This window comes from Cupressus sempervirens, chromosome 3 (assembly GCF_028749045.1).
Source record: "Cupressus sempervirens isolate cs-2001-9-10 chromosome 3, ASM2874904v1, whole genome shotgun sequence".
In the NCBI taxonomy this organism is placed as follows: Eukaryota; Viridiplantae; Streptophyta; class Pinopsida; order Cupressales; family Cupressaceae; genus Cupressus; species Cupressus sempervirens.
In genome coordinates, this window is record NC_143120.1 from 662,487,460 (window position 1) to 662,631,638 (window position 144,179).

Genomic DNA, 144,179 nt, shown 5'->3' on the forward strand with positions numbered 1-144,179 from the left:
CGCAAGGCCATGGAAAGTGCGCTCATGCGAGACAAAAAGCTATGTAGATACAATCGGGTGATTTCTTCTCAAGCTCGTTATGTCAACAAAATTCATATATCTGTAGCAAACACCAGAACTAAAAGATCGCACAACCAGAAACAACACAATAAACCTTTGGCTCAATCACAATCTCATGAATAAAATTCACAAAACAATGACACATCCAGACAAGAATAACTACACTCTGAATGCTAGCACCAAAAGCATAATTTTATTGCATAATAACGGTGGCCCTTTTTACATTTTACAATGGGGTATTTATAAGAAATCATCTCCTCAATTTGTGTTGAGAGTGAGAGATATCTTGATGCAATAAAATGATTTTATAAAATTAACTACATATATACAAATTGGTAATCTAACTGGTGCTTAGAGGGACTCCATCCATATTTTATTCATTAATTGGATGCATGAGCCCTTTAAATGTTGAAAACAATGAAAGCATGAGAGAGAAAGTAGGAGGAAGCCATCAGTTGAAGTGGAAGTGCATGGAGACACCAAAAATAGAAGTTGGCCCTTCACTAGGCGTGTGTTAGTGTTAAACTTGCCATCAGAATGTGTTTCCAATGCATGGAAAGTGCTATTTTTGGAACTAGCAGTCAATTGTTGGCACAACTCTAAATTACAAAGCTACATGAAAATGCGGAGCTGCGGATTTGTAGACCTGTAGACCTGCGGACCTGCGGACTTGTGTACCTGCAGAGCTGTGGACCTGCGGAGCTTAATTCGCCAAAAAATCAAAGTTCTCAATTTTGAAAACAATTTTTGGGTTTTGCTCAAATGAGGTTTTAGATCACTTTTTGTATACGCTTCATTCCCCTTTTTGATGATTTACACCCTCTTTATAGCCAATTACTTTTATAAACTTGCACTCCCTCTACTTATTCAATCGAAAAATCTCAAGGCACCTGCATTGACTCTTGCCCCCAATAGCTGCATAAGATGAGGAACCTAATTTTCTTTATGTGTCCAACCTCTATATCTTTGACCTTTGTCTTCTCTCCACCTGTCCAATCCTTCTTGGTGAGAAACCAAGTGATCCAGATTATCCAAGATGATCAAATGTTTGCAACTTTTTCATATTTTTTAACAAATTTTCTAGGCATTTTTAAATGACCTTTTTGGAGGTCTTTTGTTCAAAATTTCAAGTTGAAACTTTCATCGGTCCCTAATTTTAGGGACTAAAATTAGATCTTCAGTTCTTCTTTCCAATGGTGTAAGCAGTTCTAAATTTTGAGGCCCGAGTTAAAAGTTATGATCTCAACAAGTTGAGGATGCAATTTTTACCTACAAAAGAAGCAACCATTAGTCTGTAGAGTTAACAATACATAGCAAAAACACACTAGCCATTCAAACAAAACTGGAGGTGAATCCTGAAATCTGGCTAAGTCTAAAATTTTGAAGCCCTGAATTTTGGCTAAGTCTGGATTTCTGAAGCCCTAAAATTTGGCTAAGTCTGGATTTCTGAAGCCCTGAAATTTTCTAAAATCTTTACCTTATCTTTGGGAGGTCTGAAACCTACCTCAAAAGATTTGTCGCATATATTAAAATTTATCTTAACTTATAATTAAATGATATATTTTAAACCCCCTTTCATGGCTGTTTAGACAAAATTGGAGGTGAAAGGGCAGCTCGGCAAGGGCACATGGCCTTGGGAGAGTGACGGTGCGAATGCGCATGAGGCACCTTCATCGTGCATGTGTGCACACTCACAAACTATAGCAAAGTGCACCTGTGACATGGCAGAGAGCACTTGCAGTGGCGTGCGCGTATGGCGCGATGGCATGCAGTGGATGCACTCATAGTGGCACGTGCACGCAAAGCACGCTTGCAGCGGCACACAATGGATTTGCTCATGGTGGCATGCATGCACGAAGTGCATTACAGCATGAACACGCAGTGGTGTGCATGGCGAAGCATGCTTGCGGCCTGCGCACATGGCACAATGGTGCACGAGCACGCAGCAGTGTGTGTGCGTGCGGCAGAGTGCGCTGTGGCGTGCGCTCGTAGTGGTGTGTGCGGCAGTGCGCATGGCAGAGCGCACAGTGGCATGCGTGCGCATGGCGTACAGTGGTGTGCATGTGGAGGAGGGCGTTGCGGCGCGCTTATGGCGAAGCGCGCTGCGACACACTCGAGGTGGAATGTGCGGCGCTTTTTCAAGATTTTATTATTATTATTATTATTTTTTAAAAAAATTAAAAAAAAAAATTTTTTGTGGTTTTTATTTTTATTTTTTTGAATTTTTTTTTGTTTGTTGTTTTTTTTTGTAATTTTTTCAAATTTTTGATTTTTTTGTGATTTTTGAACTCGACTCTAAAATCCTTCTCCTAACTCGAATTGTGAGTCCCGGAGTCAAAAAAAAATAGGGGGTCCCCATTCCTAGTGAGGAATGGGGCGTGTGTTGTGGACACCACAACAATCACCCCTGGCTAATTTGACCATTTTGAATCCATTTTCGGGATCAAATTCAAAATTTGACACACTTAACTACCATAAAAATGTATTTTAAATTTTCAAGACCGACGTAATCAAACGCTTGTGTAGTCTGAAATTTTTTGATATTTTGGGAGTCCTTGATTTCTTTCAACTCAAAATCCTTCATATTTTCAAAATCCATTTTGGAAAATAGTCAACTCAAGTCAACCATGGCTAGTTCTGGTCAACTTTTGGTCAAACTTGGCCTTTTGGACCTTCAAATCACTATAAATCAACTCTAAATTTTCTTCTGATCGTTCTGATCTCTTCTATATTTTGCTAAACCTTGGATTTCTTCTGTATCTTTCATCATTCTCCTTACATCATATTTCTAGTGTGTCATCTTTCAATTTTGCTCCCGAGGGGGCAGGATGATTACATCATTGAATCCTTATTGCTTGGGGCATCTCATTCCCATCCTCTGTCCTCATCATTCAGCATATCTCACCACTAGGGGCATCTTGTTTACCTCTTTCTGGCATCTTTGTCATCTATTTCATCTGGCCATCAGTTGATTATGGGTATCGAGAAAATCTAAACCTCAACTCTTGAGGATCAAGCCTTGTTCTGGGGATGACTCTAAGACTTATAATTTGATCTTGATTTCTTATCAAATTTTAGGTATCTAGGTGTTCTATCTAGATCCTTAAAGATTAAGCTCCATTTTGGAGATAATCTTTTAAATGCTTATCACTCTCAGGTATCTAGGTGTTCCATCTAGATCCTTAAAGATTAAGCTCCGTTCTAGAGATAGTCTTTTAAATGCTTATCACTCTCAGGTATCTAGACATTTTATTTGGATCCTTAAAGATTAAACTCCGTTATGGAGATGATCTTTTAAATGCTATCAATTTTGGGTATCTAGACATTCTATCTGGATCCTTAAAGGTTAAATTTCATTTTGAAAGAAACCTTTAAAATGCTATCAATTTCAAGTATCTAGACGTTCTATCTGGATCCTTAAAGGATAAACGTCATTCTGAAGGAAACCTTTAAAATGCTTATCAATTTTGGGTATCTAGGTATCTTGCTTGGATTCCTTGGAATTAAGCTTTGTTCTAGTGATAGTCCTTAAAAGCTTATCAATTGGTCTTCATATCATCAATTTAGGAACCAATCTCATTTCTTGATCCTTGCATCATGCTTTTTTATTTTCTTTGAATTGAACGTGCTACTCGCACATTCATTCAAAGAGGGCCAAAATGTAATATCCCAAAATTGGCTTGTTGCCATTATACCAATTCTAGTCCATTCTGATCAATCCCAAGACCTATTCTAATAGGCAATTCTTATTCTGCTACTTGCTATTTGACTTAATTGTCAGATGTAGAAAACCCTAATCTGCATTCATCATATTTCCTATTTATTCCCTATAGTACTCACTCACATTAGCCACATTAAACCTATTTGATTTAAATTAAATTTAATAAAAAACATTCATACTTTATTAAATTAAATTATCTCCTAAGGCTAATGTACTATGGGGTTAAATTTATTTAATTTAATAAATATGCTTATTTTAATTAATTAAAAAAATTTATTTAATTAAATAAGAAGTCATTCCTAATTAATTAAATGAGATTATTTAATTAAATAGAAAAGGTATTAATGAGAGCATATCTCATTTTATTAAATTAAATATTCATCCTAAATCTCCTCTTCAGTTATAAATAAAAACTCAGAAGTGAACTCTCTCTCAAATTGGGATCAATCCAGTTAACTTACTCTCTCACTCATGGCAAGTTCAGTTGACTATTGGTCACACTCAGATTAGAACAGTTCACTTCACCTGCATAAGGAAGTTTCCATCTTAACTAAATCTTTCTTTCAATCCTGACCGTCAATTCGAGTTGATCTCACCCGTTGATGGATTCCTGAAATTCTATTTCAGAGACTCCTAATTCCTCATTAAGGAGGTTGAATTGAATGGCTATCAAATCTCTGCTGAATTGTGCTCTCACTTTGAATTCATTATTTCATAAGATTTCATTCCTTATATTAAATATCGTTTAGATTTAATGTGCATGTATATAATCTAGTTTATTTTATATGTTCTTAGATTAATTGCATATATCATTTAGATTACTTGCATACTCGTATAGACTTAAGTGCATTTAAATCCTTCATTCTTAGAGGGTCTAGTTGCTTACACCTCAAATCTGAGGATATCTAATAAGAAAAATCCCTTTAGATAGAAGGCAACAGGTCACCTTGCCAGACTATTCTTGGGTGAACAATCCCATGTTCATTCCAGGATGAATCCGTAAATAAGGATCGTGTTGAAGTGTGTGTGTTAAACAGAGGCCGCACATTCACACATACACCTCCCTCTACATTCATCACCAAATTTATAGCCCATACTTCCCACAAGGTAATGGTTAGGCTAAGGAAACTAACCAAACCCTTCTCAAAATCCTCAAGAAAGTTGTCAATGATTTCAGCCATGATTGGCATCTACAAATCAACCTAGCCTTATGTGCTTACCACACCTCATTCTATACATCTACATGTACAAATCCATACTCTCTAGTCTATGGTGCTGAAGAAATCATGCCTATAGAAGCTGAACTCCCCTCCTTGCACATCTATTTGCAAGGATAAATATCAAATAAAGACTATAGAGTAGCCCGACTCACACAACTAGATCTTCTCTATGAAAAAAGACAATAGTCCTATGACCACCTAATAGTCTATCGAAATTTCCTCAAGTGCAACCTCAACAAGAGGGTTCATCCACACAAATTTCAAGTAGGTGACATGGTCCTCAAAGAAAACATGAAAGTACAAGAAGATTGAGAAAAGAAGGGCAAGTTTGATCCCACATGGCTTGGTCCATATGTTGTAACAATATCTTTTGGCTCAGAATTATACTAGCTACCAACACTTGAAGGTGACACATTGAATGATCCCACCAACATCATTCACCTTAAGAAGTTCTATGCCTAAACCTCCTCAATTTATCCTACTAATCCTATTTAAAAGACCAAAAAAATCAAAGTATCCAAATAGAAGAAAAATAAAATAGTAAAGAAAAATAAGCATCCAATGGTTAAAACTTTGCAATTCAAGCATTTTGGATAGGTACCTTGGTGAAAACCTAGGAAATAGGTGCCATGCATCCTTGGCCTTCCCATTATGTATCAATTATCTAAATCCCCCTACCATCTTTCCCCACATCTCATCATCTATCTCCCTATTTTTTGAAGGTGTTCCAAAGATCCTATTACCACACTATCACTATCACTATCCCCATCTTTGGGCTTGGAAATTGAATTATAGTACTGTATTGTATCACGATGCTTCCCACATATATCATATCCATGTATCCTATCTCATGTTTCATATCACCTATTTCATATCACTTATGTCCACTCTCCTATAGCATATTTGTATATCATACCCCTTGTATTTATGTGAACAATGTACCATACCTTGTTTCACACTATCTCCTCATCTTGAGCTTTCCCCATTGTAAATAAAATTATTATCTCAATAGTCCCATCACTCTAAGATTTTGTATAGTAATCCTAGACATTTCTTAGATAGTTTTTTGTACATCCTAGTTTTCATTCTTCCTAGTGTAGTCCCTTTATACATACCCCATGTTCTCTCTCAAGTCTATTTGTGTCTAGTCATAGACCACGTGTTCTCCTAAAAAGCCATTTTTTGAATCCTCTAGTGAGATTCCTTGTCATCCAAGAGTTTTCGTAAGAAAGTTATAGTTGTTAAATTTTTCATCATCCCATATACTATTAATAGATCCTTATGGGACACATCCTTCCTCATGTCTGATCTTGGTCTGTCAGTATCTAGTCCTACTGATCTCTTTGGAAAAAGGTTACTTTTTATGGATTTTTTCTCTTTTGATATTGGATTTCACTTTTCAATTCTTAAAAATTCTTTTCCAAAAAAATTGGTTGTTCTCTCCTCAAGGTTTCCATATTTTTTATATTATAGTGTACTACAAATGGGGCACTTAGAGCATGTGGTTTGATCAAGTTTTTTCTGCTTGTGCATTAGTCTGATATGACACTTGCATGTTCCAAACATATGATCATTTTTTATCATATGGTGCAATTAAGAATACTATTTTCTTGTGGATTACCTGATATCATTTCCACTCTGATTCCTCTGGGATTCATGTGTGATGCTAGGGAACTCCTTGTGTGCTTGTTTCAAGCCATTCCTATGTAATATTGGTGAACATGCCTTGATGTTCTTAGTAACCTTGGCATATCCCCAATATTCCTATATCAAACTAAGTGCTCAAACTACATGGTGGTCCTTCTTTATGAAGTACCCCACCCTCAAGCTTCAAGAAAAATTTCACCCACTGAATATCTTTGTTTTCATGAGCAAACATCTCTCCCATCTCCCTTTATCACATCAATACTACCAATCTTACATGTTCCTATCTTACTATACACATCGATCCTACCTATCCTATAGTTTCTATTTCCAAAGAATCCCTAGTTCTCCTATTTTTCTATCCCCGTTTCACCCCATCACATGTGTCCAATCTAACAATTTTCTCCTTTTCCTTTTTCTTCGATCCCCTAGTCCATCAAATCTCCCTCAATCTCCTACCTTACAATAACTATGTTCAAAGTTGTGTGCATTATTCCTCCCTCTTAAATCAAGAATATGGTCAATCATTGATATGCTATAGGAACACCCTACCCATCCCTCTACTCCCACATTTTCTTCCCTATCATTATACTCATATTCACATCACATTCATTCATCTCATACCTCATTATCATGGTCTTTTTAGGTTCAATTGTCTTTTGTATCATTATAGTCTTTTTCAGATTCATTTCCATTATCATTTGCATCATCATAGTGATAGATTTCTTTTACCAGTTGCATCATCATAGTGTTAGATTTATTTTACCATTTGCATCATCATAATTTTTAAGTTCATTTTAATTGACATTTGTATCATTATAATTTTTAGGTTCATTGTAGTTAACATTTGCATCATCACAATTTTTAGGCTCATTTTAGTTATTGTTTGCATCATCTTAATTCTTAGGTTCATTTTAGCCACCATTTGCATCATCATAATTTTTAGATTCATTTTAGTTGCCATTTGCATCATCATAATATTTGATTTCTTTTAGTTAGCATTTGCATAATCATAGTTTTTTAGTTCCTTTTAATCATTTTGCATCATCATAGTTTTTAGCTTCATTTTTATCATTTTACATCATCACAATCTTTTTTAGATTCATTTTTACATTATCATTCCTTAATTTTTTTTTTATCTCATACAAACACATCACATCTTGCATCAAAAAAATGTCAGTAACATCATGCATATCATATATCCCATAAAACAATATCACATCTTTCATCACAAAAATGTTAGTAGCATCCTGCATCTTATATCTTTCATAAACAACATCACATCCTACATCACAATACATCAATAGCATCATGCATATCATCCACAACATCCAATCCTACATAACACATGTCAGTCCACATCATACATATATCCACCTGCATCTCATACAAACATATAGTACAATAACATCACATAGGTACAATAATCATTACACACATATCCCACCCCAAAGAATGTTCTTCATATCTATATCTCATATCCTTAAAGAATAAATAAATACATCACTAAACCATGAAAGAATACAAAAATCTATCATAAGCCCAATATAGTGTCCATGTAGTCCATATATTAATACAAATGCATTCGAGTATGTGCCCAGAAAAATATATCTCTATCAAATATATCTTGAAAATAACAAAACTACAGCATATCACTACTCATCTACATCCTTGCCCGTTTCCTTCTCTCTGTGTGACTCAAAAGGGTCCCTCTCTACACCCTATGCCATGAGTGGTGGGGGCCTCATCCTCTCTCCTCCTCCTATTATCCCTAACCCCTCATCCTCATCCCTCCTCCCAGCTATCCCCATCTCTCATTTTAGGCTCTACCCAAATTCATGGCTTTGTCCTATCTTCTAAGACCCACTAGTCCTCTGAGATCCCTTAGTACCCCACCCACTCTCCCCACCACCCTACATGCCTATGTGCATGCCAACTATACCTAACCATATCAATCACCTATACTACTCAATTTGATGTACTAGCATGACTATATGGTATCTCTCCATATAGAAGCTTTCTCTCTCCTACAGATCCTCCACCTCCCCTCTTAGTCACCTTAGCTCCTCTTAACCTCCCCCCACTACCATCTATTCCCTACGAGTCACTACCTCCACCACCATCCTATCTCTCTCCTATTGCAAAGTATCAACTCTCCCCTAGAGTCTATCCATCTTCAAATCCATCACCTCCAACCTCCCCTCCAACCACCTTGACTCTAGCTATAGTTTGTCTGACTCAATCTTTGCTTTGTCAAGCTATCCCTAGGTAGGATCTCACTCACTTTGGAACTGATCAAGCACTCATCTATGATTTGGTCCCTCTCATATTGTGTGTCCCGTAGCAACTAGCTCATGGAATTGTGTGCCTACTACAAGGACACATATCTCCCTACTAATCCAACATTCCCTCCTCCTAATGATGACCCTCCTCCTCCTTCCCCAACTAACCCCTATGTACCCTATCCTCCCTCCTATAGTGGCCTCACCTCCTCCTACCTCCCCTCATCCTACCCCCTCCCCTCCTCCCCTCTCTCCCTCTGCCTCCTCCTTTGTGATGCCTCCCCCTACACCACTACCTTCACCTATTGTCTTAGGCCCCTCTCCTCATATCTCCCTCTCCTCACTACTCAGGTGATCTCTCTTGCCACCACTCCTACCTTGGTCACGTGTACTCTATGCACTAGCCTTATTCACTAGAACTAATCCCTATAGCCCTATGTGGACCCAACATCTATCAACCCACTAAACTAGTCCTAATCCTAGGGTGCCATATATATACTACAATGCCTAAAATAATCCCTCTCTATATAGGTGATCCAAATAGTGTAACTGACTTCCTAGTCACTCTCTGGTATGAGATTAGATTGCCTAGTATATCCTATGGCCATCTAAACTATTGCATCACCCAATATAGTGAATACTCCTTAGTGATTTAGTCCCATCACCCCAAAAAAATGGTGATATAGTGTATGGTTGTTGTTGCCTCTCCTCCACCCATGTCTTGAGACCTATATATGGCCTCCATGTCATTGCCTAGATCTCATCTATCTAGAATCACTAGTAGTACACCTCCTCTATATTGTGGTATGTTAGTGGATCTTCCTAGTTTTATACTACTAACTTCTTAGGCTACCTATCCCTATGCCCAATTGGTCTAAAAACTAAAATATGCTCCTAGACCCAAACCTATAATAGGGTCAAAAAACCCACATTCCTTCCCTACTAGTACCCTACACCCTAATATTATATATAGTGAAAATCCTTGTATAGCTCTATAATCATCAGTGAGCCCCATGCACTTGGTAATCCTTCATCTATGATCTAGACGATTGTAGGAATCAATGCCAGCATAGGAATCAATGATCTAGTGACCACTGCATCTAGAAAACAAAATCCATGCTAGTTCTACATTCCATTAACCCCTTCTACCTATGTTTTTATAAACCTCCTATACCTCTCAAAGCTACAAGCTTTCATCACATTCCTAAAAATGAGATTTCATTCGTGTGACCCATCCCTATCCATGTGTTCCTATGTAAGAATTTTCCTTAGGGAAAAATGACACCAAGATCAAGAAGCTCAAGAATAGAGAAAAATATGGACAAATGATATATGATCATAATAACAATATGATAATGAATAATTGATTGAATATACACTAGAAGTGCTTGTATATAAAGGCCTCTAGAATGACTAGGAGTCAGCAAAGAGATAAGCTCAACAACTAAGCACACATCCACTAGAAGTGGATTATCCTCCATTATGCATGAATATACATGTAGCAATGAGAGAATAAGCATGACAAGGTGTATCTCATATAGAGATGTTATAGACATGATGTGTTTAAATTAGTTGCTAACTCCTACGTTGTAGACACCATGTGCTCAAATGAGTTGCTAACTCGTGTGTTGTCAACAAGACAACTCATATGAGTACACATACTCTTAGGTATCTACATGACAAAAAACAAAATAATGCATTAACCTAAGTAAACTTAAGTAAAGTGTAAATAGTAATTAATTATTTACACTAACACCCCCCCTGAAGTGCAACTTAGGGGAATGAACTTAAGCTCACAAAAGCTATGATGGGTCCCAGCTACTAGGCCATGTTAAGTACCCATGTACAAATGCAATGAATGAAATCTCTTTGAATGTGCTGCAAATGTTAAATCGGCTTAAGGAGCCACCAGAGGTTGATATTGCCAGTTTGTAATGTTATGTCACGATTTATTATGTAGAGATGAAAATGGTCTCTAATGGCTATGAAATGATGCTCCCTCAACTCTGATACCATGTAAGAATTTTCCTTAGGGAAAAATGACACCAAGATCAAGAAGCTCAAGAACAAAACACAATATGGACCAAATGATGTATGATCATAATAATAATATGAGAAGGAATAATTGATTGAATATACAATAGAAGTGCCTATATATAAAGGCCTATAGAGTGACTAGGAGTTAGCAAAGAGATAAGCTTAACAACTAAGCATACGTCCACCAGAAGTAGATCATCCTCCATTGTGCATGAATGTACATGCAACAATGAGAGGATAACCATGACAAGGTGTATCTCATATAGAGATATTGTAGACACCATGTGCTTAAATTAATTGATAACTCCTATGCTATAGACACCATGTGCTCAAATGAGTTGCTAACTCCTGTGTTGTCAACAAGACAACTCATATGAGTACACATACTCCTAGGTGTCTACATGACAACTAATAAAATAATGCATTAACCTAAGTAAACTTAAGTAAAGTGTAAATAGTAATTAATTATTTATACTAACATCCTATAGCTATAGATCACAATGGGAACATATCTCCCATTTCTACCCCCACTCAAACCTTTCCTCATTTCTGTGTTGACTTTATTCTACCCCACCCTTACCTTGCAAGACTAAATTCCTGCTAATGAGAATGCTTTCTCATGTCCAAAATCACTATCCCACAAAATACATAAGCCGGATTCACTCTCCCATAGAAGTTGTAAACCAAATTTTCTTTCCCACAAAAATAAATTACAACCCTCCATTTTCATGTTTCCCCTTGACCCTTTTGTAGGATCACAATCTCGCTGATCCCTAGCACTATCCTAGTGGATCATGCCTACGAGAATGCATTTCAAATCTTAGGGAACACTATAAAATACAAATACAAAATAACAAGAGAAATTTTTTAGTGCCTACTGAATGATCTGGTATCTACCATTCCCACATTTTCCATACCATGTCTGCTCAATGCTTTGATCATCCTTGCACAACCATCACATTATCTAATGCAAAGCTCAAAAATGACAATATGTCATAGTAAATATGAGAGTAGTTACTCCTTTCTAACCCTTCTAGAACCTCTTATAGGCCCCTTGTGGTGCCCTACTTCCCTCTTTGACCCCTCTATCCCCCCTTTTCCTTTGACCTTGTTATTTTTTGTAATTTTAACACTTCTTTAGTCCCTTTGTGTCCAACTACTCACCCCAACTTATTGTACCTTTTCAAGAAGTCATCATGGCTTGTCTGCTCTCCCCATCACCTTCTCAAGGGGGCATCACATAGTATAGTCTCTCCTCTTCTACTTAAAATTGGGGAAACTCTTTTGCTTTAAATAAATCTTCTTTGTGTCATTTATGTTCATACTTCTTTTAAATAGTGTTCTCCCAACACTCTGTCAAAGAGGGGAAAATGTAGACACTTAAATCTGATTACATCACTAAGTAATCTTATTTAATCATCTTCTAGGAAATTATTGATTAAATATTTAATTAGTTAATCATCATCCCCTAGTTAATTAATTAATTAAATTAACTATATTCCAATTGCTAAAGTCAAATGACAACCCAAAGTCAAATTATTAATTAAATCCATATTCCTTTATTAAATTAAATAATTGCACTATACGTATTTAATTTAATCCAAAAAATCCCCTTTTATTTAATAAATCATTTAAAATCAAATCCCCAACCTCTAGCTATTCCTAAACCCTATTATTATCTAAATCCAACCCATTCACCCAAGCTAATCCTATTTAACCAACTAATTAAACTCATGTGCATCCCTCTAACATGTTGCTTGCATCCTAATACCCTACTAAGCTAAGCCTAATCCCCCTTCTAAACATGTGCACAACTTTAACTAAGGGTTAAGACTTCCTAACTGAAACCAAAATAAAACTCCCATCCCATCCTTCTTACATTACCATCCAAAGGACTTTAAGGCTCTTACTTCATTAATTTCTCTTTAAGGCCTCTTACATCTCTCTTCCATGCTCCTCCATTGTAACTCTCTTTGACCCTTCATTTTGACCCTCTTCTCCCATTCAATTCCCTTATGACACTTGTCACAAGGCTATGGATTTAAAGACGCACAATCCATGTGCTTCCCCTTTCTTGCATCCTAACCCTCCCTCATCCTTTTTCCATACATGGATCCTAGCCATCCATCTCACCACCCCTTAGCTTATAAATTGGATATTTTGCTCTTACAAAAAAGAAATATTTTATGCTATGTTATAATGCTATTTTGAGAGACAAAAAACTGCCAAAATATCATATATAATGGAAAAATCCCTTCATGCTCCCATTGTTAAAACCCTTCACCTACCCTCATGATCAATTATAACCCATCACCTAGAGCTTGAAGAATGCTTTAGCACACATCCCCATCATTGGATACATCAAAGTATCAAGGTCACACTTGGGGAGCTCACCATACTTGGTTTGCTTCCTCTATAACATCTCCTTCATCCTCACATATGTATTGTTATATTTCTTTAGTTGTGCATGTTATATTAACTCTAATGTTCTTTGCATACTAGGATTTCACAACATATAGAGAAAACCTAAAGAGGCCATGAGATTACTTAATAAAAAAATGAATGCAGCAAGAAGATCTCATAACACTTCTAGACTAAGTTATGTTGAGTTTCTATTAGGTATTGAGGAGGGATTATCATGAAAGAAAGGAGAACATAGGAATGTGAATGGAAACCCAACAAATAAGATGTCTACTTGTTATTATTATGGAAAATTGGGCCATACACCAAATATTTGCAGGAGCAAAATTGGTAAGTCAAACCCTAAACCCAAATTCAATTGAAATTATTTTAATTGCAATAAACAAGGCCATCATTCACACAAGTGTAGATCAAAGGTTAGTAAAGGATCAAGATTCAAAGGATATTTATATACATGTCAAAATTATGATTATAAAGCACAAGACTACACATCTAATAAGACACCTAAAAATCAAGGCAATGCACCTAGACAAGGAAATACAATAGGTTAGGATTACAACACTTGGGTTACTTGTCAATTATGTGGAAAGAGTGGGCATAATACAACAAATTGTGTAAAGATATATTTCAAAGTAAAGAATTGGAAAAGTTTTGGTCTAGTTTTATTTCATTATCAGAAGGTCATTCATCTAAGCAAACTATATAGAAATTGAGCACCAACATGTAATGAAGAAGTGAACAATGGAAAATAAAAGGTCAATTTTTTAGAAGTAAGGAATGAAATGAATCAAAGATGGAGGAAGAAGTTGGATGGAAGTAGTAGTTCCAAAGGTGAATTTGTGATCACATAAGCCAATAGATTAGGTGATTCCCTCACCTCAAACTAAAACAAAAGGTATGTATGGAACTATGTTTCAAATTTCTATATCATACACTAGTTCCTAATATTATATGCATATAAGTCCAAATCAAAATAATTATAGATACATAAGGACATAATATAATGTTTGAGCTGAGATGAAAATTGGTACCAAATTAGAAAATCTGGCATGACCAAGATGTACCATAGAGTGAACTATTATATGACCAAGTGGAGTATGCAGTAACAAGTGGAAATCTAGTATAAACTGACTCAAGGTAGTGACCAAACAAAATGAGAGGTGATATGACTACTAAATTTCATATAGTTGACCAAGATAGTAGTTGGGGACTTACCCTATGCACATAGTATTAATTGAAGACCTAATTTGATCATTTGAACCTATATCATATTTTATCGATCATTTCTATCACCCAATGATTAAGAATTTATAGAGAAAGAAACCAAGTGATTGAAGAGTGATTTGAAAAAAAATGTGAAAGAATTAACTACATGAAATTGACAATACAAGGTTAGTTGTGTGAAGTTTATTGTGAATTGAGATGTAAAGTTTGGGAATTCAAACCCTAGTTACATAATGACAACTACAAGTGAAAAGAAAGTTGTTTTGAAGGGAAGAAATACAGAATTGGTGAGGAATGAAGCTTGGCCTCCACCAAAATTCAAGGTATACCCTGACATCACATTGAAGGGAGATTCTTATGGAGTGTTATCATTGATTCCACCTTGAGTAATTATGAATCATGATGTGAGATCATGTTACAAGTACAAGATAAGAGAAATTGGCGACTTTGAGATAAGGAATGTGTATGAGAAGTTATGTGAAAATGAAATATTGAAATATGAATACAAGGTAGTAGCTAAGAAAGGGTTAAAATTTGTCCTAAATTTCTCAAGGAATTTTAAATTTGAATGGATCAAGACTGTGTTGAGTTGCATTTATGATATGAAGTTGTGGTTTGAGAATGGACTAGTAAAGATTACTAACATGATTGTGCAACATGTTATGGGATACCCTATTATAGATAGGGTTAAATCAATTTGATTCCATAGTAAAAATGTGATTGGAGTTAATACTTGTTGGAATTACTAGTGGAAAGAATAAACTTTTGGGTGGGGGGGGGGGGGGATTGAATTAGTAGTTTAAACTTGGACCCATAAAACTTTAACCATTCATACATGCATAAGTAAACTGAACTAACATGTAAAGCATATGCATCTAAATCATGTAAACATGTAATCAATCACACACATAAGACTAGATATGATTACCTAGAAACCCTCCAAGTGAGAAGGTAAAATTGGGATGGGGATGACACACACAAATCTTTACTCCTGTAGCAATAAAGTGCATCCAATTAAGGTTACAATGGTTTGATCATGAATCATGATTTTCCCTATGAAAGGCCTGCCCTGTTAAAGGCTTACAAAGACTATTAAGTCCCACCTTGTTAGAGGATTTCAATACCCTATTAGAAGTGTGTCTGGTTAGAGAACTTTAGGTCATTCACTTGGAATGCCACCCTGTTAAAGGATTTGGTACAACCTATTAGGACTACTCTGCCTAGGAGATTTAACTAAAACCACCTGTTAGAATGTATTAGCATAGATCTTGTGATTGGCACTTGCTTTCCTGATAATAGATCAAATCTACACAATTTCCTTCTTGATCCTTTACAATCAGATGTATCAATGTTGTATCCTTCTCTATCCTTTGTTCTTCTCTAACTGATTCTACAATACATTCTTATTGCTAAGTCACCTTGAATTCTTTGCAAACTCTCTTGTTTGCTTCTTCAATTTTTTTATTCACCCCTTGTACTCTCTCTCTACCTTTTTAAAATTTAGGGCTTCATCTTCCTTATAAAGACTTTGGTGGCTTAGGGTTAGGTATGAATCTACTGCTGAGATTCATCCATATTGCTGCTTAAACCTTCCTATTTTCTAATAGGCTGCATGTAATTACATAGGAAATCTAAATATAGATTCATCCTTATCTCCAAAAGATCATAATCTATCTTTAAGTCAGCTTAGAAATGGTTTACATAGTTGTTTGTGCAATTACAAACAAATATGACAAAACCATGTCAATTGGCATATAAAGTCATTGACGCTCAGTATGCATTGTATTTTTGCTTCTGACTTAGCACCTGAACTACTCGGCATCCATTGTTTACCTAGCACTTGTATCACTTAGCATGGTCTATCTGCTCAAAAATTGAGTGAGTCAACACATGAGTGACTCGACACTCATTGCTTGAATCACTCAACATGGTCTATTTGCTCAAAAATTGAGTGAGTCAACACATGAGCAACTTGACACTCATTGCAATTCAGCATAGTCTAATATTTACATATTGTGCTAGACATGTATTACTAGTTTGACATGAACTGAGTAAATGGCTTAAGTGTGTTGACACTTGATTGTTAAAACCAATCTGAGATCAACAATCTCTCCCTTTGACAAGAGTGTCAAAAACACTTAAATATACATAATCAGTCTTAGCTTCCTCAAGCATAACATATCCATGACTCAACTTATATACAAAACTTTAAATTTTTTAAAATTTTTGTAATAACCTATATACCTCAAAATTGATAACTCCCCCCAAGTTAATGTATCCATTTTGCATCCAAAACCTATTCTCTCTCTAACTTCAATGCACTATATTTGATACTCTTTCATCTGATATGGTCTATTATAGCAGATATCTGTATCTATTTTCTGGCTTCCTCAAAAATGTGTATCATTGGGGTCAAAATTGATAACTCTCCCTTTGTTCATGCTCCCCCTTTTATATTTCTCTATTTCTAGCTCCCCCTTTTTCTTTATTCTCTCCTTGTCTTTATCTCTCCCCAATTCATGCTTTGTTTATTCCCCACCTTTCTTTATTTCTCCTCCTATCTATTCTCATATTTGTTCTCATCTCTATGTTCTTTCTATTTTCTTTCTCTTTACTCTTTTCTTTCTCTCTCCCTTTTTGACACTTATGTCAAATGGGTTGTACACATATAGTGTGTTTTTCCAAAAGTGATTTATGGACTTCCATTATTATTTTAAGAGTTGAATCCCAATTTTCACATGCAACATCTAGTGACTTGATTTGGATAGCTAGCTTGGCTCTAGAGTAGAAAGATTGGGGTCTTTCTTTAGTAGAGTTTCTACATAACCTAGTTCCTTGTGGAGGACTTCTATGTGTAGGGTGGGGGATGCTTGAATATTTGTCAATTTAGCTCTTATGTTAGCCTCTTCTACTATTAACCCAACTAATTAAATCTATGATTGAAGCAATGTATGAAAATATTTCTCACTCTAAGTTGGATTCTGAGGTAGTTGTGCACCTGAAATATTTAGATTCCTCTCTAGGTTCAAAATATGATGTCTGGTGTCTTTGGTGAAGAGTGTGGGGTCACACAATTTGGTGTGTAATGAGAAGACATTCTCAAGTACATTCTTCACATCCTCAACCTTGGTTGCCAATGCAAATTGACTTAGTGCTATATCACCAGATATCTTTTCATTTACTCTACCTTGAAACTTTCTCTCAAACCATTCTAAAATTTTAGCATTTGTATCCAGGTCTTCATTATTAACCTTTTCCACAATATCCAATAGTTGTTCCAGTAGTAGCTTGGTTTCTTTAGGATGTGGAAAGTTGAATGCATCTAAGAAGATGTCTTTAATGTCTTGGAGAGGTTGCTTTTGCCTATGTTCCCTCCTAAGTATTTTTTGATGCTTCTTTTTCTCGAAGGCTTGTTGCAAAATACCTATTTTCTCTAATATCATTGTTGCATAGTCAAATTTAGGAATCACTATCTCTTCATCTAGAGTGATATCTCCATAGTGAATTACCTTCTCAATCTTAGAAGAGCTTGAGCCTATCACTAAGATTTGTAGTAGTATAGCTTCCATGCTTGGTTTCTAAAGAACTTTTGTAGGAGAAGTGCTAGATGTTGGTAGAGTTACCAGTGCTTGGATGGCCTCCTACTTCTTTACCTTGGGTGATTGCTCTTGTTCTTTAGGCTTATCTTGATCTATAACAATGACTTGATTTGCACCTTTTGTTTGTGCTTTAGGTATAGATGAATCTATCCATCCTACTTTCTCTATTGTTGTCCCTTTTCCTTCTTCTATAGTTTGTCCCTGCTCAACTATGTCAACTTTAATACTTGTGTCAACCTTAGTAGATGTCTCTACTATTGTTTGAATTAAAGGTTGCACACTAGTAACTGAAGGGATGATAGAAGGTGGTTCTTTTGTATTCACCTTATCCTATGTGATCTCAATTACTACCTTTTGAAGTTCTTCTAAATTGACCAAAATAGGATTTCCATATAATTGTGCTTGTAGTGTAGATTGGTCTAGAATCTTTTTCAAATCTTCTATAGTTAATGGATTGATGTTTTGAGCTGATGCATCGGAGACATCCTTGAAAATTATAGTTTTGTAGTTTCACTAGTGTCATGAGAAGGATTGGCACTTGGCATTTGTGTGTCTTGCATGCTCTATTCCTCTTGCTATTGTCTAGCTATTTTTGTGTCACCAGGTTTTTTTAGAGTTTCCTCCCCCATTGTATCATCTGTCTTATCATCATTTTTGTCATCATCTTCTTTGTCATATTCATCTTTATCATCATCTTTACCCTCAAAAGGGTCCTCTTCTCCTTTTTTCATAGTACTTAATCCATAGATCAATTTCCACATTTGAGTTGATTTCTTTACAACATCTGCAATGTTATTTTGAAGAATGTTGAAGGCTCTCTACTTTACTGTGAACCTTCATATTTCTTGTTTGCCTTAGCAATTTGCCCCTTTGTCAGTTCTAGCATTACTTGGGCTAAAGCAGTTTCCCTTATTTTCTTTTCCAAAATCAAACAGTAATGCCATTTTTGTTCAACTAAATCATATAATTTATTTGGTACTAAGTTAGCAAATTCTAATGGCATAGTCTTAACTTTAGACATCATTGCATATAGGGCTTCTTCTACTAACTTTTTCTCCTCTTTTCCAAAATCATCCAAATTTACATGTTTAAAGATAGATAGATCTACATTATTCTTGACATTTTCACATAAGTTTTCAATACCAGAAAGTGGTTTTTGACTTACCACTTTGAATTGGCTTATGTAATAAATCCAGTTGGGCAACATATTTTCTTCTTTGCTTCTTTTTTACTTGGCCTCCTTTCTCTATTTTCTCAATTTTCTCCTTGGTCTTTTGTGTGGTGGCATGTGTGCTGGCTCTAGTGGTAGGTGCACTTGGCTTGGCTCTAGGCTTGGCTTATAACCTTCTTTTCTTTAGCCATAGGCTATGCCTTAGCCTTTCTCTTCTTTGGCTCGACATATGTTGGTGCTTCCTCAACTTCTTCTCTCTTGACAACCTCTGTTTCCTCTTCTTCTTTATCCTCTACCATGCCTTGAGTTAATGCAAGAGGTTCTTGGGTTTTTTCTTGCTCTTCTTCTTCATCCTCTTCATCTTCTTCCTCTTCTTCCTCAGTTGCACCTTCACCAAATTTAGCCTTTACCTTTTTAACTAGTCTATCCTTCTTCTTAAGTGTGGAGTTAGTTTTCAACTCCATGGTAATTTTTTATTTTACCATTTCATAGTTGCTAAATATTTTTTCACTTTTTTCAATCTCTTTTTCTAGGAGTGCAATGATTGCTGCTGACACTTCATCAACATTGATCTCATATCCAAGTGGCATTAACCATCTAACCCTTGGTGTGGTAGCTTGCACATATGTATAGTAAACATCAACAAGAAAGTATATATCATTGTAATGTTATTCAACCAAAGAAACTAGTATCCTCATCCTTTCTTTCATGGATTTCTTAAAATCTTCAAAATCTCTTTTCATGATGGTTTCAAAATATCTCCCATTTGTTCAATGTACTCATTTATCTACGCAACTACTCACTTGTTTTTCTTCCATCCTATAGTGTCAAAATATGGGAATGTAGTCTATACATAAAAGAATATATAGACTAGAATTGATCCAAATTTGTAGTATGCACTCTTGGTCTTCCTAGTTGCTCTAAGGTTTTCCATTAGTTGTTGTAGTTGAAGCTCAACTAGATCATAAGTATGATCTTTCTTCACAATTTTGTATTCCACATCCACTGCAATATAGGGTACACTATTCAATTTTCTATATTGATAAAACTTGTGAGAAATAACCCTTATTGCAAAGTTTATCAGTGGACCAATTATAGTGTCTATTGTCATTTCTCTTTTATTCAATTTTGCTCCTATATTCTTCTCTATTACTTCTTTTGAGTCACCCTGTAGAGTCTTGGGCTGATCTAGGGTTGGGAAACTAGTAACCCTATGAATTATCCTCTTAGATATCTTAATCTATCCACCTTCTAGCCATAAGGATCCATCATGTATTTAGCTTAACACAATGCTAATCCATTCAGTCTTGAAAATGCTAGGAAAATCTACTGCATGGGTCAAGCCCTTCCTTTAGAACACCATTTTCACATAATCTATCATGAGATTCTCTAGTTTCTAATTCTCCAATTCTACCAATTTTACAATTGTAACATTCCTTACATCCCAAACCATAATAACTTTTGATAGGATCATTGAAAGTGCACTAGAGGGATCTTGTTTATATGCTATGTCAAGGATGGCCTTGAATATGGGTTTTTTAACCTCATTAATGAAAAGTTGAATATTTAAAACCTCTTTCCCTTCCATTTTTCTTGAGCTAGATGCCATTCTATAAAACTAGGGTTTGTGCGAATGAAAATTGTGTAGCTTGGCTTGTGATAAATACCTTAAAAATCTTGTAGAATGGTGTGAAATTGTTGCTGAGATCTTTGTGAATGCTTTGAAAAAGTTTTTGAATCACTTTTATGTCCACTTTATCTTTCTCAAATTTGAAATGATAAATAATGAGAAAAAATTGATCATAAATCCTTCAAAACTTTGCATTTAATGTATAGTTCTTACACAGCTGTAAGCTTTTAGATTTACTTGGCATACATAGGAAACATTTCATGCTTGGCAACAACATGAATGACTTAGGGATTTAATTTGGATTTTCACAACATCTTGCATCTTTATTCATGATAATGTATTCTTTTTAGTACTATCTCCTTTTGGAACTAATGTATGATATAACACTTAAATATCAATCCCACATACCTCTTGTTTACCTAGTTTGATGAGGTATGATCAACTAACCTATTAGGTGAAGTGATCCCTTCTCCATTTGATGTACTACCACCATCTCTCTTTTTCCATTTCTTGTTCATCTCATATTTGATGTGTTCAACATTTGATTTGCCTTTTCCTTTATCAAATTCACAACTTGGTGGCTTAAACCTAGTTGGACAATGCTTGCTAATGTGACCAGTCTTCAAACAACTAAAACATGTAGTTTGACTCAACCATCTTTTGTAATTACCTCTAAAGTGTTTCCTAATACAATTCTTAGGGATATGCCCATACTCTTGATGATAATGATAGCTATGTCATGTGTTATAATCCCAATTATAAGTGTTGCCATTGTTTCTTACCTTTGCTTACCTATTTGATGACCACATAGGTTTTTATCTACATTCAAAATATCTATGTCCAAACTTCTAAAAATTGTAGCAATATCCTTAAAATCTTGGTGTATGCATGGTTTTGGTTCTACATTCATGTGATCGATGACCTTGTTTGTTGCACTGATGACAATGAGTCATGTTCTTGGGCTTAGTATTCTAGTTTGTGAACTTGCTCCTGCATACATTAGTAGTATGTCCTTTCTTACCACAAAAATGACAAGTAGTTTTGGAGTTCTTAACTTTTATGTTCCTTTCTTTAGAAACTTTAGATGATTCTCCTTCTTTAGTGCTTGTGTAGCCTAATCCTGATGTATCATTATTGGATCTAAGGGATTTCAGTAATTGTTCAAAGTACTTGATGGATTCATTTATCTTGTTGAGACTTTCAACAATTTCTTTTTCTCTTTTTAGATCATTATGTAGTTGTTCATTCTACAACTTCAATGTGGTTATCTCAATGTCTTTGACATTCAACTCATGATGAGTATTCATCATTTGGCTTAAGGTATCTAATTATATGTTTGAGATCCTTGTTAGCTATGTTGACTTCTCTTCTAGCCTTTTGTTTAAGATTCTTTTGTCTTCTTCAATGATGGTCTTTTCTTCTATGCCTTTCCTCTTTTGTTCAATTACCTCACATAGCATCATGGCTTGAGATTCTTGTTGTAGCTTGAGATTTCCAATTTCTTTAGCTTGTTCTCTATTCTTTTCCATAAGATCTACAATAGCTACATCAAATTCATTAGATTCTCCATTAGAAAATAGCTTTTTGGTGTTGATCTCTTTGTATTGTGTATCATTCTTTGTAATTGTAATTTATATGATTTCTTTAGTTCCTCTCTTGCCTCATCCAATTGATGTTGAATGAGTTGTATCTCAATTCCTTGATTCTCAATAGTCTTTCCCAACTTTTAGACCTCCATCTTAAGATCTTTTCTCAAAGTTGCAAGGCTTCTCCTTCTGAGAACTTAGCTCTAATACAAATTTTTGGAATTACAAGTGGAAAGTGTAAACTTCTAAGGGGGGGAGGGTGGATCAGTAGTTTAAACTTGGACCATAAAATTTTCACCATTCATACATGCATAAGTAAATTGAAATAACATGTAAACATGTAATCAATCACACACATAACACCATATATGATTACCCATAAACCCTCCAAGTGAGAAGGTAAAACTAGGGTGGAGATGACACCCACAAATCTTTACTCCTGTAGCAATAAAGTGTAGCCAATTAAGGTTGCAATGGTTTAACCATGAATCATGATTTTCCCTATGGAAGGCTTTCCCTATTAAAGAATTACAAATATTATTAAGTTTGACCTTGTTAGAGGATTTTAACATCCTATTATAAGTTTTCTTAGTTAGAGGACTTTAGGTAATTCACTTGGAATTCCACCCTATTAACAGATTTGGTACAACCTGTAGGACTACTCTTCTTAGGAGATTTAACTAAAATAACCTTTTAAAATGTCTCAATATAGATCTTGTGATCGGAACTTGCTTTCTTGATAATAGATCAACTCTATCAATGTCCTTCTTGATCCTTTACGATCAGATGTATCAATGTTGCATCCTTCTTTATCTTGTATTCTTCTCTTGGTTTTGCAATATATTCTTATTACTAAGTCACCTTGAATGCTCTACAAACTCTCTTGTTCATTTCTTCAATTATTTCATTCACATCTTGTACTCTCTTTGTACCTTTTAAAATTTAGGGCTTTATCTTCCTTATCAAGACTTTGGTGGCTTAGGGTTAGGTATGAATCTATGGCTAATATTCATCCATATTGCCACTTAAAACTTCTTCTTTTTTGATTGGCTACATGCAATTACATAGGAAATCCAAATATATATTTTTACTTATCTCCAAAAGATCATAATCTATCTTTAAGTGAGCTTAGAAATGGTTTACATAGTTATTTTTGTAATTACAAAAAAATATGACAAAACTATGTTACTCGACATATGAAGTCACTAATGCTCAACATGCATTGTATTTGTGCTTTTGACTCAACACCTAAACTACTTGACATCCATTGTTTACTCAACACTTGAATCACTCAACATGGTCTATCTAATCGGCATGTGAGTGAGTGGGCACATGAGTGACTTGACACTTTGCAACTTGGCATAGTCTAATATTTACATATTGTGCTCAACATGTATTACTAGTTCGGCATGAAATGAGTAAAACTAATCTAAGATCAACAATACCAAGGAAAAATGGAATGATAGAGGGATGTAAATTACACCCATTGAGGACGTTGTGATTGAGTTCTTTGTTCAAGTCATTTCTCATAAATTCTACCAGTCAAGTTGACTAAACAATGTGTTGTACATTACTATAGATTTGGGGCACAAAATTTTGAAGAAGAACCATAAATATGACTTGACTGATCTTCAACTGACCCAATTGGCTAAGAACTTGGGAGCAATAAGGAAAGTGAAGAATAGTTCATGTAAGTTTGGTTCTCTTGTCATCTACATTTTCTTTTATGTGCAAAACTTATTCCCTACCATACGAGATGTTGTGTGGGATAAACAAAGGCTACTAACCCAATAAATTAGTGAATATATTAGTGAAATGGGTGAAAATTTTGAAACTATAATGGATGATTATTTTGAGGATTTCAAATGAAAGATGAGAAATGGATTTAGAATCCCTAAGTCAGTTTTTGATCAAGTGTTTTTTCTTGTTGACATTGATTATAGTTATGTTCAAATTTTTATACCAAGAGTCACATGGTTAAGACCTCTTCAATATGAGGTGAACATTGATGAAGTCTCAACTGTTATAATTTTATTACTAGTGGAAGAGATAGATAAGAATGCTGAACCATTTGACACTTATGAGACAACCAAGGTGAAGTTTATAGTGCAAACAAAGGTTCCAAAATTAGAGAGGAAAAGACAAGAGATGACAAAGAACCTAGAAGGTACATTTGGTGAAGCACCATTGATGACCTTAGAAGGGAAAGGAGAGGATATGAGCAATGAAAGAGATGGGAGAAGAAGAAAAAGAAGATAAAAGATAAAGAAAAAATAGTTGTTGAGCCCAAGACAACCAAGGATAAACAAGTTGTTATGGTAGACCTAAAGGTGAATAAATCTCTAAAGAAGATGGCTACTAAGCCTACTCTGATTCCACCAAGGGTAACAAGATAGAGATCCATGGAACCTAGCACCCCATTTTCTAAGCCACATTTGAAAGGTGTAGTAAAGGTCACTAGGCCCATTCAAAGGAAAATTCCTAAGAAAAAGATAACAAACACTATAAAGGCCAAAGAGAACAAGCCAAAGAAGAAACAAAGAAGACAGCTAACAATGAAGCCTGATGATGATGAAGATGAGGTAGAGAAGACATAATCTAATGATTTGAGCCAATTTAGAGTGGATACACACAAGAAGCCTCAAGATATTTATGAAATATGTAAAAAAATTAGGATTACAATAGGATTATCAGAATTCAATTATATAAAATATGATACCTTAAGCAAGGATGATAAGGAAAAGGTAGAATAGGTTAATGTTGACATGATGGTGAGTTTTAGGTACACACCAATTGAATTAGTCTTGAAACTACCTGATGAATTGTATAATAAGATTGATACTAAATGGAAATGGGTATTAACAACAAAGAGAAAAATGAAGGAGGTTACATTAGCCCAAGTACTATATGACTTAGGAAAGAAACATATGTCTATAACATTAGAGGATTATTATAAAATGTTTGTACCAATTAAAAGAAGAACCCATATGATTTTGAAGAATAAAATTGAAGAAGTTGTATGAGAAAGCAAGATAACATGGAATAAATTTTTTTTGTCCAATGCATGTTGATGAGGAGAAAATGGATGAAGAAGAGAACAATACTAGAGAAATAGAACTTGATAATAAATAAGACATCTATGATGATGCCAAGTAGTTAGTAGAGACTATACATCAAATGACACAAGAAAGAGACAAGGAAATTGATATAGTCACAATAGAGGATGAACCCATAGAAAATTTGTTGATAGATGTGACTGAGGCTGAAGAAGAGCTAGAAAAGATTGGAAGACTAAGAAAGAAATGAATAAAACTCCTAATCTAAAGCCAATAAGAGAAGAATTATTGGACCCCAATCCTGTCATTGTGAAAATAAAAGAATATCTAAAGATTTGGGGTCAAGAGACATCTCAATAGGAAAATATGAATATCATTGATATATCTATAATTCATGTTGATATACATGTTCAAGTACAAACAAAAACAAAGGATGATGCTACTGTTGTAGAGAAGTAGAATGAGCTAGAAAATGAAAGAAATAAATGCACAAGAAGGAAGTACAAATGTAAATTTTGAGGAAGAGAAGGTAGAAAGAGACCAAGATGATCAAGAAGAGAAAGTTTCTACTTAGGATGTAAGATCAATAGCCTTAGTACCCCTCATTGAGGGAACAAAGGAGGTAGGACAATTGAGTTCCATTGGTGAACTCAAACCAATAGGGATTGAGCTTAAGGAGGCCAATGTTACACAATTAGTGATTCGTGGACCAAGCCTAGAGCTTCAAACATAAGGATTTTAGCTATCACTACCAAGATCTAGTACCCCTGAATCAAAAGGTAAGACGATCAAGAAGAAGAAGGTGAAGTCACTTGGAAAACCTATGACAATTGATGAAGTTATTATGATTCCAAATTAGGACAAAAATAAATTAGCCTATGAGTAGATGATAACTCTACGTGAATTATTAGCTAGAAAAATAGAGCAAGAAGAATTGAAGAGAGAGCAGAAAAAAAAAAAGTATTGTAGGAGATTAGAGATATTTTCCTAGAGATTGTTGATGTGGAAAATCTCAATGCATAAGAACCTATTATAGGGTGGTTATTTTATATTGTGGAAAAGCTAAATGACCCTTACATATATGCTAATGAGAAACTAATGCAATGATTAGTGAAGAAATTTGATAGGAAAGTTTTGGAGAAAGTCCCAATAGAAATTTCACTAAGGCAAGTTAATCTTTCAAGCTTGTAAATATTTTAGATGAAGTTGTTAAGAATATCCATTATTTATATAAGAAGTTGTGTGATGCTACATATTTTACTAAGGAAATAAAGGAGCTAATAGATAAGCTACAAGATGATTTACAATATTTAGGACATACATTAAGCATGAACACAAGTCCAAGATCTTTTCATTTCAATAAGTTGACATTTTCCCAAGCAAGGTTGGTTAAGTTGATGGGTATGGATGAAAAAATAAGGGCTTAGCTTATTTAAATTCTTATAATGTTGACAACTCACTAGGAGGTTATACAAAGAGAACTACAATCAACTAAGGAGTTAGTGCAAAGAGATCCAAATATCTCTACTATTGATAGCTTGGTAGATCTAGCAGTTATGCTAGAATTAAGATTCAATTTTAGGAGCTTGTAAGAACTAATTGGAACAATGCTTTAGCAATGATATTTTAGATTCACAAACCATTTTTTGATAAGTATGGTTTGACCCCTACCCCCAACAGCCATAAGTGACAAAAAATAAAAGGAATACAACATAAGTTTTGATGGAAAGAGAGTACATGTATATACCAAGAGAAAAGTCAATATGGATATAATGAATGCCAACTGTAAGGTATGAACTTGGCTCATAGGGGGAGTATTTTTGAAATTTTGAAGATTTACTATTTTAATTTTTTTTTTCTATAGTGATCATATCGATCATGACCAAGTTTTTTTGCCACTAATGTCAAAGAGTAGATTGTTGAATCCCTAAGGCATGTTGTCTATTAATGTCAAAACTTGGTCATTTTCTAGGAAGGGTTGATTGGTCATCATTGCGATTGGGCCCTCTTAATAGGTTGAATAAATGAAAGGAGTGGTCTACTTATTTAGCTAAGACCAAGTAACATTATATGTTGAGTACACATCATTGTCTCTAAGTAAAATAGTTCAAGCCAAGTTAGATAGAAGCATAGGCCGATTGATCCAAAAATGAGGAAGCTCGATATGAGTCAAGAGACTTTAAAAAAAAAGAAGTTAAGGCCAAGAACTAGAACACTATAGAAGTTGAGTAAGAAATTTTTGTACAATAATTTGTAATGGCACAAAATTATATGTAAACCATTTTTTTTGAGTTGGAAGTATGTTTAGAGGATCAAGGAGAGACTCAAGGATTCGATTACATGTTCATTAAAGGAAAAAGGGACAAATCTAGATCATTCATTTAGGTCTAAAAACTTCATGAGATAATTATAAAGGAAGGGTAAACCCTAATTTAATCACAAGAGATGAAATAAGTTGGGTGAAGGTACTAAGTTAAGGTGAATCAGTGAGATAAGGACATGGGCAACTGAGTAATGAATTACAGAGTAAAGAGATACATCACATTACGGGAAGTAATCAAGGAATTAGATAGAGGAGATCTGTTATCTACATTACAATGCATATCAAAGGATTAGGTACTAAACATTCTAATCAATATTTCAAGGTTCAGATCTCTTAATAAAGTAGCTTTAACAAGGTTTTGTAAATATCCTAATAGAGTAGTCAATTTTGTTTAACCAAGGTAGGACTTAATAGTTATGTAAGCGTTTACTAGCATATACCCCTCATAGAGTTAAGGGTTAATGGTGAAAGTTATCAAATGTGATTCATGTTTGAAGGGTTAAAGTTTTAATAGAACCTAATTTACCCCCCTCTCATTATCATACTTTCCATATTAGATTTCCAACATATTGCAATCAAACTTCTACTCTTTCATTTAACATGTCAAGTTCAAAATGTGATTTGTAACTGATTATTGAAAATAGAAGTATATGTAAATAATTAGGACATGTGTCTTAAGGGGATGAACTATATGAATTAAAAGAAATATCTATAATGTATATCTATAGATCAATCAAGTGTATACGAACTAGAACATAACTAGGATGTGTCTTAAGGCGATGAACTATATATAGAATCTTTCATTTAGCTACTCATGTTCAACTTATGCTTTTTGTCTTTAAATTATTGAAATTAGCATATGTAAATAATTAGAATATGTGTCTTAAGGGGAAAAAATTAGAACATTGGGCTTAAGGGATGAAATTAGGACATGTCTTAAGGGGATGAACTATATATTTACTCTTTATGAATTATATAACTAATTAGGATACTTGTTCATATTAGCATATAATTTACATGTTATATCTAAATATCTAAACTACTTGTCTAAATTAGGACATAAATAGAATTATCAAACATTCATTTGACTGAAATTAAATCAAACCGATGTAATTATTAAAGATCATATTGATCATGTTTCACAAAAACTACCACCATACATACACATGTACACATAAATTATAAATTGTAGATCAAATGTATATGAGCTAGAACATAAAAACATGTTTCAAACATCATTCTTAAGTCTATAATATGTCAATCATTGAGTATATGAAAAAATTATATATATATCCCAATCTCAAAAGATAATATGAAATATAAATAGCGCACATATACATCTATAGCTATCAAATTAAATATAAATAACATGCATATAAAGTGTCTATAGATAATCTATGAATGTCTCTCTAGATGAAAGTATTTCAAATAATTAATAAAAAAAACTATAGATTGCCAACTGCATGAGTCTCATCAGTGTGACATCTCATTAGAATGCAATCTAAAGACTGACCATTAAGATGCTTTGAAGGATGTGTTGACCCATATATATTAAAAAGAAAGTTATATCAATGTGTAATCATAAATTAAACCTCTTATTTATAACTTGCACATTTTATACATGTTTTTTTGTCTAATGAAACATTTAAAACCTTACCTGTCCACTGTTGACATCATCCAATAAGTCTTGACAACGTACAATCAGACATCAAAGATGGAGTAACAAGCATTATGTACCTCTACAATACATATGTGAAAAATATAAAATTAAAAAATGTATAATTACACATGTGGTACATAGACATAAATAATTAAAAAAAATTGAAATTTTAATGATTTTTAAAAAAAAACTATGTAGATGCCAGCATCTAATAATACTCAAACTACCTCGCATTGATTGTATCCACCAATATAAGCTACAACATGCTACATTTTAATGATTTTGTTGTAGCAAAACATAAACATGCTACAAAAACTTTAGCTAGTACTAGAGCATATTCAGATTTCATGTATGGGCCTTAATGATGTTGAGTTTAGCTGCTTGACCAACATAGATATAGAGGTGGGGCTAGATGAGGCCCAATGATATATATATCATTGGGCCTCATCTAGCCCCACCTCTATATCTATGTTGGAATGACTGGTGACCAACGCACATCCTAATAATGATGAGCCAAGTGGACTGACTAGATGAGATGGCATAGAAGTAGAATCATCACATGTCAACAAGTCCATCCATCCTATGGTCAAGCAGCTAAACTCAACATCATCAAGGCCCATACATGAAATTTGAGCATGCTCTAGTACTAGCTAAAGGGTTTGTAGCATGTGTATGTTTCGCTACAAAAAAAGAGTGGTCAGTAGGTGGATCATGATGTGCACTATCACCATGACCACGACTTGAGTGATGAGAGGAATGTGGCTAAGGATGCAATCTTATACTACCTACATAGGCTCAAACATTTGATATAGGTTTTCCAAGATTCACTACTGTGAATCTAAATGAATCTAATAAATCCACAGCCAAACCACTCAATGTATCTTGTGCAACCACTCCTTTCTGACCCCTCTAAGCTAGTAAGTGAAGGAAATCCACTACACTATACAATTAAGTTGAAGATGAAGCATTAGATGATGATCTAAAATGTCGATGAGACATCATATTTTGGTCAACCTCATCAGTTGATATGGATCTAATAGCTATGGTATTCTCTCCAATTCCCTGAATCATCCCCCAAAACTAGATACTACATATAGCCTTTTTTAGTCAAGGGACCCAATACAGGGGAAATAATAGGTGCCCTCTCTCCAAAAACCACCTTGTGTGTTGATGCTTGACAACCCACCCACTGAAAATTATCCTTATTAGTTAGTCTACTATGCCCATATCCTAAATGCCCTAATAAATCATGTAGTTCACCATCCTTTGTAAGTGAACCTCAACATAAGTTGTTGAAAAAAATAGAGTGAAATATGGTCATTAGTTTCATAACAACCATGAGAAGAAAGGAAGTGTGGGTATATTAATGCACCCATCTATATGTCTTTACACTTAAGTAGAGAATACCCATTCACACAATTTTGTTGAAGATAATAATAAAAACATTCTCTCTTTATGGTCTCTTTGGGAACTAAGACATGTAACTCTTGTAAAGAAAGATCTAGAAAGATCTCTCCTCTCTTACTCTCAAGGGCTGCCTACATGGTATGTGTAGTATATGGAGAAGAACCATGAATCTCATCTCGAATATAGGTTAGGGCATATAAAATAATCTAACATGTACTACTATATATGCTAGAGCATGTACCACTAGTCAGGGATTCCTAAAGATTATGAATCTCCTAAATAGAGTGATTATATAGCTTATGAGGTGGAATAAGATGCAACTGGGGGGTATAGGCTACTATGGGGGTGGAATGAGAGTCTATTTTGGTAGACAAGCTCTTGTAGAGGAGGTTGTTGATCCACCATGTGTCAAGCTCTATAGTATGTGTGTACTTGAAAATTATTAAAATGACATTTAAGAAACTAAAAATCCTAAACATGAAATGAACATATACAAGCATATAAGTCATGTATATGATGAAGGGTTCTCCACTTAATACCATGACATAAAAAAAAAAGAACAACACAGATTAAGAGAATAAATAATGGGTTTCTTATTACCATTGTAAATTTGGAATTAAAGAGTTACAATATGCAAACCCACATGTGTGCCTTCCTTACAATAGTCTCTAAGATAGAGTTGTGACTATCACCTAGAACTACCCTAGACAACCTATAAGCCTTCCTTATATAGGCACTTTTTACTTCCTTAGAAGGTTCTAGGAACTAAGCCCTAACCCTTGAGGCCAACCAACCTCATGCTATATCATTTCATTACACTTTATTACATAAGATTGACTCAAGGAAATTTACAAATTATATTTTCAGATGGGTCCACTTTTAGATACAATAACTAGAAAATTGTTGATCTAACAGGCTATTATAGCCCCATTTTAGAATCCTCAACTAGGGATCTACAACAATCAATGGTGCAAACATCTATTAGTCTAGGTTTCACATCATTTTGGAGTCATTTAGGCCTTCATTGCTAGAATTGAAGTTTATATTTCCAAAATTCATACCAAAAATATGTACTAACTACATCAATACATATGATATGACAGTAAAACTCATTTCAAAGGATGACATGTCAAAGATGAACCTTCAAATATGAGATTAAAACAATATGAGAACATGATACCAACTTACTAAAATTAGAAAGCTACCACAAATAGAAACTCTGTACAAGAATAACACTTATTAAAAACACAAAAATAGAAAAACTAAAAATATAAATATATTTGGGTGATGCAAGATTTCCCTTACACCTAGGATGCTCATGCATTAGTATTGTTAGAAATGTTGAGAATAAATGGGGGGAGGGGGGGCATGAATCAATTACTCAATGTCTATATGTACCACTTGAACTATTAAACATTAAACACATCAATGTTCAGATGATCCTGCTTAACTTGATGTTTCTTAGTATGTACTATAAAAATATCATAAACTTAACTTCCATTGCATAATGTTAAACATCATTAGATGTAAAAAATACATAAGACATTCATCATAGTTTTGTACTAGGATTTTATGTGGAAACCCAATTTAGAAAAAACCACCAGCAACATGTCACTCTTTTTCACTCTTTTGAAGTGAGCTCTATTGAGAGCCAAACTTGTTAAAGGTTTACAATAGACACTATTAAACGTGACCTAGTTAAAGGATGTAATCACCCTATTATAAGTGGCCTTGTAAGAGGACTTTGATCATTCCATTTAGAATGTCACCTAGGTAAAGGATTTACATAGATTGTTTGGTCTTTTGATGACTATTAGGTCAACCTGTATTAAAAGGACTCCAATACAAACTATTTATAATGATAAAAAAGAAAATAATAGGTTTTGGTTTGTGTGATTACAACTCACTTTTGTTGGGTCAGATCTCTATTCAGTCCTTATGCTGGTTCACTAATAAGCCTCTCATTGTCATCTATGATCTTGATCTTCTTAGATACCTTTCAAGTAATTAGTCTTCTCTCCTCATCAACACTTAAGCCTTTTGCTTAAAATAACTTATCAATGAAAACATTGTATCTGCAAGCTTTCTCCTTTAGCTTTGCATTCAAACTCTTGTGTGCTTTTGATCAACCTTGTTCTATGTTTGAACTTTCTCATACACATTGGCTAGGCTTGACTGGACACTTTTCTAAAAGTTTAGTTTAGTATCCCTTAAAATAGGTAATTTTTGCTTTATTATTTTCTACATCTACCATAGATCTTAGGGTTTAAGATCAACTTCAACTCGATTCAACGTATTTGTACAACTTCTTGATCATCCTCTCGAAACTTATCTATAATCATTTTGTTAGGTCTTTACCTAATCACCATGTTGAATTTAATGATCCAACTCATTAATCTATTCTTCAACACATTATAAATCTCCCAAGAAATCAATTGAGTCAGCTAGATCTTACAATTCCTTTGAATTTTATCTTTTACTATCACTCAAAAATCATTGAATTTTGACACTCAATTAACACTAAAATACTTGGTCACTATTTAAGATTTTTGGCTCAAAATAAACTAACTTTCTCTGTGGATGCTAATTTTTGGTCAACACTAGATTTTCTTGGCACTAACTGTAACTCGGTTGACACTAGTATTACTCGACACTCCTTAGTAATTTACTCTTTTTCTTGGCTTTTCTTAGCTTTCTTAACATAAACAATTACTTTGCTTTATCAAATTCTATCTAATAAAATATCCATTGTAACTTCCTTTTCATAACTTCAAACTTTTCTCTAGGTGCTATAGTTATGAGTAGCTCTCAAATAATATTCATAAATTAAATAGATATGACATTTAGATTAGGTAGCAATATGTCTCATCCATAGATTTGACATCAATGACAAATTTTTTTAATTCCAATTGTAAATTTCCAACAATATCCCTCTTTGGCATTGATGGCAACATCTCAAATATCCAAAGCACTAATAATAACTTAGTTACCATACAATCCAAAAAATTTCACTTCCATGAATGACCACTATCCTTAGTTTGATTTTGATTCTCATCCATTGAAATTGTAGTTTTCTCTCTTTCATGATTTTCTCCCTTTAAGGTTTATCTTTATGTTATCATTAGTCTCAAGACTTTTTAGTATTTTTTACTTTTAGTAATCTCTCCCTCCTTGATAACAATGCCAAATACATGTAGCTATCTTAGCTTGAAATTCTTCCTACGTCTGAATTATGTATATTTTGCATGTTTGGCTGATACTTGTCATTTGACTATGATTGATCTTTGTATGTTGTATTCAAGTATTATACCTTAGGCATATCCTAAAGTAGAGTTGTATTGGATCATTGTGTAAAATATATTGAGTAGTGCATGTGATGCAGTGCACCTTGGCTTCTTAAGTAGCCTTAGTTAGGGGAATGAACCCTAATTTACCTCTAATATATACATAATAATCTTTGGGTAATGTTTTTGTGAATATTTTAGTAATTTGTTCCTTTGTATTCACATATTCTAGCTTCACTTCTTTGTCTTGGACTAGTTCTCTCAAGTAGTGATACTTAATAGCAATATGCTTTGTTGTAGTATGCATCACTAAATTCTTTGAAATGTTAATAGCACTTGTGTTATCAGAATAGATAACTAATAGATCCATAATCTCTTCTTTCATGCCTTTCAACAATCCACATTATATTTGAGTAGTTCATTATAGCTGCCACATACTTGGCTTTAGCTATTGATTGGGAAATACAATTCTATTTCTTACTTGTCCATGACACCAATCTCTTTCCTAGAAAGAATGCACCTCTGATAGTGCTTTTCCTATAATCAATATTTCCTTTCCAATCTAACTTAGTGAAATCCTTTAGTTCAAATCTATCACTTCTCTTGTAGTATAATCCATAATCTTCTATACCTTTTAGATATCTCATTATCCTTTTTCCAACCATCATGTGATTCTCTTTAGAGTTTTCTTAAAATATAGAGACAATCCCAATTGCTAATGCAATATATGGTCTACTGTGAACAACATATTTCAATTTTTCTACCATGGATCTGTATAGGGTCTAGTTCACATTAGTAGAATCATTAGCCTTAGATAACTTATGCCCTATAGACATAGGTGTATCTACTAGTCTTGAATGTTCCATACCAAATGTCTTCAATATTTCCTTGATGTATTTGGTTTGTGAAATTAAAATGCCAAACTTCATTTGGCATACTTGTAAACCAACAAAGAATTTGATCCACCAAACATAGACATTTCAAATTCCTTTTTCATTTCATTAGCAACTGATTAACATAACACTTCTCTTCCTCGAAATATGATATCATCAACAAATATATCAGATAACAATACTTCATTATTCTTTCCATTTTTGAAGTATAGAATAATGTTATCATTTGTTCTTTCAAAACCAATTTTCACTAAATAGATATGTAACCTTGTTAGAAATAGATAATACCGAGAGTGGGTGGGGGCAGTGAATTAGTATTCTACAAACTTTTGCCCACAACTAGATATTGTTAATTACTTTATAACTTGTATATGAAAGTAAACCAATAATACTAAATAGAAAATATAAAAATACATAAAGAGAACTCATTAGACCATTATTTTTTAACTAGGGAAACCTTGGCCAAGGGAAAACCTCAGTGGAGATGATACCCGCAAGATGATCCACTAAACAAAAGAATCTCGTTAAGGATATTGACCTTGTTAGGAGTCTATGAAATACATATAGTGTCTTGAGTCCTTGTTAGAGGACTAAGCCCTATTAAAAGCCTCAACCCTATTAGGAGTTGGTAGATCAAATATAATGTATGCAAGAAGAGCACACTACCCTAACATGCAATATATAATTAAATTTCTTCATAAGAGTAGATATACATACAATACCATCTTACTTCTATATCTCACACTTGCTCTGATCATACATCAAATTTTACATCACATAAGGCTCACATGTCACTTAAGATTTCTTCACATATAGTTCACATCATATTCTTACTTCTCATTATCTATGCAAGATACGATCTTTACTTATATCTCACAAATTAAGAAGACTCTACTTAGCCGACCTTGATGCTTTCACACTCTTGAAAAAATATAAAATAACTTTGGGTAAACATCTAGGATGTCATCCCAACATGATTAAGTAATTATTTTGTTACCCAAATAATTCCTTAAGCCATACACTTAAATTAGCTATTGTGCTATGTTTTGCTCTGCTAATTACCTAAACTAGTAATTTAACTATAACTTGCTCCATATTGCCTATATAGGTCCATGCACTGACATATGTCATTGTGACCCTGTTAACTATTTATCCTTAATTGCGCATGAAATAACTCAAATTATATCATCCATACATACCATATCTATCTCTATGCTATTGCAAACTATCTAACACTTAGGCAATTTTCTAACTCTGTTAACATCATAAATATCAAAAGTATATGTTGACATAAATAACAACACTCATACATCTACGTAGCCATATTTCCAACAATCCCCTCCTTGGGCATTGATGAAAATTTTTGGGAAAATTGGGTAAGTCCCAAAATGATGCCATACAAAACAAAATAAATACAAAAATAAATGCCTTCAAAACATAACAAATTTATGCTTTGTGTATGCTTGAACTAAAGAAATTTTGGACAAAGTTGTGAATTTTTCATCAAAATATTTCACCAATTCTTTCACCATTACCTATAATTCTATTTGTGATAGTTGTGTGAACTTTCCTTTGCATCCTTTCCAACACTTTGTTAATGTTCTTTCCAAAGTCTTTATAGACTTGTTCTTCTCAAGAAGATTTCTCAAAGATCTCATTAATCCTTTCTACTCATCATCATCATTAGATAATACTAGAAATAGTTTAACCATTGATGATACAATAGGCATAACTATTGGTGCAACATAAGGTATGTCATCTTCATGCTAAAACTCTACCTTCCTAGATTCTATTTCCACATGTTTTGGATTGGGCAAGCATGCTAACTCTTGCATCACAATCTTCTATTTCTGCTTCAATTCAAAAGTTTCTTCTACTTTATTTCTTTCTTATTCTATTATTTCCTTCTCCTTCTCCATTACTTTCCTTCTTTCTTTCTCAATTCTTCTTCCTCCTTAATATTTTATGCATTTTTCTTTGCTTCTTCATCATCCTCTTCATTTGAGCTAGAATAAGCAGTAATATTGCCAATAATGTTGGACCCATATCCTACAATAGGATTCTCTTTAGCATCTACAATTATGTGTGTACTATCCACTTGCACAAATTCAATGCCAATAACTATATGAGGAGGTGAATAAGTTTGATATGCCTTTTCAATTTCTTCTTCTCCATTAGTAGGAGTACTAGCCTCTACATAAACTGGACTTATTATTTCTAGCTCCGCACTCTTCTTGGTGACCTTAGGCATGAAAGTCATATATTTTACTATGGCTTCTTTGGCTTCCTTCATAGCCTCTTCATAGTTTCCTCCCATAAGAAGAAATTTTCTTCTCTTATTCCTTAACAAAGGTTCAATACCTTTCAAGATCTTTTCTATATCTTCTTTTGTGCTTACTTCACACAATTTATTAATCATATTCTCTCTCAATTTAGTATCTTCTTCTACTACTTCTCTCTTCCCATTTAGCAATCTATTGTATAAATCTTTTAGAATCCTATTTTGGATGCTATCTTATTTCTCACTATAGCATTTTCTAGTTGTGTCCTATCCATGTTAATATACAAACTATAATACTTGCTCAAATGAATAAAACTATCATTATTTATAATTTGAATATTCAAATTTTCAACTTTAGGCTTCTAGGATTTCTTACTAGTTGGTGTCCTTCCTTCTCCAACCACCTATTTAGCTTGCTTCTCTTTAGTCTCTTCCTTAGACTCCTCAGACTTGCTTATTCAAAATGTCTTTCTTCTCTTTCTAGGCCCACTAGTGATCTTCTTGACCCTTTTCTTGGGAGATGGTGTTGGTTATTTCTTAACCTTCACCAATCTCTCTAATTTACTCTGTGCAGTTGTTGTTTTCACCTCAACATCATTATATTTCATCTTTGGCTAACTAGATTTTACTCTACTTGGTTGTACTTACATAATTGTTGCATAAGGTGCAATAGGTATTTGTGAAGTAGACCTTGCTACTATCACATCCACAGATGGTGCTGCAATGATAACAAGTGTGGCTACCAACACCTTAGATTTTCCACTAGCTTTCATCTCCATTGCTATACCTTTGGTTTCATCGAATTCTTCTTGATTCAATCTTCTTTTTCACATTCTTATTGATCTCTTTACTATGAAGTTTAGAATGAACTTCCCTTATCTTCTCTTCATAGGTACCCCATGTTTAATATTCAGTGCCCCTTTTTGATTGTAGAATAATCTATGTATATCCTTTAATGAGTTCTTCACTCATTTCATATCCCATGGGTTCAATAAACTTTAATCTAGGTTTTACTGCCTCCATAAAAGTATTGTTAGTCTCCACCATGAAGCATATTTCATCTTTATATTTCTCCACCATAGAGAGAGGGATTTTGTATCTTAGCTTCATATAAGATTGGAAGCTTTTCATCATTCTGTCAATGTCTTTGTCTCTGAAATTCTCTATTCTTTCCCTTTAACAATATGTAACCATCTTCATCGAACACTCATTATTTTCTCAACTTGTTGTACTAGGAAACTGCTTGGTTTCGTAGAAAAACAAGTATGTCCAAGGGTTGCATTCTTAGAATTCTTTAGCTTCACAATGTTATCCAACAATTACACTTTGACAATCTCACACATATTTACTTTCTTTTTCTCAACTCCCATAACATAGGATGCATGCAAAATTCTTGCTAGCATAGAGTTCACCGTGGAACAATGATTCAACTTATAACCTACAATTTTGCTCAACACTTTGACTTCTTTGTCCTGGATCAGATCAAATCTCATATTTCTTCCATAAAACTTACTTTTTAGGTTTGTCTCAACTATCTTTGTCACATTCCTATCATTCAATGGATTATAGCCTTTATTGCTTAAACCCATGACCTTATGAATTAGGTCATTATCAATTTTGATAGACACATCACCTACCCAAAATATTTCTTCATGAACTCATCTTAGGATAATCCTACTCCATCTCATGATTATAAAATTTTGTGAATAACATATACTTAACTAGGTTTAGTTCATTTGGGTATACATACTTATATTTTAGGGTTAGGTCTCATTTACATAATTCTTAAATCCTTGTGAATATCTTCATTTCCAACACTCTCAATTTTACAATGAATAAAGATTCTAATGTCCTCTACATGAAGTGGATTTGGTGGGATTTAATAAAATTCTCCTAATAGATCATCAATAAGAGAAACAAATGGGTTCTTCTTGAATTTTTACCTATGTCTCTTACTTATTGAATAGGAGAAAAATAGGACCTATCATCAACTTGAATTCCTAAAAGGAATGTTCCAATTGATTAACCACAAGGAACTATTGAATGCACAAATGGATCACACAATGGAGAATAGGGAGAAAGGAGGAGATCCTATAATCTTTGTTATGGAAAAGTAAGTACTTGAAATTTGAAATGAATAGAAGACAAATACTAACCTCAAAGTAGGGTAAATTTAGAAAATGTTGATTTCTGATATCTATGTACAATTTTAGAGTTGAGGACTAGAAATTTCAAGATGGAGAAAACCCAAAAAAAATTTGTCCTTTTGAATGTAGTTCAACCTTGACCTAGATAGAGGGGCACAATATTACCCTAGGGCACAATTGTGCCTCAAAAAATCAACCTTGATCTACACATCTTTGAAGAAAATTCTATTCATGGATCCTACAAGTTCAACAAAAAAGGTATCCAAATTTGCACTTTAATTTGCTATTCCACACTTGTATCTGCATGAAAAATGGTTTTATTGTTTGGATGAGGGGTTTTCTTGGTCAAAAGCTGGCTTAGAATCGACCTTAATAATGGAATTGAAATAGATAATGCTAGCAAGTAGTAGAAGTAAATCTAACAATACAACTATGATACTCAATAGATATGAAATTGTATTTGAAATGTAAACAAGTATATTGTTATGAAAGCTTGAACATAACATTAAAAAATGTTAATTAAAACCTCCATGATTGTATGGTTGGAATCCACCTTGATAGAAAAATGAATAGATCTTTAAGATGAACACAGGATCTTGAAGGAAGATAACCCCACCATGATGGTTAGATCTAGGGTTTAAATGATAAATCTTGAATGCTTGAACCAAATCCCTTCAAAGGCTTGAATGCTTCAATACTTGATCTTCAATGGAAAACTTGTATGGTTGAATGATAGAATGATTTCTCACTTGAAAATGGATCGTACATGCTCTTCATAAAAAGTAGATAATAACTTTGCTCATAGATAGTGGATGGAAAGTAGATGTGAAAATGAGGGAAGAAGGCTTCCTTATATAGAGAGCTAGGGCACAAACTCCTAGAGAAGATTGACATGGAAGCATTAAATCCAAATTAACCTTAACCCCAAGAAATAGACCTAGATTAAATACAATTTAAGAGTCTACCATTCTAAAACTTGAAATAACTAACTTAGAAGTAGGAAAATGAAACTTTTTGAAGCTCGATATCCCAAAACTCTCAAAAATTAAAAATTTGACTAAGGTTCAAGGATGAGGTCAACCCTACCCTAGGTCAGGGTCAAGGTCAACCTTGACCTAAAAGGTTTTCCTTGACCCAGAAAGTCAAAGTGCTTAATTTCATAGAGAAAGTTATAAAAAATAGGCTAGAAAGAGAGAGAGAGAGAGAGAGAGAGAGAGAGAGAGAGAGAGAGAGAGAGAGAGAGAGAGAGAGAGAGAGAGAGAGAGAGAAGCGGAGAGGGAAACACTACAAAATCCATGCAAAGACCAATTTGAGGCACTTGACATGACCCCAAAGCACTTACTTAGAGGGATAAACACTCGTAACATGGAAGTGCTTCCATTTTAAGATGATACATTTAGCCCCCATTTTAGCAAGAATATATATTCAATGCAAACTCTTGGTAAATGACAAGAAAGAATAGATCCAAGTGGATTTGCAATAAGGTAAAATAATAGTTAGCTAAGGATGCAAGCCCCCAGGCTAAGGATTCTAACTCAACATACATGCATAAGGGTGCAAAAAAGAAAAATAGAACCAAGATAACACAAAAGAAAGGGTTAATACTAAAAAAACCCAAATCAATTAGCACAAGAAACCTTGCTAAGAAATATTTCTCATACAAATATCATATTTGGAAAGCTATCATAAAAGCATAAATGATGACATAAGAAAGATAAGAGAAACACTATAAATAACATAGCTTCATGATCTAGTCCCACTAAAATAAAAATAAAAGAAAGAAATGAAGAAGTGATTACCTCACCTAGTAATATGCCCACCTTACCATGAATCACCAAAAGAGAGGGAGATCCAAATAGATGGCCAAACTTAATAGTTCACCCATAAATTGTGCTTGCAATTGTAATGCCTCTTTTGATAGCTTTTGGAATACCCATAGATCCACCTCCTTGTATTACAATGAATATAAAATGTGTGTCTCCTTAGGATTTAACAACTTATGTGTGTTACCTTCAGAAGATTTAGCATATTGAAAATTGAAAAATGTGTATCTCTCTAGGACTTAGCAAATTATGTGAATTAATTTAAGAGGATTTAGCAATACATGTCTCTTCAAGATTTAGCAACTTATATGCATTACCTTCTGAGGATTTAGCATATAAAAATTGAAAAATGTGTGTCTCTTCAAGATTTAGCAACATATGTGCACTACCTTCCAAGATTAAGCATATAAATAAAAACCTATAGTAAAAGGGAGACCTTATATGCCCCCTCCTTATCATGGTTGTCTATAAAAAAGGATAAGGAAGAGGAAAAGGATACCTATTCCACAAGGCAAGAAGAGAGTCTATTAACAATAATGTATAACATATTCTTAATGAGGGATATTTACCCCTACATCCAAGAGCATAGATAATAATGAAAAGGATATGTCACTTATGGAAGAAGGATCCTCAAAGAAAAAGATCTTATCAACAAGACCCCTACCATAGAGGAGTACTTTTAGATTAAATATCATCTATCAAAGATGAACCAAGTGGGAAAAAAGATTCAATGATAAAGACCCTTACAAAGAAGAGCAAAAAGAATCTTTAGAATGAGGAAAAAAACTCTGACATCAAAGCAAAGGTAAGAGTTTATAAAGAATCATAATTTTCAATGTAGAGAAGAGGTGATGACCAAGGACAAAAAAATCTCATATAAAAAGACTATCCATAGTCAAAACATTTGTCAATATGAAGAAATAATATTGCAATATAAAAAATGTCACTAAGCTAAGGAAAATAATTCCCAAGAAAAAGAGAAAGAAGAAAGAACCTTATCCCCCCAAGGAGGAAGATAAGAGACACCTTTGCAAAACAAATGACTTAGAAAATATAACTTGAATAAAGAAAAATAGAAAATAAGAAGAAATAATACCAATTAAGCCAAATAAAAGGCCTAATGGATCCTAGGAGACTGGATGAAAATACACCTTTTGCCCCCTAGTCTAGAGAAAAGAGGAGAAGAAATCTATATTATATCAAAAGGAGCAGAATCCCCTATATCAAAATTATGAGGGAATTGTAAAGCTACACAAGAGTGAGATATAATTCCTAAAGTAGTTCATTTACAAACATACAATTTGAAATGTTGACAATGAGCAAGTGCATGCCTATTACGATAATGAAAAGGACATTTGTACTTGGGTAATGCATCTTTTAGTATAGGTTTAAAGATTCCTTTTTTGTAATTCATTGATTTAAAATACACCTATTTAGCCACCTCTTGATGAATATTAGAGTTATCCAAGGTAGGTGTATGGAAAAGTTTATGAAGAGGAGGATGATGATTAACATCACCTTCCTTAACTTGAGATTTTGAACAACCAACACCATGCAAACCTTGTTTAGAGTGCATATGAACTAAATGCTTAGTACCATGTTAATTAACTCCAAGCCCTAAACGTTTACAACCTTGTTTAGTTATTAGATTATATCTTATAGTGTAGATATCATGTAAAAATTCTATAGGAGGTGATTGTTTATCATGTTTATAGGTAAAGGTTGTATAAAGTGGAATAATAGGTTTGGAATAAGTGTCTTTACCCTTTCCTTTAATATCATCATGAATTAGAGGAGAATTAAATCAAAGAAGTCTTGCATATCTGCATCCTAAACTATAGCTTGAATCCCATCATAAGCATGGGAAGAACAAGGATTAATAGTTGGAGAATTAGGAATTAGATTAGGAATAATATGATTCAGATTAGGAAGGTTAGGAGATGGTGTATCATCTACCAAATCCTTCACATAATCCAAAAGAATGACAAGTCTACCACATGAATCTATAATGAAAGTTTTTAATGTAGGAAGAGTAGTATCAGTTAAATTCACAAAAGAATAAGTGAGAATAAAATGAAGGATCATGAAAATAATAAAATGAATGATACTCTCATATGGTAAAGAGATGCTAAAAGAAGAGTAATAAGAAAAATAACGACACACCAACACATCTTGATAATCTTCATAGTAAATGAAATGCAAGAAATATTTTTGGATTTTATTAAATATATAGATTTTATTGTAGTTTTGAATTCAAAATGCAAGAAATGACATAACAAATATGAAATTTTACACCAAAAAACATAATAGGGCACCTAATTCCACAAAAGATAGGGGATAAGCATGTTGGGTTCACCAAAATGAATAGGGGAAAAAAGGACCTATTCTCAACTTGAATTCCCAAAAGGAATGATCCAAATTGATTAACCAAAAGGAAGTGGTTAATGCACAAATGGATCATGCAATGCAGAATAGGGAGAAAGGAAGAGATCCTATAATCTTTGTTATGGAAAAGTAAGTACTTGAATCTAAAATGAGTAGAAGACAAATACTATCCTCAAAGTAGGGTAAATCTGGAAAATGTTGATTTTTTATGTTAGTGTACAATTTCAGAGAATTCTGCAACCTATTCCAGATGGGAAATGTCAAGACGAAGAAAACCCAAATTTTTTTTGTCCTTTTGAATGTAGGTTGACCTTGAACTAGATAGAGGGGCACAATCTTACCTTAGGGCTAAATTGTGCCCCAAAAATTCAACCTTGACCTACATAGCTCCAATGATTTTTTTTTTCATGGGCCCTACAATTTTGACAAAAAGGTTATCCAAATCTGTACTTTAATTCTCTCTACTACACTTATTTTTGCAAGAAAAATGGTTTTGTTGTTTGGATGAGGGGTTTTCTTTGGTCAACAACTAGTTTGGAATCAACCTTAATAATGGAATTAAAATAAAGAATGCTAGAAAGTAGTAGAAGTAAATCTAACAATACTTAATAGATGTGCAATTTAATTTAAAATGTAAACAAGTATACTAATATGAAAGCTTGAACATAACATTAACAAATACAAATTAAAACCTCCATGATTGTCTAGTTGGAATCCACCTTGATAGAAGAATGAATAGATCTTGAAGATGAACAAAGGATCTTGAAGGAATATTTCCCTACCATGATGGTTAGATCTAAGGTTTAAATGATAAATCTTGAATGCTTGAGCCAAATCCCTTCAAAGGCTTGAATGCTTCAATCCTTGATCTTCAATGGAAAACTTGGATGCTTCAATGATAGAATGCTTTCTCACTTGAAAATGGATCGTAAATGCTCTTCATAAAAAGTAGATAATAAATTTACTCATATATAGTAGATAGAAAGTAGATATCAAAATGAGGGAAGAAGGCTTCCTTATATAAAGATCTAGGGCACAATCTCCTAGAGAAGGCTGACATGGGAGTATTAAATCCTAATTTAACTTAGAACCTAGAATTGGACCTATTAAATGCAATTTAAGAGGCTACCATTCCAAAACCCAAAACAACTAATCCAAAAGTGGGAAAATGAAACTTTTTGAAGCCTATATCCTAAAACTCCCAAAAATTGAAAATTGGAGCTAGAGTTAGGGATGAGGTCAACCCTACCCTAGGTTAGGGTCAAGGCCATCATCGACCTAACTTAGGGTTGAGGTTGACCTTGACCTAAAAAATCAAAGTCCTTAGTTTCACAAAGAAAGTTGTTAGAAATAGGCTGGAGAGAGAGAGAGAGAGAGAGAGAGAGAGAGAGAGAGAGAGAGAGAGAAGTAGAATAGGGGGAAAAACAAAAGATCTATGGAAAGACCCATTCAAGGCACTTGACATGACCCTAAACCACATAGTCAGAGGGTTAAAATCTCTTATCAAATAAGTGCTTCCATTTTACAATGATATACTTATATCACAGATTGATTGGCTTTCCATACTACTAACTATTGATACTGAAAATTCCAACTTAAAGCTTCATAAAATACCTTTAATATTGCATGTTAGGGCTTCTGTAGTTTCCCACTTAGACACTTAACTTCACACTTGAAATTCATTGTCAAATTTCTCACAAATTTTCTCCAAATTCTTCACACAATCAAATGGTACTAAATATCTTACTTGCAATCCTTAAATCATTTCAAATTTAACTTCACATTAAATACACATTTTATTCTTCTTCAAAGTGCATCATTGATTACCAATAAACTCATTTCTTTCATACGACTAACTACAATCATACAAATGTTTTTGTACTTGACCATAGCTTCCTCTCTATGTTGTCTACCTTATGTTGACTACACAACTTCTAATTCACAATCTATCATCAATTCTAATTAACTAATGCTCTACCTCTTTTGGAAATAATTAATTTAGATAGGATGAATCACAAACAATTTTTGACTTCAATTTCTCATCCGATGCATCAAATACTAGTCTTCCAAAATTGTATGAGAATTTTTTGGATTAATAGGTTTCACAAATGCTTCCTTAAATTCATCATCAAGTTTTTTAATTGCTTCCTTCTAATTGTCATCACTGTCATTACCATTTCTTCTATCATTTCTATTATTGTTCATTTTGGGATTACGATTCCTATTGAAGTTCCTTCTCTCCATTTTGCAAAATCTTGCTATGTGTCCAAAGTTATTACATAACTGGCATACAATTGCATTCCCACTTAGATTAGTTCCATTCTAACTATCAGGTGATCTATAGTTCCTTACAATATGTCTAGGATTGTTACACTTGTAACATACAAACTATTTCCTTTTACCATTAGATTTCTCTCCATCATTAGAACTACTTTGTGATCTTCTTGTTTCATTATTTGTAGGGTTAGTATTCCTAAATATTTTACTATTCCCATTATTACTATCAAACTTAGGTTTCTTACAATCTACAACTTTATGTCCATAACCATAACAATTATAACAATAGAAATTAGTAATAGGTTTAAAAGACTTACCTGTGCAATCTCTTTTCATATGGCCAACTTCATTGCATATGAAAGAACTACCTCAGAATTCATGTCTAACTTCCTTAGATGATTCATCTTGCTGAGGTTCATCAGCTTGCTCTATTTTCTTTGGTTCATCATGTTTCACAAAAAAATCAACTAGTTCAATTTTTTTAGATACTTCTGTAGTTATACTTGATTCAATCTTACTCAAATTAGATCTTTAGGGGATTTAGCAAATGGATCTAATTCTTAACTAATTTCAACTTTCTTGGCTAATTTCTCTCCAATAAAATATCCAAGGCCTATCTTATCATAAGAGGGTCTCTAGTAAAATATTTGCTCATCAATTTTCTCACTACTAGAATAAAGCTTCTTTAACTACTCTTTAGCTTGTTCAATTCTCCTTTCATAATAGGTTTTTTACTTTTCTAACTTAGCATGTTCTATCTTAATAGAGTCTAATTCATATGTTACTTGAATTAACTAGGATCTAAGGTCTTTATTCTCAACTTTTAGATCAGGTTTGGTTTTGCTATCATCTTTCTCAAGACTTAAGTTCAACACTTTTCAACATATGCTTCAAGATATCATTTTATTTCTTGATAATTCCTACTTCATCACTATCACTAATATGCTCATTTGATTCCTTTCTCAATTTCAGATCATCAATCTTGTCTTTCATTTTTCCAATGTAAACTTTTTCATCCTCATACCTATCTTCTAGGTTATCTCTTTCTTCAGTAAGAAGATTAATTTTCTCAAGAGCATCTTCAAGATTTCTTTTCAACTATTCCATATCCATAGGGAACTTACTCAAGTTTTTAAACCTCTTTTAAGTAATTGTGCTCTAATACCAATTGTTAGAAATATATAATACTAAGAGGAGGGGTGTGTGAATTAGTATTCTACAAAAAATTTCACACACCTGGATATTGTTAATTACTTTACACCTTGCATATGAAAGTAAACCAATGATACTAAATAGTAAATATAACCATACACAAAGAGAAATCATAACACCATTATTTATTACCTAGAGAAACCTTGGCCAAGCAAAAATCTTGGTGGGGATGATACCCACAAGATGATCCACTAAAAAAAAGAATCCTATTAAGGATATTGACCATGTTAGGAGTCTATGAAATACATATAGTTTCTCAAGTCCTTGTTAGAGGACTAGGATCTATTAAAAGCCTCAACCCTATTAGGAGTTGGTAGATCAAGTAAATGTATTCAAGAAGAGCCCACTACCTTAACATGCAATATACAATCAAGTCTCTTCACAAGATTAGATATACATATAATATTTTCTTACTACTATATCTAACATTTTCTCTAATCATACATCATATTTTGCATCACATAAGGCTCACGTATCACTTAAGCTTTCTTCACTTATAGTTTGCATCACATTCCTATGTCTCATTATCTATGCAAGATATGATATTTACTTCTATCTCACAAATTAATAAAACTCTTCTTAGTCGACCTTGATGCTTTCACACACTTGACCAAATATAAAATAAATTTGGGTAAACATCTAGGATGTTGACCAAACATGATTAAGTAATTATTTAGTTATCAAAATAATTCCTTAGGACATACACTTCAACTAGCTACTATTTTCTATTATGCTCTACTAATTACCTAAAGTAATAATTTAACTTTAACTTTTGTTGTGCTATCTATATACATCTGCACACTGACATACATCATCATGACCCTATCAACTATCGATCCTCAACTCTACATGAACTAACTCAAAGTCTATCATCTGTAAATATTGCATCTATCTTTATTCTATTGCAAGATTTCTAACTCTTAGACAATTTTCTAACTCTAATAAGATCATGAAATATCAAAATTATATGTTGCCATAAATGGCAACACTCAAATGTCTACCTAGCCATACTTCCAACAAACCTTTCATACCATGCTCTTGGTGGTTTCTTTAATCCATTTATCATCTTAAAATGGAATCACTTCTATGTTAAGAGTGTTTACCCCTTTGAGTAAGTGGTTTGGGGTCATGTCAAGCACCTTGAATGGGTCTTTGCATGGATTTGGCTATTTTCCCCTTGTTCTACTTCTCTCTCTATTTCTAGCCTATTTTTGAAAACTTGCTCTATGAAACTAAGGACTTTGACTTCTAGGTCAAGGAAGACCTGGTGGGTCAAGGTTGACCTTGACCCTAACCTAGGTCAAGGTTGACCTTGACCCTAACCTAGGTCAAGGAAGATCTAGAACTTAACCTAGGGTAGGGTCAACCTTGTTCCTGATCCTAGGTTCATTTTCAATTTCTGAAAGTTTTGGGATCTTGGGCTTTGGAAAGTTTCTTTTCTTTCTTCTAGGTTGGATATTTTGGGTTTTGGAATGGTATACTCTTCAATTACATTTAATCTAGGTCTATTCCTAGGGGTTAAGGTTAAATGGTATTTAATGCTCCTATGTTAGCCTTCTCTAGGAGTTAGTACCCTAGATCTCTATATAAGGAAGCCTTATTCCCTCATTTTGACATCCATTCATATCTACAATTGATCCACCTTCTATGAAGTGAAGTTTTACTATCTCTCAATAATTAAAGAATTCAAGCATTCAAGCATTTAAGATTTATCAAGGAGGTCCATTGTTAGCTATTAAAGGATTCAATCTCTATTGAGCCTCCTTGTTGAAGATTTCTCCATCCATATTCATCCAAGCCTTTCCCTATGAAAAGATACATTCAAGATCGGCGTTGAAGATCTAATGTGATTGATTTGAGACATCCTACATACATCTCTACATACTTTTGGAGCATCCATACTTGTGGATTTAAGGATTCAAGTCCTCTACAAGGATTTAAATATAAGCAACGTGAATTGTTTCACTTACTTTTTTTACATATATTTCAATTTTAATTATATTTCAAGCTTGATTCTAAACTAGGTTTTGACCAAGGCAAACCCCTCAACAAAACAAACATACCATTTTTCTTGTTGATATAGGTATAGAAAAATGAATTGAAGAGAATATTTAGATACCCTTTTTGTTGAACTTATGAGATCCGTGAACAAAATTTTTGTTGGAATAGTACATGCCAAGGTCAATTTTTTGGGATACTCCACCCTAGGCTAAAATTCCTCCCCATTGTCAAGGTCAAGGTCAACCTCCCTTAAGACAAAAGATTTTTGGGTTTTCTCCATCTCGACATTTTTAGTGTGGAATAGGTTGTAGAACTCCCCAAAATTGTATATAGACATTAGAAAACAACAATTTCCAAATTTAAGGTTAGTATTTTTCTTTTATATATTTTAGGATTGAAGCACATACCCCTCATTGTAGAAAGACCATTAAACCCCCTTTCTCCCTATTCTCCATCACATGATCCACTTCTATATTGATCACTTTCTTGTGCTTAATCAATTTGGATCATTCATTTTGGAAATTAGGGTTAAGAGAGGAAACCTTATTTTCTTTCTATTCATTTTGATGAACCTGACATGCTTACCCTCTTTTCTTTTGTGGAATTAGATGCCCTATTGTATACTGTGGTTTTATATTTCATTTCATTTTTGTTAAGTCATTTCTTACATTAAGATTAGATTTAGTTTATGCTCTTGCATCTTAAAATTTAAAAACAAAAAATAATAACAAAATTGAAAATTTTCTTTTAAAATACAAAATTATTTATGCTTTATGTTTTCTTAGTTTAGTTCATTTACATTACATTAGTTTATGAGCTTTATTACTTCTAGTCCTACTTCTAATCTTAGGGTTAGATGTGGTCATAGAATTATGGGTACCTTTGAGCCTAAGTCTTCTTCTCCTTTCCTTAGGACCCTGGATGAGACTTTGATTCTTCCTGATTCTAATCCTATTATGGAGAAAAACTCTTCTCACTCATCTCATGATGAGGATGATGCTTTAAAAGAGTTCCTCCTAAACAAGTCCAAAAACTTTTAAATGAACTTGATAAAATGGGTAATTGGCTTCTTCAAGAAAACCATAATGAAGATTCTATTCAAGCTATTAAGTCTCTTAAGAAAGTACTTCATGATAGTGATCAAGGTGTTAATCTCTTGCATGGTATCACTCATGTTGTGCATTCCAATGTTAAACATTTAGCTCAAGAAGCTCAAGATTTAGGGTTGTTTCCTTTGGTCACTAGTGTAGAACCTTCTTCTATCCCTCTTCCTAGTGTTCCTACTTATACCCCTTATTTGGTGACTACGATGGTTCCTTATATCCCTATGAGTGTTCCTCTTATGTCATCCTATAACAAAACCTTCTTATCATACTATTCCTTTTACTTATTCTACTCCTCTGCCAATTATAGTTCCTAGTGTTCCTTCAGTTGCATCTTCTGTTCTTACAACTTCTTACACTTTACCTAGTGTATCTAATGTTGATATTCCTCCTATTTCTTCTCATGATTCTAAAATTATTAGTTTCACTCAAACTATATCATCTTTACAACAAAAAATTGCATCTTTAACTCAAAACAAGTTTAATATCCCTACTTGTGACATGGGAAGTCCTTTGTCCATATTTATCATGTTAACATATTTCAAATCCTTTATAGTGATTATGCTCATGATCATAAGATTTTAGCTAAGTTGTTTGCTCAAACTTTTTATTACAAGGCCTTACAATGTTTCTATTCTTTGACTCCTTATTATATTACTTCATTTCCTCAACTTGCTAATGCTTTGATATAATAATTTCAAAACAATAGTAGCCTGCAAGTGTCTTTGACTAATTTGATGGATTGTAAACAATATTCTAAATTGACTGAATTTATTAGTAGATTTAAGCATTTGTATGCTTAAATTTTCTATTCTATTCCTAATATTGATATTCAACATATGTTTATTTCAATTTTGTAATAAGATTCTACTTACTAAATTTACTTCTTTTCATCAACTTTATGCAACATTTCAGCATTATCAATTACAAGTGAGTCAATTTGAGAGCACCACTCCAATGGCTCCTGTTCCTGTTGATAAAAGTGATGCTACTCCTAATCCAAATAAAGTTCAAAAATTCAAAAACTATGTTAAGATAAATAAAAAAGAAAATGTAGTTGTTGATCAACTTGCTTTTGCATCTCATAGTACCACTTTTGCATTCACTACCTTTTAGTTCAGTTAAACATTTACTCTTCTCTTGGAATATTTACATTCTATTATGAATAGGTTGTTAACTACTAATATGATTACTTTACCTCCTACTCAACCTCTTTTACCTGCTACAATGATGGCTAAATATTTTGATCTGGAAGATTTTTTTCAATATCATCACCAGAATGGTCATGATACTGAGAAATGTTATTCTTCAAAACATAAGGTTCAAGGACTAATTGATTCTAATGCTCTATTTGTTGATAATTTTGATGGTATTGGAAATAAAACTATTTCTCCTCCTAATAAAAATCTACAATTCTATATGAATCCTTTACTTACACATGATACTAATACTCTTGCTCAGCCATCTTCTATGGATATTGTGTATGATTCAAAGATAGAAGATCTTAATTATGTTGTTAATCAAGTGGAGCATGTGGTTTAGTCTATATCTCCACTCACTTCAGTTCCAAACTCCATTTCAATCTCATGTCTCAGCTCCACCTCATCTGAAACCTAAGCCTAAATTGAAGCCTCAACCTAAACCTCAATGACCACCTAAGAAAAAATGACATCGAGAACTTTTGATTACCTCAGATGATTTTAAGACTATTAAAGCTCCTAATGCTCCACTTTATATTTATGCTAAGATTTCTAAAATAACCACTTGTGGTTGTCTTGTTGATCCTACTACCTTAGTCAATGTTATTATAGAAGAAAATCTTTTTATGATAAATCAAATGTATGGATTCAAACTTGTAATGGTTTTCTTTATCCATCATTTCATTCTATTGATTTCCTAACTAAACTTTGTGGAAATATTATGAACACCACCTTTGTTTTTGTCCTACTTCTAATCAATTGCAAGTTAAGCTTGGTCTACCATGGTTAAATGCCATGCATGTTTTTGCTTCACTTATTCATAAATGTCTTAAGTTTGTTTATGAGGATGAAGTGAAGACAATCAATCATAGTCTATATCATACTTCTATGCCCAAGGATTCTTCTACCATTGACTTATTTTGGCCTTCATTACCTAATTAATGTCCTTTCTTACTTGATCATCTTTTATGCTCATATCAAGCCTATAAACATGATAAGATTCTCAAGTTAAGTTTACCTCCTATGGATCTTAAAAGTGGTCTTTTGCCTACACTTTCTATATCTCCTTTATGTATGGATTCTACATCTATTAATCAAGGTCTAACTATTTATTTTCAGTCTCCTAATAATTGTATTAATCATCCTATAGAACCTATGAAGGATCCTATAATTTTTCCTCCTAGTTATCATTAGTTTTCAAGTAAGAAAATACATAATTGATCTACTACCAAACACTATAGGAACCGTCATGCTCAAGATCAAGCTCATAATTCTATTATTCCAAAATCCTTACATTCTTTGGATACAACTATGCATGATGTGTCAGAAGAATTTGTTACTAATAATGATGTTAAGTTGTATGATTTTGATGATTCTATTCATATCTTAGATCCTATTTTGATTAATCTAGATGAAAAAGATACTCTTGATGATGTTAATGATGATTTATGAAACTATTGACATTGTTATTGATTTACCTAATATACTTTCCTCACAATTGACACTTACACCTAGTACTAAACATTGTGATTCTCAAGAGGATCCTTGTTTGGAATTGGCTATCATTCCTACTATGTTGGATATAATCCCTCTTACAAATTATACACTTTCCCTAAATCATATACAACAAGATAGGGAGAGTAGGCAGTAGGCTTAATTGGCTAAGTCTTTCATGGTAGTATTTTTTGTATATTTGTCTATGGTACTATACTTTTCCCATGATACGTTTGCTAAATGTTGTTAGATTCTTTTATACTATCTTTGTTTCTCTATTGGTGCAAGTTGATAAAAAAATTGAACCTATTGTAATATTCCTCTATATGTATCTCTATTCTTCCACATGTTTCATGTTATGTTGTACCTATGTTATTTCTTGTACATGTTTCCTTGTGTCATCCTACTTAGATTCTTAACTTAGTATCACTAATTCTTTTTGGTCTCAAGGTCTTGGTTTGAAAAGATTCATTTGTGTATCTCTTATGTGATCTTTCCTCCTTTGTGATTGTAGTTCTTCTTTCTTTAGGGAATGATGTCAATTCATTTGTAATAATATCATATATATATTGTCATAGTCATACTAACCCCATAGTAGGTAGGTCCCTTCTATGTTCTCTATATGTTTATGTACTATTTCACTTGAGTTGTCTTTATCTGGGGGCATCTTGTAGTGGAAACATAATAAGTGGAGTTGTCTATGTTTCTGCCAAAGCCATTGCTCCTGTTAAAGTGTTAGCAATGACTTTAACATGGGGACATATGCTTTGCTCACTTATTGCACACATATACACATATAGACACTTTTCAATACATATATATTATTTTTCAAGATACATTTTCTCCCTTTTTGGATTAGTGACTAATCCTTGAAGCATGGATTTATATTTTAGGATCTCTTGATCCCTCTAGTTTCAAATATATTTTTGATCCCTTAAGGTTGAAGGTGTCCTTAAGATTGGATCTCTTTTTACTTTTTAGTTTTAGTCTTATGGAATAGAATATTCTTAAGAGTGAATCCTTGATGAGTTGACTAGTGAGTAGCTACATTCACTAGATAGTTCAATTCCATCTTTCTAGTTGTGTAGTTTCCTTGTGTGGTTCACAATGAGATACAACTTTTCATTGGGCTACATAATCACACTCTTTCTATTTTTCTCTTTTTCTAGAGATGTCTCTCTTATTGTGATCTTAGAGTTGAACAAGACTTAAGTCTCTGGGGGCTTGAGGATCTCTTTGTCTCTTTTATTTAAATAAGACTATATTTTCATTGTGATCTACTTTACCAAGAGTTTGCATTGAGTCCATACTCTTGCTAAAGTGCAGACTAAATATATCATCTTAAAATGGAAGCACTTCAATGTTAAGAGTGTTTATCCCTTTGAGTAAGTGGTATGGGGTCATGTTAAGCACCTTGAATGAGCCTTTGCATGGATATCATTGTTTTCCCCTTGTTCTCTCTCTCTCTCTCTCTCTCTCTCTCTCTCTCTCTCTCTCTCTCTCTCTCTCTCTCTCTCTCTCTCTCTCTCTCTCTCTTTCCAACCTATTTCTAACAATCTACTCTATGAAATCGAGGACTTTGACTTCTAGGTCAAGGGTGAGCTTGACCCTAACCTAGGGCAAGTTGACCTCATCCCTAACCCTAGGTATATTTTTCAATTTCTAGAAGTTTTGGGATCTTGGGCTTTGAAAAGTTTCTTTTCCCACATCTAGCTCAGCTATTTTAGGTTTCAAAATGGTAGACTCTTAAATTACATTTAATCTAGGTCTATTCTTAAGATTTTAGGTTAAATTGGATTTAATGCTCCTATGTCAACCTTCTCTAGGAGTTAGTTTCCTAGATCTCTATATAAGGAAGCCTTTTTCCCTCATTTTGACATCTGTGCATATCTACAATTGATCCACCTACTATGAAGTAAATTTTTAGTATCTATCAAGCATTCAAGCATTCAATCATTCAAGATCCATCAAGGAGATCCATTGTTAGCCATTGAAGGATTCATTCTCTATGGAACCCCCTTGTTGAAGATGTCTCAATCAATATTCATTAATGCCTTTTCCTATGCAAAGATACATTCAAGTTTGGTGTTGAATATCTAATGCCATTGATTGAGACATCTTACTTAAATTTCTACATACATTTGGAGTATCTGTACTTGTGGATTCAAGGATTTGTATCCTCCTCTCCAAGGATTTCAATATAAGCAAGGTGAATTGTTTCATTTACATTGTTTACATATATTGCAATTTCAATTATATTTCAAGGTTGATTCCAAACTAGGGTCTAACCAAGGAAAACCAACCATCCAAATGAACTAACTAATTTTCTTGTAGATACATGTGTGGAACAATAAATTGAAGAGTAGATTCAGATACCCTTTTTGTTGAACTTGCAAGATCCACGAACAAAGTTTTTTTTTGGAGTAGTGCATGTCAAGGTCAACATTTTGGGGTACAATTTTGCATCGAGGTAAGATTGTGCCTTGCTATTAGGGTCAAGGTCAAAATCCCTTCAAAAAGACAAAAAAATTCTAGGTTTTCTTTGTCTTGACATTTCCAGTTCAAAATAGGTTGCATAATTCCTCGAAACTATAGACAAACATAAGAAAACTTTATTTTCTAGATTCAGAGTTAGTATTTTTCTTTTATCTATTTCAGGATTTAAGCACATACCCCTCATAATAGAAAGATCATAGAACCTTATTTCTCCCTATTCTTCATGACATGATCCATTTTTGCATTGATCACTTTCTTGTGCTTAATCAATTTGGATCATTCCTTTTAGAAATTATGGTTAAGAAAGGAAACCTTATTTTCTTTATATTCAATCCATAAAGAGATTTTTTTAGTTTACATACCATGTTCCTCTTGTCTATATCTATAAATCATTTAGGATATTTAGTGTATACTTATTCCTCCTATAAACCTTTTAGAAATGTAGATTTGACATCCATCTGATAAACCTTAAAGTTCTTGTAAGCTAAGTATAATAGAAAAGTTCAGACTCCTTCAAGTCTAACCATAGGAGCAAAATTTTCTCCATATTTGACTCCTTCTTCTTGTCCACAACCCCTACATACTAGCCTTGCTTTGTTTGTTGTTACTTCACCATTTTCATTGAGCTTGTTCCTAAAAACCCACTTCATCCCAATGCAATTTTTGTCTTGAGGTCTTGGCACTAAGGTCCAAGTATTGTTCTTCTCAATCTAGTCAATTTCTTCATGTATAGCATGTATCCAATCTTCATTATTTAAAGCATCTTTTATTGATTTAAACTTGAACTCACATAATAAGCATACATCACCTTTGAGTTTTCTCCGTGTCATAACACTTGATTGAACATCTCTAATTATTTGATCAAGTTTATGATGTCTTCTCACATATTTTTCTAATATAGGTAGCTTTGTTCTTGGCTCTTCTTTAGGTTCATCTAGAAAAATAATATTAGGTTCATTTCCTCTGCTTTGTTGTAATTTTGGTTCAGGTTCTAAATGCTCAACATTCATTTTCTAATGGTTGGCATTGTTTGTTTGTGACTCAACATCTACAATTCGTTACTCTACACCCACTCTCTGCTGCTTTACAATTTGTATTTCCATTCCATCATTTCCTATATGATTGGAACTTTTAGCTCAATTTTTTTATTCATTTTGAGTGTTGGGAGCATCATCATCCATATAGATAAATGTAATATAGTCTTCAAGTTATTTATTACATAAAGCATTAATTTTTTTTTGAAAACTCATTAGTTCTCACATTTTCACTTTTAGCAACTTTATTAGTGTTAGAATTTAAACACTTATAAGATTTTATTTTTGTAGAATAACCTAGGAATATTCCTTCATCACTTTTTCCATCAAGTTTTTCATCTCTGTTATCTTTCAATATATAACATCTACTTCCAAAGATTTTGAAATATTTAACATTGGGAGCATAACCATACCATAGTTCATAAGGTGTAGCATTTTTACCTTTCTTGATTTGAAATCTATTCAAGGTATAGACAACAATATTAACCACTTCTTTCCAATATTTCTATGATATGCCTTTCTCCATCATTAGTGTTCTAGCACAATCCATAATTGATCTATTCCTTCTTTTAGCTATCCTATTCTAAGGAGAGGTCCTTGATGCTAACATCTATCTTTTGATTCCTCTATCATTTTAGAATGTGTTGAACTAATGTGAAATAAATTTACCACCTCTGTCAAATCTCAAACACTTTAGACTCTTCCCTATTTCTTTTTCATCTCTAGTTAAATACCACTTTTATTAGTAAAAGACATCCAATTTCACTTTGAAACATTACAATCATCATTCAAGAGTAGTCATCCATAAATAGAATTAAATATTGATCTCCACAATAAATTTTAACACCAGTGGGTCCACATGGGCCAGTATGAACCAATTCTAAAATATCACTAGAAGTATATGCTTTACTCTTAAAATTAGACTTGGTCATGTTTCCTAATTGACACTATTTACACATAGCACTATTAGGTTTCTTTAGTTTGGAAAATCCTCTTACTTTTTTAATCTTACTGGTATTCACCAAATTGTCAAAATTTACATGAAATAATATTTGTTCTATAATTAAACATCTTCTTGTTGTGCAAACATACATGTCTATTTTGATAATTCTAGATAGAATCAGTTACCTCTTGTCTACTCACTAGTTCCAATTAGCTTACCATCACCATCACCATCATGTATCTTGGCCTTTCTATTTTGAAATTCAACTCTATAACCTAATATTTTCATCTATGAAACACTCAACAAATTATAGTTAAGTACTTCAACCTAGTAAACATTTTCACATGTTATCTTGTTGGTCAGTTGAATAGTGTCATTACTTTTTATGACACATGGGATATCATTACTAAATTTAATAAATCCACCATTGTATGGATCAATATATTCATTTTTTTCTTTATCACCAGTCATATGATTGGAACGTCCACTATTAACTATCCATCTATCACTTTTGTTCACATAAGAAATTAAGGCAGTTTTTTCATCTTCATTAGACTCTTCTTTCATAGAAACATTGAAAACTTCATTATCATTATTCTTAGATTCATTATCAGTATTTTCTTCAATAATATAAAAAAATTTCTTACCTTTATCTTCCTTTCTTCTTCTATAGTCTTTTTCATCTCTTCTTCCTTTGTACTTGATTTCCTTCTTTTAATCCTTATCTTCTATGTCAGGACATCTAGTAGCAATATGACCAATTTTGTTGCATGAATAAAAAGTGGTAGATAATTTACCTTTGTATTTACCTCTTCCTCTTCCAAACCTTTTTTCAATGAGGGTTTTAAGTTCATCAATCTCATCATTAGAACTATCACTTTCACTCTTCACATGTTTTCCTTTCTTCTTAGTAAGAATCAATTGTGACTTGAAATAAGATTCAACGGTAGTACATGTATAGTTATCATTATTAGACATCTCAAAAGTAGTAAGTATACCAACTACACCTTCTCAAGTTAAATTTTTATCTCATGTGCATCTTAGTTCTTGAATTGTAGAGACTCTAATGGCATAGATAGGGAGTGGAGTCCTCAATATCTTATTTATCACTGTTTCATCTTCAATTATTCCATTTGCTCCTCAAATAACATTAAAAACCTCTTTGACTCTTCTGTAGTATTGTACTATGTTCTCACCTTCCATAATTCTCATATCATCAAATTTACCTCTCAAACTTTCTCCTTTGGATCTTAGTACACTGTCATCACCTTAATATATGGTCTTCAATTTGTCCCACATCGTCTTTGTAGTATTGTAGTATTTTTGGTCAATAAACTTGGCATAGTTTAGGGATGAGGCAATCTCCAACATTGATTGGTTGTGATCTAACTTATATATCAATTATTCAATAGTTAGAGGATTATTTATTACCTCTACATATTAATTTCTTAGAAAATTGATAGCGGGATCACTAATACTAGATATGTGCAGCTTCATCAGGGTCTTTCATGTAGGAAAGTTCTCGTTATTTATCTTGGGTACATCTCTCTTGTTTGTCATGATCTTTGGCTTTAATTATCATCAAATTTTTCTTTTTAAGTACTGATCTCTAATATAAATTGTTATAAATGTTTAGAATAACTGAGAGGGTGGGTGATGTAGCCGATAGAGTAGTGGATCTTGTTCACCAATCCAAGTTATTCAATTAGGCTTGGAAACCCACACTTTTCCCAAAGGATGGAAATAATAAATGGTATATTTGGATACCCTTTTTTTCCTAAAATCACATAATACAATATCTCCATAGACTCTTTTGGACCAAGTATGACTGTCTTCACTATGTGACCTCAAAATGCACCAAAATAGGGTGATGTAATAAAGTCACACCTAGTTACTTGTACCTCCAAGACTCCAAAATTTTAGCAATGTCTCAATATTTTACCAAACCCCTATTAAAAGAGGAATTAGACCCAAACTACATGGAACATCAAAATACCTAAAATGATGCCTTTAAACCCTTGATTTGAGAGTTTCTCCAATCTCGCTTCTCCACACACTTCCAAACCTACTTGTCATTGATTCACCATTAGTAACCCAAAATAAGATCATCCAAATCATAAAAATTCAATTCTATGAAGCCCAATCTCTCATTGTTGATCCCTAGCCACCAAATTCCTTACAGAACACATTGTTCCAACTAGTGATCACTCACCTCTTCAAAATCTCTATAAACATAACCATTAGTAATTATGATACATGGTTAGTCTCCCTCATTTTATGGGTCCTAGGAATTTGGGTCCATGGAAATATTACTAAATAAAAATAAACTAAAAAATGGAGAACAAAATCTAAACTACTTAGTCTATGGCACTACTTAAGAGGGTACATTCATGCGAAAATGACTCTCAAACCACTCCAACATAACTTGTTTCAACTTTCAAAACATTACTCAAATTTATTACATGAAGGATATAATGTAGATTCAAAGTATTGTATGGATCTCAGTCAAAGTCATTAATTTTTACCAGTATCTAACTCATGAAATTCGACTTGAAATTAACTTACAATGCATTCAATAGTGAAATGAATGATTGGAGATTGCTTGCTACTTCATCCCAAGTTTGAAAAACAAAACCATAGGTAGTAAACCTTTCCACAATGAAAAAACAATGGATTGCAAAATTAAGACTTGTATTTCATTGAAGGGCTATTACTATTCATACATGACTTCAAAATGGATACATATAACTTCATTTTAACTTCCCAAACCATCCTCAACTAGTTAGAGGGATTAGTTGGATGTTTACACATTAAAATACTAGTTTTCCCCTAAATGGCTAACTGGCCATTTGAGTTTGAATATTTAAATTTTAAACTAGAAAAATACTTGAAAAACCTTATTAAGTTGGAACTTAATAACTCCAAAGGTTTCCAATCACCTACAAGACTAAATCTCATCATTCCTATACTCTTAATTGCCCAAAAGCACCATTGGACACTAATGGTCCTTATTACATCCAAATTGACTCTTAAAACATATCATTGAAACCTATTTATTTGGATGCCATGGTATGAAAACATCAAAGGTGCCAATACATTATAATTTATTAGATTTTTATCATTGAAGATTCCTTTGACCTCCTTGAACCTTTGATCTTCATTAGGTGACTCTGAAGTCTTCATAGTCTTCTTGTGTATCTTCAATGGCTTCATGAATTGGTTGTTGATCCTTGGTGCCCCTACACCATACTCTCCACTTGCAAGAAAAATATTGTCCCAAGAGTTGTGGAGCTTGAAGGATGTCTTCAAGGTAGGCGTGAAGTAATACCCTAATGTAAGCTTCTTTCTCCCACCTTGCCAACCCATATTAATACACCAATTATGAAAGAAAAACACAAGTTTGCTGATAATCTATGGGAAGAAAATTGGAAAGGTTATAAGTCCTTTCTCCCTAATTATTTGCATTGCTTAGACCACTGGTCCAACATGTCAAGCCCCTTGTTCTTCTCTAGCTACTTTAGAGGACACTTGACTATCCCAAATTGCACAAAGGCTAAGTCCCAAGGCTCCCCACCTCTAGGAATATCATGGTTGTCTTTGAACTTTCCCTTCTCTTCCCTCTTCCATCCAGTATCATGCTAAACCTTCTTTTCTATCTCCTTCCCAAAACACATAAGTGTAGGCACTCCTTGATTCCTTACTAAAGGCTACAACTCAAATTTCTTACCTTCATGATGAACCAAATACCTATTAATGAATCCATCATGGGTTAACTTCCTTGACCATTTCCAAGACCTAAATAATATCATATGGCCAAAAATAATATCAAGAACATCACATAGCACCTTGTCTCTATACTTGCCAACTGAAAACTCAATCAAGACTTGAGTACTAATCAATAAATTCTAATCCTCATTGACCCATGTAATATAATATGGATTAGGATGAACAAATGTTTTCAAATTCAACTTTCTAACAACCTCATAATACACCACATTGTGACTTGCACCTAAATCCATGATGAGTTTACACACTTTACCTTAGAGATAAAACAATTGGACCTAAATATGTTAGGTGGATATGGTGGTTGGTTCTTTCCCATGAATAAGTACTCTTCCTCCTCAGATATTGCCAATATAGGTTCTTGTTTCTCTTCCTTACTTGTCTCTTCTTCAACCAAATGCACCTTACTTTATTTTCCTTTATCATCTATCCACTTAGGACACCTAAAAGATTGATGAAACACTTCATTGAAATGAAAGCACTTTCCTGTGAACACTCCATTACCTCTTCCTCCACTCCTTCCACCTCTATACCCACCACTTGTATCAGATGAGTAAGTTTTTTCCTTATCTTTATCATGTTGATTTAGAAAATTAGTATTTCCTCTTCCTCCTCTTCCTCTCATGGAAGATCTACCTCTATTGCTACCTTGTCTCTCTTGTTTCCTTTTGATCTTTTCCTCTACCTTGATGGCTAGCTTATAGCATTCCTCAATAGACCTAGGGGTAGCAAGACTAAGTTCATCTTGTATGTTGAACCTCAATCCCCCCAAGTACCTTGAAATTTTCTCATCCATATCGTTATCATGACTTTTATGTCAAGTTTATGGAACTCTTCAGTATATTTTTGCAGCTACATGTCTTTTTGTTTTAGACTTTGCATCTTCTTATACAACTAAACTCTATAAGCATTTGGCAAAAAATTTCCCTTCATCTCATCTATCATGGCATACCAAGAAGTAACCTTGGGTTTACCATTCTTCCATCTTTTTGCTTGCACACAATCCCACCATAGAAAAGCATGTCCTTTCAACTTGGACTTTTCAACCTTAAACTTTTGATTCTCTTCCACATCTTCACACTCAAAGAAATTTTCCATTGGACTGAACCAATCTACCAATTTCCCATCATCCATCTTTCCTCCATATGTAGGAAAATCAACTCTTTCCCTTATATCACCACTCTTGATAACTTTAGAAAACTTAGCCATCTTGAGTTCATTAGGACCTAACTCTTCTTCCTCTTAGAGTTCCTCTTCTTCTTCTTTATCTATAACTTCTTCATCTTGTTTGATGCTCTTGCCGCTTTTCTCTAAGGCCAATATTATTTCCATCATGATTCTCATCTCTTTATCTTTTTTAGATTTCTCCTTCTTCTCTTGTTCAAGGGCTGCCTTTAGCTTCTTTTTATCTACCAATTATTCTTTCACAATCCTTGCCAACTCCATGTTGGTCATTCTAGTAGGCAAATATCCATCATCTCCTTTAGTCATGGTTCTTGATCAACTTGGTACAAGAATCAACTCCAGGCTACTCCTTAAAGGATGATTCAACTTCAAGGGCTTATCTAAGGTTTCAAGAAACCAAAATTCACAAGAACATTACAAGCCTTCCACAAGACCATTCCTTGCTCTAATACCACTTGATGCAGATGGTAGAGTAGTGGACCCGATTTACCAATCTAAATTGTTCAATTAGGCTTGGAAACCCACATTTCTCCCAAAGAATGGAACAAATATATGGTATATTTGGATACCCTTTTCCCCCTAAAAAAATATAATACAATAACTCCATAGATTCTTTTGGACCAAGTATGATTGTCCTCACCATGTGACCCCAAAATACACCAAAATAAGGTGATTTAACTAAGCAACACCTAGTTATTTGTACCCTAAAGACTCAAAAATTTTAGAAACATCTTAATATGTTAGAAAACCCCTAATTCCAAGAGGAAATAGACCCAAACTCATTAGGACATCAAAAGCCCCAAAATGATACCTTTAAACCCTTAATTTGAGGGTTTGTCCAATATCCCTTCTCCACACACTTCCAGACCTACTTGGTGGTTGAATCACCATTAGTAACCAAAAATAATATCATCAAAATCATAAAAATTCCATGCTATGAATCCTAATCTCTCACTACTGCTCCCTAGCCACCAAATTCCTTAAGGAACACACTATTCCAATTAGTGACTACTTATCTCTTCAAAATATTTGTAAACATAACCATTAAAAATTATGATACATGGTTAGTATCCCTAATATCATGTGTCCTAGGCCTTTGGGTCCATGGAAAGATTACTAAATACAAAAAAACTACAAAATGGAGAACAAAATCTGAACTACTTAGTCCATGTCACTCAAACCACTCCAAAATGAAAATGGAATCTTCTAATAGCTTTTTTAAACTTTAAAAACATTATTCCAATTGATTATTACATGAAGGATATAATTCAAATTCAAAGTATTGAATGGATCTCCATCACATTCACTGAATTTCACCAGTCCTTAACACATGAAATCAAAGTTGAAATTGACTCATAATGCATTCAATAGTGAAAGGAATGATGGGAGATTTCTTTCTAATTCATCCCAAGTTTGAAAAAAAAAACCATAGGTATTGAACCTTGCCGCAATACAAAAACAATGTATTGCAAAATTAAGACTTGTATTTCATTGAATGACTATTACTATTCGTACACTCTAGGGATCAAAGTCTATCGTACATGACTTCAAAATGGATATATATAACTTCATTTTAACTTCCCCAACCATCCCCAATTAGTTAGAGGGATTACTTGGATGTTTAGATATTAAAATACTAGTTTCCCCCCTAAATGTCTAACTAGCTATTTGAGTTTGAATATTTAAATTTTAAACTAGAAAAATGCTTGAAAAACCTTATTAAGTTGGAACTTAAGAACTCCAAAGATTTCCAATCACCTGTGTGACTCTCATTATTCCTATATTCCTAACTATCCAAAAACACCATTGAACACTAATGATCCTTATTGCATCCAATTTGACTCTTAAAACATATCATTGAAACCTACTTAAGTGAATGCCATGGCATGTAAACATCAAAGGTACCAATACATTATAATTTATTGGATTTTCATCATTGAAGATCCCTTTGACCTCCTTGAACCTTTGATCCTCATTGGGTGACTACCAAGTCTTCATAGTCTTCTTGTGTATCTTAAATGGTTTCATGAATTGGTTGTTGATCCTTGTTGCCCATTGCACCAATAGGTGAATTAATTACTCTAGTTCTATATGTACGACTTGAACTTTTAAACATTAAACACATCAATGTTCAATTGATCCTACTTAAGTTGCTATTGCTTGGTCTATATCCTAAAATTGTCATAAACTTAACTTGCATTGCATAATGTAAAAAAAAATCACATGTAAAACATTCACAAGACATTCATCAATGTTTGACAAAAGGATTTTACATGGAAACTTAATTTGGGAAAAACCACTAGCAACGTGCCACTCTTTTTCACTCCTTCAAAGTGAGCTTTGTTAGGAGCCAACCTTGTTAAAGGTTTACAATACACACTATTAAATGTAACATTGTTAGAAGACTTAATCACCCTATTAGGAGTGGTCTTATAAGAGGACTTTTGATCATTCCATTTAGAATATTATCTAGTTAAAGGATTTGCATAGACTATTAAGTTTTCCAATGACTGTTAGGTCAATCTCTATTAAAAGGATTTCATTACAAACTATTTACAATGATAAGAAATAAAATAATATATTTTGATCTGTGTGATTACAACTCACTTTTACTGGTTTTGATATCTATTTAGTCCTTATGTTGGTTCACTAATAAGTCTTTCATTTTCATCACTGATCTTGATCTGCTTGGACACCCTTCAAGCAATCAATCTAAAATTCTCATCAACATTTAATCCTTCTTATCAAAAGCACTTATCAATGAGAATATCACATCTACAAGCTTTCTCCTTTAGCTTCACATTTACACTCATGTGTGCTTCTGATCGACCTTGCACTATATATGAACTTACTCATACAGACTAGTTGGGCTCAGCTAGGCTTGACTGGAAACTTCTCTAAAAGTTTAGTTCAAAATCCATTAAAAAAGGCAAATTTCACTTTAAATTTTTTTACATCCACCATAGATCTTAGGGTTTATGATTAGCTTCAACTTGATTTAATGAATTTTTACTTCTTGACCATCCTCTAGAAACTTCTGTAGAATCCCTCTGTTAGGTCTTTACCTAATCACCATCTTGAATTTAATGATCCAACTCATTAATCTAATCTTCAACATATTTTACATCTCTCAAGAAATTAAGTTGGCTAGATCTTATGATTACTTTACATTTGATTTTTTACTGTCACTCGACAATCATTAAATTTTGACACTTGGTTAACACTAAAATAATTAGTTGTTGTTTAAGCCTTCTAGCTTGGAATCAACTAGCTTTCTCGATCGATGCTAATGCTTGTTCAACACTAGATTTTCTCAGCACTAACTATGACTTGGTTGACACTAGCATTACTTGATAGTCCTTAGTAATTTACTCTTTTTCTTGGCTTGGCTTAGCTTTCTTGACATAAAAAATTACTTTGCTTTATCAAAGTCTATCTACTTAAATATCCATTGTAACTCCCTTTTCATAACTTCAACCATTCCTCTAGTTGCTATAGTTATGAGTAACTCTCAAATGCTCTTCATCAATCAAATAGATATGACATTTAGATTAAGTAGCAACATGTCTCATCCATATATTTGACATCAATGACAAAAATAATTGTTCCAATTTTAAGTTTGGAACAAGTATATGTATATGAAATGAACATACACATATATAGTTCATAAACATGAATGAACATACATGCATGTAGAAAATTTATTTTTAAACATGAAATGAACACATACATGTGCATGTACATACATGCAAACTTCCTAATATTGAAATGAACATGGAAATATAATTCTTATACATACATGAAATGGACATGCATCTATCATGTGCACATGCATGCATATAGGGGTCTTAATAGGATTTCTTAAATGGATAATCTAAAATGGTGACTTAAGGGGAGAATATGAAATCAAACATATGAAATCTAGGGTATCTTAAGAGGATCATCTTTAAGTCTATATATCATGTCATAAATTTATGGGTATGTTTATATATAAGAATCTAATTGTAGTAATTTTTGGTCCTAATTAGGATAACACATGTGCAAAATTTCAAAATTTAACATCAATTGATCACATGAATTTCTTAACTACAAGTCTCATAGTCTTTAGTTGATATATATGCATGCACATTTAAAGGGGTCATAGGGACCTCGGGTCATGTTATTTTTTAGAGTTAAATTTTAGGACCTTAAAGGTATCAAAATATAACATCAATCTATCACATGAATTTTTTAAACTACAAGTGTCACATGGTATCTAGTTTATATATGCATACATTTAAAGGCACATCCTAGGGACCTAGGGTCATGTTATTTGTTATAGTTCAACACAATTTTTTTAAGGTGTAGTAAGAGGTGGATAAATAATTCATTTTAAGGAGTTTTAATTTATTTAAAAGTTGATTATATTTTTAGGGTTCCAATTTTGTTATTTCTTAATTTAGGGTTATCATTCAAAGCTTTTAGTTTAAGTTGTGTAATTTAGGTCAAGTATAAAAAAAATGTGTGTAAAAAAATTCAATTTTTAAAATTTCCAAGAACATAAGATAAATATGCATACATACACATGTACATGTGTGTGTGTGTGTGTGTGTGTGTGTGTGTGTGTGTGTGTGCGACATGCTTGTGTACACACACACACACACACACACACACACACACACACACATATCGTAAGTCTACACACATGTTTAAAATACAAAAATACACATATTGTTAGCATGAATGCTGATGATAATACATTGAGGGAGAATCCTAGGCATTTAAGAATATTGATATGGTGCATTCATGATTGTATTTGCAATTGACGTCAACACAATAGTAATTTTGTTAAGACTGGAAGAATAGTAGTCAATAATCTTAGTATGCACAAGAGCAGAGGAAGTTTTAGATGATGCATAGTGGAGGACATGTTCCTAAGGTTTTCTTGATGATGTGGTTCAAAGGAATAAGTTTTATTTGACATTGTATGAAAACTAAACCTATTTTACTAGAAACCATGCCGAAATAGAACATTGGAAAATAGAGTTCTAATGATCTATCACTGTCTTTCATCTAAGATGTAATGAAGGTGATACACAAATAATTGTGATAGAGGATGATCATATGGTGATTCCAACATGGGCACAAGACATGGTTTCACGTGTGTAAAGTTTAGTATAGACTATGAGCTGAAAATATTTTTGTAATTGTGAATTAATTAATTATCTTATTTTAATTAATTGGGAAAGCCTCAAGGCCAAATCAAGGAATTATTACAAAGATATGGTATAATGAAAAGTTGTGTTCTGTGTTTGTATAAAGATTTGGATTGAGAGGATCAAGTAAAACGTGAAGTATTAGAGTGGAGTACAAGAAGGAGTATAATGCTTTCTAAATGAGTGTAAGTGATCTAAGGGATCATTGGATGCATAATATGAGATTTGGTCATAAGATCTGAAGGAGCACGAGTCTAGTTGATAGGATAGAGACAAAAGAAGGAAGTACATTATAGTTCTATTATTCTACAAGGAATAATACAAAGATCATTTGGATAGTGGGTTCTTTTATCTTAACCTTGAAGTTGTTTGGGTAGTGGGTCCAACTATCTTACACAACTCCTAATAGGGTTGGAATCTCCTAACAAGGATTCAAAGTCTCCTAATAGGGACTCAAATACACTTCATGTTGTAACAGACTCCTGATAGGGTCTATCCTCTAACAAGGATTATTTATATTACCACATCATTTTGTGGATACCACCCCCACCAGTGTTTTCCTTCAAATCAATGGTTTCCCTAGTTAACATATCTAGTGATAATTGTGTATGAGTACTTTTTTGTGGTTTTAGTTTATATTACTCACATGGTTAAGTTTGTTTAAGAGTATTTTTTGCGATGATAGTTGGATAACTAATTCACCCCCACCCCCCACTCTCCCCCTTGGTTATATCAACTGACTATATATTCTAAAAATTGGTATTAGAGCATTAGGTCCTTGAAGATAAAGCTCAATGTCTTTGGGAGATCAATGGAAAATATGTTCAAGGAAGATAGTCCAAGATTTGATGAAGCAAACTATGATAGTTGGAAGGAAAAAATGAGGACACATCTATTGTGCATGGGTTTGGGTTATTGGCTTTTGACAAAAGCTAAGAAGGAAATTGTTAAAGAATCAAAGCTAGATAAATGTAGTGAGCAAGAAAGAGATTTTTCCATGTGTAACATGAGAGCCAAATAAGCCCTACTTTTAGTTGTTCCAAAAAATGAATACAATTAGGTAAAGATATTTCAAACTTCTCATGAAATTTGGAAAGTGTTAGAAGTTACTTTTGAAGGTGATGATCATGCAAAAAGGATGAAACTACAAAGTTGGATTTGCACATTTGAAGATGCCAAGATGATGGAAGATGAATCCATTAGAAATTATTTAGGAAGAATATCAAAAAAAAATTCAGGTATTCAATCTCTTGGTGGAACTAAACATGATGACAAGGTTATATGGAAGATCTTGAAAAGTTTAAAATAGCTCAGATAATTTAGCTAGTAATGCCCTACACCAAATATTTCACAAAGGAAACTTTTCTTAGAAGATTAGAATCTATAGAAGTAGAAATGAGACATTCTAGAGAATTAACTAGAGTTAAGACAACTTTCAGTGCTATGCACATTTAACTTAATCTATTAATAAGTACAAGCACAAGAGGATATTTTTCCAATAATAGCAGATTTGAAGAAGATAAGAAGATTGAAGAAGGAATAGATCTTCTAGTAAGAAGAGAGAAAGATGTTAAGAAAATCTTTAAGTGTTGGACTTGTGATTAATATGATCATTATGCATCTAAATGTCCTAAAAGAGAGAAAATGTTTAGAGGAAAATTTAAGCCTAGAAGAGATAAGGATAGAAATTGTTTATATGCTAATAGGGATAGAGAATCTAATGAAAAGGATCATAGTGAAAGTGATGATGAATTAGGATTTGTGGCTATTAAGGAAGACAACCTTGATAAAGAAATTAGAGAAGAGAGAGCTCTAGTTACCCAAGTTGAGAAGAATATCAGATTGGATAATTGATAGTGGATGTTCACATCAAATGACTGGTGATATGGTCAAATTTTTTAAGTTTAGAAATCATGATGGATGTATTGTTAGAGTTGGTAACAATGCAACCTATAATGTTATAGGGGTTGGATCTATTAATTTTGATGGTAAAATTAACACTAAAGATGTTTACTTTGTTAATGGTTTGAAACATAATTTGTTAAATGTTGGATAATTGGTAGACAAGAGATATCTATTACAGTTCACAGAGAGAACTTGCATTATGAAAGACAGGGATGGTAAGCTGATTAGAACTAGAACTAAATCCAAAACTAATGTATTTCAGTTGAATTCTACTAAAATAACATGTTTGGTTACAAAGGTTGATAACAATTGGTTATGACATAGAAATTTTTGTCATATAATATCTTGAAAGTTAGCAACACATTTCTAGTGAGAGATCTACCTAAGATTCTTAAGCATACTAATGTTGTCTGCAAGGAATGTATTTTGGCTAAGTAGAGGAAAGTGTCTTTTCCTAGCAAGAAATTCTCTACTATAGAGAAACTAGAGATTGCTTCAATAGATCTGAGTGGTCCTGAAAGAGCCAGAGGATTCTATGGTGAAAGGTACTTTATGAATTTTTTTGATCTTTTCACTAGAATGATGTGGGTAGCATTTCTTAAAGAAAAGTTTGAAGCTTTGGAGAAATTTAACATATTCAAGAATAGAGTTGAAAATAAAACTAGTGTTAAGATTAAGTGTTTAAGATCCAATAGAAGAGGTGAGTTCACTTCTAGAGAGTTTAACATGTTCTATGAAGAGAATGAAATGAAAAGATAGTTATCTTCACCTAGAACACCTGAAGAGAATGGGATTGCTGAAAGAAGGAGCAAGTCAATAGCAGAAGCAACAAGAATGATGCTATTTGAGAATGATGTCTCAAAGAGGTTTTGGAGAGAAGGAGTTAACATTGCACTATATAATTTGAATAGAGTATAGATCAGAAAAGGTATGAGCAAGACACCATATGAGTTATGGTTTGGTCACTCACCATTAGTCAACTATTTTAGAATATTTAGAAGTGTTACATAAAGCGAGATGACGATATAGGTAATTTTGATCCAAAAAGTTATGAAGGCATGGTTCTTGGTTACTCATTGAAAAGAAAAGAATATAGATGTTTCAACTATAAAACTAAGACAATAGTTGAGTGCATAAATGTAAGGATTGATGAAAATTTTGGTACTAAAGAAAAGATGGTAGACTATAATTCTAATGAAGAAGAGGATAATTATAGATTCATTAGATAGAATGCTAAAGTTCTTTTTGAGACTAATAATGATTTGTAAAATGAATTATTTGTTAATCATAGAGAAAAACAAAGCTCTAAACCTAGGGAAGAGATTAGAATTGATATGTCAACTCCTACTTGTAGTAGAAACATGACAAAGAATCACCCTCCAAAGAAAATAATTGGGAGCAAGAATAAAGGTGTGATGATAAGGAACATAGTAATTGAGGAAGTGTGTCTAATTTCTCAAGCACAATCTAAAAGAAAATATGATGCATGTAAGGATGATCAGTAGATGTAAGCTATGGAAGAAGAACTAGATTAGATTGTGAAGAATAAAATATGGGAATTAGTTCCTAGATCTAAAGACAAGAATGTGATAGGAACCAAATGGGTATTCAAAAATAAGATGAATGAGTAAGGAGAAGTTGTGAGAAACAAGGCTAAACTTGTTTGCAAGGGTTACTCATACCAAGAAAGCATAGATTATGAATAAACCTATGCACCCATGGAAAGAATGGAAGCAATAAGAATGTTCTTGGCTTATGTAGCAAGAAAGAATTTTAAGGTTTATTAGATGGACGTCAAGTCAACTTCTCTTAATGGAGAACTTGAAGAAGAAGTCTACATTGAGCAACCTAATGGATTTTCTCTGACAAAAGATAAAGTCTTTGTATGCAAAGTAAAGAAAATATTGTATGGTCTAAAGCAAGCACCTAGAACCTAGTATGCAAGGTTAGACAAGTATTTATCAAAGCTTGGATTTATTAAAGGTACAACAAATGGTAATTTGTACTTGAGGAAAATTGATGATTGTCTATTTATCATTTTAATATTTATGGATGACATAATATTTAGAGGAAATGATCTATGATTGTAGTATTGCAATATCTAACTTACACTAGACTAGACATAGCTAATGTAGTTGGGATTGTAGCAAGATTTCAAGATAATCCAAAAGAGTACCATTATGCAGCAATAAAGATGATATTTAGATATTTGAAGGGTACATATGATTATGGAATATTGTATGATACATCAAGTGATTTCACCTTGTGCACATATACTAATTCAAATTAGGAAGGTAGTATAGATGATAGAAAGAGAACCAATGGTGGAGTATTCTTTCTTGGAGGAAGATCAATTTCTTGGTTGAGCAAGAAAAAAGATTGTATATCTTAGAGTATAGCTAAGGCAGAGTATGTTGTAGCAACAAATAATTGTAATCAAGTTATGTGGATGAATCAAATGTTGAATGATATTGGAATTGAGTTTACAGAACCTATTATCATTTACTATGATAACACAATTATAGTAAGTATGTCTAAGAATCCATTATTGCATTCTAACACAATGCACATATCCATAAAGTATCATGTTTTGAGAGAAAAGGTAGTAGAGATAGAAATAAGATTGCATTATGTAAGCACTAAATATTAGATTGCAGATATCTTTACAAAGCCTTTGCCTAAAGATACTTTTGAGTACCTAAGAGGTATGCTAGGGGTTATTCCCCTACTCACTTTAGAGTAGTTGATCTAAGGAGTGCATCAATCTAGTGGTATAGAGCACTATGGTTAGACTAGATTGATTATTGATGCTTCCTATATGGGGAAGTATTTGATATTTATTAAGTCATGAAGGACTTTGGGTATTTGGTATTGAACAATGTCTTTGGATACTCAAGCTTATTGATGATTTGAGCAATTGGTTAGCAATTGGTATATAACAAATACTATTGTAATGGACACCTTTAAAATTGATGTCAATGGGGGAGAGAATGTACATGAAAAACATATTAGGTGAATCTACATAAGAAGAGAAGCACATGTTAAGATAACGATGGATGAGAGTTATCTCTTTAGGGAGATTTAGAAAGATTCATGTAAGTACACAGAAGGCTATGTAAGTACGTAGATGCAGCAAGGAAGTAATCTAAGTTGTTTACTATGAACAACTACTATTGATCCTAAAAGAAGAAGAAGAACAATACATTATTCTAGATGATCTTAGATTGATGAAGACGATTTGAGAAGACAAAAATAGAGTACAATTTGGTATACTTAGAACTTAAATGTTTTTCATTTATGTTACCATTGATGCCAAAGGGGGAGATTTTTATCATGAATGTTATGATACTCTATTGAGGGAGTATCCTAATCATTGAAGAATATTGATATATTGTATTCATGATTGTATTTGTCATTAATGTCAACACAACAATAATTCTATTAAGAATGGAAGAATAGAAGTCAGTAATCTTAGTATGTGCAGGAGAAGAGGAAGTTTTAGATGATTCATAGTGGAGGACATGTTCCTGAGGTTTTCCTAATGATGGTGTTCAAAGGACTAAGTCTTATTTGATGTTGTACAAAAATTACACCTATTTTACTAGAAACTGTGCAGAAACAGAGCATTGGAAAATATAGTTCTCATGATCTATTACTATCTTTCATCTAAGATGTAATGAAGGTGATGCATAGATAATAGTGATAGAGGACAATCATATGGTGATGCCAACATGTGCACAAGACATGGTTGCACACGTGTAAAGTTTTGTATAGACTGTGAGCTAACAATGTTGTTGTAATTGTGAATTAATTAATTATCTTATTTTAATTAATTAGGAAAGCTTCAAGGCCAAATCAAGGAATGATTATGAAGATATGGTATAAAGGAAAGTTGTATTTTGTGTTTGTATAGAGACTTGGATTGAGAGGATCAATTGGAATGCAATGTATTAGTGTGTAGTGCAAGAATGAGTAGAATGCTTGTTGAATGCATGTAAGTGATCAAAGGGATCATTGGATGCATAGTATGATATTTGATCATAAGATCTAAAGGAGGAGTCCAATTGATAGGGCAAAGATAGAGGAAGTAATTACATTATAGTTCTACTATTCTACAAGGAATAATATAGAGATCATTTGGATAGTGGGTTCTTTTATCTTAACCTTGAAACTGTTTGGGTAGTGGGTCTAGTTGTCTTCCATAACTCCTAAAAGGGTTGGCACAACTTCTAATATGGTTGGAATCTCCTAACAAAGATTCAAAATAAACTAACAAGGGACTCATATGTACTGAATGTTGTAATAGACTCCTAATAGGGTCTATCCTCTAACAATAAATATTTATATTAGTACATCATCTTGTGCGTACCATCCTCACCAAGATTTTCCCTCTGATCAAGGGTTTCCCTAGTTAACATATCTGGTGTTAATTGTGTATGAGCACATTTTTGTAGTTTTAGTTTATATTACTCACATGGTTAAGTTTGTTTAAGAGTATTGTTTTGTGATGATAGTTGGATAATTGATTCACTCTCCCGTCTCAGTTATATTAGTGGACTATATATTCTAACAGATATGTGTGTGCGTGTGTGTGTTTATACATGTACACATATAAACAAATAAAAGATTGATACATACATACATACATACATACATACATACATACATACATACATACATATATATATATTCACACATATGTGGACATGCATATATGTACACAATGTGTGTGACATACATGGACATGTACACATATATACATGTGTGTATATACATGCATATATACATATATACACAATAATATATAATTTATATGTTTCATATATATTCATATATGCATGTAAATACATATACATTAAAAATTAATATACGTGTAACATGTGTATACATAAAAATATTAAAAAATAGAGACTATGTATAAATCCATAATATAAATGCATATATATATACACATACACACACACACACATATGTATATAGACATATATATGTCTATATCTATATATACATATATATATATATATGTGTGTGTGTGTATATATGTATATATATATATGTTTATATGTATATATATATATACATATATACACACACATATATATATATGTGTGTTACAAATTTATAGAATAATAACTGAGAGAGAGAGAGAGAGAGAGAGAGAGAGAGAGAGAGTGGCGGGGGGGGGGGGTGAATCAGTTACTCAAGGTCCTTAAGTACCATTTGAACAATTAAATATAAACACTCACTATTCTTCTTAGCCTACTGTTACTCAGTCTCTGCTACAAAAATATTGTCTTAACCATAACATGCTTTGCTTAATGAAAACATTATCAAGTGCATAATATATAAAGCATTCATCATAGATTTGACACTAGGATTTTACATGGAAACCCAATTTGGGAAAAACCACTAGTAACATGTCACCACTTTTCCACTCTTTCTAAGTGAGCTTTGTTAGGAACCAACCCTATTAAAGGTTTAAATACACACTATTAAATGTGACTTGGTTAGAGGGTTTAATCACCCTATTAAGAGTGGTCTTGTCAGAGGGCTTTGATAATTCCATTTAGAATGTCAACCTATGAAAGGATTTACCTAGACTATTAAGTCTTTAAAATGACTATTAGGTCAACCTCTATTAAATGGATTTTAATACAAATTGTTTACAATTAAATTAGAAAGAAAATAGTAGGGTTTCAATCTGTATGACTACAACTCACTTTGCAAGTTCATATCTTCGTTCATTTCATGTGTTGACTTACTGATAAACTTTTCATTGTCTATAATCTTGATTTGCTTGGAAACTCTTCAAGCATTCAACCTTCTCTTCTCATCAAAACTTAAGCCTTTTTCTTAGATTCACTTATCAACATCAGCATCTACATAAGCAATCTACTTTAGCTTCACATTCACTCTCACACTTGTGCATCCTTGATCAACCTTCTTTTGTATGTGTCTCTTACATACACTCACACACACACTCTTTTATTTTTTAGGATTTGTACCTCTTTAAATAGGCAATTCTTGCTTTATTGTGTTGACAGTTAGCTAATAGATATATGTAATTATTGTCATTTATGGTAACACATGATGTACATGCTTACTGGAAACCTTGGAAATAAAGATACTTAGTGTTTGGTAATCAAAAAATTGTCTAAGTATAGAATTTGGTATACAATAGTACATTGTTTTGTTTATAACTTGTTGTTAACATCATATTATGACTAGTGAAGGTAGATGGAGATAGTATACATGGTGATTATGTGTATATACTTCTAAGTTAGTATAGACTATATGGAATAGAGATACTCATGTTTGAAGTGAAACAAGATAGAAAAATTGAAGGAAAGGTTTATTTTGTTTAAAAGATAATTACTTGTCCAATTAGCACTGGCATCCTAGATGTTTACTCTAAGTTGAAAAAGTGGATTGTGGTCTTAGCTAACCTAGTAGAAATTTCTGTAAATGCATGGTATTTATGCAAAGGACATCTTGTGATAAGAGGCATGCTATCATGTAATTGTGATGTTGAGCAATTATATGCAAAATTTTGTATAAGCTTCTTTATGATTTGAGATCAAGCTAAAGATTAGAGATTAGTCAAGAAAGAAGATATAGTACTTATATTCCAGAAGTATAATTACTTGTTTTGGTAGTAATCTCTTCTTGTAATTAGAAGTGCATGTTTGGGTAGTGAACTCATCTTGTATTTATTGTACAACTCCTAACAGGGTTGGAATCTCCTAATAGGGACTCCTTATACTGAATTTGCTCATTGATTCCTAACAGAGTCCATCATCTAACAAGGAACTTATATATCAGAATATTATCTAGTGGGATCATCCCCACCAAGGTTTTCCCTTGGCCAAGGTTTCCCTAGTTCACAAAATATGGTGTTATGAGTTATCTTTGTGCATTGTTACTATTACTATTTAACATTACTTCAATGCTTTGTCATGCATGGTTTAGAGTAAAAAATAATATCCAGTTAGCAATTAAAGCTTGTAGATTACTAATTCACCCCCCTCTCAGTAATCCCTATTTCTAACAATTGGTATTAGAGTGTAGTTACTTTGAAGAGGCTTATCAACTCGAGTAAGACCACTATGGATATGGAATAGTTGATGAACTTGGAGAATCGCTTGAGAAAATTGATCTCCTTACTAAAGAAAGAGATAAGTTGAAAGATAGATATGAAGACTCAAAAGTATACATTGGTCAATTGAAGGAAAAGATTGAACATCTCAAATCCAAGTCTAAATCTACTAAATTTGGAACTCGTGATGATGATTATTCAAATTTGAAGATAGAATACAATATCTTGAAGCATGAATTGAAAATTACGAATCTAAATTTGACTTTGAGGAATAATCCTAGAAAAGTTGAGTCTAATTTGAAGACTGAGAATGTAGAACTAAGAGCAAGTTTGACAAAGAAAATATCTGAGTTTGAAACATTGAAAGAGGATCATGAAGAACTCCATAAGTATAACGCTATTGTGAAAGGTAAATTAACTTAGTGCAAGCAACAACTTGAGAAGCTTTACTCTAGCAGAGAAAAGCTTCATGATTCAATGTTAATACAGAGACCTACTTATGATCAGACTAGTCTTGGTTATTTAATTAACATGTCTACAAAGAAACCTAAGATAAGATAAAATTAGAAAGAAAAAGGTAAGTCTAATGATAAGATTAAATCCAATAAATCTTTTGATATATCCAAAGAAGTTGAATAGGACAAGGAAGCTGAAATTTTATATGAACTAAAGCAAGTAGAATCTACCAAGGAAACTAGATATGAATTTAGAGGTAAGTGTTTTTTATGTAATGAAATAGGTCATATGAAAAGAGATTGTAAAAATAAGACATTTAATCATGTTACAGACTTTTATTATCATACTTGTCATGGTATGAGTCATAAAGCAATTGATTGTAGAAAACCTAAGTATGATAATGATAGAAGTAATAGTAGAGTGTCTAGAAATACTAACCCTATAGATAGAATAAGATCTAATGAAAGGACATCAAGTGAAGGAAGATCTTATGAAGAAATAAGATAGATTATGTGTTATAAGTGTAACAACTTAGGACACATTGCTCAGAATTGTCATGCACCTGATGATTGACAGAATCCTAGAAGCAAAGCACCAGTATATCAGTTATGCAACAACTGTGGACATACAATGAAGTACTACAAAATGGATAGAAACTTTAGAGATAGAAGGAACAATAGAAGAAACCTTAGGAATAGAAGGAATAATGGAAAGAATGTCAAAAATGATAGAAGGAACCATGAAAGGAAATTTGGAACTAACAGATACAATAAGAAACAAAGAAACATTATTAGTGAACTTTGAGAAGAACTTAATGATACATTTGTAAAAGGAGTAGATGCCTCAAAGGAAAAGCTAGATGATGATGAGATAGGAAGACCAAAGCTAGTTGTTGACTTTGATTCAACTAAGTTGAATTAAGCTTATTCACAACATTATAATTTGACAACTTTATTTAGATGTTGAATTAGAGGTAGTGACATGGGGAAAAAGTGTATTTAGTTAATTTTAGATGGTACCTATGCTCACTTGTAATTTGGAGCTTATCTAAACAAGTTGTGAAGGAATTCAGAGTTGCTGGTATCACAAAAAAAATTAATTATATAACAAAAGATGGAAACTATGTTTTTGCAAAGAATTTCATATAGTAAAGTTTAGTAGAGTTTTTTCATGATGGAAAGTAGCTATGGAAAACCTCAGGTGGCATTGGAAAATTGGACAAATGATCTTGAGTAGTTATTTGATTATAGAACATAATTAACATCTTTTTTGTGTTTAAAAAGTATGCAATTAATGCAAGTTCAAGTTGATAGAATAAATAGAGTAAAAAATTGATTTTCACTTCATTGCAAATAAATTTGAAGTGATGAGCACTTATAAGTGACTTGACAAGGCAATTTTGAAGCAAACCCTATTTTTAGAAAGATGTATTTTATCATTTTTTTGCAAATCTTTTCAGTAAAAGTTCATATTTGATAGAATCATGGATATGTCAGTAGTGCACAACATTTAGAATGAGGATAGACCTAAGTTTAAGGTTATTTCCATAAAACTTACTAAAGGAAACTCTAACTTAGTGTTATCCATCACTTTGAACAATGTAGTATATCTTAAAGATGTAGGAAGTTATCTGAATAGTAAATTTGAGTCTATTGGTAGTGAATTCATGAACAAGGACATGAAATTAGTTTTTAATCATGACATGACTATGAAGCCTAGATTTAAATATTTAAGGGAGCTAGATTTGTTCAAATATCATTTCAACTATGAATTGGACATAGATGAGTGAACACAGGTCATATTAAGTAGAATACATGATGGAAAATTATGGATGCAAGATAATGTAGTTGATATTTTTGTTGACCTTATTTATGAGGTAACTGGTCTTAGTAAACAAGGAAATGTACCTATAGGTGAGAAAAAGGTAAAAAAGAAAGTTGAGAGTTATACCAAAACAATGTATAATGGAAAGGCTATGGTGATCAACACCATTAAGCAAGATAATGTAAGATTTTTGAGTAAAATCATTGCCTACTCTATATGTGCAAGCTCAAAGATTGATGAACTATCAACTAGATTCCTCTATATAGCATATACGATATGTGTAGAGAAGGAACAAGTAAATCTTAGTGAAATTTTGAGAATGCAACTCTTAGAAAACCTAGAGAAGATCAAGAGGACTAAGAATAGCGTGTTTAGATTTTAGTCATTGATTAATCACATATTCTTTCATGTACTTAAAAGATTCCCATATTTACCAATCTTAGACATAATTAGTAGTGATTGATGTAGAATGGAAAAGATCATAGAAGTATGCAAAAGGCATCCTACAGATAAGAGATAAGATAGTGGTAACTTGATAATGGAAACATTTCAGAATGAAATGAAACAGAGATTCATAATTTCTCCTAAAATTGTAGATATATTTAAAGAAGACATTTGCATTATGGTTGACACAAATTATACTTATATACAAGCAATAGAACCTTGAGAAACATCTCTTGATCCCTTAGATTATAAATTGAATGATGATATAGTAGCTAGTTATATTGATTTATTGTTGAAATCAAAAAAAGATAAAATAGAATATAGATTTCGAACTTATGATAAGATTATCAAGTCAACTCATCAAGCAATCTTAGAGAAGGCATCATAAAAAAGATAAAGTCCATTATGAAGAAAGCCTTATCAGAGGTCGGTATGACTGAGAGTGAGTATGAGAAAATTAGAAAAACTTTGAAGCAAGGAATATTGAATGTGCAACCATTGTTAGTATATATTGGAGAAAATTTTTGGGAGTAAAGCATTCCATATGCAACAGTGTCAGATGTGTAGCCTAGTGAGTTGAAGAGGAAATCTAAGAGATTAGTGGAATCTGTGAACACTAAGAAAAAAAGGGTCAAGTAATAAGCCACCAAACTAGGAAAAAGGAAAAAGAAATTGTTGACAATGGTTAAGTCTAGTGATGAAGTGGAAGAAGAACAAGATATCAAGAAATCAAAGAAAGTGGCATTGTCAAAACAATTAGTAGGAAAAGCTCAGCAACCCTGGAAGCCAATGATAGAAAAGATCAACACAGTTATTTTTAATGAAGGTAACTTTGTTTAGATGATTTTTTTTTATGATTTGTATAATAGTTTTGTGAAGGATCGGATTGATATCTCTACTGTGAGACACATCATAGAAAATAATCTAAAATTAAAGGATATTGAGGGCTCAGTAAATTGGAAAGTCTATGATAGACATATTCAAAAGAAGGCTCCTACAAGAGAAGAAGATCTAGAACTTTAGAATTCTATGCTTAGAACTATTTGCAAGACTGATGATGAAGAAGAGATTAAGAAATTGTTGAATAATCTCACACCTTACTTAAGAAATAAAGTAAGATCATTCCTATTTATGGTGGGTGAAAAAGATAAATTAAGAAGTGAGACTGCAAAAATTATCAATTAGATGTTGACAAAATCAAAGACATCATCTCCTCTAGCACCTCAAACCTCAGATGTGTCAGTGAGCAGTGACACTATGCAGATTGATCAGGCCAACGTTACCATTATCATTGATGATACTAATCCATTTGAAGGTTCTAAAATTAATGAACCAAATACCAAGGATATTAAAGATAGACTGAGGAAAATTGAAGAAGAGAAGAGGTTACTTGAAGATGAGAAGAAGAAAATAGAGGAGGCCAAGAAGAAATTTCTTGAGTATGAGAAGAAAAGAAAGGAAGAGGAGGAAAATAATAGAATAGAAGAAGAAGAAATAAGGAAGAAAATTGAGAAAGAGAAGAAAGAAAATTAAATAAAAGAAAAAGAAAAGAAAGAAGAAGAAGAGAGAAGAATGAAAGAGGTAGCTAAGAAAGAAAGGGAGGATGACACTAAATCGTCTACTATATCTACTCTTCTTTCTCTTGCCAACTTAGCATGTGATGATAATGATCAAATAGATTTGATCTCATCCCTATCAAAGCTTATATAGAAGAATAGAATAGTGAAGAGCTTATAGAGAACCTTGATGGGGGTTATTGACATACTACACAACACTTTGGTAGTACAACACATAGAACTAGATACTAAAAAAAGGGCACAAGCAGTACTAAAATCATTTGATGAAGAATTTACTAAATTATTGAATGTTAAAGAAGAAAAGGTACATATTTCACATGATGCTAACTTGTTTAGCACTATCTTTCAGAACACTAAAAATGATTTGGTTAGTCTTGATACTTGTATCAAGGAACTTTGAAAATTTCAATAGGATGGGAAAAAAATGTATATTAAGTGTACTTTATCATACAAGCTGACCAAGGAAATTGATAGTCAGATAGAGGAAAAGATGAGTGAGCTAGAAGATCTATCTAGCCAGATCCAACATCCATCTCACAAAGTTGATGATTTTGAAGGACAAGTGGCTAGTATCCACAATGATCTTAGGAAATTGGAACTTTGAAAGGAACAAATTTTGAAAAGGATATTAGATTTTAGAGATTCTATTTCTCTTGGAGTATCTTTTGTTGAGAAACAGTTGGAGGAATGTGTCAAGGCCAGGGACACATATTCTAACATTTTAAATTTAGATCTTAATGTAGTTGAGACTGCATCATACGACCTATGTGTAATTATCACCTCAGCTAAATCCACCAAGAAAACATAATGGTATGGATAATCTTAAGGAGAATTTTGATGATTGCATGAAGATCCTATCAGCATAAGGAAGGATAACATTTTTGACAGGTTTGGACAGATTTCTGACATTTTGACCTTTGTCATTGATGTAAAAAGGGGAGTAGTTGTAGAAATTTGGAAAGTACTTGAATTGACAAAGAGGGATAATATTGTAAGTATATAATGTGAAACATATTATAAGGGGGAGCATATATAAAGATGGAAAAGTTGTAATAGATGTAATGTAATGTGTTGATTATTAAGTTTTTTGTCACTTAACCAATTTTCCCTATTTTGTTGCCATCAATGCCAAAGGGGGAGATTGTTGAAAATTAGCTAATAGAGATATGTAATTTTTATCATTTATGGAAATACACGATGTACATGATTACATGAAACCTCAAAAATAAAGATACTTAGTGTATTTAAGTATAGATTTTGGTATAAAATGGTATATTGTTTTGTTTATAACTTGTTGTTGACAACATATAATGACTAGAAAAATTATATGGAGATAGTATAAATGTTGGAAATAATGTGTATAACCTCAAAAGTTAGTATGGACTATATAGAACAAAGATACTCATGTTTGAAGTGAAATAGGACAAGGAAATTGAAGGAAATGATTATTTTGTTTACAAGATGATTACTTGTTCAATTAGGGTCAACATCCTAAATGTTTAATCTAAATTGGGAAAGTAGATTATTGTCTTAGCTAGCCCAGTAGCAATTTGTGTAAAGGCATGGTATTTATGCAAAGGACATCTTGCAATATGAGGTGTGCTATCATGTAATTGTGATTTTGAGCAATTGTATTCAACCTTTTGTAAAAGAAATATATGCAAAATTTTGTATAAGCTATTTTGTGGTTTGAGATCAAGTTGAAGATCAAAGATCAATTAAGGAAGAAGATACAATACTTATATTTCAAAAGTCTAATTACTTATTTGGGCAGTGAGCTCATCTTGCATTTATTATACCACAACTCCTAACAGGGTTGGAATCTCCTAATAGGGATTCAAAGTCTCCTAACAGGGACTCGTTATACTAAATTTTCTCATCGAATCCTAATAGGGTCCATCCTCTAACAAGGATATATTAGTATATTATCTAGTGGGTATCATCCCCACCAAGGTTTTCCCTTGGCCAGGGTTTCCCTAGTTTACAAAATATGGTTTTATGAGTTATCTTTGTGAATTGTTACTATTACTATTCAACATTACTTTATTGCTTTGTTATGCATGGTTTAAAGTAAGAAATAATATCTAGTTAGTGACTAAAGCTTGTAGATTACTAATTCACCCCCCCTTAGTAATCACTATTTCTAACACATTTTAGATCTTAGGGTTTAGGATTAGGTTCAACACAATTGATTTTATCTATCCATCTTCTTGATCTTCCTCTAGAAATTTCTCTAGAATTTATCTACTAGGCCTTTACCCAATCCTCGACTTGAATTTAATGATCCTACTCATTAATCTTATTGTCAACATGGTTTACATCTCCCAAGAAATTAACTAAGTCAACATCATCTCATGATTTCCTGAAATTCATTCTCAATATGTTACTTGACAATCTATAAATTCTGACACTTGGTCATGATTGAATCACTCAATCACTATAAATCTTCTAGCTCATCATCATCAATCTTGCTTAGTTGATACTAACTATTAGTGAACACTAGATTTTATTGGTGCTAAGTATGGCTCGGTTGACACTAGCATCACTCAACATTCCTTATCCTTTTACTCTATTGCTTAGCTTGGCTTGACTTCCTTGACATAAACAATCACTTTTTCTCATCAAAGTCTAACTAATCAAATGTCAATTGTAGCTTACATTTCATAATTAAACCTTTTCTATAGGTGCTATTATTATGAGAAATTTCTCAAATCCTCTTCATCAATCAAATAGATATGACATTTAGATTAATTATCAATACATCTTATCAGTAGATTTGACATCAATGACAAAATAATAATTATTCTAATTATATGTTTCTAACAATATCCCTCTTTGGCATTGATGGAAAAATCTCTACATCTCAATATTATCAATAGCTTAGTAAACTTTTTTACCATACAATCCAAAAGATTCTACTGACTTGATTGATCAATATCCTTAGTTTCATTGTGATTCTCTTTGCTGATTTTCTCCCTCTGAAACAATAGATCTCCTTCTCTGATTTTTTTGTTGTTGTATATCTCCCTCTTTGCATATTGCTTCTTTTATTTATTCTTGGGCTATCTCTCCTTATTTTACTATATATCTCCCTCTTTTACTAAATATCTCCCTCTTTGACAAAAATGCCAAAGACACTTAGATTTTATAGCTTCAATCACTTCACACATCTAATTTATGTAGATTTTGCATTTCTAACTGATTTTTGTCATCTATTTATGACTTATCTATTATGTTGTACTAAACTATCTACCTTAGGCATTTCCCAAAGTAGAGTTGTATTACATCAATGTGTAAGATATTTTGATTATCACATTTGATGCAATGCACCTTTCCTCCTTAAGTAGCTTTGCTCAGTGAAATCACCCCTAATTTACCTCTAAGATATTCATGAGCATCTTTAGGTAATGCTTTTTTGAATATGTCAACAATTTGTTCCTTTATGTTCATATATTCTAGCTTCACTTTCTTATCTTGAACTAGTTCCCTCAAGTAGTGATACTTGATAAAAATGTTCTTTTTCCAAGTGTGCATCACTAGATTCTTTAAAATGTTAACAGTACTTGTGTTATCACAATAGATAACTATTGGATCTATTATTTCTTTTTTCATACCTTTTAGTAATTTCTTGATCCACATAATGTTTGAACAATTCACTACAACTGCCACATACTTGGCTTCAACTGTTGATTGGGAAATACAATTTAGTTTCTTTCTTGTCCATGACACCAACCTCTTTCCTAGAAGAATGAAACTCAACTACTATTTTTCTGTCGTCAATATATCCTACCCATTTTGAGTCAATGAACACCTTTAGTTCAAATTTATCACTTCTTTCATAATACAATCCATAGTCTTCTATACATTTTAGATATCTCATTATCCTTTTCACAACCATCATATCATTTTCTTTAGGATTTGCTGAAAATCTAGAAATTATCCCAACTACAAAAGTAATATCTGGTCTATTGTGAATGACATACTATAATTTCCCAATCATGTATCTATATAAGGTCTAATTTACTTCAACATAATCATCATTCCAAGATAGCTTATGTCCTTTTGACATAGGTTTACTTATTGACCTTGAATCTTCCATATCAAAAGTCTTTAGTATCTCCTTGATTTATTTGGATTGTGTAATGAAAATAAAAAACTTCATTTGACATACTTGTAATCCAACAAATAATTTAATTTCACCAAACATAAACATTTCAAATTCCTCCTTCATTTCTTCAGAAAATGAGTTGCATGATGCTTCTCGTCCTCCAAATATAAAATCATCAATAAATATTTTAGATAACAATACTTCATTGTTCTTACCATTCTTCAAATGTAGATTATTTTTATCATTTTTCCTTTTAAAACCAATCTTTACCAAATAGTTATGCAGTCTTTCATACCATGCTCTTAGGGCTTGTTTCAATCAATAGAGAGATTTGTTCAATTTGTATACCATGTTCTTCTTGTCTAAATCCAAAAATTCTTCAAGTTGTTCAATGCATACTTCTTCCTCTAGTATACCATTTAGAAATGTAGATTTGACATCCATCTAATATACCTTAAAATTATTGTGCGTTGAATATGCAAGCAGAGTTTTGAATCCTTCTTGAACATATCCTTTGCATACTAGTCTTGCTTTATTTCATGTTACTTCTCCATTCTCATTAAGGTCTTTCCTAAAACCCCACTTTGTTCCACTAAAATTTTTGTCTTTAGATCTTGGCATTAAGTTCCAAGTATTATTTTTCTCAATCTATTCAATTTCCTCATTCATTACCTTAATCCAATCTTCATTATCTAAAGCATCTTTCACTATCTTGGGGCTCAAATTCAAAAAGTAAGCATGTATCATCTTTAAGTCTCTTTCTTGTCATAATACTTGATTCAACATCACCAATGATTTCTTAAGGTTTTTAATGTCTTCTCACATATTTTGCTAACAGAATTAATTCCCTTCTTTGTTCTTTTACAAGTTCATCCTAAAAAATAATCTCAGGCTCATTTTCTCTTCCTTGTTCATGTTTTTTTCTAGCTTCTACATGCTCAAAATTTTCTATATGATGGTCAACATTTCTTGTCTGTGACTCAACATCTTTAGTCTATTTCTTGGCACCCACTCTCTTCTACTCAGTAATTTATTTCACCACAAAATTTCATGTTTGGTGAGAGACTGCAACTTGATTATCTTGGTCATTAGGAGTTCTTGGAGCAACATCATCTATGTCCATCATCAGTGCCCATGTAGATGAATGTACCATAGTCTTCAAGTTCTTCTTTACATGAAGTGTTACTTCTTTTTGTAAACTCATCATTTTTTACATTTTCACTTTCCACAACTTTATTAGTCTTAGAGTTCAAACACTTGTAAGATTTACTCTTAGTGGAATATCCTACGAATCTATCTTCTTCACTATTTTCATCAAGTTTTCCATTCCTATTATCTTTGAGTATATAGAATCTACTTCCAAAGATTTTGAAATATTTTACATTAGAAGCATATCCATGCCATAGCTCAAAAGGTGTAGCATTTGTACCTTTCTCGACTTGTACTCTATTCAAGGTATAGACTATAGTACTAACAACTTCTCTCCAATATTTCTTTGATATAATCTTCTCCATAATTAATGATCTTGTACAATCCATTATTGATATGTTCCTCCTTTCAACTATCCCATTCTAAGGAGGGGTCCTTGGTGTTGACATCTATCTTTTAGTTCCTCTATCATTGTAGAATGTATTGAACTCATTTGAAATGAATTCACCACTTTTGTCAAATCTCAAGCACTTCAAATTATTTCCTATTTCTTTTACTCCTATATCTAAGTACCATTTAAATAATTGAAAAAAATCAAATTTAGCTTTAAGAAAAATCACAGTCATCATCCTAGAGTAGTCATCAAAAAATAGAATGAAATACTTCTCTCCATAGTACATTTGAACATCAATGGATCCACATAGATTAGTATGAACTAATTCCAAATTATCATTAGAACTGTATTTATTTCTCTTAAAACTAGACTTGGTAATTTTTCCCAATTGATATTCTTTACACATAGTGTTGTCAGGCTTCTTTAGTTTAGACAATCCTCTTACTTTCTTCATTTTACTTGTATCCACTAAATTGTCAAAGTTTACATGACATAACCTCTTGTTCCATAACCAAACATCCTTTTGTTGTGCAAACAAACATGTCTCATTAGATAAATCTAGATAGAATAAGTTACCTCTTGTTTGATCACCACTACCTTACCATCAACATCATGTATTTTGGCCTTCCTATTGTGAAATTTAACTAAGTAACTTGATTTTTTTAGCTGTGAAACACTCAACAGATTATAGTTAATTCCTTCAACCCAGTAAACATTGTCACATTTTATCTTTTTATTTGATTGAATAGTTCCTTTACCTTTTACAACACATGGAATATCATTACCAAATTTAACACATCCACCTTTGTATGGACCAATATCCTCAAATTTTTCTTTACCACTACTCATATTATTTGAACATCCACTATCAATTATCCATCTGTCACTTTTGTTTACATATGAAATCAATGTAGTTTTCTCATCTTCATTAGAGTCTTCTTTCATAGCAACATAGAAAACTTCATCATCATTAATTTTAGTTTCATTATTAGTTTCTTCTTCATCAATATAAGAAGATTTATCACCTTTTTCATCATTTCTTCTTTTGAAGTCTTCATCATCTCTTCTTTCTTTGTACTTTATTTACTTCCTTTCATCCTTTTTGTCTTTGTTAGGACACCTAGCAGCAATATGACCTACTTTGTTTCATGAAAAAAAAAAGGTAATGTACCTTTGTATGTAGCTTTTTCTCTTCCAACTCATTTTTCAATAAGGGCTTCAAGCTCATCAATCTCATCATTAGAATTATCACTATCACTCTTTACATGTTTTCCTTTCAGTTTTCTAAAAACCAATTGTGACTTAAAGGAAGATTCAATAGTAGTATGTGTGTAATTATCAAAGTTAGACATCTCAAAAGTAGTAATTCTACTAATTACACCTTCTAAAGTCAAAGTATTACCTATTATGCATCTCAGTTCTTGGATTGTAGAAACTCTAATAGTATATTTAGGGAGTAGACTCCTCAATACCTTTCTTATGATAGTTTAATCTTTGATTTCTCGATTTGTACCATGAATAGCATTAACAAACCTCTTTGACTCTTGTACAATATTGCACTATATTCTTACATTCCATTATTCTCATGTCATCAAATTTATCTCTTAGGCTCTCTGATTTGGCTCTCAAGACATTGTCATCACCTCCATACATGGTCTTCAATTTGTCCCACATTTTCTTTGCACTATCACAATATTTTAAGTCATCAATCTCAACATAGTTTAGGGTTAAGGCAATCTCCAACATTTCTTGATTGTGTTGTTTCTTTTGCTTCAATTTTTTAGCTATCAAAGGAGTAGTTGTTACCTTCACATACACATTTTCCACAAAGTTGATAGTAACATCATTGATACTAGATACATGCAACCTCATCAAGGTTCTCCATGCTAGAAAGTTATCCTTTTTCATCTTAGGTACATCTCTCTTTTGAATCATGATCTTTGGCTTTAAGTACCTTCAAAATTTTCTCTGTAAGCACTAAACTCTGATACCAATTGTTAATTATTCAAGATCTTTAAGTACCATTTGAACAATTAAAAATAAATACTCACAATTTTGGTTATCCTACTATTGCCTGGTCTCTACTACAAAAATATTGTCCTAAACATAACATGCTTTTCTTAGTGAAAAAAATTATAAAATATAAAATATATAAAAAATTCAACATATATTTGGCACTAGGATTTCACATGGAAACCCAATTTTGGAAATACTACTAGCGACATGTCACCACTTTCTCACTCTTTCAAAGTGTGCTCTATTAGGAGCCAACCCTATTAAAGGTTTACAATACACACTATTAAATTTGACATGCTTGGAGGATTTAATAACCCTATTAGGAGTGGTCTTGTTAAAGGAATTTGATCATTCCATTTAGAATGTCACCTTGTGAAAGGATTTACATAGGCTATTAAGTCTTTTAAATGATTGTTAGGTCAACCTCTATTAAAAAAAATTTAATAAAACCTATTTACAATGATTAGAAAGAAAATAGAAGGGTTTCAATCTGTATGATTACAACTCACTTTGGAAGTTTAGATCTCTATTTGGTTCATCTACTGACTTACTGATAAGCCTTTCATTGTCACCTCTAATCTTGACTCATTTGGAAACTCTTCAAGGAATCAACCTTATCTTCTCATCAACACTTAAGCCTTATGCTTAGATTTACTTATCAACATCAATATCTGTGTAAGCAATCTCCTTTAGCTTTGTATTCACTCTCAGACTTGTGTGCCTCTGATCAACCTTCTTTTCTATGTGTCTCTTACATGCACTCACACCCACACTTTCATTTTTTGATCTATACCTCTTTAAATAGGCAATTCTTGCTTTACTATTTTGCATGATCACTATAGAGCTTAGGGTTTATGATCAACTTTAACATGTTTCATTTTATCTATCCATCTTCTTGATCTTCCTCTAGAAAATTCTCTAGAGACTATCTATTAGGTCTTTATCTAATCCTTACTTTGAATTTAATGATCCAACTCATCAATCTTATCTTCAACACAATACTAAGAAATCAACTAAGTTGGCTAGATCTCATGATTTACTCAACTTTATTGTCAATAGTGTTACTCGAGAATCTCTAGATTTTGACACTCAATCACTATAAATCTTTTCGCTTGGCTTCTATAATCTTGCTTGGTCAATACTAATGCTTGGTCAACACTATATTTTCTTGGCACTAATTGTGGCTTGTTAACATTGGCATCACTTGAAATTCCTTAGTCATTTACTCTATTGCTCGGCTTACCTTGACTTTCTTGACATAAACAATCACTTTGTCTTATCAAAGTCTAACTAATCAAATGTCCATTGTAGCTTCCTTTTCATAACTCAACCTTTCCTCTAGGTGCCATTGTTATGAGAAATTTCTCAAATCCTCTTCATCAATCAAATAAATATGACATTTAGATTAGGTAGAAATATGTCTTATCAATAGGTTTTACATCAATAGAAAAACAACAATTCTTCTAATTATAAGTTTCCAACAATACATACATACATACGTACATACATACATACATATATAGATAGATAGATAGATAGATAGATAGATAGATAGATAGATAAAGATATATGTATATGTATGTATATATGTATGTATGTATGTATGTATGTATGTATGTATGCATATATATGCATATAAATATATATACATATATCTATATATACACAATCCATGTAAATATAAAATAAAAATACTAAAACAATTATATAATCTAATTATAAACATTAGAGGTTTAAAAAAAAAAAATTGTATACCAGATTCGATGGCTAATGATTTGGATGCCACAGTCATGTTCTATTTTGATTTAAATTCCTCCCATAACATGCAAATATTACAAGTGGGGTCTGTGTTATGCAGTTTTTAAATCCCATTTGGGACATTGTAGTTTCGATCAAAACTAAAATGGTAATAGTTTTGACTAAAAATTATTATTTTATTACTTTTGATCAAAACTAATATGGTTTTGAAATTTAATCGGAACACTTTTTTGGATCTTAAAGGTATCAAAATCTAACATCATCCATCACATGGATTTATAAACTACAAGCGTCACATGGTCTCTAGTTTATATATGCATACATTTACAGATTCGTCCTAGGAACCTGGGGTCATGTTATTTGTTATAGTTTATTATAACCTTTTTAAGGGGTAGTAAGAGGTGGATAAATAATTTATGTTAAGGGGTTTTAAGTTATGTGCAAGTTATTTATATTTGTAGGGTTTTTTTGTTCGTTGTTAATTTAGGGTTATCATTCAAAGTTTTTAGTTTAAGTTGTGTAGTTTAGGTCAAGTATGAAAACAATATGTGTGTACATACATTCAAGTTATTTATATTTTTAGGGTTCCAATTGTGTTAGTTGTTAATTTAGGGTTATCATTCAAAATTTTAGTTTAAGTTGTGTAATTTAGATAAGGTATGCAAATAATACTGTGTGTACATACATTCAATTTTAAAATTTTCCAAGAAAAAAATGTAAGATAAATATTCATACACATGTGAATATGTGTGTGTGTGTGTGTGTGCATGGGCATTCATGTATACATTTATACATCCTTATATATATAATATATTCATATGTATGTGTACACATGTTTATAATACACATGCACACACACATACACATGTGTGTGTGTTTACATATATTCTAAAATGTGTGTATATATGCATGCATGTATATATATACATTAAAAAATAATATATTAATTTAAACATATATATTAAAATTAATATATGTAAACACATGTGCATGCATAAAAATAAACACATAAATATTGAAAATTAGAGGTATGTATATATTCATAGTATACATGTATGTATATGTATATATACATATAAATATATGTGTATATATGCACATATACATGTACATATATGTATATGCACATATATGCATGTATATACACACACATATATATGTATATAAATATATATACATGTATATAAACACACATGTATATATATATATATATATATATATATGCATATAGATATATGTATATATACTAATATGTGTATACACACATATATCCATGTACGTGTATATATATATACACATATCATATATGTGTATATACATATATACACAATATATATATCTATATATACATAATGCATGTATATATACAATAAAAAATAATAAGAAAACATATAAAATATAATTAAAAACATTAGAGAGGGTTGAAAAATGAAATTTCATACATGATTCAATAGTTGCTGAGTCAGATGCCATAATTGTCCTTTTTTCTATTTGAAACTCCTTCTAGAACATGTGAAAATGACTTGTGGGGTTAGTGTGCAGTTTTTAAACCCCACTTGAGTCATCGTAGTTTTGATTGAAACTACTTTACTAGTTTTGATCAAAACTATGATGGTAGTTTTGATCAAAACTAAAAAAAATAATCAATTTCAATTGAAACTTATTATTTAATTACTTTTGATTGAAACTAATATAGTTTCAAACAAAACTAGTTGGGTACTTTCTATTGAAAGCGCTTGACTCAAAATTTTGTGGGCACACTTTTTTGGGGGAATTTTTTTCTCCAAAAAAGTATAACCCTCTATTGTGGGTTCACCCAATACTTAAGGTACTGATTCACCCCTCCACCCCCAAGCCACTTACCATACTTTTAGCTACCAAAAATTAGTATCAGAGCATTTAGCTCTCGGAGGAATGTTTAGAAACATGAGTGAATTTGAGACAACAAATAGCTACAAATATCTAAGAGAGTTGGAGGAAGCCCTACAGGATGAAAATGAACAAATTTTTGAATTAAAAGATAAATTGAGAGCCTCATTTGTAAAATATAAGGAACTTACTAAAAAGATATATATGAGTTTAGATGATTTAGATAAATTTTTTGAAGGAAGTGTTAATTTTGAGGAAGAAGATGTTGCAATAAGAGAGCTATTGGAGAAGAATAAAGAACTAAAATAAAGAATTAGTTTGATGAAAAAGAACCAAGAAGCCATCTCATTAGATTAATTGAACTACTAGAAAAAGTGACAACTCTTGAAAATGAGAAAAGTGATGCAAAAATAAGGTATCAAGATTCTCTAGAGACAATGATTGAAATGACCTAATTATTGGGAGATGACAAAGTGGTCTACAAGCTCAAAATAACCTAATCAACAAAATCAATGAAAGAATTCAAAATCTTGAGAATAAAAATGAGAGGCTAAAAAGGAAAAAAAAGTCTTGAATAATGAATTGAAAGTTCCAAAGGAAGTGAATGTCAAACTTACAAAATTTGAACAAAGATTGTTGGGATTGGATAGACTATTGGTAAAGTAGAAGGAGAAATTATTTGCTGACAAATTAGAAACATTTCTAAAATGAAAGTGAGTCATCAAATTCTAAGAAATCAATGACAAAGGAAGAAGATATGGGAAAAGTAAACTATCATGTTATTTTTTAGTATTGTGTAAAGTATAATCATACTAAGGATATCTAGAAGAAAAAACAAGAAAAAAATGCAAGAAAGATTTCATTCAATGGTCACTGTCAAGAAATATGTATGGGCATATGGCTTCTGAATGCATGACATGAACAAATAATAGGACAACAATAAGAAATTTCAATGGCTACTATTACAAATGTAATCAATATGGTCATAAGGAAAAATCATCCAAACCAAGATCAATGACAAACAAAAGGGCTAAATTTTTACATAAGACTTTGGAACTAAACTTGTGAACTATTATCAATGTGGAGAAAAGGGACATACAAATTTTGAGTGTAGATTAAGAATATCACACGGTTGGAGATCACTAAATATTCCACAGTATTTCATTCACAACATGGACACTCCACCTAAAACTACTGGTATTAACATAATGATGGAAGCAATCAAACTAGAAAAGGACAATGAATTGTAAATAAAGAATAAGTGAGGAAGGAGATGTAAAGAATATGGGTAAGAAAAGTGAAGAAACTTCTAGTATTGAGGAACCCTTGTCTATTGACACAATAAATTCATCTAAAAAATAGTTGGGTAAGCATTTAATTGGAACACAAAACTTTAATTGATTATTTTTGAAGTCCAAGAGAAAAGAAGAATTATAAGAATGTTTATACGTATATGTTAGTAATAAAAAAAGAAAAATCTGTGTACTATCATTAAAAGGATAATTAGTTATTTTTAGTGGGAGTTCAATATTTTTGGTACAATAAACATTAAAGTATGTATGTTATAAGTAAGGGTAATGCCTCTCAAATTTTTCATATAAAAGAAATAGTTTACAAAAGTGAAAAAGAAGGAAGTGCATTAGCAAAAGAAACAATATTATGATCAAAACCTAAAACTGAGAAATATAGAAGGAAGGAATATGCTAATAAGAAGATCCTATGAAGAAGAGCCTAAGTACAATATTCATTTGCTAAAATTTAAAGAACTAGCTAGAGTAGGAACCTTACCAAAACTACTAGAAGGAGTGCTATTGGCAGAAGATGTAACCTAATATCTTCAAAGAAATAAATTTGAACTTGGAAATGAAGATATTGAACTGGCATATGAAGAACTATTCAACACCAAGGAGTCATAGAATGATAAATTTGGATAGGTGCACATCATCCATCAACCTAAAAATCTTGATGAAGAATGGATTAAAATTGTACTAAATGCATGGAGAATACATATGGGTAGAGAATGGAAAATTAGAAATTAATAAGGAAATCATAAGTATTCTCATAGGATTACAAAGAAATGGTTGTAAATGTGTAAAAGAATTGGATCCTAAAATTCAAATTGATGGATTGGTTAAGTATGAATAAGATTAGAGTATATTTGATGCAAAAATGATTATGGACAAATGTGTAAGGTTCACTTCTTTGGTGATAGGATACAAGATAGGATACAAGATCTATCAAGACAAGAAAAGTGACAAGATGCCTGGAGGATCCATACAAGTGGCTTATGAAACCATGATTGAAGGCAAAAAGTTTGATTTGTGTGAGATGTTGAGAGATCACTGATTCACTTGATGATAAATCTATGTAAGATCAAGAAACAAGGATTAAGGTGTGGATATCTACTGGTTATTAAATATTTTTATGTGAACAAACATTTTCTTGGTATAGGAAATTTGAACTAGTTATCTAGGGAACTAATTGTGCACCAAATGAATATGTTTACTGAAATGCTAGGGAGAAATCACAAAAGCTTAATGCAGTTTCACTTCAAGGATACATAGAGAAAATGAACAAAAGGAGTTGGATTACATCTCAATTAAACAAAAAATATAAAAATGATATATGTTTTCTAGAAACTACACTTTTGTGAATTCTTAAAGGTTTAGAGCCTGGATTGGTATGGGGAACACCATTCAACTATGAAGTATCAAATGATGAGCTTGAATCGATAATCAAGAAAATATTGGCTAAAGTAAAGGATGAAGGAGTTGAGAGATTTGGAACATATGTAGACAATTATAGGAGAATTATTATAAAAGAAGAAAAGTCCAAAGGTAAAGGAAGAAGTAGGAAGAGGACTATTGATAATATACCATCCACATATGCAAAAATAGAGAATCAAAAATAGATTACGAAATGAAAATAAATGAGGCAAAAAAGGTCTATAATAGCACAAGAAAAAGGGGAATAGGGAGTCAAACTATAGGAAGATCAAACTCATGCATGCAAATGAAGAAGGAAAACATGCAATTAGTTCTAAGAAAATCGATATGAAGGCTAGGAAGAACTACCAAAGAAATGCCACAAGAAATAAAGAAGTATGGAAGCATTGGAACCATCTAAGACTACAAATTTAGTAAATGGAGTGAGGAAGAAAACTTAGTAATAGAGGATTTTGTGTTATACACTATGCACAATTTTTCATATTTCTTAAGTAGAATAGAGAAAAAAATTCCTACTAAACTATACAATGGAATCTTAGTTAAGTGACACAATTGAGATTAGTTGGAAAGAGAAAAAAGAGAAAGACCATGACAGATGGTAAAACTAGATGTATCAATTAAAGAAATAGATAGGTTGTTAGTAGAGCATGAGGAGAATTTTTCTAATAATTATAGAAAGGCCAAAATCCTAGTAGGTATGATTGAAGATATTGAAAATGATAGCAAGAGAATGTGAAATATAATATTTCAGATTATGGAAACTACTATAGAGGAATAGCTTCTGATTGGAACAAATTATGATCTAAATGAGCAACTTAGTGAGAATATTGATCTTACTAGTGAAGAAAGCCCTATAGAACTAGAAAGTGAATATGAAATCATATCAATTGTGGAATTAGAAGAAGAATCAAAAGAAAAGGTAGAAGGATATGAAGATCTAAGTAAAATAAATGAAGAAACAAAGATTGATAAATTTGAAGAAGTGAAGGACAAAGAAATAAAATAAATACATAAATAATTGAAGAAGAAACCATAGTTACCAATAAAACTACCACTATCTGAGAAATAAATATTGAGCATGAACATGAAAAGAAAGTGAAAAATGTACAAAATAAGAATGAATCCTTAGAAGTTTTGTTTGTAAGGACATTACAAGACATGACACAGATTACAAAAGTTAGAGGAAAAGGGAAAAGAGAAGAAGAGAATGAAGAGAAGAAATCAAGAGTAGAGATGAGTTTGATATACTGAAAAGACCCTATATAGAGCTGCCTCATGAAGATAGAAAGATATATACGAAGAGATTACAAGAAAGGGTAGACCTATTGAGTAAAATGGAAGACAAGAAAAGAACAAGGATAGTATAGAGAATATTGTATGAAATATCTAGTTTGGTACCAAAGATTAAAATTCAAAATATTTGTGGTCTCAAAATGCACACCCCATTTCTCCTAGAAATGTGGACCCCCTAGAAAATTCTTGTCTACCAGACTCCTAGTTTGAAGTCGGGGTCATTTTTGGACTCCCTTAGGAGAAAATGTCAAACCATAGTATTTGACTGGGAAGTCTAAAGAATCAGAGGCTAGAGAAAAATAAAATGTTGTGCTACAAGAGCTACAAGTACGCATGTGTGCATAGTGTGCATGACACCTCCTACTAGAGATGTGTGCATGTGCATGTGTGCACTTGCAAAGATGTGCATTGACTCAAGGTCTATATAGGACCCCGAGCCCCCTAGCACTACTCATTAAATCCTTACCTCCTCCTTTTTATGCACCTCCACAGCCTTTCCAATGCACAACTCCACTTGACCTCCTCCTACACACATAAACAAGGTTAGAAGTAGCATGAAGGTGTGCATGTGTACACCTACATGAGGTGCACATGTGTGCACCTCTGAACATAAAACTTAACCTAAAACATAAAAAGAAGACCTAAAAAAACCAAAAACACTAAGGAACTAAGGAAGTGTGCACATGCATACCTCCTCAAGGTGCACATATGCACACTTTTATGCTCAATATAAATAAAACACTAGCTTAAGTCTCCCCCCACTTTGCCATGCACTATGCATGTGCACACCGTACCTAGGTGTGCACATGTACAACTACATACAAAAGGCCATATAGGGGCTAAATAAATGCACAAGCACACCTGTAAGGGTATGCTAGGTGTGTTGAAGTGCGCAATAGGGTATTTTGGGGGATTGCCTAGTTTTGATTACATTCTCACTATTTTTTATCCTATTTTGGGGTCAATTAGGGTTTGTTTTAGGTTAAATTTTAACTTTCTAAACTAATTTTTACCTTTCTTATGCAAATAATATTACATCATCATCCCTTTCAATGGTGGAAAAAGATAGCTCCAAAACTAGTAGCATTCAAGTACTAAGGGGCACCCAAAAAGTCAACATTTCAAGATGGACATGATGAGATCAAAGATATAAAACTCAAGCATATAGACTGCAATGCATTCCTCACAATTTGAAATAAGCCTAAAGAGAGGTCTACTATGGTATGAACACTTATGTGCTTAGGCCTTGTGAACATAGCATCTCACCCAACATCATTCCAATCCTCAAAACTCAAAATGACCCTTGTGGAACACTTTGTATTCAAAGAAAAGGTCATGAAGAGTGTCACAGATAGTCCTGGACATATGACCTTAGAACATTGAGAAAGTATTCCATCTCCCAAAGGTAGATCAATATTTAAAGATAAGATATGATAGATAAGAATGATGGTACAAGGAAAATATCAAAGAAGTACATGAAATAATGTAATCTTCCTTCCTTATTGACAAAATGCCAGTGGGTCGGCAAGTAGGAAAAGTTGATATGATAAGGGGATATATGAAGGATGACATGGGATGTACAATTGCAATTTTGATCAAAGCTATAAGACTTCCTACAACAAGATACCTTCAAACTTGAATGGTCCACTTTATAGAAACCATCAGGACGACAAAGATGCCAATTGATTGGACCACCATCCTAAGTGATAACTTGGATGAGAAACTTGTAGCCATCAAAGCTAATCCATGATTCTACATGACATGATACATGGTGTAATTACTATTAGCTTGAACCACAAATAAAAAAGGACATTACAAAAAGGGAAGCATGCAAGAAGTTAATACTTGGCCCTATGTAGTATATCCACAATTGGTGAAGAAGAAAATCTTAGATCAGAGTATAGAATATAGGGTGGTGAATGATGGATTCATCTTTGCAATAATTGGATTTGTAGAGGGTGATTTCATGAAAAAAATTTCTATAGAAGCAACAACTAGGATCATAGAGATCAATGCGTACTACATTCAATTTTAAAAATTCACCTATCTTAATGTAGTCACTACTTAGAAAACCCAAAGAAGCTCCCAAGATATCCATTAGATAGGCTCATTCTTCTAGAGATTATGCTCTAGCTCACTTTTTCATACAATAGAGTGAAGAGACAACACAAGAAGATGTGGGTCTAGCCCATCAAAATTAGTTCTTTTGAGGTGAAACAAAAGAAAGATATTGTCAACTTTGATAATGAGTGGGATCATTATCCCTTGGAAGAGTACAACTCCCCTAGCCCCTACTTTGAAAACATTGGGATGGTATGACACCTAGTAGGGAAAGAGTTTATACATGAGGATGCATTAGAAGACCACTAGATGAATGTAGTAGATTACTATGATATATAAATAGGGGATTATTGTAGGATGACTCTATATCTAGCTGAAAAGGTGCCAAAGATAAAGATGTCTCTAAAGGTTGTGGAAAAGGATACCAAAGATATTATGGATCCTTTATAAAATAGGGACAAGATCTGTGATCATCTAATAATGAATACATAAATTAGAAGGAAAAAAAATATAGATGTAAATCATTAGGCTAGGAATATAGCCCAATTAACAAAGGAATAGATCAAGAAAATTTTCAAAATGGATCTAGTTCCTTATGCTATTCCTCTACAAACCACTACATGATGAATCAAAGGAAAGGGTGTGTTAATTACAATGTCAACCTTCCCTACTCAATCCCTAGTAAGGCCAGAAATAGTACACTAGCATGAGAGGGATTGTGAGTAATTTGGAGTTGATAGGGGCACAAAAAGAAAAAGAGTAACTTCTAAGGCCAAGAAAGTAACTCAAGCCCAAGTGCCCCAACAAGGATAGGTACAATGTGAACAAGAAGAGCCCCAAGCTAAGCCTCGAGCTCAAGAGCTTGCACAAGATCTAAAAGCATCTCCATAACTAGAATAGGTAGAGGAAGGGAAGACATAGGAGCAAAGGGTACCACTAGTAGCAACACAAAAGGAAGAAGCCTCCCCCTCAGCTCCCAAAAATTTAAGGTTTGAATCTACTACTACACAAACACCAAGGAGGATATTAAAGTAGAAAATACACTATCCCCACAAGTAGTTGAGACAATTCCAAAAGTGGAGATGGAAGAACAAGGGGAGAAAATTGAATTTGTCCCCTTAAGCCAAAGAACCCACTTACATAGGGTCTCAAAGGAAGAGAGGAGAAGAAGCTCCACAATGACACCTCCAACTACTCCAAGGGAGCCTATCTAGATATCGATATTAGAAGATGAGCAACAATAATATATAGATGATATGGAAGAGAAAGAAACTAATGTATTAGAACTCTTTGACTTGGACATCATGCTAGTGGGAACTGAGATGGTGTGAGAGAAAATAAGAGATACTCCCACAAGTGAAATCTTAGGAGAAAAATAGAATCAAATACCACCTCTACCTAAAGGATCTCTAGGCATCCTACCACCACCATCTTAGGAGTTGGTGTTTCTAGATAAGGGATTAATGAATCCACTTCCGTAGGCTACAAAAAAGAAGAAAAAGTGATAGATGAAAAGGAACCCTAATAACTACATGCTGATGAAGTATTAGAGGAAGGGAAAATACTTTAAGAGTCTCAAAAAACAACTTAGAATATAGAGGCTAGGACCTTAGCCCAACTAGATATAGAGACTCAAACTGTAGAGATTTTTCAATAAGAAAATAATCCAATGAGGACTAATAAGGGGAAGGATCCTATAGTAGAAACAACCTCTTAAGTGTAATAGATGTCTCCCATGAGCATTACATTGACATGGCTAAAGAGGGAGGTCACGTTTCTTTAGAAAAGGTAGTTGGATGTGATAGTTGAGGAGGGAATGAAGCAATTAGTAAAAGCAATTAGAAAGTGTGAGCCATCTTTGGGTGATGCATAAACACTAGCCTTCATACTGAAGAACCAAGATCAAGACTTTCTTGCACATAAAACAATTCCTCCTCTACATGCTAACATTAAAAAAAGGACTCCTAAAGACTATCAAATCAAAGAGGTCATGTTGGGGAGACCCATGGTAGACACTGCAAAAGTGATGATCACTACAAAAATAAAAGAGGTATTCACGCATATGGACTAGGATGAGTTTGAGTTAATAGCATTACAAAAGAAAATTGAGATATTAAGAGGCTATAGGCATGAATTTGTGTGCCCAATTGACTTGGAGAATCCAAAGATCACTCTTGTGAAAATATAAGAGAGAAGAGGGATAGAGGCAACATAATTAGATCCAATTTTGGAAGCATGTTAGCAATGGCATGCCAATTTTGAAGGCAATGTATAAAGATAATACAAGGAGATTTAGGTCTATTACACCACATCTATTCGACTACTAACAAGTTGGTATTCATAATGAACAAAGATTTTGGGTTAGTGGATAAAGTCCACACTTGAGGAAATGACATACAAGCATTGAAATCAATCAAAATTCAAAGGTATCACATGTTAATGGAGGTATATGCAGCTAAGGAGATTGATGAGTTAGATGACTGGATAGAGAAAATATCAATAGGTAACAAGGTTATGGAGGGATTACACATAGAAATCCAATAGATTAAAGATAAGGCTCAAGAGCAATTTTTGGAAGTGGAGAGCTACTACAATGCCGCTAGCCTTGAGATTTTTTAGGGTGAGTCAAAAACCAAGAATTTTTAGTGCATTCAATTGTTCAATAGTTCAAAGGTACTTATGAAGAAGCTTCAATAGAAGATGACATCATATAAGCATTCAAGACTGAAGAAGCATTGTTGGAACTAAACACCAATCTTGAGGATTTTGTAGAAACAAGGATTGAAGTGAGTAATTATCAACAAGCAGTGAAGAATAAGTATGAGGATCTTGATTTTCTAGAGGCTACCCAAGTGGTGGAAATAATAGAGAAGTTTAAGAGCAAGTATCCAGACATCATTTTAGTCTAAAGGGGAAGAAAACCTAGATGCTAGAAATTTAGTTTTGACACTTAGAAGAATTTTGGATTTTTGGAACCTCTTACCAATGTGTATAGGTGTGTGGATGCACTTTTTACAAAGGTACACTGACAATTTTGAAGAAGAAGCAATACACTGATAGTTAACTACCATTTCCTAATTTAGAGCATTCCATGCAATGGAAACATATTTTGATGGTAGTGCAACTCCCATAAATGTCTAGAGAAGGTCAAGCTTCCATTTTAGAGCTTCTAGAGACCCCTAGATCATCTTGCAACTACCTTCTTCTTATCTTCTCATTATTTTATTCTTCTGTGTCATGTAAAAGCTCATGCACTCATTAATGAATATAAATAGGGGTGGAGACCTACTTAGCACCTTTTAGAGAGTCAGTTTGTAGGTAATTAGATTTATTTATTAGCTTTTAGCACGTGTTTACATTTTAAGAAGTCTCATTCCTAACACAATGGGAGGAGATAAATTCTTATAAATACATGGATGTAATATGTACTCAAGGCCATTATTTTGATGCAATAATAGATGCTACTGTAGGAGTTGATGAAATCCAACTCCGCAGTCGCCAAGATCACCTACATGCAAATAGCTTGCTGAAGAGAAACCGAAAGAGCAAGAGCATGAAGCAAACAATGCAAGAGAAAATATTTCACAATAGGAAAATGAAATTGCTATGTGAATGGAATAATTTACAATGAGAGAGAGACCGTTTAAAAAGGCCTCATGGAAGCTTGTAGAACAAGCTGGAAGGAGGTAGAGGACAAAAACGACAACTCAGCACATATCCTCAAAAAGTGGAATATGCTAAAAAAGGAGAAAAATCCCGAGTTGTCAACAACAACCACTACATGCATTAAATACTAAATATGCATTAACCTAAGTAAGCTTAAGTAATAGAATAAATAATTAATAATTAATTATTTACTCTAACACCCCCCCTTAAGTGCAACTTAGGGGAATGCCTTAAGCTCCTAAAACTAAGATGAAATGCATAATGGGTCCCGGCAACGAGGCCATGTTAGGTACCCATGTACAATGCAACCTCTGTAAAACGGAGAAAGAGGGAAAACCCTGTGGGAAAAACCCTCCTCCAAAAAGAGGTAAAAACAACATGCTAAAAACATGAAGTGAAGGAAGGAAGGCCTCAACCAATCCCCCCAAGGACAACTTCCGCCAGAAATGTTTCAAGAGACTCTCTCAAAACCATAAGTACAACCAGCCCCCCCAAGAGAATAGACACCAAGCCCCCCCCATAATGATGGAGCTCCTGTAGAAATGATCGAACCAATGAAACTCCAATTCGGAAGGAACAAAGGCACGAAACAAGGAAATCCCTGCGTGAGAGGAGCAATTGGAAAGCCTAGCTGATGTCCAAAAAAGAATGTATGAGGAACCGAAACGGGAATTCCCAAGGCAGGTGCGATGACATTGTCATGAATGTCCACTAAAGTATCTGCAACAAGTGTACTTGGAGTCTCAATAAATGAAGCTGGAAGATTAGGTAGAGCGGAAGGAGAATCTTGTAGAGAGGAAAAACCCTCATCTGGTTGTGGTGTGGCAGTCAAAGTAGGGATCTCAGGAACAATACAAAGGTTCAAGTGTCCTGACTGCACCACACGATGCTCCTGCGAAGGAGATGGTGGACCAAAGTGTGAGAAGGTATAGAGATGAGTGGAAGGATCAACTGCCCCTGTAGCAATAAGATCTCCTGTAGCACGATCTCGAATGAAGACTAAATCAGTAGTGAACTCAACTATCTTCCCTGATCCACTGCGTGTAATCTGAGAAATTGAGAGAAGGTTGGCAGACAAAGATGGAACATACAATACATCATTGAATATACCATCTTGGATGTGAACTGAACCTTTCCCACAGACTGGTAATGCAGTGTTATTCCCCATGAGAATGTGAGGAATAGGAGAAGCCTCAAGAGTGGAGAAGACACCTTGAGAAGATGTCATATGGTGAGAAGCACCTGAATCCAGTATCCAAGGAACCTGTGAAGAAGAGGCAATAGAAGCCTGTAATGCATGACCCTTTCCAAGATCTGATGTAGATGTTGAAGAGGTGGAAGAAGCCTGAAAAGAAGACCCTTGTGAGGTAGAAGAGGATGGAGAGGAAATAGTGCTCTTCTGAAGGAGAGCGTGCAAATCAGCAATCTGTTTCTCATAGCCATCACATCTCTTCTGAAAACAACGTGCCTCATCATGAGATCCTTTCCCACAATAGGAACAGGTAGGAGTTGCGGTCTTCTTTTTCTCCTTCTTGTTAGAAGATGATGAACTAGTAGAAGAGGGATCTGATAGCTGCTTCAACTTCTGTTCCTGTGTAACCTTGGAAAGCAATACCTGTGACTGAGAACTTGAAAGTGAATCCATTTGAGTAATCTTCGATTGTTCACGGGTTAACCGATTACAAAATATCTCAAATGAAGGCATCCTATGTCTATCACCCAAGGCATCCATAGTGGAGTAGAAAGTGGAAGAGAAGATCTGATACTGTCCCTTTAACTCTGAGAGTACCAAAAAGATACACTCATCATCTGTTTTGTTCTTCCCACATCCCTGCAAAAGTGTACGTAGAGATTTGAACTTCATCAAGAAGTCCTCAATGGTGGGAAAGTGATCAGGTGTCAAAGAAGTCAATTCTGCATCTAGCTGAAGTGCCCGAAACTCATTTACTTGTCCAAACAAAGTCTGAAATCTTAGCCAATAAGCCCGTGGAGTAGTCAAACCATCCAAGTGAAACAACAAGCTGTCTGAAATGTTGAGTGCAATAAGCCCCATGGCTTCATCCATCTTGTTCCTGTGTTGTAGAATCTCAAAAGTTGGTTGGAGATTGGGCTGATGCTCATCCAGACAAGACCATAGACCTCTTGACATTAGAAGTCTAGTCATTTGTGCCTTCCATGTGTGGTAGTTGTGTGGTGTGAGACGGGATATAGATGGATCCGCCATTGAGAGAAAGAAGAAGACGGAAGTAGAAGGGTCTTAACTAAAGTAAATTATAGAAAAGAAAGACACCCCCCCACAAACGTACAAAAATATCTCCCAAATACCAAAAAAAACAACTAAGGAAAGCAAAAAACTGGAAGGGAACCTGGATTTGTTGATGTAGAATAAGAGGAAACAAAAGCCTCTAATTTGACACCAAAAAGAGAAGCTCAAACGAACTCAAAATCATGCAAAACTAGCACCAATGTGTCCGTCTCTGAGTTAGCTTTCCGACGCTTCTTTCGGATCGGAAAAAAACCTCCGTATGCTCAAGTTATAGCCAAAAAACCGACTGCTGCTCCAAAAATACACTTGCAGGAAAATTACAGACACTGGCATAAATTTGACGGCCGTATGCCCGTCACAAACCTGTAACCGGAAAAAAAATCCGATTACCAGCAAGGTGATGTCATATGCCAGGAAAGTGATGTCAGCACACCGGAATATGACGTCAGCAGCAGCCACGTGGCGGTCGGTGGTTGGAGAGGCCGCAGGGCGGCGGAGCAGCGGAAACCGCCGGTGGCGGTGGCGCCCGGGAGGAAAACCCGGCGGCGCCGCTGTCTGCGGTGGTGGACGCGCTGCGCCCGGGCGGCGGACAGGAGGAGGCCGGGCAGCGGCGGAGCCGGGAGGAGCCGCGGCAGAGCGCGGGCGGCGCGCGGGTGGCGCGGCGGCGGCCCCGCGGTGGCGCGGTGGCTGCGCCCGAAAAATATTTTTTTTTTAAAAAAAAATTCGTGCTGCGTCCGTACGATCCGTACGGCAGCGAACCCGAGATCCTCAAAAAATTGCCAAAATTGCCCTTTCTCCAAAAACGAAAAGCTTTATATGAATCCTGACTGCAAACGGCCTTCCGGATCCAATGGTGATGCCCATTTGGGCTGAAAGTGCTCCAAAAATTCGCTCTAGCCCTGATTTGAAGAAAAAATGCACAAACAAACTAGGGTTTGTGACTTCGAATCACGGCTTCACAAATCCTTCAAACAAGAAGCAGCAGGGAGGCTCTGATACCATGTAGGAGTTGATGAAATCCAACTCCGCAGTCGCCAAGATCACCTACATGCAAATAGCTTGCTGAAGAGAAACTGAAAGAGCAAGAGCATGAAGCAAACAATGCAAGAGAAAATATTTCACAATAGGAAAATGAAATTGCTATGTGAATGGAATAATTTACAATGAGAGAGAGACCGTTTAAAAAGGCCTCATGGAAGCTTGTAGAACAAGCTGGAAGGAGGTAGAGGACAAAAACGACAACTCAGCACATATCCTCAAAAAGTGGAATATGCTAAAAAAGGAGAAAACTCCCGAGTTGTCAACAACAACCACTACATGCATTAAATACTAAATATGCATTAACCTAAGTAAGCTTAAGTAATAGAATAAATAATTAATAATTAATTATTTACTCTAACAGCTACTGGTGCTCTCATTCTGAGTGTAGTTATTCTTGCCAGAGTGTGTTATGTTTGTGAATGCATGTTCATGAATAATAATGGAGCCAATAGTTTTATTGTGTTATTATGATTGTGTGGCCTTTTAGTGTTCATCTTTGCCTCATGTTAATGAATTCCCTTGACTTAGCAAATTGGAGAAAATATCACGTATTGTTCTTGCATAGTAGGTTGTCTCACATGAGTGCACTTTCTATGGCCTTGCAATTTGATGAACTATGAAACATCTTTTAGTTACTATTGAGTTCCGATTGATGATTGCATCAATGGAGTTGAGGAAGTGTTACTCCTAATTTTATTGGTTTCCTACCTGATCTTTTTGATGATTTAATTTGCAAATGTGTTGTTACTATGGTTTATGTTCGTTACGAATTTCTATTTCATGTTATTTTCTTTAAATCTCTCATAATGTTATCTTTTTAATTTTCTTTTCTAACACTTGGTTAAAATAGGAATTCATTGTTGTTGCATTGATAAATTACAGTCATCATAAAACATAAAATACCAAAAATATATCTCATTCGTGGTTACTTTTTCAAATAAAAATAGATGAAATAGATTATCCAAAAATATTCAAAACCAGAAAAGGCCTCTTCATGAATATACACATTTATCTTCAATTGAGAAAATTTTAATAGGTCGCAAGATTGCTCAAAACCTTGGAGTTGATCTTTGATTGGCTTTTCAAAAGAGTTATTCAGAAGTATCCCTATCATTTAGCATCATACAAAATGACAACTCAATAGAAGTGTTGCTAGAAGGAGGGCTTGAAAACCATTTGGATAAGAAAAAAACTTTCTATTTTGAAATTCTATAGTTTTCAAAAGATCAAAAATTTTTTCATCTGACAATGTTAGAAGGTGTGCAAGTGCACTATTTTGAAATAGTGTTCTTCTATAGGTGTTCTTTTCTAGAATTGACACAAACTAGAAGATCATGATCCACCATGTCCATTTCAATGAGCTTTAATATCTTCAAACAGTGAACTAGATTTCTTAGAACTCAGTCATTTTTGCAAGCCTAGCAATAACAAAGGACTGCCAAAAATTCTACCACTTCCATTCCAATTTTGATCATCTCTAATTCCACCTTCAAACCTATCTCCACCCATTGTTCTACCAAATCCTCCACCTATGGGGTTTTTTGAAAACATAGTAAATTCACTAATTAACTTGAAAGGTGCACTTAATGACCTTCCCAAGAATCCTAAAAAATTGTTCCCAACGTTCATCTATGAAGAAACATGAATGACTGATGACCATATCAAATTCTTTAAAGAAATGTGCAATCAAAAGAAATTTCAGCAAGAGAATTTGGTCCTCCATTTATTCCCATACTCATTGGGAGAATTTTCCTTTAATTGGTACATGAATTTTCCACTAGGATGTATCTAGAATTGGGCCACCTTTGAAAATTTGCTCCTTGAGAAATTTAAAACATTTTTCAACCTAGTTTTAATACATCATCAATTCATATCAATCAAAAGGGATCCATTGGAGACCATTTCATGTTTCAATCATCGTTTTAACATGGCATACTACAAGTTGGAAACACCTTATACTATACTAGTTGAGGTTGTAGTTTAGATTTATCTTAATTCTATGGACCATCTCATTACTATTTTCCTATGAAGATTACCTATTGCATACATTGACACATTGGAAAAGGTATTTGAGGTAGTGATTACCTTTACTAAACAAGCCAATCCTAGTGGAGAAGGATTGATGGTTCCAACTCAAATAACTACAATAGTACCAATATATCTTGTTGTAGCATAGGTAATGCCTAGTCAATTCATTCCAATGAATCTAGTCCCATTACAATAGGAACTAGCTCTACTAGTTCTAGCCATAACTTACCTAGGATATGAACCTTTGAAAGCTTCTTTCTTTGAGCAGAAGGTAGAACCATCTATTGAAGCATAAAATAATGTCACATATGTGATTTGTCCAAATTAAGAATTCCATGTCTCAAATTACCAATGAATTAATCCATTTTAGGTTGTCATACGGGTAGAACAATAACTTTTAGAGAATTAATGTAGGCCCTGACAATAACAACTATGGTCAAAATTACAATAAGAATTTCAATAGAAATAACAATGCAAGGAATAATTTCAATCTTCTAGATTATAATAATGGTTTCTAAAGATAGAATTGACCATGGAACACCTATCAAAAAAATGAAAGTATCATATAGATAACAAAAATAATGTTCAATTTGTAGACACACTACTACATTTGGACTTGAATTATGATGGTATGTCGTTGCAATTGTGATGACTGCCCATCTCTGAAGTGGCAATATCAAGAAGTGGCTACTATCAGACAGGTCTTAGATGGGTATCATACTTTTGGAGTCTCCATTGTGATGGAAAAATTGAACATCCTAATTGTGATGCCAAAAATCATCACAATTTGGAAGAATGCAAGGCCAAGAGTTCATCACCATGATGTCATAATTGTGACAGACAACCATCACAAGTATGACATCTTAAATTTCTAGAGGGTCATCTCACCTACATGACATGAGATAAAAGTATCATGGGTGGGACAACAATCTTTCATATTTATTCATCATAATGTAGATGAGTATGCGATGATAGTGCTATTGGTGCAATGTCATTCTGTTAGATCAATCTATCACAATTGCGATGACCTATAGAAATATTTGTTAAAAATAAGATTGAGGAATGTGCTTCATGCATGGAATTCAAGTGATGCATTTTCTTATGCAATTTTATCACCTTGGAAAATTGTATTTGATCCTACTAGCTAGGAACAATTGATTATTCATTATATTGTACCTAATTTGATGATAGTTATGCAAGAATTTATAATCAACCCAACTAATTAGGAAGTATACGAATTTAACTGGGTTATGGCTTTGGCATCTATTATTCTCATTTATCATATAGTTTCAATGTTGGAGGCAAAAAGATTTCCAAAGTTGTAGTAGATTCTATAAAACAAGTGCTTGCACAATTTGGAGATAGATGGGTGATTACATCACTGGAGTAGCTAGTTGAGATGCATTATAATCAAACTAGAGGAAATCAATGATAGACCAAACATATAATGAAGAGAAAACTTGAAAAATTGACTATTGAAATGTTGAAATGAAAGCTATTGAGGATAAACACCTATGCTAGAGTTACGACACAATGTGAAGTTGATTTTAGATATAGTGAAGGAAGGTATTTAGAAGTTTGATATAATTTAAGGCATGAGAGAGAGATTCTATAGCAATATATCTAGGAAAGTATTATGGTAGGTACTCTAACATTGGAGTCACTTGCAAGTGTCTTTGAGAATTTATAGTCCAAATATCGAGAGGACTACAAGTTGTGAAATTTGTCATGTATTGCATTTACATTTAGAGGAATAAAAAATTGTTTCTCATCTTTGTACCATTGTTGGACACAAAGTTTGCTTGAAATAATGAATTTTAATCATCTTCCATTAGTGGATAGATATAATCCTCTCATAGATATCATCCATAGAAACAATACCAAAAGATCTATATTTAAGTCTATAGACGATTTCTAGTAGCAATCCAACATATATGAAAGTTGGACCCATAATGAGACCACAAAAATAAAATCTACAAAATAATTTACAATACAAACATCAAATCATAAAACAAAATATCTATCTACTTCACCATACCAAAAGATTTATAATTTACATATGAGCCATTTCAACTTATATGAAACTCATCTCCATTGTTAGATCATCAAGAACTTCTAATCATTTCATAATCCACACACATATGTACCAAGTAAAGTTGTAAGTAAGAAATACATCTACATTAGTAGATCATAAACATGAAATCCCTTTACAACCCACACTACCAAAAGCTCTATTGAATCTACAAATGAAATACAATGTACCAACTAATTCAAAATTAGTTATAGAGTTAGACAATAAAGAGATTTCTATTTATAACCCAGAACACCAAGTGATAATCATTTTGAGTCCATAGGAAACTTATAGAAAAGCCTAATTAAGGTAAATGTGGAACGCATTTTAATGTAATCATACTCTCATTTTCTAAACATATAACTACACTCATAGGTTTCATCACCTAATACAAAATGCAATGGATTCTTATAATAAAATTAATAAAGAAATGAATAATAACAAGAAAAATGTATATGAAAATTTAAAAATAGAAATCACCTTGAGGAACTTTTGTATTCTCTTGGAAAACATGTCATAGAAAATGTTCATGACCTTTTTCACTTCTACACGTTTTTCCATGGAGCCTTCACACACCTAGTTTTCACAAATGCTTAGTTAAGAATGTTTTATTATTTGCAGCTATATCAATTTTGTTGTTGTGCCAAGATTTCTCTCTATATATATACATATATATATACATATACATACATACATAGATGCATACATACATACATATAAATAAATAATAGTAATATTATATATATTGTATCAACATTTGATTTGCCATTACCTATAAGAGTATTTCAAGGTTGGGAACTACTTCAACATCCTTTGCATGATTTAGAGGTAATTTCATTGTGCCAAAGGGCTCTAGAAGGGAATGAGCCTCATGAGCCAATATATAATGTCTTAAACAAGTTAAGTGCCACCTAACTATGTCCAAGGAATTTGCACATTGGAGGCATACTCTACCTACCAGGCTACATACATACCCATATCCATGGGATCAAGATCCTTGAACTACTTACTCTAATGAATATGTAGATTTGGTTTCTAAGTGGTATTCCTATAACCACTAGTGAGCTTTATTCACCTAATACAACTCTTCACCATCATACACCCACTTGGGAAAATTAGGTGGTTTTCTATAATTACAATACTATAATACCCTAGTGCAACCATTGTGTTGTAGTTTACACTTAAAGTAAGGTTAAACTATATACATTCTAACTCACTCCTTATATCTAGTTGTGTTTAAAAGCTAGTTTTGAAGCACTTATTCCTTTTATTAAATGTAAGGTTGATTACCTAAAAATCCATATGTGTATAAGCATGATAAGTTACCTAGAATTTCATGAGATCAATATTTAAAGTACATAGAATGGCCTCATCACCTCCTGCTACTCTTAGGGGAATCTACTTACCAATAGGTGTTTCCATTGCATATGTGGCCATGCTACCTATTGAGTGAGTTTTATTGTTTTCCTATTATGCCAAGATCTCTTTGTTTATATACATACATAGATGCATACACACATATATATACATATACATATGTATATACATGTATATGCATACATACATATACAGAGATCACAAGGGCACAAAAACAAAATCGTAGATCTCCTTGATCTCCACAATCCAAAAGATCTCTCTCTCTCTCTATACATACATACACACATATACATACATCTTTTTATATACATATAATCAACAAGATCTCTCTATATACATACATACATATAGCTTTGGATGTTTCCATCCCCTTGTCATATTTGCATTTCATTGTTGTGATCTCTACATTTTGTTATTGTTCCCTTGGTGGAGATCAATGGAGATCTATGATTATGTTGGCATGCCCTTGTGATCATTGTATTTCATTGTCACAACCTTCTGATCTCCATGCCCTTGCTCTGTGATTTCATTGTTGTGTTGTACCCTTGTCATCTCTTTTCCCTTTACACTACAACATTTGGGGTCAAATTACAATGGTAATTTGTGACAACGGTGTAATTTGTGGTGTATTCAAGCCCAAATATAGTAGTCCTCTATGATTTTCTTCAAGGGGAGAAGAGGTAACTATGTAAATGTGCTTTTCTTTTTCCTCTAAACATGTATCTCTTTATATTTCCCCCAACAGGTGATTAGAAAAGCTTCTCTTTATGTATGTGTATGTGTATATATACATACATACACACACATATCTGTGTGTCTATGAATGTATGTATGTATGTATATATACACATATATACATATATAGAGATCACAAGGGTACAAAAATGAGATATAGAGATACATACCTACATACATACATCTACATATGCAATTTATCACCTACATACATACATTTTCTTATGCAATTTATCACCTTGGAAAACTATATTTGATCTTTACTCAATCAAGAAGAGATAATATAATTTGCAAGTATAGATTTCTACATGGTATACTTAGTTTGGTATGAATAGTTTGAATTGATTTTTTTTGAGGAGAGTGAGTCTACTCATGAAGATAATGGCTCCATGCATTGGGTCTTTACAAGAGAGAAACTTACAAAATATTAGATGTTGTTTATGGATTTGGAATGATTCATTTGTGATGCTAATATATCCTCTTCCATGTTGAATTTCTATATCATCAAATTTCTAGATACAAATTACTAGACTTGGTCTTTTGAAATGGTATGGGCTACTTGGAATTGTCAAATTTGAACCATTGAACTATACATTCAAATTGATGAATCAAAACTTTAAATCACTAGTTTCATGTTCAAAACCTTTGGCCATTGAAATGTGAACTTTGATTTTGATTTGTGGTCCATGGACTATTATGAACCAAAATACACCTAAGTGTTCCTAGAGACATCTAAAAGTAGTTGCACAAATTGGTATGAACCATTCAATCTAAATTATAGAGTCTTTGAATCTCAGTACTCTAATTCAAGCTAAGAGCCTTCTAAACATTGAAACTACTAAACTTCCTAATACACTGAACTTATCTAATATATGAACCTCCCTAAACCAATGGAACCATTTCAAAATAGGTTCAATGAGGTTCCAAATCCAAGAGGGACTAAGATATAAGCCTCAAACAAGGGCTACATGCTATGGTGGGGTACGAGGAAGATTGGTTGTGTGAATGCCTGATATGGCAAGTTGCAAAAACCTAGGTTGTTAGTTGCAAGAAGTTTCATTAATTTGTTAAGGGAATCAACTTTGAAAGTGAGATGATCAAATTTGGCATGTTCATCCTTATAATAGATGTCTCTATCTTAGAGTAGAAAATTACCTCAAACAACAAGCAACAAATTATTAAATGTATGGAAAATTAAATGAAAATTCACGTATAATATTTTTTAAGGAAAAATATGTAATAAAAATATAATTTATGGAAAAATCTATCAGCTATGTGGCTCCACATTGTGGCTATTCTATTGTCTGGTAGTGGAAAATATTCACATCAAATATGAAGATATTGAAATTAAAAAAGATAACTATCAGAGATGTATATTTGTGTTTTAGTCATAACAAATATACAGTCTAATTTTAAGAAAAATAATAGTCTTAAATGTATATGATTAAAAAAAAAAAAAGAGTACTAGTTGTAGTTGTATAAATCTAGTAACTAATCATGTTAAACAAAATGTTCAATAAAAAAAGTATGAAGTAACATAAATGGACCATCTTCTCAATCCTATTGTGACTTAATGTGAATGCATCTGATAATTACCTAGATGATATTATGCATGAGATCTTTACTCAATCACCAAGAGATAATATAATTTATAAGTACAAATTTTTACATACTTAGTTTGGTATGAATAATTTCAATTGAATGCAAGGATAATTTCTTGCATGAATTCAAGACATGAATGATTAATTTAAGTTAGCACAACTACTATGCAAGTATTAATGTATGCATGCAAAGAATTTCACATAATGAACTAAGATACATACATACAGGAACATATGCATACAATCATCATAATCATTTATCCTTGAATCTAACCAAAGTTATAATATACAGACAAGAGATACATGTTTAGAAGGAAAAAATGAACATTTACATAGGTACCTCTTCTTCCTTTGAACATAATCATAGAGCAAGGGCATGAAGATCACAAGGGCACATCACATTAATAAAATACAATGATCACAAGGGAATGATGATAAAATCCTATATCTCCACTGATCTCCATCGATGTTTAGAGTTCTCCACCCTCATTCAGAGCTCCCCACACTCTTTCATGTGTAACTCTCCACAATCAATCAAAACAAATGGGGAATGATTAATGTCATGTTTTCTTATCTTTTTTTTTTATAATCCATAATTCACAATCCACAGATCTCTCTCTCTATATGTACATACATACACATATACATACATATACATACACATATACATACATATATACATACATATACATACATACATATACATACATACATACATACATATACATACATACATACATATATACATACATACATACATGAAACAAAAATGCACTTTCTAAAAGTTTACAATTGTTCAACAAAATTAATATTTTACAAGATAATGTACTTGAAAAACTATTAGCTAAGAAGAAAGAATATGGTGGTGAAATAGTATAGAAAGTATTTAACTTAATGAGAGGTAGATATTCAGAAATTTGATAATCAAAATTGAAGGCAAGAGAGTGGAGGAGAAGGAGCAACTTTAGAAATGGAAAGATAAGGAGTGGCTTTAGAAATAGACTACACAATAGAAACAATAGTTAGAAAACATAGAGAATATTATGGGAGCCACTAGATAGAATCTAGGAAAGTGTTGTGGTAGGTACTATGACATTGGAAACACCAGTTAAATTGGTCTAGTTGCTGATTAGTTGGGTTGATTAATTCATTACTATATGATCCAATGGTAATATTAGTTATTATTTTGACATACATGAAAACATTATTTATATTCATTATTATATATACATACATACATACATAAAAATAGAAATGCAATCTCTAAGAGTTTACAACTGTTCAAAAAAATAAATGTTTCACAAGAAAATACACTTGAAGAACTATTAGCTCAAAAGCAAGAACATGGTGTTAAAATAGTATAAAAAATGCTTTACATGAGAGGTCTACAAGTGAGGGTATTGACCTAATGTAATGATAGTTCTACAAGAATTTTTAATTAACCCAACTAATCAATAACTAGACCCATTTAACCATGATATGGCTAGTTTCTTTCTAAAAATATCTCCTATGATATGTTTTTGTAAAATTTCTTGTGAACTCTGCCCATTTTTCCTAGTTTGCATTATTTTTGTAGAGGATCTTTAGGTAAGTCACTTTGCATAGGTCGAGTTAGTTTTATTATTTTATTATTTAGATTTTGGAAGATGTATACAGTTGGATGAATTTTTTTATTGTGCTAAGATGTAATAAGAACCTTTAAAAAGATATCTAAATATACATGTTTAGAAGGAAATACAAAGAGATATCTATTCAAAAGGAAAAAGTAAGTAACATTTACATAGATCCCTTGAAGAAAATCATAGAGCTAGAGAATGACAATGAAATCACTTAGACATGGCATAACACTACAATGAAATCATAGAGCAAGGGCATAGAGATCACAAGGGCACAACATGGAAACAAAATTATAGAGCAAGGGAATGACAACAAAATTGTAGAGAAAGGGTACGACAACAAAATGTAGAGATCACAAGAGCATGAAAACCAAATTGAAGAGCAAGGGAATGACAAAAAAATATAGAGATACACAACAATGAATTCATAGAGCAAGGGCACACCAATGAAATGAAATATCACAGCAATAGAATGTATCAATGACAAGGGCACAAAAACATTTAGAGCTCTCTAGCCTCTTTTACATTTATCTCTCCACAATAAAAACAAATAGGGAATGCTATATGTCATGATGTTGAGAACAATTGCAAAAAAAAACATAAAAATCACTACAAATTATATTGTCATCACAATTTGACCCCAAATGGTGTGGTGAGATCAATCAATATGATAGTAATAAAAATGTAACCAATGATGAAAACTTATATTTCAATGGAAATTAAGAAGTCAACCAAAATTTACAAGGTAATAATAATGGGCCCCCCATGCAGTTCAATACTATGGTTTTGGAATCTTATGATTCTCCATATAATTCAGAGATGGAAGAACAAATTAGTGAATAATTCACTTTTCCATTCAGTCAAGAATTAGATCCTCAACTAGAAGAGGTGCTTGCTTTTTGAAATGAGAATTGGAATACTTACAATTTGTGAAACTAAAGGGAACCCATGACTGATGGGATTCCTACCAATTTACAACTAACTCCTCTAGATCCAAGGGCTAATAACAATCTTGTACCTACTAGAGCACCCTATGTTGGATAGAAAAATCAAAACCAAGGAAATGTGCCTACAATCCTTAAGTATCTCACTTGGTCAACTAAAAATTATAGCACAATGGAAGATTTAAAAAGAACAAAGGCCAATATATCCTTGTTCAACATGCTACAAAATTTTCCTAATCAAAAGGAAACACTGATGCAATCCTTAAGTATCTCACTTGGTCAACTAAAAATTATAGCACAATGGAAGATTTAAAAAGAAAAAAGGCCAATATATCCTTGTTCAACATGCTACAAAATTTTCCTAATCAAAAGGAAACACTAATGAAGACTCTTGATCATACAAAGGAAACACCTAGCATGAGTCTTCAAAAGATAGTATCACAACAAGTCAACACTTCTGAGGCAATGCTAACCATGTATAAAGAGGAGGTTGTGACTCAGTTCATAGACAATATGGTTGCAAACATACAATTCTTAGGTGAAGAATCAGACCCAAATATTTTTCTTCTTCCAAGATTTTGTAGGTTGCACAAAGTCAATCATTCAAAATTTGAATGTACACATTGCCAAGAAGTAGTTGCTAGGGTACTCATTCAGATAATGTAATCTAAAAATAGTCAAACTCCAAATGAGATTCAAAAGAAAAGTTAAGTTTGACATACATGTCTAAATTTGTGCGGATTAATGAAGAAGAAAAAGAAGATTCTAATGCATCATATAGTGATACTTCTTCAAATGGTGGAGGTTTATCTAATCCTCCAACAAGGATGAACAAAGTCCTAAGGAGAAGATGTTTTGTAAAAGGTAAAGGCTAGACCTCATTGGTTTTTTATCCTAAACCACAAATTGATAAAATCACTGAATTAATTGGGGATATTCAAAATTAATAAGAAAAATGGGCAACCCCAATATCAAAGGTAAATAATAACAACTTGCCAATTGCACCACGTAAAAGATTACAATGGATCCCAAAGAAACAATCCTTCAAAGTTCAAGTGAAATAAAAGATTCAAATGAATAAATATAAGTCTAGAAAGCCCAAAGAATAACTAATTTGGACATTAGGTTTGATGGCTCTAAATGAAAATTAGGAGCTGGTGTAGGTATTGAATTCATTAATCCCAAAGGTAGGTCTTTTTATGTAGCATATCACTTACAATTTAGATGTACTAATAATATTGTAGAGTATGAAGCCTTGATTCACATACTTCTCTTCATAATAGAGAAATATGTTAAAGCTCTTACAATTGAAGGAGACTCTTAGCTAATCATTAGAAAAGTGAAATCAATCTACTCTTGCAATGATAGGAGATTACTTGTGTACTAGAAAGAAAAAGTTTGGGACTTATTGGAAGATTTTGAGGCCTTGAACACAAGGTCCATTCTGAGGAAGAAGAACATAGTATCTAATGCCCTTTCCATATTAGCAAGTGCATTGCAACCTATTAAAAGAATAAAACTAAAGAGGTTTGTGCGGATTAATGAAGAAGAAAAAGAAGATTCTAATGCATCATATAGTGATACTTCTTCAAATGGTGGAGGTTTATCTAATCCTCCACCAAGGATGAACAAAGTCCTAAGGAGAAGATGTTTTGTAAAAGGTAAAGGCTAGACCTCAGTGGTTTTTTATCCTAAACAACAAATTGATAAAATCACTGAATTAATTGGGGATATTCAAAATTAATAAGAAAAATGGGAAAAATACTTAAGAGAACCATATTGTCTATGATCCTGAATTCATCACTTGTGACATTTTGTTGAAACCTAATGCCAAATCTTTTTGTCAAATATAGAGACCATTAAATCCCATAATTGAGCCTTTGATAATGAAAGAAGTCCAAAAGTTACTTGATCCTAAAATTATCTTCCCAATCTAACATTCTACATGGGTTTCTAACTTGGTTCCAATAAGGGAAAAGACTAGAGAAATTTTCTTTTGTGTGGATTTTCACAATTTGAATCTAGCTTCCCAAAAAGATAACTACCCTTTTCCCTCACTTGATGAAGTGTTTCAAATTGTCAATGGGTCTAAAATGATGTCTTTTCTAGATGGATATTCTAGATACAACCAAGCAATGGTAGATGAAGAAGACAAATTGAAGACTTCATTTTTTTAAAAATGGGGAACCTTTGCATACTGAAGGATGCCTTATGGATTGATCAACACCAGAGCCACATTCCAAGAGCAATGGATGAAGTATTCAAAATGTTGGTAATAGTTATCTATATGAATGACTTAATTGTCTTTTCAAAAGATCAGAGTACTCATATTATAGATTTGAAACAAGTATTCAACCAATGTCAAAGGTATGACATATCACATAATCCGAAGAAGTGTTCATTCAGGGTCACAAAAAGAAATCTCCCCAGTCATATTATTTCTAATGTTGGGATATCCATTGATCTTGAAAGGATAGAAGTGATTCTTAATCTGTCACCTCCTCATAGTCGTAAAGAGCTGAGATATTTCTTCAATAAGATCAATTTTTTACATAAGTTCATTGGTGGATTTTCTGATATAGTATGTCCCCTTAATGAATTTCTTGAGAAAGGAGAAAAGACTAAGTGGGTTCTTGAAAAAAAGAAATATTTAGAAGACATCAAATTGGCCATCTCTATGGCTCTAGTAATTTTAAATCTAGATTATGATTTACCATTCAAAATCTATTCATTTTCTTTAGAACATTTATGTGCTAGGATTCTCACTCAAAAGAAAAAAAAAGAGGATCAAAGACCTATTATATCTATGAATTATTCTCTAAATAATGTTGAATTAAACTATTCCAATCTTGACAAACAATCCTTTTCTCTAATAAAGGTAGACAAGAAATTCCATCATTAGATACTTAGTAGCAAGGTATATGTAATTGTGCCAAATCATTCCATCAAAATATTAGTGATATAGAATGAATTAAGTGAAAGATAAGGAAAATGGATGGCCATATTACATGAGTTTGATTTAGAAATTCAACCAATGAAGCTAGTGAGAGTACAGGGACTAACTAAGATGATAGCTGATAGTGAGATCAATAATGAAAATGAAATCAAATTTGATGACAAAATCAACATCGACAATCAAAAAAAGAGCATAGTATCTCAAGTGGATATTGATCAAGGAATAAATACAAATATATGGTATCAAGATATTGTCTATTATCTTTTATAGAATCAATACCCTAACTAGATGAATAGTTTGAAAACTTTACAAAAGAAATTACAATGGATTTATTTGAAGTGTTTGGGAAGTAAAGAAGCAAAATAAATTTTGAAATAATATAATGTAGGTATGGCATGGCACATGGATCAATAGAGGCTACAACTCACATGATTTTGAGATTAGGTTACTCTTGGCCTACCATCTTTAAGGATACATTTGAACATGTACATTATTTCCACATTTGTCATACAAGTTCCAATAGAGAGAGACATCCAGCTATGCCACTACAACCAGTGTTTGAGGTACGCCCTTTTTCCAAGTGGGGGTTGGAATTTATAGGACCAATAAACCCACCATCATCTATAGGGCATATGTTCATCCTTATAGCTACATACTATTGCACACGCTGAATGATACATCTAATTACTATCCCCAAGTAGATGGTACATAGCAGAGTCTACCAATAAGAACTTGATTATAGTGATAGATAAATTTGCTACAGGAAAACCCAAAAGATAGGCACACTTAGCTGAAATAGGCATTATGGATGGACAGATTCAAGATTAAAAATATTTTGAGGATGTCTCCATATTTACTTATCTATAGCTAGGAACCAACATTCCCACTCAATCTTAGGATTCCAATTTTGAAATTCATGACGGGGTATGATGAGGATATTGATATAATTTAGATTAAATTAATGAATCTCTTGGAATTGGATGAGAAAAGGATAGTCACTTTAGAGCACATGGAAAAACATCAGTATTTCATCAAAAAATGTTCAACAAGTAGACCATAATCAAATCTTTTAAATTTCTAACCTTGTTCTCCTATGGGACAAGGAAAAAGAAAAGTTGGATGGTCACACTAAGTTTCAATGCTTATGGATTCGACCTTATCAAATTGTGGATATTTTGGGAGAAAATAATTTTAGGCTAAGTTCTTTACAAGGGGAATCAGTCCCATTTCTAGTCAATGGCTAGTTTCTAAAACATTACTTTGAGGCCTAAAAGCAAAAAAAAAAATCATTAAAAATAATTTAAAATAATAATAAAATAACAATAATAATAAAATAATAATAATAATAATAAATAAAATTATTTTTTGCAAGTGTATTTACTTTTAGTTGTGTGCTTATTTCAAGTTGTGTGTTTTCTTTAAAATTGTGTTAGTCTAAGGGTTAGGTGCAATTAAGACTATTTCTTGATGCATCCCATAGAGCAGTCCTTTTTGTTTCGACTTTAGGGAAGAGGTATTTATTTATCAAAGCATTAGATGATTTTGTTTCTTATACCAACTAAAATAGATATGACTTGTAGTTGTAAAGGACTTTTAGTCTCAAAGTCAAAGTTGCAGATTGTTAGCTCTCAACACTTTACAAATTTAAGGATTGAATATCTTGGTGATTTTCAAATCTAGGTTGATAATAGCTAGGGATTATCCAAACTTTTTGGTCTAGACAAAGGGTATCTTCAAAAAAATTCTAAGATCATTGTTTGGCATAAGAAGTTTCCCAAAACTTCAATAAAAGACGAGCACATGGGTTATCAAATAGAAAAACAAATCTAGAAAGATGACACCAATGCCTTGGCCAAACAATCTAGGCATGGTCAAGGTACAAAAAAAAGGAATTACAAGATGGTGTTGAATAACGATTCTAGAATATCCTAAAAGGTAATGAAACTAAAAGGGATATCCACTCCAAAATTGCTATGCACCCTATATGAAAAAAACTTCAAGGAAGAATCAAGTGGAAACATGCAAGCTCCATGAAGAAAATTGAAAGAGATTACCAAAGATCTAAATGAAAGAATTGATAACTCATCAAGAGCCCTTAGAATGGATTCTCTAATCTAGTCAAATAGTGATTGATAAATAGGAAGATGAGGACTCTTGATGAATGGACCAATGTAGCAAATGACTATCTCCAAGTTTCTAGATACTCATGATGGATTATACCCTAGGATGTCAAAGGACATAAATACACCGAGCACACATTGAGCTTAAAGATTCAAGATTTTGATGTTTTGAATATCAAGGAACTTGAAAGATGCTTGAAGTGTTGAAAATTTAGCTTTCATTAGACACATGTCAGAAGAATGCTTGTTGATGAAGGAATACATTTGTCATTTCTTCCCTTTTTTTTGGGTTATTTGTTGTGTTATCACAATGCATGCCCTATTTCTCCTAGAAATGGGGATCCCCTAGAAAAAATTTGTCTGCCAGACTCATAGTCTAGAGTTTGGGTCATTTTTGGATTCCCTTAGGAGTCTAGGTCAAACCCTAGTATCTGACTTGACTAGCAAGTTCAGAGAATCAGAGTCTAGAGGAAAAATAAAATTTTGTACTACAAGAGCTACAAGTGTGCACATGATCCTATGTGCACAATGCACTTCTGTGCACAACATCTCCTTCTAGAGATGTGCAAATGCTCATGTGTGCACCTCTAGATGGTGTGCAACCATGGAGATGCACACTAGGTTGGGGCCTATATAAGACCCCAAGCCTCCTAGCACTTCTCATTAAGTCCTTACATCCTCCCTTACATACACCTCTATACCCTTTCAAGTGCATAACTCTTCTTGATCTTGGCCTACACACATAAACAAGATTAGAAGTGCCATGAAGGTGCACACATAAACCTTAACATAAATCATAAAAAGAAGAACTAAAAAAACCTAAAACACTAAGGCACTAAGAAAGTGCATAGATACATACCTCTTAAGATGTGCATGTGTGAAATTTTGTGCTCAGTATAAATACAAAACACTAGCTTAAGTCTCCCCCCACTTTTCTATACACTGCACATGTGCACACCTTCCCTTGGTGTGCACATGTGAAACTATGCACAAAAAGCCATATAGGAGCTGAATCAATGAATTGAAGTGCACAATAGGGAATTTTTGGGGGAATGACTAGTTTATATTACATTGTCAATAATTTTTATCCTATTTTGGGGTCAATTAGGGTTTGATCTATGTTAAATTTTAGCTTTCTAAAATGTTTTCCTTTTTTGTGTAGATAAGATGGCATCATAATCCTCTTCAATGGTGGAAAATATATCTCCAAGATAGTAGTATTCAAGTACCTAGGGGCACCTAGAAAGTCAAGATTTCAAGATGGACATGCCAAGATCAAAGATACAGAACTCGGGCATATAGAGTGGAATGTGTTCCTCACAATTTGCAACAAACATAAAGAGAGGTATGATATAGTATCAACACTTATGTTCTTAGGCCTTATGAACATATCATCTCACCCAACATCATTCTAGTCCTCAAAACTCATAATGACCCTTATGGAACACTATGCATTTGAGGAAAAGGTCATCAAGAGTATCATTAGAGAGATAGTCCTAGACCTCCAACCCCAAAACATTGAGTAAATATTCCATCTCCCAAGGGAAAATCATTATTTAAGGATAACATATGATAGAGAAAAATGATGGTACAAGGAAAGTCCCAAAGAAGCACAATAAAAAGTGCAATCTTCCTTCCTTATTGACAAAAAACTAGTGGGTCAATGAGTAGGAAAAGTTGATATGAAAAGCATATATATGAAGGATAACATCAAATATGAAATTGTTCTTTTGAGTAGAGCTATGGGACTTCCTATAGGAAGAAACCTTTAAACTTAGATGGTCCACTTTATAGAAACCATGAGGAAAAAAAAGATACTAATTGAATGGGCCAGCCTCCTAAGTGATAACTTGGATGAGAAACTTGTAGCCATCAAAGCCAATCCATGATTCTACATGACATCATACATGGTATAATTACTGGTGGCTCAAACCATAGATTACCAAACACTTTACAAAAAGGGAAGCATGCAAGATTCTAATTCTTGGCCCTATGTGGTTTACCCAAAATTGGTGAAGAAGAACCTCTTAGAGTAGAGTGTGGAATATAGAGTGGTGAATGATGGTTTCATCTTTGGAATCATCAGATTCATAGAGGGTGATTACACCAAAATAATGCTAGTAGAAGCAATAGCCAAGATCACAAAGATCAATTCTTTCTACATTCAATTGAAAAAATTCACCTATCTTAGGGTAGTTGATACTATATAAAACCCAAAAATTCTTCCAATATATCCATCAAACAGGCTCATTCTTCTAGAGATTGTGTGCCAACACACTTCTACATATAATAGATTGAGGAGATAATATGGTGTAGGAGCACCTAGGGTTAAAGATGAAACCATAATGCATTTTTGGTTTGTAAATGGTTTAACCAACCATTGAGGTAATAAGGACTAGGAATAAAGCCCCAAGGTAACTGTAGGAGGTTTGAATAGGTAGGATTTGGAATGTGAGTCAAATTTTGTCAACTAGGTCCTGATTATAAGTTGCTCAAATAGGATAAATATGGAAAATGGCCTAAAAAGGGGCAATATGTGTCCAAAAGTGGTTCTTATGTGTCTTTGATCCAGTTGATAAGGTTTGAGAACAAACTAGGTGATTAGGGGAAAACTATAAGAATACCTTACAACTCATTTTCAGGGGTTGGTCAGACATATGTATAGGCAACAACTATGTGAGAAAGGTTTTTGTGAACAAGAATATACTTTTGAAGGATTGAGTAAAGGAGTTGGATTGAAAAGCTTACTATTTTTAATGTAATAGTTACTTGGTTCCATGTATTGATTCTATGCCACTTGTTTTGGTCTCAAGCATTCATTTGATAGGGTTTAGAAAATTAGTTAGATTTTGTGTTCCTGATGTCCAGTTTTGCATCATCAACACTAAAATGCATATGGCTTGAACTTCCATGGTCAAAACACCATGGCCTTTGGAAATCAATAAATAGCCCTTGTAAATAATGTAAATAGTATTTTTGAAGTATGTGGAAGTGAAATAGCTACCTTTACAAGAAAGTCCTAGGCAAGCAAGGGAGGCTTGGCAAGGTGCAATGAAGGCTTGTAATAGAGACTTAAAGAGAAAAGAGGATGGGAACATGCCAATATTTCTCAAGAAATGAAGGAGTATTGCACAAGGAGTCCATACCTTAGAGGAGGAGGTTTGATGTGTAGTTTGGAGTCATTTGTATATGTTTCATTATCATTTCCTTTGAAACCCTTAAAACAAGGGTTTCCTAAAGTCGTACTATATGATCATTATAGGAGCCTACGACCTAAAAAATCTTCAAGCCTAGGTCATTAGCAAGAATTTTTTTGAAAATACCAACTAGCCTTGTTAAGAGTTTTTGGGAGTTATAGTATGTTTCTTGTTTTTAGGAGGGCTGATAGGGGCTCTTAGGACTACAAGGGTAAATAAGGAAATATGGAGTTGTGGATGTGTGAATCTCAAAAGAATAATGCAAAATGGTAGGAAATGTGTCAAGAGGCTCATAATGATGGTTCAAACTTGATTTTTGCCCTTTAGATGTATTGTTAGAATAGTTCATAGTAGGTGAATTGAAGGTAGAGGATATAAATTTGAATTGTTGGATGAGTTTCTTGGTGAAAGTGGATTGGGAAGGAGTCCTCTAGGTTGGTATTTAAAATAGTAACCCTAAGTAGGCTAAGAGTATCCTTGGTAGAGAAAGAAATCTCTAAAGTGAAGAAGCTCCCCATAAAAGTGGTATCAGATCCATAATGTTGTGGCTTGAGGTGGTATGTTGTATTCCACTGAGTCAAGTGGACCTTCAAGGATGGTTACCAATGTAGAGTTGGAAAAGGAGGTAGATGAGGAAAAGAAGCTCATGGAAGAGATGACTAGGCTTCTTGATGAGGGCATAGAGGAGATGAAAGATAAATTAAAGGAGATGGAAGATGCAGCCCAAGCTAAAAAAGATGAAGACTTTAGCAAGGGTAAAGAGAAAGTGAGTTTGGAGGATGAAATGCCTGAACCAAATCCTCCACTTGGTGAACAAGAACCATACCTCAAAGACCTCAAGGAATTTGGAGGAAATATCATAGAAAATGTCTCACTATTCCATGGCAAGATGGATCCAAAGGTGGTCCTTGATTGGCTTGAGAGTATTGAGAACTACTTTGAATTTGAAGGGAAAATAGAGGCTCAAAAGGTAAGATTTTAAAAATCAAGATTGAAAGGTTAAGCATTGACATGGTGGAAGTTTCTACAAGAGGAAAGAGAGAGTGAAGGGAAGAAAACTATAGCTAATTGGAAAGCTATGATGAAAAAGATAAAAGAAACCTATTTGCCAAAAGACTATGAAATTCAAATTCATAAGTAGAGGTAGAATATCAAGCAAAAGGATCTTGATGTGGCTTCCTACACTGAGGAGTTTTAGAAGTTGGATCTAAGGTCAAGGGTGCAAGAGGAAAAAAGAATCAAGGTGGATAGGTATCTAAATGGTGTTAAGAGTTCTATTCAGGAAGAGTTGAGTTTATTTAATCTCACCACATTATAGAGTTATATTCAAATGGATAGGAAAAAGGAAGAGAAAATGAGGAAGAAAGGGCACTCAAAAAATAGGGCCAAAGGTAAAGATTTTAGAGGTCTCAAGAGGAGGTTCTAGTGGAAATACCAATGAGAAGAGAAACTATGGGGATTCCAAATGGAATGAGCAAGCCAATGAGACCAATAAAAGTGGAGGCTCTAGTAGAGGAAGAGGATCCTATAATGGAGGAAGAGGAAAATATGGGAACAATAGCAAAGGCTCACTCTTTAGTAATATGAAGTGTTATAACTATGGCAACTTAGGGCATCCTACTTACAGATGTCTAGAGAAGGCATCATCATCCTATAGAGAGAATAAAATCACATACATCCAAGAGAAAGATAATTAGAAGCTAGGTGAAGTGGAACTTGACATAGAGAAGGGGGAAAACCTCATGTTGAGGAGAGTCTTGGTTATGGAACTAGTAAAGGAGGAACCCAAGCAAAGAAGAGCACTATTTAGGACTACTTGAAAGATACTAGTTAAGGTGTGTAAATTAATTACAGACTTAGGGTCTACTAACAATATAATGTGAGAGGAAGTAGTACAAAAACTTGGACTAACAAAGTTACCATATGAGTATCCTTATAGAGTGACTTGGTTGACCAAAGGGCAAAATATCCTAGTGAATGAGCAAGTATGGGCATAAATCACCATTGGTAAGTATCAAGACATGATCTAATGTGATATACTTCCCATGTATGCTTGTCATATTCTATTAGGAAGGCCTTGGTAGTATGACAAGGAGGCAATACATCATGGGAAGGAAAATAAGCATTCTTTCAAGAAAGATGGGGTTACCTATAGGATACAATCCATAGTGGATGAGGATAAGGTGCAAAAGGATACTACCAAGACTTTTTTAATGAGTGGGAAAGAGTTTCTCAAGGAATTGAAGGAAGTTAAAGGAGTAGGGTATGCCATCATGGTGAAGCCCAAGAAGGAGAAGCCCTCTTCACAAACACCTATATCTACAATGGTACAAAACCTATTGGATTAGTTCAAGGATATAATTTTTGATGGAGAACCACCAAAATTACCTCCAAAGAGGGCCATAAGTTATCAAATTGAATTCGTACTAGAAGCATCACCACCAAACAAAGCTACATACAAGATGACTCTAGAGTAGAACAAGGAGATTGCAAGACAAGTCCAAGATTTGCTTGATCAAGCTTTGATTAGGAAAAGCATCAATCCATGTGTCATACTAGTTGTCCTAGCACCTAAAAAGGGAGGTAAGTGGAGAATCTACATTGATTCTAGAGAAATTAATAGAATCACAATTAGGTATAGATTTCCTATTCCTACAATAGAGGATCTAATGGAATGTCTAGGAGGGGCTAGGTACTTTTCTAAAATTGATCTCAAAAGTGGATATTATCATATTAGGTGAAAGAGGGAGATGAATGGAAGTCTACATTTAAGAATACTAAGGGTCTTAATGAGTGGTTGGTAATACCATTTGGTCTTACCAATGCAACAGGTACCTTCATGAGTCATGAATGAGGTTTTGAAAGATTACATAGGAGTATTTGTTGTTGTATACCTAGATGCCATCCTCATTTTCAACAAGACAAAGGAAGAGCATATGAAGCACCTAGAAATGGTGTTGAAGAAGCTTCAAGAGGAAAAGTTGATAGTGAACCTTGAGAAGAGTGAGTTCATGAAGGAGGAGCTAGTGTATTTGGGGTTTGTAGTATCCCAAGGGAATCTAAAGATTAACAAGGACAAGGTGGAGACAATCTTGAGTTGGCCTACTCCTAGATCTACTACTAAGGTTAGAATTTTTCATGGCCTAGCATAGTTTTGTAGGAAGTTTGTGAGGAGATTTAGTGAAATTTTTGCACCCATGAGTTACATCATTAAAGGAGGCAAAAGAGACCAAGTTCACATGGACCAAGGTAGTAGATGCAAGTTTGGAGAGGTTGAAAAAAGAAGTGGAAACATAACCAATATTATTTTTGCCTAGATTTGAGAAGTCATTTGTGGTGGAATGCGATGCTAGAAACATAGTAGTTGGGGAAGCTTTGATCCAAGAGGGTAAACTAGTAGCATTTTTCATTGAGAGGCTTCATGAAGCTTAGAAAAGGTATTTGACTTAGAGCTCTATGAACTTTTCCAAACCCTTAAGAAATGAAGGCATTACCTATTACCTAAGGAGTTTTTTGTCTTCACAAACAATCAATCCCTAAGCTTTATCAAATTATAGGAGAAACTAAATTTGAGGCACATCAAATGGATGGGGTTCTTTCAGTCCTACACTTTCACCATCAAACACAAAAATGGGACAAACAACAAGGTAGTAGTTGTTTTGAGTACGAGGTTGCTAATAATACAAGAGGTCAAGTTGTAGAGAATAGGATCAGATGGATTCAAGGACCTATATGAGGAGGACACTAACTTTTAAGAGGCCTATAAGGTATGTACTAACTTTGCAAATCATTTTCATAGTGATTATGTTGAATACACCGTGCACAATGGGTTATTGTTCAAGGGTCTATAGTTGTTCATCCCAAGGGGATCTATGAGTTAGAATCTCACACAAGAGAAGCATAATGAAAGCATGAGTGGGTACTTTAGTCTTAACAAGACTTTAGACCTTGTGGAGAGATTTTATTACTGGACCAAGCTGCAAAGGGATGTAAGGAGGTATGTGGAGAAATCTAGAGTATGTTAGAGGGAAAAGGACACTTCATCAAATGTAGGACTCTACCAACCACTAGCCATTCCTAATAGGCCTTGGGAATGCATTAGAATGGACATCATAGTGGGGTTTACAAGGACTAGGATAGGGCTAGATAGTGTGTTTGTGGTGATAGATAGGTTTAGCAAGATGATCCATTTCATCCCATGCAAGACAACACATGATGCAAGCAATATTGCCAATCTATTCCTTAAAGAGGTGGTTAGGATACATGGCTTACCAAGGAGCATAGTTGCTAACAAAGATGTCAAATTTATGGGCACTTTTGTAAGACCTTATGGAAGAGGCTTGGAACAAATATAGGTGATATTTCTACCTAGAATTCCCAAATAGATGGTCAAATATAGGTCATCAATAGGTTCCTAGGCAACCTGCTAAGGTGTCTAAGCAAGGAGAATGGGAAAAGTTGGGAACAAGTCATCCCTCAAGCTGAATTTTCCTACAATGATAGTAAGAACAGAATAATAGGGTTTAGTCCTTTCCAAATTGTGTGTGGAACTCATCTAAGATGCATCATGGAGCTAAGAGACTTACCAACATGATAACATTAGTGGGCATGTTGATGACTTTTTCCAGTCCATGATAGAAGGTTATGACTAGGTTAAGCAAACCTTGGTGGAGGAAAATTAGAAATTGAAAGAGAAGGATGAGGGGAGAAGAGAGTTGTAGTTTAAAGTGGGATACTTGGTGATGGTTTATCTAAACATATCCAAGTTGCAAAATGGCATCCCAAGTTGTAGATTAAGAGGATTGAACCATGTGAGGTACTTGAGAAGTATGGACCCAATGCCTACAAGGTAGAATTACCCAAGGACATGGATATCTCTCCCATATTTAATGTCAAAGGCCTAATACCTTATATGGGTCCTAATATGGATGACTTAGAGTATGAGGAAGAGATAAACAAGGATATCACAAACTTGCAAGTACCTATAAGGCAACAACTATAGGTGGAGAGGATATTGAATTCTAGGGTGAAGAAGAATACAAGGAACAAGGTGTATAAGAAATATCTAGTGTAATGGTTGGATATACCTAAAGCTAAGGAAAATTGGATTTCTAAGAGTTATTTCAAGAAGTATGGCATTAGCAAGGAATTCCTCTCTCTAGTAGTACCTTAGATTTGTTCTTGCAGAGGGAGAATGGTGCAAGAGCACCTAGGGGTAAAGGTGAAACCCTAATAAATTTTTGGTTTGTAAGTGGTCTAACCAACCATTTCTGTAATAAGGACTACAAATAAATTCCCAAGGTAAGTTTAGGAGGTTTGAATGGGTAGGATTTGGAATGTGAGTCAAATTTTGTCAACTAGGTTGTGATAGGCAAAAATTGCTTAGAAGTTGCTCAAATAGGATAAATATGGAAAAAGGCCTAAAAGGGGGAAATATGTGTCCAAAAGTGGTCCTTAGGTTTCTTTAATCCATTTGATAAGATTTGAGAACAAACTGATGAAGTTTGAGGACTTCATTTACAAAATATGCAAAAGTTGTCAAAAAGTTGCTTATTGACAACTTTGCAATTTTTGCAAAATTCCATAGCAACATTTTGTGTAGTCTTGGAAAAGAGGTAACATGGGTAGATATGGTTTTAACCTAGGGACTAGGTTGTTAGGGGGAGACTATAATAATACCTTACAACTCACTTTTAGGGGTTGGTTAGACATATGTACAAACAACACTTGTGTGAGGAAGGTTTTTGTAACAAGAATGTACTTTTGAAGGATTGAGTAAAGAAGATGTATCAAAAAGCTTACTATTTTTAATGGAATAGTTTCTTGGTTCCATTTTTTGATTCTATGCATATTTTTTTTTGGTCTCAAGCATTCATTTGATAGGATTTCAAAAATTAGTTAGATTTTGTGTTCCTGTTGTCCAGTTTTGCATCACCAACACTAAAATGGCCATTGCTTGAACTTCCATAGTCAAAACACCATGTTCTTTAGAAATCAAGAAATAACCCTTGTAAATAATGTAAATAGTGTTCTTGGAGTCTATGGAAATGAAATATCATTTTTTATAAGTGATCCCTAGGCAAGCAAGGGAGGCTTGGAAAGGAGCAATGGAGGCTTGTAACAAAGATTTCAAGAGAACAGAGGATTGGAACATGCCAATATTTCTTAGGCAATGAAGGAGTTGGTGTTTTTACACTACTAAGAAAAAAAATTCTTAATACCAAGATGGTAAAAATCAAAATAGCCAAAGGATTAGCTATTTCCCATGATAAGCTAGATGACCTCCACATCTAGACCCAACTTCAACAAAAACATAAATGACTTTCTACTCTTCTAGCTCTGCAAAACCAAGGTGGGTGCACCTGAGGAATTAGAGATTCAAAACTTGATACCACTTTCACATTTAATTCATTTCTTGATATTATATTACAATTCCATCCCCTATAAGAGATTGGTCACAATTTTTCTTAGATCTACAAATAAGTCTAGGTAAAAGTAGCTAACTAAGACTCATATATCAAATGTAAATAAGTATTGACTAGCTTTGACATTCTTCATACATTTAAAATAATATTGATTTTAATTTTGAAGATTGTACCAAATGGTCATCCATGTTTTCTTCATATACAAACTAAACTAAACTAATTAGTGCCTCATCCATTAGGATTTAGAGTCTCTCTAATTTCTTGACCTAATTGACTACAGTTCAATCAATATTATCAATAATTCTCTCTAAAACTCATTCTTGAATATCCTTATTATTGGCTATAAATCCTATCATATCACTAAAGCATTTACTTAACTCATTGAATTAAAAGAAATAGTAATCTGATATACAACCTATCCAAGTTGCACTAAACTGAAAAAGGATTTGCTCACTCAATTTCAAAAATTACCAGTAAATAACAATGGAGACAAGATAAAACATGATTGCAAAATAACATCATCATTTTTTTGGCTCCTGCGCCCAGCTTTAGCTCTAGCTCTTGCACTCAGCTTTAGCTTTAGCTCCTGGGTTTGACTTTGGCTCTTACAACTAGCTTTGGCTCTTGTGTTAAACTTTTGCATCTGGCTTTTTCTCCTGTGTTTGGCTTTATGGAAGCTACTTTGGCTTCTACTTTTTTGGCTAGGGCTTCTCTTGATCCTGGTGGGAATATTCATTCACATGAGCTATGTATGGTTTGGCCATTTCTTATGCTAATGTGGCTACCTATGAGGTTAGTATTGGTGGTTAGACTATGCATTCAGGGTTTTAGGATAACATGCATTTGGGGTTTCATGATACTATGTCGATTGTGATATGTAACCAATAATGATTGATTTAGAAACTACCATAGTTGATGCAATCTCCACCTATATGGATGATTTCTTAGCCACTACTGATATCTTTCATTTTAAGGGTTTTTGGCCCTCTTTGTCAGATCTGTATGCATGGATTACGTATGTTTGGGAGCCCATTATTTCAAAGATAGCCTAGATATACCCATTGGCTAGGGTTTTTTTTCATTGTGAAATTTGAAACTATTGAAGATAGAAATCCCATCTTGCACCATGGTTTCACATGGGGAGAGAAGTTTCCCTTGATGGCTAAACCTTGGTATAAGGATTTCAACCCTTGATAGAATCTTTTAATAAGATCCTTCTATGGGTTAGTCTTCTGAATTTCCCCCTTCACCTTTGGGCAGTTTATATCATGGAGGCAGTAGGGGAAGCCCTAGGAGACTTCTTGATGGTTGATATAGATTCATCCAATGTGTTTTGGATGACATTTCTAATGGACTCCTAGAAATGATTAAGTTGGCCTCTCCTCTTGGATCTTGGAATCAACTTCTTGACTATGAGGGTATCCCCTTCTGTTGTAGGAAATGCCACAAGACCAGCCACCTAGCTACTAGCTACTCCTCTAATAAATCTAGACTAAAAATGTGTCCTTCTTGGTGGAAGGGGGTCTCAGATTATCACCACATGATCCAAAAGGTCCCCTCTATGAGGGATGGTGACTCTCCTCTAGATACTTTGGTGGTAGATTTGATTGTTATCTCTGATAGACCATCTAGTGCCCCAACTATGGTGACCTCTTATTCTCACCCTCTTTTGGATTTTGCTTTTGGTGACTTAAAAAAGGCTCCTCTTGTAGTTTTTTTTGTGGTTGTAGCTAGTCTGCCTCTAGATTCTATTGTCCTAATTGCTAGTGATTTCAATGAAGGCTCCTCTTGTAGCTCTTTTTGTGGTTACAGCTAGAATGCCTCTAGATTTTACTATCCCGATTACTAGTGATTTGATAGCAGTTCCTCCTATGGATCCTTCTTAGGTTGCTGTAGGTTTTTCTCTAATTTCTATTGTCACTTCCTCTGTGGTGGTCTTTTCCCTAGATTTGGGGGTTTTAGGGGCTAGTTGTGGTGTTGTTGACTTAGAGTGGCAAAAGCTATTAGTTTAGTGGAAGATGGATCGACAATAGTAAAAGGAAAAAAGGTCAAGCCCTCCACTCCCTCTTTTGATATGGAATTACATTTTAAAAAGATGGGATCAAAAGGGAAAAATTGATGCAAGTGTCCTCTTTTTGGCTCTTTTGGCCTATACTTCTTTGTAGAGTGTCATGGTTGGGAACATGTTTTCCCATTTTCACCATGGAGTTTTAGGAGCCCGATCAAAACTTGTTTTTGTGGTTTTAGTGTATTGTGTTATCTGTCATGCCACCATGGTCACCTTGTTTTGGTTGGTGACCTATTTCACCTTGAGATGTATTTTTTTTGGTATGGACTTCATTAAATATCTTTTAATTTGTAAAGGGTTTCAAGCACCCTTCAAAACCTATTTTCCTTAATAGATAACAATGGAGACAAGATTCAAAGAAGAAAGATATGGGGACAACTCATCTTTGTATTAATTCTCTTTAAAAATTATATAACATTAGAACTATTTGTGTTTTGAAACACATGGTCCCAAATTACCTTGATGAGAATGAGATACATCTAGGGGCAACTACTTCCCATTTTCAACATACCCTTTTAGACACCAAGCCAAGTATAAGGCTAGACCCTTCTTCTACTTCAGGCTCCACAAAACCTAGGTGGGTGTACCTCATACTAACTTAAATGGTACCAGTGGTAAAACATACACTTGAATCTTAATAAAGTAGATAAAAACCCTAAATATTCTAACACTTATGCAAATATCTCAGACATGGAATAGCTAATAACATGACCAAAGAACTTGATAAGCTAAGTGAGGGCATCCTTTTTAGTTCTTCAACATTTAAAGGGACAAACTCTTGATTAATGATGTTGAATTCAGTAAAAACCCCAAATATGTAGTAGTAAGAACAAGTTGATCCTATAACTAATTAGTGCCTTATCCATTGAGCACAAGCTAAGTCAAAACATACACATGGATTCTTGAGATATACTCATATATTTAGATATTTGATCTATCCATTCACCTTTTAAATAGAGATCTATCTTCATAAAAACTCTCATACTTATGTAATATCCTCCTAGTGAAACTTACAACCTTGTCAAGGTAAATAAGCATTAACTTGTCTCTTTGTTCCAATAACAAACCTATCAAGACATACAACCTTAAGGGATTCCAAATGAGTTTAAGCTCTTTTTTCTAAAAAAAAAAGCTTTGTAGAAGATGGAGAAAGGAGATGAGAATTAGAATAAAACTAAAGAGATTCTTCTCATTTTTATTCATTTCCTTGAAACTATACATTCATATGCATGAAATTAAAACATAGGAATGCCTAACAGGTCAGAACTAGCTATATTATCTTCACTACTACTATTCAAACAAGAGAAATATCAGCTAATAAATTTATTGGAATCACAATTATAAATCCAACGAGGTGGTCTCACATAAAAAATTTCCAACCCTTGAGAAAGAAGAAAGAAAAGGCTAAATAGAAAGGAAGAAATCCTAGATCAGAGCAGATGCTACCATTTGTTCACTTGGAGAACCTCCATCTGAAAAAGAAAAACATCTTTCTAGTCGCTCTCTCTGTAACTACACATAAGATATTTTGATTGCTACTTGAGAATGCCTTGAAAATATCTCTAGAATGATTGAAATGAGTAACTAATTTTGATGCCAGATCTGAGATCAAGGCAAAGGCAAAAACTTAGTCAAATGACCTTTAGAGGCAAGATAAACTTTTTAGAATTATTTTTCTCCACATTTAGACCTAAAAAAAATTTTCATATCTACCCTCCAACTAAATTTGATGCTCAATGATAAATTCTACCCATTCTACTAAAAATGCCCCAAAAAATACAAATCTATTCATAGATTGTACCCCTAAATATCTGTAAAAATTATGACCCCATATTTCAAAAATTCATCTCCTCCCCATTCAAACACTATATTAGAGTCCATTATTTGGTTCAATCTCACCCCTCTGGAAGCCATTCAAAGTTTCAAGCTCCAACCATGGCCTTACACATTAAAATTGAAAAAATTTGAAAAAACACTATAACACAAACTATAGGCTTTTTAAAAATATAACTTTGATTCTTTTATCATGAATGACCATTTCAAAAATTTTACAAATAATATTAAAAAATATCATTTTATTTTGCATAAATCCACCTAGGTTCCAGATGTATGCCACATGGCACACTTGATTTTCCTGACCATGAGACCTCATCATCACCTGTTAGTGCTCAAATCATCCACACTGCCATGTCACTATCTAGTCACCGCCACCTCCATCTAGGTAGGCCCCACAATTTATGCCAATTTTTAAAGTTTTTTGGGAGTTCACCATGTCCCCATCAATGAATTCTCCCATTTTCTAGTGGTGACATGGTGACCACCAAAATTTGGCATCTTTTTCAGTGAGCTCCTTTGTCCAATGCACTTGGTCAAAATTAACTTCAATCTCAATGGTAGCTATCATCTACTATGGGTGGGTTTCTCATATGAACCACTACTTTCAAAAGGCATTTTCTTAAAGACATTAAATCTATTTTGATTTAGTATATTTAAACACTTGAAATAACTTGGAAATAGTGAATGTGGGATTAATTCTTTTGAACACAGCTCTATGCCTCTCCTTCACAGTGAGTTCTTTTACTTCTTAATCTATGACTTCATGGACTTATACTAAACATGTTCCCTTGTATCCACTCCAATGGTGTTGGGGCTAGATTCCTTTCAATTCCATGGACTAAAAATTCCTTATTCACATCCTGGCTAATCAAAATGCCTCTTGAATGTGGCATTCTCCTAGTCAAAACTAACAACGCCTCCTTTAACATGGATTCCCTCAAACTTTCATGCATGTGGGTGACTCCCCTCTTCCTTGGACTATTGTGGTGCTCTACATTTTTGGATTGTGGTTGCTCATCCATGTGAATCTACAACAAGTTGGGGATGATTTTCCTTTGTTAGATCTATTGCTAGAGGAGCATGCATTGTTCTATTTTCTTCTATTTCTCCAATGTATTCAAGTGGGGCATTTATAGATATGATATATTAATTATATTGGATTTACCTTGGGGATCTTGAAGCTTTTGGTACAAAATTTAGAACATCAAAATAGGTTACCCATCACTTTATCTTCTTAATTATCTCTAAAATTGTTCCATCTAGATCATACTATTTTAGTTTGGTGAAAAGTCTTGGCATGTCCTAGAGAGAAAGGAATATGTTTCCTTCTCCATCACAAATCTCAAACCAACCTCTTCTTTGCTTTTCTAGATTGATTGTTACTTCCACATTAGGAATGACACCTTTCAGCTCCTATTCAACCTTTAATGCCCTCGCCTTAAAACACTAGCATTGTTTATAGTGCTCAATGATAATCCTTTTGGACTTGCCAACATCCTTTGAAATATTATTCTCCACAACTACTTGACCTTTCACCTCTTCTTTAGCCTCTTGTCCATTGGTAAAAGACATAATTCTTGGACTTCTCCTCGACTTTTTTGCTAGGGCTTTTCTTCCTCTACATGATTTGAGGTGAGTTTTTTTGTCTACCTCTATCTCTTCGTGAACATCTTTTGAATTGGGTTTCTTTACATTTTTAGAAGGCTATACTCTAGCAGAGCTACCTCTCTTCCTGGGAGCCATTGAAATTTCTTCTAAGATGACAAGATCAAATTTTGGAGATTGAAAATATCTATTTTGCATATTAACATTATTTTTGAATGACCCCCACAAGGGAGCAAATGTAAACTTCAATATAGGGGAATATGTTTATTATATTCATTTAGTTGGATTCTATCTTCCCCTAGTTGTTAGAGGTGTTCCCATTGGTACGAAATCTTCTTCAATATCATTGCTGAAAAAATTCTCCCCATTTGATAAGCTACTAGCCCATGTCATGATTGAAGCAAAATCAAATTGGAAACCATCAATATACATTTCAAAGAGAGAGAGAGAGAGAGAGAGAGAGAGAGAGAGAGAGAGAGAGAGAGAGAGAGAGAGAGAGAGAGAGAGAGAGAGAGAGAGAGAGAGAGAGAGAGAGAGAGAGAGAGAGAGAGAGATCTTTTAGTGGAAGATTTAGGGGCAAGTCCCCTTCCCAATCAAACTCATCATAAGGAATAAGAACCATACTAGCCATTTGAGACCAACAATTTCCTCCAGGCCCTAAAACCCCATACCCTTCTCTACTAATTATTTTACTAGCATAAGGATCAAGCAATATGCATGCAGGTTGGTCATAGTGATGCCCTTCTTCAGGACAATACTCTCCATCAACTTGATCCCTTGCTTAACAAAACTTGATTTGTTTCAATAATGATTCATATTATTATTTAAAACTTTTGATTTTATTGATCCTTTCAAAACTTTGAAGAAAACCAAAGCGTCTTGTGTAAACAACACTTAGTGATAAGTGCATATTTTGATGACATCCTTTTGACCAGGAAGATTCCACCCCTTTAATAATATAATGAATTTAGCCAGGCCCAAAATGGGTCAGGCTAAAAAAATTCATTTTCAATCAATTGAACTACCAAACTGATCCATAGAACATCTAATATTGATTGGGAATAATTTTGAGTGCTAATTTATCATTAAAACTCATTTCACATCTTATGCAAGCTATGATTTTTTGCTAATAGGGCCTATCAGCTAGCTTTAAAAATTGACCTAAACAAATAATTGAGCTCTAAAATCAAACCTACTGATTCTTTTTTTCACATACTCTTACCCTATTGAATCTTGTCTCATGAAATTTTTTTATACAAGACCTATTGACCATTTTAGTTGCCCTCTCAAAATTGTTTCCAAGGAAATGTGTTAGAAAACCACAAAACATGTTTAGATTTGGGTTTGATAACAAGGCAAACTAACACTTGGGGGCACAAAAATTGGGGAATTGGTTCACTGTCATGAGGAAAATATAAATTTGTGGTTAGGGATCATGACAAATAATGAGATGCACTTGGTGAATGGTCAAAGTGAGCTATTCAGAATTTGTAGACTGGAAACATTGGCAGAAAGGTGATTTTTACAAATGGAAAGGACCTAGGAAAGTGTGCAGATGGATTCATCAAGATTTGAAAATTGGCACACTTAAAGTATTTCTTAGGGTAGCATGCAATGTTATAATTAATTTTATCTCACCTATCATAGATTTGGAGATATGACATCACAAATAGGGTTATTGACAAATCTACACTTCTTGACACCAGTGAAATATTATAAAATGCATATGGAATCACGTTCAAAAACTAATCAAATATATTCATTAGAAGCTCAAATCAAAGAAATTACAAGATTCTAACCTCTAGAATTTAATGCAAAAGAAATTATCTCATTTTGGTCAACTAGGTCAATGTTATAACAAGTCAAATAGGGCCTCCTAGAATTCTAAAAAATTTGCATCAGCATGACAACAATAAATGACCAACTTTGAGGGATTCAAAACATAGTAAAAAAAATCAAAATGATTTGAAATCTAAAGCATAGGTTCTTTGGTATAGAAACTAAACACTTTCAAAGTAGAAAGTCATGAAACATTACTGGGTACAAGATATTCAAATGCAAACAAGGCCTCCTATCATTGTTTGACACTTTGGCAAAAATGCAAATTTGGACATTGGTCAAAATAGGATTTCATGGAATGACTTGAAATGGAAATTTATCATCATGGGACATATGGATTTATTTAATGCAAGGTGTTAGAAACATTAAACACCTCTTAGGCCTCACAAGTACAATCAGGTACACATGCATCAAAAGGCGCTTATAGGGCCCAATTTTTTCAATGGTACTCAAAATCAAGGCTTCAATTTTGAGTCACAATAGTGGCTTTTTCTGGGGATGCATGTCCCTTGTGAGTATGGCAAGGATTCAAATATTTGGAAGAAGAATACCATACACCTAATGGCAAAAAACTTCTCTCGAATAGCTTTATTGAAAGCAAGGAAATCTACTCCAAAATTGTACAAATGATGGCCCCAGGCCACCAAAACTTCAACAGAATCTTTTACCTCTATCATAAATTTGATTTTAATCTAAAATTTCATGAGGTAACCTAGAAATATCATGTCTATCAATTTCACCAATCAGATTTACATCTTGAAACAAGTCCTTTGGTAAAACTAAATTTACACCTTCACTTTCATAATGCATATAAAAACTATATTCATCTTCTATAACTTGCTCATTATGAAAGTACTGATCAGCATGCTCACAAATATCATACTCAAATTCAAATTTCTCTTCAATGAATGAATTATGCGTGCTATCACTCTTGAATATGAAAGCTTCATATTCAGCTTGGGGAAAAAGATCACACATAATTTGAAATTGTGCATCTTTATGTATAACTAGATGGTATTTGAACAAACAATCAGACTTATACTCATAGATATCATCAATGTCAAAATCTAAAACTTATCTAGAGTCCTCAAATGATTCTTTGTAATTAGAAAATGGATCAGTCATCATATTCGAGTATTCATCATAAAACTCATTGTAAGGTGCACGTTGATTTTCAATAACAACTTTGTCAAACACCTTATTATCAATCTCATAAGATGAAACATCGTCATCATAATCATTTTTACATCTAGAAGAAGAACACTCTAATCTCTTACAACAATAGGACAATGTATCATCATTAAACTCATCCTCAGCCATTTGAACATTCCATGTGCTCTTCAAAAAGTGGGTTGATAATTCCATGCAAATCTCCTTTATAGCCATTATAACAAGTGATGTGTTGATCAACATCAATCTCTTTATCATACAATGGATTCATGAAAATTTCGAAACCATTTCTAACATCACTGTCATGAACAATTTCAACATATGAAGAAGAAGAAATAGAATCATCAAACAAAGACACACCATCCACTCCATCAATGAAGCATGTAGAATATAGATCACTTTTACTTGCATTGTCTTCATTAAGGTGATTCAAATGTCTTAGAATCACTCATGTACTAAGGATTACTACTATATACAACTTCATGACATTCATCTACACAATTGACCAATTCATCCTTATAAATGATCTCTTTATCCTTAGATTGTTTAGACAACTCTTCTTCATAACTTTTGACCTCAAGCTGATTTCCATAACTATGAAATGGAACTTTACTTTTAGATTTAGAAAAAGAACTCATACTTTTACACACATAAGATACTCACTTCTATCATTACTTTCTTCCTCCCAATTTGCATCAAACTCATATGAAGATGAACATGTGTCATCGTTGTCCTTCTCTTGACTCAAGAAACAACTCTCATCATTGTCTTCACATGATGCTTCTTCATAATATATCAGATCAGCAACTTTATCTTCATCACTTGAAGCATGAATTTCAGCTTCTTCATCCTCATATTGAGATGAACATCTTTCAACTTCAAAGTTTATAACATTCTCAACATAATGCAATCTATCAATAAGAGAAGGAATAACTGAAATCAATTCTTGCATATCTAACTAATCAAGTGAATCCACCTTATCATCCACTGCTAAAATATTACAAACATGCACACTATGTTCATCAAGAGTAGACTCGTCTCCTTTTTGCAACAAAGAGACTTGATGTTCACATGTTTTCAATTTTGAATCTTCAACAAAATTATCTACCAAAGTAGGGGTACCTACTTGCTAATTTGAATTTGAACACTCTACATGACATTGATTTCTCCTTTGAACCTCATCTTGTCAGAAAATATTTCTAGAGAAATGACTCCTAGTTAATCCATATGTTATGTTATTTTCAATCTCTATTGATATCATGAATGCCTAATGCAAATTCTTAGGTTCTTTATCTCTTAATAGATAATTCATCTTCTTATCAAATGTGTCAAGATAAACCACTAAACACATTTGATCATCTAGCTTACCATTTTCAGGAATCTCATTTACAACTTTTGCAAATTTGATACTGAATTTAGGAACTAATTCATCATTCCTAATTTGGTACTTTAAGAACTTCTCAAAAATAATCAGAGATGCTTATTCTTTCCTCAAACTACTTCATGAAGGCTAAATTTAATTCATCCCAAGATGAAATATAACATGCTAACAAAAAGGAAAACCAATCTCTAGCATCACCTTCCAAATTTTGAACAAACAACTTCATATACATGCCTTCATGAGCAATTTCAAAATCACCAATCAAATCAATTGACATCTAAACATGATGAATAGATGAATTTTATGTTTCCCACCAAACTTAGACAAATACTTTCTAAGATCATATGGTATAGGGTTTGGAAAACTATGAATGCCATCAAAATTTAATGGCATGTATCTCTTGGCAAAAATAGATCTATAATTCTTATCCATGAATTGAAAACTAGGTGAGAAGAAATTTTCCATTTCTAACAAACTTAAAACTCATTCACCATGGTTTCTTTCAAAATTTATTACTTATAGCAAATCTAAAAACTTTTCTACCAATTCAAACTCCGAACATACTTCAAAATATAAAAACACTTGCTGAGTCAATTTTTCACTAAGTATGTTGAGATATATCAAACCATCTCCTATTTAGTGTTGAAAATACCACTTGATGAAGAATATTTTTAAGAACTTACTTTCATGGAAGGTAAATCTCATGAAAGTGGAAAAATACCTTAAGTGTCGATGCCTATAAACTTAATCTGCTGATTGGCACAAGTACAAAGTTCAATCCTTCACACTACTGATCAAATCCTTGTAGAGCCACCATCTCCTTGAGGAGAAAAAAATGAAATAATTTTTGTAATTCATTTTTAACATTCAAAATTATTATGATAGTAGATCACATATAACACATCAAAACTTATTAGTCAAGAACCTGTATACTCTCTCTTATTTCTTACACCTTCTTACAAAACTAGTACATCTATAGGATTTAGTTGAAAGCTCTTGAAAAATTTTATATAGAACCAATCTGCATTGGTATAGAGATCTTTTAGAGATTCACCACTCACAACCATGAGAAATATTTATAACATGACAAACTTGAACTGAATTTTCAACTTATGGGACTTGCAAATCATTAAACATAATCAAAGAGAGAAAACACTTTTGAACAATTCTGACTCTGAATTTATAGCAGTACATTGAAAACAAAATATGGTTGAATTAATTGAAGGTGAATTCTCTTAACAACATAATTTACATTCAACCTCAAAGTTATTGCTACAAATGAAGAAAACTTCACTAGGAGATATGAATATTCAGCAAAGAGATGGAAAATAATTCATGACTCTTGCTATTGTAGAAAACTTTTCACATGCCTTTCTTTCAATCGTATTAAGTTTCTCTTTTAGATTCAATACATCCCTAGTAGAGTCGACATTTTGCTGGTGTTTTGGAACACTACAGTCCCAAATTACCCTAATGAGAATGAGATACATCTAAGGATAGCTACTTTCCATTTTCAACATACCCTTTAGACACCAAGCTAACTATAAGGCTAGATCCTTCTACTACTTTAGACTCTTCAAAAACCCAAGTGGGTGTACCTCAGATTCACTTATATGGTACTAGTGCTAAAACATACACTTGAATCTTGATAAAGTAGATAAAAACCCTACATCTTCTAACACTTATCCAAATATCTCAGACATGGAATAGCTAATAACATGATCAAGGAACTTGATAAGCTAAGTGAGAGCATCCTTTATAGTTCTTCAACTTTTAAAGGGAAAAACATTTGATTAATGACATTGATTTAGTAAAAAAACCCAAATATGTAGCAGTCAAAACAAGTTGATCTTGTAACTGATTAGTGCCTTATCCATTGGGTACAAGCTAAGTCAAAACATACACATGGATACCTAAGATATACTCATACATTCAAATATCTAATCTATCCATTCACCTTGTAAATAGACATCTATCTTCATAAAAATGCTCATACTTATGTAATATCCTCCTGGTGAAACCTATAACCCTGTCAAGGTAAATAAGCATTTACTTGGCTCTTTGTTCCAATAGAAAACCTATCTAGACATAGAACCTTAAGGCATTGCAAATGAGTTTAAGCTCTTTGTTCTTAAACACACAAAAACATAGACAATAGAGGAAGGAGATGAGAATTAGAATGAAACTAAAGAGATTCTTGTTCATTTGTATTCATTTCCTTGAAAATGTACATTCATATGCATGAAATTAAAACTAGAAATGCCTAACAGATTAGAACTAGCTATATTATCTTCACTACTACTATTCAAATGAGAGAAATATCTACTGATGAATTTGGTGGAATCACAATTATGGATCCAACAAGGTGGTCTCACACTAAAAATTGCCAACCCTTGAGAAAGAAGAAAGAAGAGACTAAATAGAAATGAAGAAATCCCATATTAGATTAGATGCTACCATTTGTCCACTTGGGGAACCTCCATCCGTAGATGCAAAACATCTTTCTACTCTCTCTCTGTAACTACACATTAGATATTTTCATTGCTACTTGAGAATGCCTTGAAAATATCTCTAGAATGATTGAAATGATTAACAAATTTTGATGCCAAATCTAAGATCAAGGCAAAGGCAAAAAATTAGTCAAATGAACTTTAGAGGCAAGATAAACTGTTTAGAATCATTTTTCTCCACATTTAGGCTTCAAAAAACTTTTCATATCTACTCTCCAACTAATTTTGATGCTCAATAATGAATTATGCCCATTCTACTGAGAATGCCTCAAAAAATACTAATCTTCTTATATACTATACTACTAAATATCTATGAAAATTATGAACCCATATTCTAAAATTTCATCTCCACCAAGTTCCATTGGTATATTGGAGTCCATATTTTGGTTCAATCTTGCCCCTCTAGTAGCCATTCAAAGTTTCATTCTCTAACTATGGCCTTGAACATTAAAATGCAATAAAATTAAATTTATTTGAAAAAACACTATATCACAAGCTATAAGTTTTTTAAAATATAATATTGATTTTTTTTATCATGAATGACCATCTCAAAAAAAATTCAAATAATATTAAAAAAATATCATTTTACTACCCCTAAATTTACTTGGGTGCCAGATGTATGCCATGTGGCATGTTTTAATTTGCCTAACCATGACACCTCATTGCCACTTGTTAGCACTCGATTTGTCCACACTACCACATCACTATCTAGTCATTGCTATCTCCATCCAAGTGGGCCCCATAAATTTTGCTAGTTTTTAAAGTATTTTGGAGGTCACCATGTCTCTACTGATGAATTCTCCCATTTTCTAGTGGAACCATGGTGACCACTAGAATTTGGCAACTTTTTTGGTGAGCTCCTTTGTTGAGTGCACTTGGTCAAATAACTTCAATCTCAACACCAGCTATCATCCATGGTAGGTGGGGTCCTCATATGAACCAATGCCTTCAAAAGGAATTTTCTTAAAGACATTAAATCTATTTTACATTGTTATATTTAAACACTAGAAAGAACCTGGACATGGAAAATGTGGGAATAATTCTTTTGAACATGGCTCTCTAGCCCTCCTTCATAGTAGGTTCTTTTACTTCTTAACCTATGGACTCATGGTCTTATACTAAACATGTTTCCTTGTATCCACTCCAATGGTGCTAGGGTCAAATTCCTTTTAATGTTGTGGACTACAAATTCTTTATTCACATCTTGGCTAATTATAATGCCTCCTAGCATTATACTGTACAACACCTCTTAAATGTGGTGTTATCTTGGTCAAA